At 32.4% G+C, this 111,160-nt stretch overlaps 15 protein-coding genes, 1 long non-coding RNA gene, 5 other non-coding genes and 1 pseudogene across 26 annotated transcripts; 9 read left to right on the top strand and 13 right to left on the bottom strand.

The window, feature by feature from the left end:
• Window positions 1–8,344: 8,344 nt before the first annotated feature.
• On the bottom strand, window positions 8,345–14,072 carry LOC118048389 (acetyl-coenzyme A carboxylase carboxyl transferase subunit alpha, chloroplastic). Of its 3 annotated transcripts, none has more exons than XM_035058042.2 (12): window positions 13,801–14,072; window positions 13,239–13,660; window positions 13,069–13,143; window positions 12,318–12,425; window positions 12,032–12,192; window positions 11,768–11,882; window positions 11,531–11,685; window positions 10,801–10,852; window positions 10,639–10,707; window positions 10,210–10,287; window positions 8,978–10,131; window positions 8,345–8,614 (listed from the first exon to the last, which is right to left on the bottom strand). In XM_035058042.2, exons 2-11 carry the CDS (start codon window positions 13,566–13,568, stop codon window positions 9,013–9,015), a joined length of 2,262 nt encoding a protein of 753 aa, XP_034913933.1. In that variant the 5' UTR covers window positions 13,569–13,660; window positions 13,801–14,072; the 3' UTR covers window positions 8,345–8,614; window positions 8,978–9,012. The 3 variants fall into 3 exon arrangements, with proteins under 3 accessions (XP_034913933.1, XP_034913932.1, XP_034913934.1); XM_035058041.2 differs by having other exon boundaries at window positions 13,832–14,072; XM_035058043.2 differs by having other exon boundaries at window positions 8,345–8,606; window positions 13,832–14,072.
• A 3,207-nt stretch (window positions 14,073–17,279) lies between these two features.
• On the top strand, window positions 17,280–20,785 carry LOC118048409 (ataxin-3 homolog). Its single transcript, XM_035058073.2, has 2 exons — window positions 17,280–17,739; window positions 19,973–20,785. The coding sequence occupies exons 1-2, from the start codon at window positions 17,482–17,484 to the stop codon at window positions 20,471–20,473; spliced, it is 759 nt and encodes a 252-aa protein (XP_034913964.1). The 5' UTR covers window positions 17,280–17,481; the 3' UTR covers window positions 20,474–20,785.
• A 1,594-nt stretch (window positions 20,786–22,379) lies between these two features.
• On the bottom strand, window positions 22,380–25,743 carry LOC118048397 (E3 ubiquitin-protein ligase HAKAI homolog). The gene is made up of 3 exons (XM_035058058.2): window positions 25,370–25,743; window positions 24,562–24,620; window positions 22,380–23,640 (listed from the first exon to the last, which is right to left on the bottom strand). The coding sequence occupies exons 1-3, from the start codon at window positions 25,646–25,648 to the stop codon at window positions 22,482–22,484; spliced, it is 1,497 nt and encodes a 498-aa protein (XP_034913949.1). The 5' UTR covers window positions 25,649–25,743; the 3' UTR covers window positions 22,380–22,481.
• Window positions 25,744–29,896: 4,153 nt separating this feature from the next.
• On the bottom strand, window positions 29,897–33,340 carry LOC118048401 (mitochondrial uncoupling protein 1). Of its 4 annotated transcripts, XM_035058065.2 has the most exons (10): window positions 33,183–33,334; window positions 32,979–33,082; window positions 32,237–32,455; window positions 32,057–32,135; window positions 31,780–31,913; window positions 31,598–31,696; window positions 31,407–31,511; window positions 31,072–31,146; window positions 30,469–30,555; window positions 29,897–30,207 (listed from the first exon to the last, which is right to left on the bottom strand). In XM_035058065.2, exons 2-10 carry the CDS (start codon window positions 33,060–33,062, stop codon window positions 30,172–30,174), a joined length of 918 nt encoding a protein of 305 aa, XP_034913956.1. In that variant the 5' UTR covers window positions 33,063–33,082; window positions 33,183–33,334; the 3' UTR covers window positions 29,897–30,171. The 4 variants fall into 4 exon arrangements, with proteins under 4 accessions (XP_034913956.1, XP_034913953.1, XP_034913957.1 ...); XM_035058062.2 differs by lacking the exon at window positions 29,897–30,207 and having other exon boundaries at window positions 30,214–30,555; window positions 33,183–33,340; XM_035058066.2 differs by lacking the exons at window positions 29,897–30,207; window positions 33,183–33,334 and having other exon boundaries at window positions 30,214–30,555; window positions 33,044–33,082.
• Window positions 33,341–42,013: 8,673 nt separating this feature from the next.
• Window positions 42,014–43,117, bottom strand: LOC118048289 (UPF0481 protein At3g47200-like). Its single transcript, XM_035057894.1, has one exon. The coding sequence runs from the start codon at window positions 43,115–43,117 to the stop codon at window positions 42,014–42,016; it is 1,104 nt and encodes a 367-aa protein (XP_034913785.1).
• A 3,965-nt stretch (window positions 43,118–47,082) lies between these two features.
• Window positions 47,083–50,592, top strand: LOC118048400 (uncharacterized). The gene is made up of 7 exons (XM_035058061.2): window positions 47,083–47,241; window positions 47,337–47,522; window positions 47,751–47,823; window positions 48,261–48,592; window positions 48,849–48,990; window positions 49,263–49,388; window positions 49,981–50,592. The coding sequence occupies exons 1-7, from the start codon at window positions 47,220–47,222 to the stop codon at window positions 50,363–50,365; spliced, it is 1,266 nt and encodes a 421-aa protein (XP_034913952.1). The 5' UTR covers window positions 47,083–47,219; the 3' UTR covers window positions 50,366–50,592.
• A 4,263-nt stretch (window positions 50,593–54,855) lies between these two features.
• Window positions 54,856–58,957, top strand: LOC118048391 (O-fucosyltransferase 28). The gene is made up of 8 exons (XM_035058047.2): window positions 54,856–55,609; window positions 56,592–56,664; window positions 56,760–56,827; window positions 56,926–57,014; window positions 57,103–57,235; window positions 57,325–57,557; window positions 57,667–58,143; window positions 58,247–58,957. Exons 1-8 carry the CDS (start codon window positions 55,037–55,039, stop codon window positions 58,506–58,508), a joined length of 1,908 nt encoding a protein of 635 aa, XP_034913938.1. The 5' UTR covers window positions 54,856–55,036; the 3' UTR covers window positions 58,509–58,957.
• Window positions 58,958–61,987: 3,030 nt separating this feature from the next.
• On the top strand, window positions 61,988–62,919 carry LOC118048413 (uncharacterized). Its single transcript, XM_035058076.2, has 2 exons — window positions 61,988–62,126; window positions 62,457–62,919. Exons 1-2 carry the CDS (start codon window positions 62,083–62,085, stop codon window positions 62,917–62,919), a joined length of 507 nt encoding a protein of 168 aa, XP_034913967.1. The 5' UTR covers window positions 61,988–62,082.
• On the bottom strand, window positions 62,328–63,672 carry LOC118048418 (uncharacterized). Its single transcript, XR_004687465.2, has 2 exons — window positions 63,573–63,672; window positions 62,328–62,971 (listed from the first exon to the last, which is right to left on the bottom strand). It is a non-coding gene; the product is annotated as an uncharacterized lncRNA (long non-coding RNA).
• Window positions 63,113–63,207, bottom strand: LOC118048581 (small nucleolar RNA snoR27). The gene has a single exon (XR_004687492.1). It is a non-coding gene; the product is annotated as a small nucleolar RNA snoR27 (small nucleolar RNA).
• On the bottom strand, window positions 63,270–63,360 carry LOC118048585 (small nucleolar RNA snoR27). The gene has a single exon (XR_004687496.1). It is a non-coding gene; the product is annotated as a small nucleolar RNA snoR27 (small nucleolar RNA).
• Window positions 63,406–63,497, bottom strand: LOC118048583 (small nucleolar RNA snoR26). Its single transcript, XR_004687494.1, has one exon. It is a non-coding gene; the product is annotated as a small nucleolar RNA snoR26 (small nucleolar RNA).
• A 5,000-nt stretch (window positions 63,673–68,672) lies between the features above and the next one.
• LOC118048414 (uncharacterized) lies at window positions 68,673–70,035 on the top strand. Its single transcript, XM_035058077.2, has 2 exons — window positions 68,673–69,005; window positions 69,337–70,035. Exons 1-2 carry the CDS (start codon window positions 68,962–68,964, stop codon window positions 69,788–69,790), a joined length of 498 nt encoding a protein of 165 aa, XP_034913968.1. The 5' UTR covers window positions 68,673–68,961; the 3' UTR covers window positions 69,791–70,035.
• An 878-nt stretch (window positions 70,036–70,913) lies between these two features.
• Window positions 70,914–71,004, bottom strand: LOC118048584 (small nucleolar RNA snoR27). The gene has a single exon (XR_004687495.1). It is a non-coding gene; the product is annotated as a small nucleolar RNA snoR27 (small nucleolar RNA).
• A 45-nt stretch (window positions 71,005–71,049) lies between these two features.
• Window positions 71,050–71,141, bottom strand: LOC118048582 (small nucleolar RNA snoR26). Its single transcript, XR_004687493.1, has one exon. It is a non-coding gene; the product is annotated as a small nucleolar RNA snoR26 (small nucleolar RNA).
• Window positions 71,142–72,900: 1,759 nt separating this feature from the next.
• LOC118048399 (tubulin beta-1 chain) lies at window positions 72,901–74,835 on the top strand. Its single transcript, XM_035058060.2, has 3 exons — window positions 72,901–73,396; window positions 73,487–73,756; window positions 73,837–74,835. The coding sequence occupies exons 1-3, from the start codon at window positions 73,003–73,005 to the stop codon at window positions 74,505–74,507; spliced, it is 1,335 nt and encodes a 444-aa protein (XP_034913951.1). The 5' UTR covers window positions 72,901–73,002; the 3' UTR covers window positions 74,508–74,835.
• Window positions 74,836–76,419: 1,584 nt separating this feature from the next.
• On the bottom strand, window positions 76,420–77,980 carry LOC118048403 (bark agglutinin I polypeptide B). Its single transcript, XM_035058067.2, has one exon. It carries the CDS (start codon window positions 77,708–77,710, stop codon window positions 76,640–76,642), a length of 1,071 nt encoding a protein of 356 aa, XP_034913958.1. The 5' UTR covers window positions 77,711–77,980; the 3' UTR covers window positions 76,420–76,639.
• Window positions 77,981–86,260: 8,280 nt separating this feature from the next.
• On the bottom strand, window positions 86,261–88,495 carry LOC118048405 (uncharacterized). Its single transcript, XM_035058068.2, has 4 exons — window positions 88,000–88,495; window positions 87,321–87,499; window positions 86,577–86,919; window positions 86,261–86,399 (listed from the first exon to the last, which is right to left on the bottom strand). The coding sequence occupies exons 1-4, from the start codon at window positions 88,423–88,425 to the stop codon at window positions 86,319–86,321; spliced, it is 1,029 nt and encodes a 342-aa protein (XP_034913959.1). The 5' UTR covers window positions 88,426–88,495; the 3' UTR covers window positions 86,261–86,318.
• Window positions 88,496–92,067: 3,572 nt separating this feature from the next.
• Window positions 92,068–94,242, top strand: LOC118048393 (cytochrome P450 76A1-like). Its single transcript, XM_035058051.2, has 2 exons — window positions 92,068–93,222; window positions 93,507–94,242. Exons 1-2 carry the CDS (start codon window positions 92,254–92,256, stop codon window positions 94,119–94,121), a joined length of 1,584 nt encoding a protein of 527 aa, XP_034913942.1. The 5' UTR covers window positions 92,068–92,253; the 3' UTR covers window positions 94,122–94,242.
• Window positions 94,243–96,164: 1,922 nt separating this feature from the next.
• LOC118048394 (uncharacterized) lies at window positions 96,165–99,621 on the top strand. Its single transcript, XM_035058052.2, has 7 exons — window positions 96,165–96,416; window positions 96,493–96,775; window positions 97,646–97,843; window positions 97,923–98,604; window positions 98,723–98,829; window positions 98,910–98,966; window positions 99,080–99,621. The coding sequence occupies exons 1-7, from the start codon at window positions 96,234–96,236 to the stop codon at window positions 99,130–99,132; spliced, it is 1,563 nt and encodes a 520-aa protein (XP_034913943.1). The 5' UTR covers window positions 96,165–96,233; the 3' UTR covers window positions 99,133–99,621.
• Window positions 99,622–99,777: 156 nt separating this feature from the next.
• On the bottom strand, window positions 99,778–101,959 carry LOC118048404 (fructose-1,6-bisphosphatase, chloroplastic-like; annotated as a pseudogene).
• Window positions 101,960–104,407: 2,448 nt separating this feature from the next.
• On the top strand, window positions 104,408–106,167 carry LOC118048411 (uncharacterized). Its single transcript, XM_035058075.2, has 3 exons — window positions 104,408–104,561; window positions 104,702–105,028; window positions 105,750–106,167. The coding sequence occupies exons 1-3, from the start codon at window positions 104,498–104,500 to the stop codon at window positions 105,893–105,895; spliced, it is 537 nt and encodes a 178-aa protein (XP_034913966.1). The 5' UTR covers window positions 104,408–104,497; the 3' UTR covers window positions 105,896–106,167.
• Window positions 106,168–111,160: the final 4,993 nt, after the last annotated feature.

Raw genomic sequence — 111,160 nt, 5'->3', positions numbered from 1 at the left:
TGTTATTCTTTATTAATTAACTAACCACTCGTTGAGTAATATTGTTGTAAGAATATGCTTTTATCCACTTGGTAAAGTAGTCAATGATCATTAAAATGAAACAGTGATCATTGTTAGCCTTTGGATTGATAGGACTAATCATGTTTAGCCTCTATATTAAGAAAGGTTATAGTGACACCATATTACACATTGGCATAGGTAAAGCATTGATTTTATCATAATACACTTGACATTTGTGGCATTTATAAGCATGTTTGATACAATCATTTTATATAGTTATCCAAAAGTAACCATTTTTATATTTATCATGCCATCATATGCCTATTAGTATCCGTGGTATAAACACCTTCATGAATTTCTTTTATTACTTTATTTTCCCTTGCTTTATCTAAATATCTAAGAAAAGTATTATTAAACCTTTTTTTGTACAAAATCCCTCCATCTAAGTAGAAATTTATGGCTAACCAGCTCATAGTTTTCATATATATCCTAGTAGCTTTATCAGGATATTCTTGATTCTTAAGGAAATTTTTTATATCATGATACTAAGGTTCCTCCTTTGTTTCCTTATCAATGTGGAAGCAATCAATAACTAGAAAATTCTTTAATTCAATGCAAAAAAATTATACTTGAACCTCCATCATCAAGTTGAGCCATCAAAGCTACAGTTATGAAGCATTTTACAAACTAATTATTTGCCTTCCTCAAGTGTATGAACTCAATTTCTTCAAATTACTCTTCTAATTTGGTGAGGTATTTATGGTAAAAAAACTAGCCCTTCTTCTTTAGTTTTTCATTCACCTTTAACTTAATATATAATTAGAATGGAATCATCATACATGTTTAACTTCTTCACTTTCAACTTCTAAGTCATTTATAACCCCTAATACATTCTTCATATATAGTTATGTTGTTAATGTAAATGATTATAGCTTGATTGCAACTAGATACTGTTTTTTTATCAAGAGAGATGATGATTGCTCTAATACTATTTTTAGATACACTAACAGTTTCATTGAAATACATTGTTTAAAAATCACTTTTAACCCTTGTTAGGTTTTAACACTAAAATATCTTTAACATTAATTCAAAATTCAATGGCTTGTAATCATCAACCGTATTATATACTAAGTGATCAATAATAACATTTCATTTCTTTCCAAATTATATAAGCAATAGTGTATTCAGTTAAAGACACCTGCCAACATACAAATCTATTGGATAAATAAGATTTTTCAATAAGGTATTTCATGGTGTAATAAAATATATGTTGCCTGAGACACTTTGTACACCACATCAAAGCACAATAAGTCTTCTTTACAACATTATATCAGGATTCACGTTTAGTAAACTTTTTGCTCAAATAGTAAATGACTTGCTTTTTTCTTTTAGAATCATTGTTCTGACTTAACATGCAACCCACATCATTATTTATAACTATTAAGTATAAAATTAGGTCTTTTTGGTATGATTGGTACCAATACCAGTGGCTTCTATAAGTACTATTTTATCTTCTCAAAAGCTTTTTAACATTTCTTATCCCAAGTCCCAAGGTTTTTCTTGTAAAGTAATCAGAAAATTGGCTCATATATAGCAATAAGTTATGAAATAAACCTAGCAATATAATTAAACATTTCAAGGAAACTTCAAACCGCCTTCTCTATAGTAGGAGCGAACAAAACTTAGATATCTTTAATCTTTTCTAGATATATTTTATTTCTTTTTTCTCTTACTATAAATTCTAATAACTTCCAAGATTTGACTACAAATGAACACTTGGCTAGATTGAGCCTTAACTTGTACCTCCTTAGTCTTTTAAACAATTTACTTAACACTTGCGAGTGATCTTAATCCTTTATTGATTTGGCAATCATTTATTGCCTTTTAGTATATAGCCCTGACATTCTTTAATACAAATGACATAACTTTGTTGCAAAATGTTCCCCAATAAGTAATTAAGGTCATTTTTTTTATTTATCCTCTACCATTTTTATTTGGTTATAGCGATAAAACCAATTCATAAAGGATTATGTTGCACTTTTATCCATATTGTCTACCAAGATATTTATGTATCGTAGCAAGAAATCATCTTATAGGTTTGCATCATTCAAATTATGATAATTCATACATATCTTGATCTTTTCATCATTTTTCCTTATTAACACAATGTTGCACTCAATTGTGTACGAATCTCATTCTTAAATTTTAATAGTAGTTTTAGTCTTAATCTTCTTAGTTTATGCTTTACAAGTTTGGAATTTACAAGCAAAGAAAGCTTGTGCATTATAATATCAATGTCTAATCCTAGCATATTAATATAGGACCATGCAAAAACATTGGAATATCAACTCAATAAATCAATCAACCTTTTCTTTTTTATGTTGAAACTAAAATGCTTATTTTAAGTTATTGCTTATTCTTTTTTGTGCCAATGTCTACTGTTAATTCCTCCTAGTATGGTAAAACAACATGTTCTAATTGTTCTATCAACTTAATGAATTTCTCAATTACAATTGTCTTATCCTCCAAATCATTTTCATTTATAATGATTAATTATTCAAGATGCCAAACATTTTTAATGTGAATATTTGATGGTGATTATTTTTAGGATCTCTAAAATAGAAAAATGGAAATGAAATCATTTTTTATTAAAACTTAAACAATATATCCAACAATAAAAATAACCTAGTTAAAGCTAGGTTTAATACAAAATATTTATTTTCAGCATTTTAACCCTAATACTGAAAATTAAGGAAATGTTATAATGAATCACTTCATCTTGATGACTGCTGGAACCTTTTTTTCTTCACATTTGCCAAACTTTTCTCTAAGAGTGAACTTCTTGACAAATGAATCGGCCTTAACTCTTTCCTCTACTATATTGATGGTCAATAATGGCATCATAACAACTGTAGATCTTTCTCTAGTATCTTTAATTATTTCGTATGTAAAGTATAGCCCATGATTTTTTTACCTGGTTGGATGACATGACTCAAACAAGGAAATATATCTTGGATATATGGAATCACCATCTTTGGATTATTGGGTTCACGTCCCTCCATTTTAGCCATTATTTTATCCTTTCTTTTATCCATTATCCTCTGAAAATATTTTTAGCAAGGTCAGAATCCTGGGCCAAATCAATAATTATTATATATTTCTAGCTTGAATTTGAATAAATCATCTTTATCGGGAGATTCAAGTTCCATCTTGCTTTGGACCATGCATTTAGTTGTCATCCTCGTAGCTTGAGATAATTTTGACCTTTTTATGAATATAATTTTATGGATCAAATTGGTGTTATCAATTTAAAAAAAAAAAATACAAATTACCATTGTGAATTCCTTTATATTATATATAAAGGGCATAGGTATTCCTTAACAATGTTAAAGATTCTTCAACTTTTACAATCAACAATTACTTTTTAGCTATGTATTTAACCATTTAATGTAAGAAAGTGGCCACTACCCTAACAAAGTGCAACAAAGGCTTTCCCAATAACATGTTGTATATTGATTGAATATCAACCAAAGCCTTTCTAGTAAAATGTTGTATGTTGATTGAATATCAATTACTTAAAAAGTGATTAAAAATTAATGAGACTTAATATCCGTTTTAATTTTAATTTTTTCAAGTACTTGCTAAAGGGTGCTATCGTAATCATGGGTCATTATATGGTTGTGCTTTATATGGGATGAGTCAATTGGCAAGTGACCCATGATGTGGTAAGGCAATACATTAAGTGTAAAATCATTGTTAATGAAGACCTTAACAACGACAATATCTTTATATTTTATAAACATACATAAAGCTAAATATCTAAAAGCAAAAATATCCAAAGAGTATTCATCTGCGAAGACGAGCCTAGATACGTATGATGAACTTACAGACCCTCAGGAGCATCTCTAGAATGTGAGGGGGAGCCTTGAACTAGTCATCCATGACAATGACGTGATGTGCAAGATATTGCCCATTACCTTTAAAGGGAATGTGAGAACATGGTACAACAGCCTGAAATCAGGGTCAATTTTTCCTTATGTCTAGCATTTTTAGTTGGAAGTAAAAGCACTAAAGCGACATTATCAAGTTCATCATGTCTGTCCAAACGAGCTACATACCCATATATGTGGTCTGGGACCCACATTTCTTCTTGATAGTATAGGACCGGTCTCAATAGAATTTAAGAGTGCTAAGGCGGCCTTATCAGGCTCACCCCATCTATCCAACTCGGGTTACACATTCTATATGTGGTATGGGACCCATATTTCTCCTGGATAACACGGGTACCAGACTTTACAACATCAAGTTTCTACCCCTCCTACGTTGCATGATGCAGTTAAAATCATGGGACTTTGTACAAGTATTTATTCCATAAGAGTTTTATATCCCCTAAGAGAGAGATTTGCCCAAGAAGAAGCATATATGGTCTTAAAGTGGAGGTCATTGAATTCTCCATAAATGATGTATGGGAATTTCTAAGAATAATTCATCCCAGAATATTCTCTGTAATTTTTATAACCTCATCAAGTTGTATTAGTTGTACATAAGGTAGTAAAGCCAAGTAATTAGCATGAGGTAACCTGTATATTTATGGTGTGAATGATATCTTATAAGTGATCATGTCTATATTGGGTTAAATCTGATGTGATGCTTGTTATACAAGCATATGATATTTAACATGAGGTTGAGGACTTTCAAACATTTCTATTGAAGTATTGGTTATGGTAGTGTATCCTTACACTTGCCCTTATATATTTGGACAAAAAAAAAAAGAAGCTTGGTTGACTATATATAAGTTTGTTTTAAATTTGATTGAGTTATTCAACTATAATTTGCATGGTCATAAAACTATTACAATATTATTGTGATAAATTGTATTGGTTGTATTTTTCATATCTAGACAGATAACCTTTAAAATCAATATTAAAGAGATTTAAATTCTAATTAAAAGACATGCATTTAGAAGGAGTCATTATTAGTTAATTGGAGTTTGGTTAAATTAGTTGTGACCATTTGATCATGCAACAAAACCCCCAAAAGGGATAACCATGAGGTTAAACTAAAGGTATAAAAATATATTAATATACCTCCTAAAATTTGGTAAAGGCAATAATATTAGGAAAGTTAGAAGCGTTATTAATTTTGAGATGTTTTTTGCCCTTCATACTCCCTGAAAAAATAGTTTGGCGCTCAAGAAGTTTTTAGGATCTAGGTTTATATTTCATTTTTGGACTGATTAAATGATAACTTAATACTATAAACAGGTTTAATGAGGTCTCTAGAATATTTATTTGATGTTTTTGGTTAAAAAATGATGAGAGAAATGGATTCTTTTAGGCTTGTTGAGGTTTGGCCTGACTTCCAAGGCATTGTATGTGGTCGAAAAGTGAACCAATAAATGACATGTTACAAAAAAAAAAAAAACTAATATGGCTAAGTGATTAGCATGGGAGGAGAAACATTGTGGATTCAAACAATGTATTAACCATTTTGTCCTTCATTGCACTGAACAAATGTCTTGCTAATTGAAGTAAAGTCGTCTTTTCTAGGGAATCAAAATGTCATTTGTCAATTGACCGGGAACAATTTAGTCATTTAATGTTTTTTATATACATTAAAATCACTTTGTCGCCCTTAAAAGCTAAAAAATAGTATTTTTGTCTAGGGACTTTTGTGTATATTCAATTTTATTTGCATAGTTAAAGGACGATGATACCATTAAAACCTCAAAAGTATTGACCTTGTAAAGATGGGTGTTTTGTCTTTACACATTTTTTGTACAATTAAATGAGATGTCTAACCTTTGACTTAAAAAAATCTAACCCTGGCTTGGGAGGGCATTTTTATCTTTGTTGCATGTTTGTTTTTTGTAATATTAAGATGTATTTAAGGGATTTTTAGTAAGTTGAAATATTTAAATATTAATAAATCAATATAAAAGGCTAACGCGTGCTATGCACATGTCAGTATGTCATCATCCCCTGCTCCAAACTGGAGGTGCATGAGGTGTTTTTGATGGTCAAAATCTATTGATTGACATTTCATCCAAAGCATCAGGTGGTGGCGCAATTGTTGGAGTGACGTATTTGGTCTGGTTCGCGGCAATTTGATGACAATGAAAGTTTTTCCTCCTCTCATTTCTCTCTCTCATATGCTTTGGTGTTTGTGCAAAGCCTTTAAAAAATCAGTTGTGTCTTCCAATTTGTATTTGTTTTAAAATTGGTTCTCGTTCTTTTGATTTATATTTGTTTTTATTTTTGTGATTCTTGAAGTTTTTTTTTTTTAATTTCATCCCTCAACATTTTATTTCATTTAATTTTTTTTTATTCAGTTTGGTTCTCATTCTTTTTATTGTTATTTTTTTTATCCTTTACATTATTATTTTTTTATTTTGTCATTTAGAATTTAATTTTATTTTATTTGGTCCTTTTTTTTTTACATTTTCTTCGTTTATTTTGTTTTTCAATTTAATCTCTAATTATTTTCTTTCAATTATTTTGTGAGCAGGATTTAGTTCTCATTATTTTTTTTTTAATTTTTGTATGATTGAGAATTTAACTTCGTTATTTTTCCATGTTTGTCTTTTACAATCATGACTCAATCAACAAGTTTCAATGATTAACCATGTTTAAGTTCAATCTTTTAAAAAAAAAAATTAAAGTTTTTTTTTTATTGTCATCATTTGACAATAACTTATTGGGCCTTGAGTTTTGTGATTTGTTTTACTTTTTTTTTTTGAGGTTATCTCTATCTCATATCCTATATCGCAGGTTATTAAAGTTAAGTTGGGTTGACTCAGGGGTTTTTTTTTTATTATCCAATGTATTTTTTATTTTTTATGGGATTTTTTTTTCAAATTTTTTAGAATAACACGGGTTGCCTTGAGTTTTTTTTTTTTTTTTGTATTTGTTAGATCTATTAGAAGGAATTATTTTTTAATTTGATTCAATTAATTTATTTTATTTTTCAATATTAATTTGGTCTGATATTGTCTTGATTTTTAAGTGTTCTTTGTTAAATCTTGCTATTTTAAAAATATTTTTTTATAATTAAATTAATTTATCTCACCCTTTAGCATTGAATTTTTTTTTTATATTGACATTCTTAGTTGAGTTTATATTTGGAATTTAATAGTTTGCGACTTTAAGAGATTAACTTTGGTTTAGAAAGTTTATCCACATTTGTTTGGTTACCCCTTTTTTGTTAGTTTATTTTTTTTGGTTTTATTCTTAGATGTTTTCTTATTTTTTTCTATTTCCTACGGGATTTTCCAATTGTTTTGAAAAAAAACACTTTACATGGAGCTCCTTTTTTTTTTAGCTTTGTTCAATTTAGTTTTTTTATGAGGGTTTTTATTTTTGAATTAAATATAAGTATCAAATATCTTTCGTCGTTTTGTTCCAATTACTTTTGACACGCGGGCTAAGCCAACTTAAATCCCAAGTCTCTTAGGTCACGAGTCAACCTGTCAAGTTTAGCATTTTGAGCATCAAATGGTGTGTTTTAATTTTAATTTTTTTAAAAAAAATAATTTAGTCCTCACTCATTTGATTTTTACTTTTGTTTTGGATTTTTTTGTAAATTTGTTGGCTTAAGAATTTTCAATTTTGCCCTTCATTTCAATATTTAATGATATTTGGGATTTTCACCCATAATATTTTAATCTTTAATTTTTATTCTTAGCCATTTTATCAAATTTTAGTTTATTTTTTATTTTTTATTCTTAGCCATTTTATCAAATTTTAGTTTATTTTTAATTTTATTATTGGATCCACAATCTTGATTTTTTTTTTCAATTTCATCACATGAATTTGCTTATATCTTATTTCTACTTTTTTTAATTAATTTTTTTTATTTAATTAATTTAATTCTTGAGATTTAACTATCGTTATTTTTTTCAGTTCTCTAGTAGTTAATTTTTTTTTCTTTTTTAAAATATACTTACAGCATTTAAATATCGTTTTTTAACATTTCAAGAAAATCAACCCAGATTGCAGTTTTTATGCTTGAAAAAAATCAGCTCGACTTGCAGCACAACACAGGTAAGCTATCTATTCGTCCACCATAACATTTTTTAAAAATATTCGATGCACGCATTAATAAAATCAAGCCCATGTGCAACCGCTGAGTTAGGCATGCAATTGACCTGATAGGCCAACACTTGTGAGTTTTTTTTTTAAATAGCTTTGATTTAATTAAATAAAATAAATACAATTGTTTGTTGGACATTAAAACATTTTTTGTAAAAAAAAAAATTGGATTTATTTTTAAATAATTTTTTTTTGTTGAATTAGCAGGCATTGTATATACAGCGCTTCAAGATTCTTTTATTATTTAACTAGTCTTTGATTAACGTCAGGGTTTTTTTAATATTTTGTAGTGCATATATAATTCTCTTACATCAAAATAGAAAAGGCATCAATAACGCCTACACACTTCTTTTTCTTGTAAAAAAAAAATGGTCTAACCTTTTCCACGGAACAAAACCCTGTGGCGTACAAAAATAATGCATGAGGTTGAATATCTTCTGATAAGAAGAGCACGGTGCAGTTCTGACTGCTTCGATGAAAGGCTGCAATCTCCTCTTTCTAAGCCATCTTCACCAGCTGCATACCTAGAAGGAAAGAGTCGTGAAATGAATGCAATAACTCAACTTGTTCATGCAAATTAAATATATTCCCTTCAGTGCCAGAAATACATAGCAGTCTATTTATTTACTAAATGAACTCTTTGAAATAAATTGAACTCTACAATGCCTTAGCAAAGGAAATGCATACTGAATTATGCAAATTGAACTGAGTCCACTTCGAGAAAGACCACTTGTGTTCTTCATCAAAGAGAGGAGAGATACATGCTGGATTAAGAAAATAACACCCTCGGCCTAGAGGATGTACTCTTGAACAAAACTTAAAAGAGAAAGCTATATGTATACTTTATCCATCAGAGAACAAGGAGACGTAAGAATCAAAGAACTCACTCTTAAGTGAAGCTGCGATTTGCACCCAGATTAATTTATACCCTGGATTCATCATACTTGGAACTTGCTTCCTTTAGATCATCATTTTTCAAACTCCCATTTAATCCTCCATCACATTCTAGCGCTTTGATCTCTGCCTGCAGCTCTTCGTGCTTCTCCTTTATTTCTGAGGAGCTAATGGCAGCTGAAAGCTTCCGCTTTATTTGTTGTTCTAAAGCCTCGATTTTATTTTTTGATGCAGCATCGGGTGTTTTCCCTGCCTTGGCCACTTCCAACTTCAGTAACTTGATAGTGTTTTTAAGATCCGATGACTTCACTAGATTTTCAATTTTCTTGTTAGTTTCCTCCTCTAAACTTTCTACCTTAGCCTTCAAGTCTTGGTCAATGAGTTCCTTAGCCCTTACAATTTCAACATTCAAATCCATGGACTTTAGGACACTCGCCAATTCCAACTCTATCTCTTTCTTCATCTTTGATATCCTCTCCTTTGTGCCATCATCTAAATCTGCAGCACTGGAAGCCCCTGACTTCTGAACTTCTGCCTTTAGAGCTTGCATCTTCTCCTTCATTTCAGGCTGATCCATAACCTCTTTGAGTTTCTTATTGATATCCAGTTTCAGTTCCTCACCCTTGCCCTTCTTCTCCAAGTTGCTTTTGGCTATAGAAAACTCCTTCAACATGTCAAGCTTATACTTCAGGCTGGTATAATTAGGAGCAGTTGGCAGGCCCTTGTTAAATTCATCACTGAGTTTTTCAATCCTGTCCATTAGAACTGGATGCATGAGGTGGTCCTGTGAATTTGCTTTTAAACATTCTTCCCGCAAATTCAAACACCTGCCCTTTAAGCCCATCGCTTCAACAGCTGCAGAATATTCAAGATCAATCTCCTTCTTTAGTTTCTCTATCATCTCATTTAAAGCCAACTCCATGGGCTTGCTAGATGACTCCTTGGCCTTTGAAATTTGTTGTTTCAGTTTTTCAACCTCGTACTCCAATTCTATAACTGGAGTCTTTCCTGCAACGGGTTCGTCTTTCTTCTTCATGTTGACTTTTCTTATAGGATCAACCGGGACCCCTTCTTGAAACCCACCTATTTTTCGGAACTTAAGCATGCGATGTTTTAGTAGTGCTTCTGTGTCCATTTTGTTGAGCTCCTGTTAAAATCCAAGATTAATTTTAGGATACGATATTTAAAATTTGATTCTTAAAGAAGCAATCCAAGTGGCACTCACATCCATAGCTTCATTAATTGCATTCTTTATCTGTTGTGAGGTCCATGATGGATCTGCATGTGCTCCTCCCAATGGTTCCTGTTAAATTTTTATTTAAAAAAAAAAAAAGAATTCTTCAAGATGTCACAGAAACTAACATAAAGATCCAAAAGCTGAAAATAACAAAAGTGAAGCAGCTGTTATTTATAAAGGTAACAATATCTAGAGAGGCAGTCCAATATTGTTTTACAAGTAGCACCCCAGTATCATGAATTTGAACTAAAGTTCAATAAGAATGTCTGTATAAGTACATGCATAGCTTCCTGGATTCAGCCACCCACCCCCTCCCATCCCGCAGCATACTTTATCATTTGTAAAACATGCATTTCATCATGGATTAATATCTTATAACAGCTTTATAAAAGAAAATCTTAAAAAGAATATAATTACAGGTATGATTCCATCTGCAACTTGCAGCTTGCACAATTCGGGACCAGTGATTTTAAGCTTCTCAGCTGCCTGCAGGAGAAGAAAAGAAGGGGGGGGGGGTTATTATAATCAATTAGAAGTCCAAAAACAGACAAAGTCCAACAGTCAGAAAACTGTATAAACCTTTGGAGCAGCTTTGGCAGTCTTCCATAAAATTGCTGCACATGCTTCAGGACTGTAACACAAAAAAAGTTCAAAAAATATTAAGAAATATAATATTGATCGGCACATTGGGGTGAAAAATAAAAAATTAATTTGGAGCATGAATCAACATATCCTTATAAAAGAGAGAATGTGGAGAACAGTTGATGCCTTGCAAAGTTGGAGCCTCAAAATAAAATAAAGTTGTTAATCATCACACTTCTTTGCCTAGGCCAGAAATATAATCTTGCTTAACCAGACAACTTCTAATCTAAGTCAACAGGAGAATCATGACAAGAAGTAAGAGCTGCGCTAAAATAGACAGTCATCTCGCCAGTGACTGTATGTGCACAGTGCCACAAATAACAAATTATTATATCCTCCAAATTGACTATTCACTATAAGCAACAGAGTAAAGTAAGTCGTTCAGAAAAAACCCACCAAACCTCAGCACCATCAGAAAATGAAAGAACTTAAGGGTAATTTTGCCACCATATTCTCAACCAACAGCGAAAGCCAAAGGGAGTTTGCCGAACATATTTTCCTAAATCCTTTTCTTCTGTACAAGTTATAGGGTACCGGGTGATAATTTCTACAGCTGATTACACGAGCCCCCTCTTTTCAACAAGACAAGACAAGCAAATGTCCAACAGTAAATTTGCACAAACATTAGGAGTTTGGAATAAATGGAGCGAAACAAAACTAGAATTACCTTGCCACATAGAAAACTGCATTTTCAAGCATTAACAATTTGTTGGCACATCCAATCGCCAGAGCACCACCAGAGCCACCTTCCCCAATAACAATAGAAACAATTGGAACCTTTAGGCCGAACATGGTCCTCAAATTATGAGCAATGGCTTCACCCTGAGCATATAAATAGCAGACAGATTAGCTAAATCTATTTAAAGAAAGCCTTGAAAAATTTGCTGTTGGATTATCCACATACTTGGCCTAGTTCCTCAGATTTAAGGTCTGCAAATGCTCCAGGTGTATCAATTAAAGTAACTATAGGGAAGCCATGGTGATCCGCATAATACATCATGCGTAAAGCCTTCCGATAGCTGTTAAAAAACAGACATTTTTCAGTCCATGACAGATACTAAATATTTAACTCTCCAAGTGGATTGCATAAAGTGTGGGATAGAAATCATAAACTCACTTCGAAGTATATTAAAGATACATGCATGCATGCATGCCTAATTGAACTTACCCATGAGGAGTAGGCATCCCAAAGTTACGCATAATGTTCTCCTTTGTGTTTCTTCCCTTTTGGTGACCCATGAACATGTATCTTTTACCATCTATTGTTCCTATTCCAGTAACAATAGCAGGATCATCATAGCCTGCTCGATCTCCATGAAGCTCTACAAACTGGACATTTAAGCATACACAGATATTCACAAAGATAGTTCTATAGTATCAACACAAAATATCAGAATTAAGAACAAGTGCAATTAGGAAAATCTAAAAGTTAAATGAGCTCGTGAGTAGCAAACCTTTTCAGTTATGCTAAATATGTGATCAAGGAATGTTGGCCTGTTCGGATGGCGTGCAATATTCACACGTTGTATAGGAGTCAAATGTGTGTATAAATCCTTAAGTGCCTGAAATCAATAGTTGAAAATCATGAAAATACTCAAAGCAACAGAATCCATTACCAGTTATCCCAGGCCTAAAACCTTAAGATTCTGACAGCATTAAGCAGAATGAATTGTGTTTTTTTTTCCTGCTTTCAAAAGAGGTTCTGCAAATGGCAGAAATGTATTAGATATGTGCATCCCTATCATTAATTTCCGTCCCTTCTCCTAATCATACATTCTTATCATTCTGGGGGAAAGCATCACAAACTGTCAGGTCTCACCATAATGCACAGAGAACAATAGACTAGCTCATCTAAATGAATTTTGATAGCTTATCACTTTCAGTTTCAGTTCAGATTTCCCAAATCCACAACTCTCGCAACCTTATCCACTTAGAAAGTAGCAGAAGCACGGAAACAGAAATTTAGACAAACAAAAAAGGGCGTGTCGGGACCACAATGATGAAATCCAAAACTGTTAGAAACCATCAACACTCATTCTGGCTGTGATCACATCATGTTTAAAATGATACTATGATCAGATTAATGATATTACACTTACTCTCAATCCAACAATTTTCATAATCACTGTACCGCAACATAACAAATACGGCATAAGAAGATTTCATATTATCAGTATCGAAATCAACTAATCAGCCTTCCCAAACCTGTTGATATTTATTCTCTAACGAGAGAATCTGATCGCTGAAGTCCAAACCAGTTTCATTCGCCATCTTCCGCACCTACAACAAACAAAAATGCACCAACATTTAAACCAACCAGTAACAAACTAGCAACTTGAAAATTCAAACTAGGACAAAAGCTTAAAGTGAATTACATCAATGATCTTCTTTTCCAGAGCAACAAGTGGTTTCTCGAAATCCAATGTAACTGGTTTAGGCTTCTCTTTAAGAGGCTTAAAATGCGAAAGATGAGTTAAAACCCCGCCTTTCACATTCGGATCCGGATCCTCGGGCCATGGATATTCATGCTTCTTAACTTTTCTAACCTTCGCAACCACCGATAAATCCCTGGTTTTCACACTGAATCGCGCTTTTCCTAGGGTTCTCAGTGGAATACCATTAGCACCACCACTCTTCGAGCTTCGAAGAAGATCAGAAGCTGTCGTTCCAGTAAATGCAACTGCTGAATTCGATATAGAAGCCATGACAAAAATCTCCAGAGCTGTCAGCCCCTCAAAAAAATCTCAATCTAGATCTTCAGATTTCCAAATTTAGACTCGTGTAAACTCAATTTAATCTGTGAAAACAGAAAAGAAAATAACATATTAGTCCATCTTTTGTTTTTCCAGAGGACGTGGAAGTGGTAGTTTTGGAATAAAAACAAGCTGCTAAAAGTTTCCACAACTTTATACACAAAATGGACTAAAAAGACATTACTCAGAGGAGAGAAAAGGACAGGTCTGGTTACCAATGAGATCTCTCTGGAGAAGAGAGGGAGGGAGGGGGGCTCTAAAGAGAAGGAGAGGGTTGTTTGGCAAACAACTAAAGAAACGAGAGGGGAGATTAATATTTATTTAAAGCAGAGGAAAACGAGGGAAACATCGTAGAGATCGTCAATGAGTTAGGGAAGAGAGGAGAAGGCCCTTGTCTGTGTGGTTTGGTTTGTTTTCTGTTCGATACTTCTTATGTTAAGAGAGAGACGTGTGCTCGAGTTAATTATGAACTCAGTCCCCGTGTTTTTAAAAAACTCATTGATTAATAATTACATTATCTCAAGAGCTATTGAATAGTCCTTAAAGAGCTAATCATCCTTGATTTAGTAGTTTATCATGTTCCTAACTCTCAGAAAAATAAATCTTAACAGTAAAAATTCATACAGGTGATTTGAATTTCATCAATATGACAAATTATGTTGCTAATTGATGGATCAATGTATCTTTGAATTTTTTGCCTAAGTCCATTTTAAGAGGGCAAGAGACAATATTATAATCTAATATTCTCAAATGGTTGAGCATTTAGATAAAATAGCAATATTGAATAAATATTACGTTTTTAAAACACGAAATTGTTAAATTATGTTTTTCATTAATTGTTTTTAAACGGGGTTGTTCTGCTAAATTTTTATGTTTAATGGGCTAATTTTACAAAAAAAAAAAAACCAATTGTGTTCTTGGTGTTGTGGTATTTCTTATTTAAAAATATATTAAAGTAATTTTTTAAAAAATTCTTTTTATTTTTAATCTCACCATATTAAAATTATTAGAAATACAAAAAAAAATTAATTTAATTTTTTTTCAAATTAAATATATTTTTAAAATACACGCAAACACAATTTAAAACATAAAACAAATGGTGCCTAAAATGATTTTATTTTATTTTATTATATTCTTTATTTTTATAAATTTTAAAGTTTTACATGGAAAAATAAGGATGGTTTGGTATAATTTTCATTTTCAAAACATTGGCAGAATGATTTTGAATCTTTTTGGCAATAATTGTTTTTCTTTTTAACAAAAACGCCATGGGAAAATAACTGTCCCGCCCTACATGTTAATTAATCTGTAGAGAGAATAAAAAATTTAACGTATTTAAGATTATGTTAGCAATGATGTTTGACATATTTTTTTATTTATAAATATATTAAAATAAAAAAATATTTTTTAAAAAATATTTTCAATATCAACACAACACATGATCTGAAAAATATAAAAATATAATTTTAAATAAAAAAATTAAAATTTTTAAAAATATAATTCACATCATATTCCCAACATATTCTTATTCCATAAATGGATATTTTATAGAACATAAAGTTCAACACCTCTACTACGTCCACAACTCCATTATTTTCGACTCACTATGCAGGCTGTTAAAAACAAAACTAGTGAGTATACCAACGCTAATTTTTAATGTGAAATAAAAAGGTAATGAAACTGATAAGTAAAAGAAAATATACGTGTAAATTTTATATTGTAATAAAAAAAAAAGCTTGTTACAAATCAAAACCTTTAAAAATAAAAATGAAAACATTCATTTCTCGCTTGTCAAAAAATATTATAGCTCTTTAAAAAAAAAAAAAAACTAAAAAAACTTTATTAATACTTGATAAAAAAATATAATAGAAAAAATATTTTTTGCAATATAAAAAATAAAATAATTGGGTTTTGATATTAATAGACACATTTATGAGTGATAAATAATAAGATTTGTTATAAATTAAAACCATCAAAAAAAAATACCATAACTACAACGACACATCCAAAATATTTAATTTTAATCCATCAAAATCTCACTTGACAAGAGACTATATATATAAAAAAACCCTATAAAACCTTATTAATACTAAATAGAAAATAAAAATAGAATAATTTTTTTTTTAAATATAAAAACTAGAAAAACCTAATGATATTGAAAAGGAAAATTTAAACTCAAAAATAAAAAATCTAAACCGATAAAAGAAAAAATCAAAATGTTTTATCGTGAATTTTTATTTTTATTTTATACATTTTCTTTTATAAACATTATATTTGTTACTATAAATAAATCATGCAAATACATCTAATTTATGGAGAAAAAAATTAATGATAAATTAAAATTATATATTTAAAGTATTATAAAATTAAAAAAATAATTCAAAAGATAAATTAATATAAAAAGTTATTATTTATTAAAATTAAAAAAATAATATTTTTTTAATCAAGTATTGGCGGGCTACCAAATTAGTTATACATGCGTAATGCACAACTAATTTTTAGCGTCATCCGAATTGCTCTCGGCGGCCCCTCAATTCCAGGGTGGCTGATGTGGAAAAAGGTTTGATGTTGATAATTTTTTTTTTAATTTTTATTTCTCTTCCTCTTGATTTTCATGTAGACCCTATATTTTTTTAAAGTAATCATTCAATTAATTTTTTCCTTCAACTTTGATACATGTTTTTTTAATTATTATTTATTTTATTTAAAATAATTTATGAAATTATAATTTTTTTCAATTTAATCCTTGAAATGTTTTCATCTATCATATTTGGTCCCTATTATTTTAATTACTGATTTTTTTAATATTTTTTTACCTATCTTGATTTATTTTATTTTTAAATTTTATCTCTTATTATTTTATTTCATTTATTTTTTATACTAGATCTGATTCTCATCATTTTTATTACTTATTTTATAAATTTTTTCTTGATTTATTTTTATATTTCAATTTCATCATTTATTGTTTATTTCATTTAATTTTTTTTATTAGATTTGGTTCCTTATTCTTTTAATTACTACTTATTTTATATTTATATATATATTGGATGATTGAGAATTTTACTTCGTGATTTTTTTTTGGATTTGTCTTATAGAGTAACCTAGTATCATTATCTGAAACACAAGTTTCAAATATTAACCCGATATGATTTCGATATTTTTTTAGTTTTTTTTTTTTTTTTTTCTAGTTTCATCATTTCAATAAAATTATTTAATTCTCATATCCCAAGTTATAGTTATTCAAGTTGGCCCAGATTAACTTGAGTATTTTTTATCAATTTTTTTATTTATTTTACCTTTCATTTTTTTATTTGTTTAAAAGTGGAACTCTAATATTTTATTTAATTTTTTTTTACAGGGTTATTCCGACTTTACAATCAAATTGTGAGTCTAACATGGTAACTCGAGTCAAGTCTTTTTATCATTTATAATATTTTTTTAATTTAATTTTTAATGTTTGATTTGCTAGTAATTAAATTCTTGATTTTTTTTAAGATTATTTTGTTTTCATCTAATATTTATCATATTATTATTATTATATTAGCCAAATTTAAAACATGAAAATAGAAAAAATTTCATGAGGCGCGGGGGCTACTATGAAATCTCGACTGTATCTTCTCGTCTCTTCTGTTTGGAGGAGATGATAACCAAACCTGTTCAAGTGACAATTTTTTTTACACGTGTTAGTCAGTTCTTTTGCACGTGCTATTAACACTTTCATTCATAAATTCAACTTCCAGGCGAAGTGGGAAAATTGGAGAAAAGAGCTTAATATAACTGCAACTGGCAATCCAAAAACCTCATATAAAAAAACGTAAGAGGAGAGTTCTAGGGTTTCCAATCTCGCGAAATTCGATCAAGCAAAATGGAAATGGAAGGAGTGAGCAATGGAGGGATGTTGTACCACGAGGTACAAGAGGCCGAGCTATGCGCCGTACATTGCGTTAACACAGTGTTACAAGGACCCTTCTTTTCAGAATTCGATTTGGCGGCGCTTGCTTCCGATCTCGATTCAAAAGAACGCCAGATGATGCAAGAGGGCAACTTCATCACCTCATCCGTTGGTGATTACCTCTCCGCCGAGTCCCATAATGTGTCCTTGGGCGGTGATTTTAGTATCCAGGTTCGCTTCCTTTCCTTCGTTTTTTTCTTGTCAATTATTAAAGCTGTACGTTTTTTCTTCTCTAAAAATTAAAGCAAAAGATGAGGGTATTGGATCAACTAGTTCGAGTCATTAATTGTTTAAGAACGAGAAAATCAGAAATTTTCATTAGTGACGCCTTTGGTTAACGTATTGTTTGCTTACTATAGTCGAAGCCAATCATGATTGTGCATTTTTTTCTTATTCATGCTGAGAAACCTGGAATTAAGAAAAGAAGTTTGATGTTAGACGGTGCTTTTTTATTATTATTATTATGCTGCCTTGTTTCGAGGTTAACTCAAATTGAGTGAAAGCTGAGGCAGGTTCTGTCATCATTGCATCAGAGTAAACGAAAACCACATGTCCTGGGTGGACAATTATGGACCTTTTAAAATTTTTAGCAATAACTCTGTGTTTAGTGGGGAGGACGAAAAATGGTTTAGAGAGAAGGGAAGTATTAGCACGTTTATAGTCCTTCCTCAGAGGTTCAAAATTTGAGGCATTTTGAGAGATGTAGCTCGGTATAATGAATCATTTAGTTAATTAGTGTGCAAATTATTTTACTTTGGAGCATAAAAGTAGGGATTCAGATTGATGCTTTGACCATTCAGCTAGTATTGGTGAAATATATCATATGGCTAGGGGAACCTTTGTTGTTGATTTATGGATAATCAGGTGGCTGGTATACTTTTATAAAGCATGCGTGGCTTGAGGTGGGAAATGGAAAGATGGTAAATTTTTGGAAAAGTTATGTGATTTAGCACTCGTCATATTTTAAATCTCGTAAACAAATATGATTTTTGTCAGTGTTTGTGGATAAATTCTTCGATAGACTTTTATGAAGTGCATGTCATGGTGTGAGGATAAGATATGAGATCAGCTCATATATACCTGAAATGTGGAAACCCCCGAGTTTGGTGATCTGGATCACACCTTTTGGATTGCAGTACATTTATGTACGGGATTGAGGTGGTTTGCGATATGGATTGTGAAAATTGGTGATCCATTTTTAGTAACAAAAATCTGTATTAATGGAAAGAAATTGAAAAAAAAAATCTGAATTCGCATGATTTTCCTCAAAGAGCTGAGAGAGAAGCCATCAAGAAAGAACAAAAAATTGAAGGAAAAAAAAAAATTCATCTGGTGGCGAGAAACAAAGAAACATGCTTGACTTTTGAGAAAGACAGTTTTAAGACAGCTGAGATGTTGATGATTAAACCTAACAACAAGAGAAGTCTTGGCCTTAGTAAAAAGGACAAGTTTGGACCTTCAGTTTTACTTTGGCCCAATATTCTTTCATACTCAGGTCTGGTTTTTAATTGTATTCTGGCAAACCTACTTTATTTTGTATTGTTAATCCAATTTATTTGAAATAACTAAAGTTCTTTCTATTCTCTTATTTATTAGAAATGAAAACAACATTTTTGTTTGAAGTTTTCTTCCTTTATACTATTACCTCATAACGTTTGTGCCATTAACAAACGGAAAAAATGTTCCAAGTGTACGACTTTCAAACTAATGTACCATTCTACCCCCTATGCACTGTAAATTAATCAAAGTGCATATCCCATCTCTGAAACTTGTACCAGAACCAAAATGTTAAATGTTTCTGGTAATTATGGACCAGTAAATAGAGGAAAGACTCACCTGAAAACTGTTTCAGTGATGGAAGTTTGTGGTAGGTTTAGATGAGGGTGGAAACACCCACTATACAGTGCAGATTAACTGGGAACATGAGCATGTAAAGTTTCATTGTAGGTTTTGCCATTCATTCAGGCACTAATTCTCATTTTCAACTATGCAACCTTTAGAATTCATGTTATGTGTTCGAGTATCCATTCAGTATGCATGATGAGCATTCACTTTTTATTCTTCACATGAAATTCCTTAAGAAATCACTGAACTGGCATGTCCTGGTCATAAATTACATTCATGTTCTCTAGTTTTGTTTTACCGGTGAATTATTAATTACTAACCATGCATGGTCCATGTTGTCATTCACTAGTCGAAAACTTCTTATGAAATCATATAAATGGGCTTATTGAACAGTGCTACCTACATAGATGCATCCCTTATGAGCCTCAAACTGGTATCATACTTACATAGATTAACTTAAATGCATATAAAGTATGCTCCTTGTTTTGCTGGTGATTATTTCCTGGTATGTCTATGGAGTTGTACAAACTTAACTTGCTGTGAGAATTCTTGTTTGCAGGTTTTACAAAAGGCTTTAGAGGTGTGGGATTTGCAGGTCATTGCCTTTGACAGTCCAGTTGCTGAGCATGCGCAGATTGACCCTGATCTAGGAAATGCATTTATTTGTCATTTGCATGATCATTGGTTCTGCATTAGGAAAGTGAATGGGGAGTGGTATAACTTTGACAGCCTCTATGCAGCTCCGCAACACTTATCCAAGTTTTACCTTGCAGCCTGCATGGATTCTCTTAAAGATTCTGGCTGGAGCATTTTCCTGGTGATAGGAAACTTCCCAAAAGAGTTTCCCATTGCATCCTCTGAAGCTCCCAACGGTTATGGACAGTGGCTGTCTCCTGAAGATGCTGAGAAGATTACTAAATCCTGCAACACAACAGAGTCTCCACAGACAATCGATCCCACTCAACGGGCATATCAAGAAACTCTGTTAAAAAAAGAAGACCAGAACTTGAAAGCTGCATCAGCTGCCAGCAAGATGGAATCTTCCCAAAACCGTGCCTAGGGTGGAAACCAGTAGTCCTCAAAATGACGAGGAAGATACCGAAGATGGCAATGAAGATAGCAAAGACAAAAACACACAATAAGAAATATTCATTTGCATTTAATTTGCAATGAAAACTCATTTTCAAACAAAAAGGTTTTGAGTTACAATAAGGCTAGAATTTATTTTACATTTGGTTAGAAAATAATCCTCCCATTTAATAGTTTTACTGACAACTTTCTGTTGGTATGTTCACTTACAGTGTGTTGATACTTATTTTATCAATAGGAACAAAAACAATCCGTTAAAAAAACTATTGTTGTTAATTTATGATATGTCTGTAATAAATTTATCACTTTATAGATAGACAAATCACGAAAAAATAAAATTATTTGTTTCATTTTATAATATCATTAGATTGAAATTTAGCATATCACTGACAAGAAAATTATATTTAATTTCATTGGTGTTTTTATTTGTTTATTGGTATATCCTGAATAATTTTGACATAACTCTCAGGTTTGGTTTTTACTATGGATAACCTAAATGTTAATCAAAGGTATTAATTTTTTTAGTAAGTTTTAAACATTTATGTCACTTGATTCTACCTTCAAGTAAATCAATTTATAATGGTTATTGATAGAAAAATTTCATTCATCAAAAATTATAAATGAACCTTGATATTATAGGATAAATAAACTTGAACAAGTCATTAATTGTGAGTTCTGTTTAGCAACAACTTTTCCTAAAATGAGGATCGGGTTCAATTAGTTAGTGCTGTATTGACTTACAAATATCCATTCATTTATTTATCATCATGACTTAATAGATTATTAATAGTCACAGGTCTTGATCTGAAATAAATGATTGTAAATATGTCAATTCACCAAGCAATTGTAGGTGACAAAAATAACCTAGATTTTAGAATGAATAGACTCAAACTCATATATCCATTTAAGATTTAATTCATTATAGTAGATTTATTCTCTTCCAAGTAGATAAACCACCAGTTTTAAATATAACAAACCATTAAAAAAAAAAGACAAGTGATAAGATCTTAGGTATGAGCTTTAAAGTAATAATATCTTACATCTATAATCAGTTTTTTATGTCAAAACTTTAAAGACCACTTTAAGTTTTTTTTTTTTTTTTGATAACGTGGGTGTCCGGGCCAGTTTACGCGCACCACGACTAATCCCACAGCCCACTGAACATCCTGCAAGCCCTAGTGAGCAGGTAAAGCACCGTGGAGGTGACATGCATACCGCACAGGAAGGACTCAGTAGAGACGGGAAAGGAACAAACTTTCTAGCCCCACTCTACTGGGACTAGAACCTAGGTTTGAAGGAAGGAAAGTTGCTCTCTCCCACCGCTGAGCCACGCACCTGTTGGTACCCCTTTAAATTCTTTGTAACTATAGGTGGTGACATATATTTATAAGTTACACATTATTTCCCCCTCACAGCACAAAAAGCTTTTCCCTAGGTCACTGTAATATTAAGTGGAACAATGGCATGTAAAGTTTTTTTTTTTTGTAGTAAAACCTGATTGTAACAAGGCCCACCAAATCGTGGTTGAACCCTCCAAATTAACTTGATCCTATTAATTTAATTCTCACATAATTTAAACTATAATATTTAAATTGGTTGAAAAACATTGTGATAATATTAATATTTATTAGTGCATAGACGCTTTAATTAATTTTATTAAATGTAAACTAAGCTTTAAATTCCAATCAAATTTTTTCTTCCCGTTAGAAAACACATTGACAACTATTGCACATATATATATATATATATATAAAAAATTGATCCTACCTACTGTGAGAAGCAGGCCAGGTAACTAGTTTTAACTAAGAGTTCCCGTGGGAGAAAAATAAACACAAATAATGCCCATAATAGAGAAAAACAAATACAGGCAGGGGAAGGAAGCAAAAACTGGTAGGCTATATATAGAGGCATATAGCTGGTCCAAGCAAGAGTTCCCTAAAATTCAATACAAGGTACAGCAGCAAAACAAAGCAATTTCTCTACTCCTGCCCACTTCCAAAACCATCACGGTTCTCATGCTGCCATCCAAAATCAGGTCCCTCATGGCCCATATCCCCAGAATAATATTTACCCCGTTTGGACTGTGATGCATGAGGCAAGGGAGGCGGAGGTGGTGGTGGATGTTTAAAGGGCTGTGGTGCCAATATACCTTTGCCATCTCGATGATCCATATTACCAGCATGTATAGCTTCCATCCCCTTGTTGGCAGTGGGTGGGGGAGGAGGGACCATTGGTAGAATTCCTGGATTTCGTCCATAGTCTCCTTGATAAAATGCAATATTTCCCTGAGAATCTGACGAGTTTGCAAAAGCATCAGGAATTCCCTGGCTCCCTGGTGCTGGTCCAGAATTCCAGGGTTGAGAGTAATTTGCCATGAAATTCATACCACCTGCTGGGCCTGGTGGGAAGCCCAACAAAGACCCTTGTTCTGCCCCACCATCTGGTGCTGAATCTGGCCTGGCCATCTGGCCCATCTCATAGGGTGCAACATAGAATGGCTGAGCTCCCTCAGTTTGGAAAGGAGGTAGACCAAATTGAGGAGTTAATAGAGGATTCGAATTCATTGGCACAACAAAGTTTGGTGGTTGAATGGAATGCATAGGTGGGTATTCAGGCATGGGGGTCTCAGATACCATTCCCTGTTGCTTGTCTGCAAACTGGCTGGATTCTTGTTGTGGATGACCCTGTGTGATCTGTTGAAAATGACTCTGTTGGACAGGTCGGTCAAACCCTGGAGGAAGGTTATTATTTAGCTGAGGCTCCGATAGGTAATTTTGGGCTTGCCCAAAATATGGCGGTTTTGACATCATTGGCCTTTGTAGTGGTTCTCTAGGCTGCTGCCGACGAGCTTTGTCTTCAAAATCAAGAAGCTGAGAACTTGAACCAGGTGAAATAACTGGCCTTGGAGGAGCTCGAACAGTGGAATCTGATGCTGTTGGTTGTTTAGTACTCTGAACTTCATACTCGTTGCCCTCATCTTTCACTGCATTTGGTTGTAGAAGGTCAGCATGGCTATCATGAATATGAGCTTCAAACTCAGAACTCTTCAGGAAAGATTTAAGACAATGAGGAGCTGCACAGATGAAGATCCCCTCCATCATTTTGATTGTCTGAATCTTCTGAATACGTTCATCACAACTGTGTTCCATGAAAGATCAGAAACAGATAGTGAATTCATTATCAATTCATAGATAAGGTAAGGATTTGAATATAGATTGAATTAATGAACCCTAGTAAAATTGCTCTCTTTTGTTAAATGTACCCCACATAACTACAGTTATAGTAGCATAGTTCTAAATTCTCATCAAGACAATAGCAGGCAAACCAAACGAAGGTCATTATAGATATGCCAATAGGAAAGAGATACTGGCAGCTAGTCTAGCATCAACAGACTTTATCATCCTCCAATGTTTTATATACAAGCGAGAGTCACATCATGTAGATGAAATGAAATGAAGACACAACTATACAACACCAAGCATATCTTCAGGTTTGCTGCAAGAGGAACTTGAGCGGACCTGCCCTTTGATGGCAGCATGTATGGATAAAGATATTAGCAGTTGCTAGAGTTGCATATTCACAATTAAAGCATAAGAAATAAAATGTTCTCACTCTCTCTGTTTGTGTGTGTTGTTTTTTTTTGGAGAAAAGGGTTCTCTTAATTTTTGGCTCAGTAAAACAGTTAGGGATTTTTTTCAAGGCTGAAACTCAACATAAATCTGATTTACAAGACACTATAAATTCCAATAAATTCTGATTGTGGTTGAAAAAGGTAGACGCATGAAAAAACTGACATCTTGTAATGATTCACTCCTAGTTACTAAAGAATTCAAGGAGTCTCAACATAAATTCTTAGAAGCCTCCAGGAATTATTTCTCAGCTTCTCACATGAAATTAATTGATCATCACTCTGAGAAAAGAAGCTCAAAATCACATTTCAAAATTCTGGAAACCTACAAAAACAACTTCGCGCTACAAGTATTGAAAATTGTATATTTCAGTGGCACTATACAACTCGTAATTTGTTGCAGGTATACAAAAGATCAGAAATCTCCTTACAGATAGCATATTGAATCGCTTCTAGCACAATCAAGACAGAAAGCATGCTCGCAAGGACTCTGCATAAACATAATTTTGTTAGCTCCCACATCAAGCTCTTAGAATAACTACACAACACACAGAAGTATCTTATCAAGCTATTATAACACTTCTAGCATTAAACAGAGGATCTTGGATTAAACAGACCATCTGTTCCAAGGCACAGATTGCACTGGAAGAAGCATTGACAACCCGTGCTTCATACTGGAACACAGTATAAATTTTCAGCACCTCACACATATGAAGCATTACCTTCTCAAATTCATGGTTCAATATAGTAGCCAAACCATTTTGAGTGGCTCTTCATTCAACTTTTTAACAATGACTGCCACCTCCACCTACCTACAATGCTTTTAGTTTTCAAACATCCATTTAACATTCCCATCTCCACTGCACTTGTATTATAGTCCCTTTAAATCTTTCATTAATAAGAATAAAAAAAAAAGCTTCAGGACACACAAAAGAAGAGCAAAGCAGCCGTCAGCTAACACTTCTGCTCCGACTGGTACCAATATCAATACTACAAACCCGAAATGTTTATTCAGATGGGCGAATATCAACATCATTTAGCAGCCAAGAATCTCGAAAATGTTCTAAGACTATATTACCCCCAACCATGTTTCTTAAATTTTCCCCTTTCCATAAAATTCAACCATTTCTTTATCTAAATTCTCCATTCAGTTTCGATTAAATTGTTAACTTTTAATTACTGATGTCACCAAAAACATAAATAAATAAGACAAAACAGGAACACTCAAAATTAATTTACCAGGCGACCGTAGATGGCAATTGGGAAATCACAGCGGACGCAAAAATGGACTCTCTCGCCAAGCTGACGCCGCGATCTGCGGCCCACAGTCTTGGCAATGGTAGCAGCGGTTGCACTCCCAATGCCTTTTGCTACGGGAAGATCAGCAAGTACAAGGTGGTCTGGGCAAGCAACCGTCACTGTTTCTGACGTTAAGGGTTTCACCACCGCCCCTCCTCCACCACCAGCAGCACCGCCGCCACCAGTTTCTGATGATGGCTTGCTAAGTCGAATCAGCATCTTTCCACCAAACCCTAAACAATCTGAAACGATAACTGGGATTTTTCTTCAATAGGGAAGGCTCTTTGTATTCTTTTTTGAGTAATTGTAAACGACGGCTCGTGTCGATTTAGAGGTTGCAGCCACTTGTCGTCTGCCAAGCTAACAAAAAAAATCCTAATTATACAACTAATAACAAGTCATGGAAATCATGAATATTTATTCTGAATTGAAATCAATCAGACACCAAATTATTTTATCTTATTTTATTTATTTATTTTACATTTATGATTGAAGTATTTTTAAGTTCCTTTTCTTCTTTAATATTTTTTTGTCATTCAAAATTTTGCATTTTATGAACTTGATTTTAGGGTTTGGACCAACTATGAATGAACCAATATACAGATCAAATTTATTAATTAATGGAAAAAGAAACACTAGGGCTTTTAGTATTTTACCATGTTTGTTTGTTTCATTAAGAAAGATTTTTTATAAATTATTTATGTTTATTTATTATTAAAAAAATTGATCAATAAAAAATATTATTCGGACAAATAAAAAAATGGTTTGATTTTAAAAAAAATTATTTTGAGCGAAATATAATTTTTAACAATTGTAAAAAAATAAAAAATATTATATTTTTGTTGATTATATTAAATTTGATTCACAATCTTTTGATTGTTATATATTTTATTTTGAATCCTATAATTAATTTTATTTTATTTTGCCTATTACAATTTAATTTAACTTATTTTTTATAACAGCTTTGATCCTCATTGTTTTAATTATTATTTTTTTATCCTTTTTAATTAGTTTTTTTTTTATTTATGGTCTCTATTATTTTATTTATTATTTATTTTAAATAATTTATGAATTTTTTTTTTAATTTAATCATCTTTTGACTTTTTTATCTTTCAAATATGGTCCTTCATTCATTTTTTTTATTGCTATTTTTTATTTAAAATAATTTTATAAAATCTAAATTATTTTTTAATTTTATCTTTTTTTAACTTTTTTCATTTTTCAATCTTGGTTATTATTCTTTTATTAAACTTAAAAAAAATATTAATAAATTATTTTTCAGTTTATTTTTTAACGTATAACCAATTATTAAAAAAATATTTTTTAATTTATTTTTCATGATATTGTCAAACAAAAAATAAATAATTTATTTTTCAGGAATTAACTTTTTCATGCAAAAAACTATTTTTCAAAAAAAAAAAAAACATTTTACAACAAACAAACAGAGCATTGTGATAATATTTCCAATCAAGTGCCTAATAATATATCAAATAAACCAATCTTAAACATAAAGAGAGAACCAAGGACCAATTTAAAGACGATTAAGAAAATCAAGTAATACCGAACGATTTACACTGGTTAATTAAAAAAAATAAACTACTTGGGACAAATTACAACTTGTATTTATCCAATTTCCACATGAGAAAATTTTTCTGACTATCCTACAATTTAGTCATTTATTTTTCTTAATTTCCTCAGAAATTATAATTTAAATCTCACTGTTTATAAGCTATATCACATTTAGCCAAAAATAAAATAAAATAAAAATCTAATTATTTACTTATTTGTAATTATATTCTAATGAATAACTAAATAATCCTTATATTAAATATTATAGTTTTACCATCAAATTAAAAAGAAAACAAAACCTAGCCTTGCCAGAATCCCGCTATCCAAAGTCCAAACCCAAAAAAGGGTCATTTGTCTGAGAAACTCAATTCTATCTAGCAATTTTCTATCGAGAATACCGTCAACATATATGATTTGATGGCCTAAGATGGGCCAGAAAGAGTCCTGGCTTCTCACCAGATGGGCCTCCCTTTTCAGCTCCAAGCCAGTAAAAAGCCCAGTAGACATTAGTTTATATTCAGAATATAACTGAGCATCAAAACCTATATTGTGGGTGTTTATACCGGAAAGTGAGTTTTTGTTTGTTTTTCAGGCATTTATTAATTTTAAGAGAGGAAGAGTGAAAGGGGGTTTGTGTTAAAATTGAATTTCTCAGTTCCCATGAACCTAAGTGAATAAGTCTCCCACGATGTTATACACAATAACCCTCAAAGATGGAGCCACCGAGTGAAGGCATTTATATATAATGAAAGAAACACATCTTACCACATAGTCAATTAGCGTAAAAAAAACAAGAGAATTTGAAGAAAAAATCAATATTATGGATCCAATAATTTTTTTTAAGCATAAAAAAAATGACAGACTTGTAAATATATTTTAAATAAGAAAAGGAATTAATAGCTCCACACCATATAAAGAGAATATATATATAAAAAAAAATACCGAACATCAATCCATATGAATCTAAACAATGAAAGATAGAATCAAGGAAAAAAATCAATGAATAAAAAAAAAGTAAAAACTAAATACCAGCAAACTCGGGTGATGAATTTGAAAAAAAAATCTAGATTTATGGATCCAATGATGAAATAAAAAAAAATTAAAATATGATAAAGGTACTAAAAATAAAAATTTAAAACCAAAACATGAAGAGTCAAAAAGTAAAATATCATTAATATTGAACTGAAAAGCCAAATTGAAAATTCCTAAGTCCACAAGTTTACAAAAGAATTCAAAATAAAAATAAAAATAAAAATAAAGTGAGAGAAGACCAAATCTGAAAAAGAAAAAAAATTAAAAAGAAAAACAAAATCAAAATACATCATTTGATACTCAAAATGCTTGACCTGACATGTTGACTCGTGACTTGAGGAACCTGAGATTTAGACCGGCCTAGGTCTCAAAAGCAATTGGAACAAAGCACAAAAAACATCTTATGCTTATATTTAATTCGAAAGCATAAATTCTCATAAAAAAAACCTAAATTGAACAAAGCCAAAAAAAACCTCTAGGTAACACATGTTTTTTTTTTTTTCAAGACAAATAAAAAATCTTATAGGAATTGAAAAAAAAAAGCAGAAAATATCCGAAGATGAAATCGAAAAAACATAAATTAAAAAAAAAAACAACTAAGCATAATTGGGTAAACCTTCTAAGCCCAAGTTAATCTTCTAAAATCACAAATTATTAAATTCTAGACCTAAACTCAACAAAAAAATTCAATATAGAACAAATTCAATGTTGAAGGGTGAGATAAATTAATTTAATTAAAAAAAATTATTGTTAAAAGAGTAAGATCTAATAAAGAACACAAAAAAATTAAGGTAATTCTATACCAATTTAATATTGAATAATTAAATTAAATTAAAAAAATTTGTTCGAGGTTAATCCAGCAAAGATAAAAATAAAAAATGTTAAAATAAACAAAAAGCTCCAAGACAATAAACATTGCCTAAAGTATCAGTTGTCGGATATACACAAAAAGATAAAATTACATATTTTTTAATATTTTAAAAAATCTCATTTATAATTTTGTCAAAGAACATAATTCACCTTAAGCTCACTTTGGAGCTAATAATGTCCTCTGGTTTCACGAATCAAAAAGATCACAAAGGATAGGGATTATTAAATCTGTGATTTAGTTTTGTGAGATTCTGAGTGTTGTTGAGGTGTGAGATTTGGTATTCATGGCAGAGGAGAAAAGAAATCGCAAAGTGAAATCGATCTATTTTAGGGTAATTAATCTGATCAGTGTGTTTATGTTATATTATTGTTGCACACGATTAATCAAGAAGAAACAAAGTCTGTGTCAGGAAGAATGGGCCAAAACTTAATTACAGATTAGACTTGATAACAATCCAGACTTATGTAAATAACGGGCTGTTTCAGATATGAATGGATCATTTAACAGATATACCCACAAATTCGTAATATACATCCATCAAGACACTTGATTGTGCTATTATTAACAGAGGAACAACTCAATTTATAAAAATTATAGTTGATGCGATTGCATGATCGCTGAAGTTAATATTTATAAAAGTCTCCGAACTGGTAATCTCTATTAAATAAATCTAAAATCTAACCAGTTAAACTACACCCCTCAAGAGTTTTAGATATCATTATCTTAATTAGTAAAGAGCTTGACTATAAAGATATGTTTATGATTTATATCCAAGATGTGAGGAAAATAAGCAATCTCCTTGGATAGAGAGATTTCTTTGGAGGAATGGTTCATACGGAGTTGGTGTTGTAGAGGCCTGAGAGGGAAAGTTGCATTTACATGAAAATGAGAACCAGGGGAGAACAGCAAAGCCTCGAACCCAAACTAGCTGGAGAACAGTAAATTTTGGAGGAAAAAAAATGAACATAAAAAAAAGAATTCTAGCGATATGTAGATTAAAAAAAAAAAAAGGCAACAAGTTCATTCCATGATAATTCCAAGTTCAATCCTTTTACGAAAAGGAAACAATTAGGACCCAAGAGGGTAAATCAAGAAGTAAGAAAAATCGAGTACCAAAAAATTATTTCAAAGCTTTTTTGAGTTTCTATAATTTCCCTTGCAGGACTCCTCATCTAAATAAGAGAAATGACAAAGGCAGACGAGGAACTTATTTTTATAGGGACTACTTCCATCATCCCCATGCATTGTAGCTTCGCCATCATGTTGAAGCTCAAGATGATTCTAAGTTTCTGACAAATTTCTTTACCTGACATAGGAAAGAAAAATAAAAATAAAATAAAGTGTTAAGCCACTAAATGTAATTAGTAAACAAACAACCAAACGTGTGCCTGCTGAAAATAATCACATAAAAAAATGACCGAATATGTTTCAGACACGCTACCTGAAGGAAGTTGAAAACCAGTGCGCAGGCCAGATTATTAGAAACACCGCAGAAATTAAAAGAAACCAAGCTATTAAAGAAGGAGAAACAAATACCAATTGGAGAACGAATTTCTACAACTTGTACCTGCTCTAAAGTTAGAAACATTATCACATTCCAAGATCCCAGCCTCCCAAAATTTGGAATAAAGCCCTTATAGAAAGCGAGCGGGCCCTGCAAAAAACATCATATTCTATAGTAATTTGCTCTAATTACTTGCACATGTAGATATGTTGAAAACATAAAATGGCCTAGAATATTCATGCAAAACAAACGCTTCCCCTTAAAGTTAAAAGCATAAGCATATGCTAGAGATGCTAGCTAGTTTGCTAAATTTCTTTTATTATCTAGTAAAGTGACATCTGAGAGATGATAAATTAATAATCAATTTTGATCATGGTATGTATGGAAAAAATATGATAGGGCCATGTCATCATGATTTTATCAACTTTCCTATGTGCTGACAATTAGTAAATGATAATTTGCAAACTTTTAGCATCCCTAGCATTACTCGAAACATAAATGTTATTTTGGATAAAATAGAATATAAGATGCAATAATATCTAACATAAAGTACTTGTACTTAGCTTATGATATAATTAATGGTAAACTTATTAACATGTCAATGACTGGAGAACTAGTTTTCCTTTCCAGAAGAGAGATATATAAATTGAAAGGTAATCAACATACATCATTCTTCAAAGTCTTGATGAAACAATCAAGTGTGTTTTTGTATGCAGAATCTCCCATCATTCTCGACTTGACCTGCAGCAATAAATTTATAAAAACAAAATGCATTAAAACGAGCATGCAACTGAAATATACTTGGCAGGAATATAACAAACAGGTCACTGACCCAGGAGGCCAAGACCAGTGGGAATGCAAATGAACAGACTAGTTCATAAACAAAAGTTGCTAACTGCATTGTAGACACTGGTTAATTTTGAACTAGTTATAATTTGAGCACATATTGCATATAATATCCTTATGAAATATTAGTGTTTATACAGATATAGACAGTTTACCACATCAACTGGGGAACCGATACAAACAGCGAAAAAACCAGCTCCCAGAGCAGCAAAAAGATGAGTGACAGTATTATCTGTGAATCCAGGAATTTTCAAAATTGTCTGCATTGAATAGTAAAATTAGAAATAGTACATAATATTCTATGCAATTGTGGAAAAGGCATCATATTGTTGCATATTGAGTTCACCTGCTTCAGTTGATCATAGCTGGCCAGTTCGGCAGCATTTATAATAGCATTTCTGGCTACATTGGGTCCAATCCCAGTCCAGAGCGCCCCAACTCCTTCCTGAAAATTAGAAAACTGAATTAAAACAGACTGACTAATATAAAGGCTATATTTTTCAATTGTCTTTATCTTCATTTAGATACCTGTCTCACAATCGTCGAGTATGCATTCAAAGCTCCAGTATAGCGCCTTGGTACACCAGGTGGTAATTTCCCTTCAGCCTGAAGTCTAACTTTCACAAGATCAGTTGGATTTGCCACAGTGATTCCAATGGCACCTGATTGATGAGAGAAGTGCATCACCAACACGGGAAAAAGAAAAAAGCAGGCGTCCAGCAATTGTATCAGAATCAAGAATATACATATTAGTAGACAAATTTTTCTTTCAAGTTATTTCTAAACATCGGCAAATTAAGCTGACCGGTAGTAAGTGCAGCAAGAATCTTCTTGGTCAAAGGAACATCTCCAACGAAGTCACTGCCCACATAAAAGTTCTTAACCTGACAACGATCGAGGTTTAAATGTCACAATAATCAGCAATCAAACAGCACATAATGAATTAACTCACTACTTCACAATAAAAGACCATTTAGAAACCCACCGGCTCGTATAACCCAAGTCTTAACCCTCCAAAAACACATTGCCGATGCAATCCAGGTACAATTCCTTTCCAAAGCGCTGACAACCCTTCTTCCCTACCAATGGTAGCAACCGTGCCCAACATACCCCTGTATTTTGGCAAGGCCAATCCATCCCCTGCAACAGCTGACTTTTGTAACTGCAGCCTAACCTTTGCAGTGTCCAACGGAATTGTGCATATCTGCATTCATAGACAGTCAGCCTTAATCAGCTCTCTTGACCCAATTATAAAACTTAGTCATTGCTCATCCAGGGTAATAAATAAAGAAAGCGCAATTCCAACAATTTAACTCAACAGATATAGCCTAAAAACAGCATAATTCAAGATACAATCTGTATGAAAAAATGATTGCCCAGTTACCATTGATTTTCAATTAACATAATTAAACTAATTATTATGGATGATAAGATAAAGGAACTAGATTCAATTTAAATGGAATGAGTGATTTGTTTTTTTCTAAAAAACAATTACAGTAAGTGTTTAACTGATGATAAGAGTGATACAAAAGACAAAACCGTGTTAAAGGACAAAGATGTAGCTTTCACTAAAATATAAAATCTCATTGAAAATCTTAATTTCGGATTATTACATTAGATTAGCTCAGATGTCAAAATCTTTTAAACAGAAAGACATGATTAAATCAACAAGACAAAAGCATGGTCATCAGGTGCAAAGAAATGGGGACTAATTCATGTATCGTTACCTCAGCAAAACAAGCGGCAAAAGCACTACTGGCATAATTTCCGGCGAAGGAGATATCGGATTTACCTTTGGAATCGGCCACCATCTTTGCTTCAATTATTTTAGCTGGAGAGAAAATGAGAAAGAAAGAGGGAAAATAAATAAAGGAAGGGGAAAAGGAAACAATGGGAATCGTGCAAATCGAATCTTGGGAAAAGAGACCAACCAACTCGAGCCAAGCCGCAGGTGGCGCAATTGGTTCTTTTTTGATCTGTCTTGTTCACTTCTGCTCTTCATCGTCATCCCTCATTTATACTTTTGCACCCCACTACTCAAGATTATTAAGATTAAGAATTAATTAAGAAAAAAAAAACAAAATTGATCCGCATGTCGCTGTGTGAGAGGAGTCTGCGTATTGGATATATATATGTTTTATTTTTGCTATTCAATTTTTTTTTCTTTCAAATTCCTTCTTATACATTATATTGATCGGGATTTTGGGTTATCACGGCCTAAAAAAATATATTCAGGACTTAATTTGATGGTTAGATCAAGACTAGGTATCTTAACTAGTTATATGGCCCGCGCTACGCTGCGGGTCAATTTTTTTATATAAAAAAATATTAAAAAGATTTAAAATTTAAAAGTATTATGTTTTTCTACAAAGTTATACCTAAGAGCATTATGTTTGTCTATCACTCCTTACCCAAAAGTTATATTTATAATATTAATAATAATATTAAACTTGCATGATCTAAGTTTAAGTGAGTTTGATTGCAACATCAAACTCGAAGCTTTTAATATGAGTCTGGTTGCAAGGTTTTGTGATAAAAGTATGATAATTAAAAAGGAAAAACATTTAATATTACTGAATAAAACTTAAAAAAAAAATAATTGAAAATAAAAAACAATAAAGCAAACCATTATTCCCATGAATGGTGCTTTGCAAGGAAGGGTATAGTAAAATCCCCTCATGAGATCACAATAATTTAATGACCAGTAAACAAAAAAAATCATAAAGTTGAATTCTTAATCAAATTGATATTAACAGATGAAATTGAAAGAAAAAAAATTACTTAAGAAAAAGAAAAAAAATCTTAATCAACTGGTTTAACTCGTCAAACTTGGGATTCATGTCATAAAATTGAAAGAAAAAAAAATTGATGTCTTTAGTTATAGTTAATTATAATATTTAAAGATGAAATTGGAAGAAAAAGCTAATAAAGAAAAAGAAAAAAAAATATGAATCGACTGGGATAACTCACCAAATCAGGTTAACCCGTCAAACCTGAGATTCGTGTCACGAGAGTGAGATAACTAAATAGAAAAAAATTAACATTAATAAACTAAAATGAACAAAAAAAAGATTAATTAAAAAGAACAAAAATAAAGGAAAAAAAACCTACATGAAGAAAAAAAAACTAACGAAAAAAAAATTGAATTGACTGGGTTAACCCGTCAAACCAGGTTAATCCGTCAAACCTGGTATTCGTGTCATGAAAGTTTGATAGCTAAACATAAAAAAAACTTAATAGTAACAAACTAAATTTAAAAATAATAATTATAAAGGAAAAAAAAAAGCAAAAAGAACAAAAATACTAAACAAAAAAAATATTAATTAAAAAAAAAAAACCTACATGAAGAAAAAAACCAATGAAAAAAAAGAAAAAACAATCTGAATTAACTGGGTTAATCCTTCAAACCAGGTTAACCCATTAAATTTGGGATTCGTGTCATGAAAGTTTGATAACTGAATAGAAAAAAAAAAATTACGGGTTAACCCAAAATTAGTTGGGTTAATCCATCAAACCTGGAATCCGTGTTATGAAAATTTTATAATTAAATAGAAAAAATTTGACATTAACAAACTAAATTAAATGAAAAATTAATTAAAAAGAAAAATCAGAAAAAATTCGAGTTAACGCGTCAAACCCGTAACCCATGTAATAAAAGTTTGATAACTAAACAGAAAAAGATTTAACATTAACAAAAAAAAATTAAACAAAAAAAATATTAATTAAAAAAAACAAAGAAAACAAAACAGGTTAAAAAAAAAAAAAAGCTCAAAAAAACAAAGCAAAAACAAAGGCAGCTAAGAGTTTCAATATGGATTGCACCCGAAAAAACTAATTAAAAAGAAAAACCAGAAAAAAAAAAAATCCGGGTTAACCCATCAAACCCAAAACTTGTATCATAAAAATTTGATAATTAAATAGAAAAAAATTTAACATTAACAAAAAAAAACATTCATTAAAAAAAACAGCTTATAAAAAGAAAAAAAAAAAACAGCCTTAAAAAAAAAAAACAAAAAAACAGAAAAAGAAGACAGCTCATTGTTTCACTGTGGACTTGCACAGCGAAACACTGAGCTGTTTTAGCTATTGTTATAATAATACGTGGCCCGCGCTACGCTGCGGGTCAATTTTTTTATATAAAAAATATTTAAAAAAATTAAAATTTAAGAGTGTTAGGTTTTTCTATAAAGTTATACCTAAAAGCATTGGGTCTATCTGTTACTCATGATCCAAAAATTTTATTTATAATATTAATAATAATATTAAACTTGCATGACCCAAGTTTAAGTGGGTTTTGTTGCAACATCAAACCCGGAGCCTTTGATATGAGTCTGGTTGCAAGGTTTTGTTATAAAAGTGTGATAATTAAAAAGAAAAAAAATTTAATGTTACAGAATTAAATTAAAAAGAAAAAAGATTAATTGGAATGAAAAAAACAATAAAACAAAACATTATTCCGATGAATAATGCTTTGCAAGGAGGGGTACAGTAAAATCTCCTCATGAGATCACAATAATTTAATGACCAGTATACAAAACAAATCTTAAAGTTTAATTCTTAATCAAATCGATATTAAAAAGATCAAATCAAAAGAAAAAAGCTACTTAAGAAAAAGAAAAAAAATCTTAATCAACTGGTTTAACCCGTCAAACTTGGAATTCGTGTCATAAAATTGAAAGAAAAAAGATTTATGTCTTTTAGTTATAGTTAATTACAATATTTAAAGATGAAATTGGAAAAAAAAAAACTAATAAATAAAAAAAAATATGAATCAACTGGGTTAGCCCACCAAATCAGGGTAACCCATCAAACCTGAGATTCGTGTCATGAGAGTGTGATAACTAAATAGAAAACAATTAACCTTAATAAACTAAAATGAAAAAAAAAAGATTAATTAAAAAGAACAAAAACAAAGGAAAAAAAACCTAAGGAAGAAAAAAAACTAATGAAGAAAAAGAAAAAAAATCTGAATTAACTCGGTTAACCCGTCAAATCAGGTTAATTCATCAAACCTGGGATTCGTGTTATGAAAGTTTGATAACTAAATAGAAAAAAACTAAGTATTAACAAACTAAATTTTAAAAAAATAATTAAAAAGCAAAAAAAAAAAAAACTAAACAAAAAACATATTAATTAAAAAAAAAGCCTTCACATAAAAAAAAACTAATGAAAAAAAAGAAAAAAAAAACTGAATTAACTGGGTTAACCCTTCAAACCTGGTCAACCCGTCAAATCTGTGATTCGTGTCATGAAAGTTTGATAACTGAATAGGAAAAAAAAAATTTACGGGTTAACCCAGAAATAGCTGGGTTAACCCGTCAAACCCGGAATCCGTTTCATGAAAGTTTGATAACTAAATAGAAAAAAATTTAACAAAAAAATTAATTAAAAAGAAAAACCAGAAAAAAAAAAATCCGGGTTAACGCGTCAAACCCGGAACTCATGTAATGAAAGTTTGATAAATAAATAGAAAAAAATTAAACATTAAAAAAAAATAAAACAAAAAAATATTAATTAAAAAAAATAAAGAAAACAAAACAGCTTAAAAAAAAAAAAAAAAAAGATAACTAAGCGTTTCACTGTGGATTGCATTCGAAAAAATTAATTAAAAAGAGAAAAAAAAATCCGCATTAACCCATCAAACCCAAAATCTGTATCATGAAAATTGAATAACTAAATAGAAAAAAATTTAATATTAATTTTTTTTTTTAAAAAAACATTAATTAAAAAAAAACAAAAAAAATAGCTTAAAAAAGACAAAGAAGAAAAAAAAAAAGCTTGGAAAAAAAAGTCAAATGTAAAAAAAAAAAAAAAAAAAACAGCTCAGCGTTTCACTGTGGACTTGCACAGTGAAACACTGAGCAGTTTTAGTTTATTGTTAATATTATCTTTCCAACAAGAATAAAGTTTTCAAGCAGTAAAACTTTCAACTCCTGATTATTTTAAATAAAATAATTAGATTACATATGTGTGTATTATAATTTTAGATAAAATTATATTGTGTATTTGAGTCATTTAATTACTCTTTAAAGAATATATTTCCTATATTATAATCAATTACTAATAAATCCACTGTATCTTCTAATGGATGAAATGGTATGAAAGATTCGCTTATTTAAGAGTGATTATAGTTGTTTTTTAAATAATTTTTTATGTTAAAATATAAGTTAATAATATATTTTTTATTTTTTAAAAATTATTTTTGATATCAGCACATTAAAATAATTTGAAAACACTAAAAATATATTAATTTAAAGTTAATAAAAAAAATTATTTTTTTTTTAAAATACTTTTAAAATATAAAAAACAAACAATAATTACTATTTTTTTTTATCATTGTTATTGTTCGGGTCATCAAGAAATCAAGCTTATCCACCTTTGTTGAGGTAATGTAAATTACAGCCATGATGTACTTGTAGAAGTTCAAAAGAAAAATGTTGTCAGTAATTTTATATAACAATTCGCTTTTGAGTGTAACTTTTATATATCAAAATTAAATTCCTTTTATTCAGATCTCTTTTGGATTTTGAATAGACCATGTAGAAATGGATTGGTGTACTTTTCAAATATGTACATATTTTTATGACTTTTTTAAAATTCAAATATCATAATTAAATGAAAATTAAATTTATTTACTTGTTGTTGCTGTTGTTGTTGGGCTTGAGTTAAAGTCTGACTTGTTAATTAACAAGTTGCAAGTTGACTTAAATAATAATAAGTTGATCAATCAAGTTACATCGAGATACTTAGTGACATTAATAAATAAATATATTTTAAAATATATACATCGCAAACTATGAATGATGTATGTAGAGGAGAAAGGGAAGGCCATACCAGCTAGTTGTATTTTTTCAATATTTTCTCTTAATTTAAACTGAATATATAGCATTAAATTTTTTTGTGTTTGTGTGTCAAAATCAAACCTGAATTGATTTGTTCGGATAATCGAGTTTGATAATCTAATCAATTCCTTAATCTGTTTAACTTCAAATCTAATATAGATTAATTTTTAGATTATTAAATTTTCGGGTCAATCCATCAGCCTGTTTGACAACACTGTATTTAGCATTTACCAACCAAGCTAAAGTGCTAAACCCCTTTAAGTATAATTTTGTGATTCGAGAGTAACTTTTTGTAGTGAGTTGTAATTTACCCGTTTGGTGCTTATTTACGAGCCGTTGCGTACAAAGTTTTCAACAGTAGTGAGGAAACCTTGGCTGCAATTGGTTAGGAATGGGCAAGCAAACAATACAAGTAGTTTACGAGGACAGAGCAAGAAATTATCCAGAATCTCGTCGATATTATAATCATGAAGAGAGACGTGGTTATATACTTGAAAAGACATTCAGGAAAAAACAATCGGCACTTACCTTGAATGAGTTTCTTGCGTGTGATAATGACTTTTAAAGCGTGTTTGAGAAATTGAATGATTTTTTTTTAAAATATTTTTTTAGAAATATATTAAAATAATATATATATTTTTTAAAAAATTATTTTTACAATTAATACATCAAAATAATTCAAAAAATACTAAAATATTAATTTGAAGCAATTAGTTATATATATTATATATATATATATATATATATATATATATATATATATAAGTGATTACTTTTATTATAGATCATGAATGCTAAATATGTTTTTTTTTATTAATTCGATTCATTTTTTAATATAAGAGGCTTAGTTAGCATCATCTATTATTCATAAAAGGTGTTGATGAGATGACATTTTTTCTAATTAACAATTTGTTTAATTTGTATTGTGGTGGACTTAAAGAGATTAGGGAAACTGAACGTCTCGAGGTAAGAAGATGAGATCACTTATCTTGATTCGGGATATATAATTAGGGATGCAAGTCCTTCCAGCTAGGGTGATTTTGATGTTGATCTCTACACGGGCACTACAAGCGTGTCCTCGAGTTGGATGATTTGAAGTGGAGCAAGCTCGTTCATAAGCACTCTAAGCTCGTCCATGATTTAGGGTAATTTTTAGATATAGTTATATTACATGTTTTAATGTTTTGAAAATTATGAATTTAGTTTAAATTTAATAAAATATTATGTTAATTTTTATTGTGTTTGATAATGAGTTGTGAATGGTTATATTTAATGAATTGTGACGTATGTTGATTGAGACTTGTATTTTTGAATTGTGATACAAAAATTCTTGCTGAGCACGGGGAAGAAACAAAAAAAAAAAAAAAAAAAAAAAAAAAAAAAAACAATGCACCCCAATGGAACCGTGTTGAATCTCCTCATTAAATTACACTACTTTCTATATAGAAAGTAATCAATGAAATTCATTTTGAAGCGGGCTTCGGCCGAAATTATTTACTTACTGGGAAGAGGAAACATAAAATTTAACAAAAACTTTAAAATGCGTGGGAGTTTCACCGTAGTACTTAGACATTATTTACTATAAATTATTACAACAAAATTATCATTTTATCCTTAAGTGGGGAAAAAATTAAGTCTTATTGCTGAGGTTTTTTTTTTTTGTATCTTTTCCACTCATTGGTTATTAAAAATTTATTTAGAGGTGCATGTATTTTTTTATACAATAAAAATATTTTTTTAATCGAGAGTCAATAATATTTAAAATTATTGATTTAGGACTTTCATCACAAGCTTCTTTGTAGTAAAAGTATTTCTTTGCCACGAGATAAAAAAATATTGAGTCGAGGGACAAGGATTTTCAGGTTTTTTTTCTATTATCCATGTACAATGATATCATGTTTTTAACCTTAGAAAAGACGAATAATAATAATAAAAAAAAAGCTTTGAATTTGGGTATTTTTGAACTTTCACATGGGCACTTGTGTAATTAAAAAGATCATGGGGCATTTCAGTATTTTCATGTTTTTTGGAATTTTTTAATCAGAAAATCTTCTAACGCGTGCACAGGCGCAAGCAAGGGGGTGGCATCCATAGTTTTAAAACTCGACCCGACTCGGCGGGTTGACCCGGGGTTGGAACCGGGTCGGGTTTTAAAAAAAATAGGAAAAGAAAAAACCTGGGGTGACTCGGCGACCTAGTTGACCTAACAAGACCCAGTAAAAAACCAGGTTGCAACCTGTTGACTTTTATTTTTTTACTAAAATAACGTCGTTTTGATTTTTTTAATAAAATAAATTGACCAGGACGATCCGATAACCTGTTTAAAACCCGGAACCCGGGCCTTGAACTAGATCGGGTTTAAGAAATATGGTGGCATCCATGCCGTTCAGATGGCGCATGTTATGTCACCTTGCGATCAAATCTGACCATCCACTCGCTCCCTCGATGCACAACCGTGTTCTCTTTTACAAGGCGTGGTGCGTGTAGGTGTATGATGGTAGATAAAGTACAACATTGTCCTTCTTTCTTTCTTTTTAATTTTAGTTTTCATTCTTTTAATTTCTTATTTCGTTTTTATTCCTTTTATAAAAGTTTTATTTTTTTTCAATTTAGTCCTTCAATTACAATGTCTTATATGTTTTGTTTTTAATTTTAGTCCCTATTTTTTTTTAATTTCTTATTTCATTCTTATTTCTTTTATAGTTTTAGTTCTTATTCCTTTTATTTATTATTTTGTTCCTATTCCCTTTATAGATATTTTTTTAATTTATTCTTTTAATTATAATTTCTCATATATTTTTGTTTTTAATTTCAGTTCTCATTCTTTTAATTTCTTATTTTATGATTATTCCTTTTCTAGAATTGTTTTTCTTTTCAAATTTAGTTCTTCAATTATAATTTCTCATATGTTTTATTTTTCATTTTGGTCTTTATTTTTTTTCTTTGCCTTTTTGTTGAATTTTTTGTTTTCAATTTCATCATTTAATCAAATTTTTGTTGTTTTATTTTTCCAGTTAAACCCTCATTATTTTGAATTTTTTTTTCCTTTGGTTAAAGCTATTTTCCAATTCAATTTAACCCTCCAATTAAAAAAATTTATTTTCCCTCTAATAATGTTATTTTTTCTCCCTCATTTTTTTAGATCCTTTTATGTATTTGATTTTTTTTCTAATTTTATCTTTTGACATTTAATTTTGTTTGATCTTATTGTTCTACATTAGTTTTTTTTTAAAAAATATTGGTTTTGTGATCATTTATAGTTTTTTTTATGAGTTTATTCCGATCTCATGACCTAGATCATTGGTTCTGCATGCTATTTTTTAATATTTTTTTTTTTTAGAATTGTTTTGTCAGTGTTTGATTTTTCAAGATATTATTCAATTCATCTATAATTTGTTTTTGGTCTTATACAAGTGAACTTTATTTTTCAAAATAAAAAATATTTATTTTTAAATAATATTATTGATGTGTTGGGCCTTGCATGATATTTTTTTAGAGCATGAGTTTATTCAATTAGTTTCATTTATATTTATTTTTTAGATCATGATTTTTTTAGAATATAATTTTATCTTTTATTAATTGAAATAAAAAGTAAATACATATCTCAGTTACTTATACCTTACCTCTCCATCATATTATTGTGTTGCTTGCTGTGACTTTATTTTCCACCCCTAATTGTCAGCTGTGAACCCAACTTTATGGTAATGTAAACCCCTTTATCAATAATCTAAGATGAAAGAAGGTAGCCGCTAAGACCTTAAACCCCATGTTAAGCATGCGCGTGGAAGGCATAGAACAAACAAAAAACAATTTCAGTTTCAAAGAGACAATCAGAACAAATTATACAGTCTTCATTGCTTGGAATTTCTACTGAAACAACCTTGTCATTTAGAAGAAAAGTACAAGGAAGAAAACAGAAGCTAAACTACTTCAAGTATAGAGCAGACGGATTGTATGACAGTCAGAATGAGAAGAATAACAGCTCCTGAGACAGAGATTGCTGCCCATGGGGTATTGAAGTAATTTTGCTTAAAATTTGCCTTCCACTTGTTCCATGGCCTTTCGCAGAATTCATTCAGATCTTTAATGAGACCTTTAAAGAGAAAGACATCTCGCGACACTCTGTTTTGTTTGTTGAGATTGTAAAATAGTTGTACCACTTCCTTGTTAGACGGTAGCCAGTTTTCTATAATATGATTTTCAAATAGTATTTCCACATCTTTACTGGCACTGTCAAAGAGACCCATCAAGAAGATATAGTCACCAACATAACCATAATTCACGACATGGCACTGCTCAAAGACTTGCATGTTCCTGATTATGACTTCTGTTCTGTCTTCTAACCGTAATCGTGGGATTTCTAGCCTCCCTTTATTTCTATCAAATTTTATGTCCAGAAGATTCTTGCTTGAACTCAGCACAAACTTGACCCCCGCTTGGTGGAGCTCCTTTACACTGGGTGCGGTCAGAACGTCAAGTTCCTCGATCGGTTGCTGTACTTCTGTTGGCCGATAATAAATTGTAAGAAAGTCAACCAAATGTTTCACTTCGGAGAAATCTGCTCTCCCCAAATATTCCCCTACTGCCCCTGGAGAACCCCATTCATTTGAAAAGAACCAATGAGTAAGCTCAATCAGTGTAGATTTTGGAGAATTGAAACATTTGGTTGGTTTTGGAGAATCTATGTTGGATATTCTGTACAAATCCTCGAGGATGAAGAACGGGAGCTGATTTTCAAGCAAACAGATATCAAGCCTTACGTGTACACTCTTGTATGGAGGATAGAAAATGTTGTCTCTTCTTCCTCTGAAGTCCTTGTAATTCCACTTCAGCAAAAACTTAATGACGAAGGCAGCATCCATTAATATCATTTTTATGAGGTTTTCACTACTAAACCCAATGGTTTCCGCATAGGAATCACGGAATCTTGTTTCGTTCTCCTTTATAAATTCAATAAAAGCCTCTACATTTACCTCGGTCTGGTCAAGGAATTCCTGCAGGTACATTCTTTTGTGGTCTTCCATAGCTTTGAGCATATCTTTACCATGGTGAATTGGACCTACGGAGACCAATCGAGGCGTCTAGGCCCTTTCGTTCAACTCGCGTAATTGCTCAGGAACTTTATATATACAACGTGTCGGAGAAAGCATATGAGATTTCCAGCTCTTTCTTCACGGATTGGATTAATCTATCAATATCAAGCGAAACTTGATGACTCAGCTCACGATTAGTACTTGATGGTCCGCCAGATTCCATCCTGTGACATAACTGAGATGATAGCTAGTTTTAGAACAAAACAAGCAGATCAAAAAAATTGTTATCACAGGGAAAATAAATTCAATTACGTAACCCAGAAAAGAGATGAAACTTTCAGCCTTAAGTTTGCCTTCACTAGCAACAATTTAACCAGTAATATATGTGTGTGTGTGTGTGGCCACATAGGTGATACAAAATTAAGTGATGTATTAAATTTCTTTAATTAAAATTATTAATAATGTGCCTTGTTCCACATAATTTGTATCAAATGCTAGAAATTAATTATTAAATTAATTAATTAATTAATTTATATTGTTTCATATGAAATTGTATATTTGTGAAAAAAACTCTTAAAGAGTTTTTGTTTAGAAAAAATGATATTTTACATTAGAAAAAGAAATATGATAAAGAAATGTGCACGTAATTTTGATAATTTCCCTTGAGAAATTTATTTTTCATGTACTATTGTTTTGAATAAAAAAAAACATGATGTCTCATAAAAAGCCAAAAGCTCTCAACAACCGCAGTTTCAGAAGTTTTGCTCGTGTCCAAAAAGATGTTTTGCTGGCTGCCTTCGTGGCTAGTTGTTCCTTGGGGCTTTCCCTCCGGTGGATTTTCTTGCTGTTTGCTTTGTGCCATTGAAATAACAAGAGGAGAGGTGAAGGAGGAAGGAAGGAGACAGTGAAATGGGATTTGAGCCGTAGATCGGTAAGCTAATGGACGGTAGAGATGGAAATCCGTGTGCACGTGAAGCAGCAAATAGGATTGTTTTTTTTATTAGAAGATTTTGGGGTATTTAGGGAGTATTGTTATTTAAATATTTTTTTATTAAGAAATGTATTAAAATAATAATTTTTTTATTTTTAAAGAAATATTTTTATATTAATATATTAAAATACAAAAGATAATTAATTTAAAATAAAAAAAAATTAGATTCTCTTTAAAAAAAATTTAAAATGCAAAAACCAATGCTATATTTAGTGAATGTTTACAAAAGCGTGATTATGATCGCCATTTGCAAGCTTTATAGAGTGACCAATTTAAATGCTTGATTTGATTCCTTTTTAGATTTTTAGGGAGATTAAATACGGACCGTGCTGATGTCAAAAATGATTTTTAAAAAATAAAAAAACATCATTAACATGTATTTCGGCACGAAAAGCTATTTGAAAAACAATCGCTACCACACTGCCAAACACACACGAGTGTTACATAGGACTCAACTCATAATGACAATAATGTTTGGCAGTGTGGTAGCGGTTGCTTTTCAAATAGCTTTTCGTGCCGAAATACATGTCAATAATGTTTTTTCATTTTTTAAAAATCATTTTTGATATCAGCACATCAAAACGATCCAAAAAGTACAAACCACACTTAATTTTAACAAAAATAAAATAAAAATAAAATTTGATGAAACACAAAGCCAAACGTTGTATAGTCGTCATTATGAGTTGAGTCCTATGTAACAATGTTACGATATTAACTACTTTTTAGCAATTGGTTCTTTTTTGATTTGTCTTGTTCACTTCTGCTCTTCATCGTCATCCCTCATTTATTCTTTTGCACCCCACTACTCAAGATTATTAAGATTAAGAATTAATTAAGAAAAAAAACAAAATTGATCAGTATCTCGCTGTGTGAGAGGAGTCTGCGTATTGGATATATATATGTTTTATTTTTGCTATTTAATTTTTTAAAATATATCAGAAGCAAACTATTAATGATGTATGCAGAGGAGAAAGGGGAGGCCATACAAACTAGTTGTATTTTTTCAATATTTTCTCTTAATTTAAACTGAATATATAACATTAAAATTTTGTATGCCTGTGTGTTGAAATCAAACTTGATTTGATTTGTTCGGATAATCGAGTTTGATGATCTAACCAATTTTTTAACCCGCTTAACTTCAAATCCAATATAGATTAATTTTTAGATTATTAAGTTTTCGGATCAATCCACCAGCCGGTTTGACAACACTGTACTTAGTATTTACCAACCAAGCTAAAGTGCTAAACCCCTCTAAGGATAATTTTGTGATTCGAGAGTAACTTTTTATGGTAAGCTGTAATTTACCCGTTTGGTGCTTATTTACGAGCCGTTGCGGACAAAGTTTTCAACAGTGGTGAGGAAGCCTTGGCTGTAATTGGTTAGGAATGGGCAAGAAATTATCCAGAATCTCGTCGATATTATAATCCTGAAGAGAGACATGGTTATGTATTTGAAAAGACATTTGGGAAAAAAACAATTAGCACTTGTCTTGAATGAGTTTATTGCTTGTGATATTGACTTTTAAAGGGTGTATGAGGGCTAGAATGATATATTTTTTTTTTAAAGTGTTGTTTTTTTATATAAATATATTAAAATAATATTATTTTTTAAAAAATTATTTTTATAATTAACACATTAAAATGATTCAAAAATCACTAAAAAAAATAATTTGAAGCAATTAGTTTATATATATATATATATAAAAGTAGTTACTTTTATTATAGATCATGAGTGTTAATTATGTTTTTTTTATTATTATTAATTAGTTTCATTTCTTATTATAAGAGGCTTTGATAGCATCATCTACTATTCATAAAGACATTGATGAGATTATATTTTCTCTAGCTAACAATCTGTTCAATTTGTGTTATGCTAGACTTAAGGAGGTTGGGGAGGCTAAACGTCTCGAAGTAGGAAGATTAGATCACTTATCTTGATTTGGGACATGCAATTAGAGAGGCAGGTTCTTCCAGCTAGGGCAATTTTGGTGTTGATCCCCACAAGCACTCCAAGCTCGTCCATGAGCTAAGGTGATTTTTAGATGTAATTAGATTACATGTTTTAATGTTTTGAGAATTATGAATTTAATTTAAATTTAATAAAATATTATGTTAATTTTTATTGTGTTTAATAATGAGCTGTGAATTGTTATATTTAGTGAGTTGTGATGTTTGTTGATTTTTTTATTGTATTGGGAAAATGAATTGAGACTGGTGTTTCTGAATTGTGATACATGTGTTGTGCTTTTAAGGTAGAAAGTTGAGAGTCTAGAAAAAATTATCATAACCATCTTTTTGAAAGAATCACATGCCTCTCATGTGACTCGCGATTTGTGATTTGCATATAAGACTAGCAACAAGTGAATCATAGATAAAACTTATGACTCGCTAGACATCATTTTATTTTACACTCTCGTTATTGCACGTGGGTATATCGATATAATGAGTTGGACTAACTCCTGTTCATATCATCTTTTAAATAATTTCAACTTCAACACCAAACATATTTCATTTAAGTTAATCACATAATATTTTAGATAGCTCACTATCATACATGTAATGTAATAGTTATAAACTCATTATATCATTACATAAGCTTATTTTTATCCAATTACATATTTTCTAGGTTTATTTTAAAGGTTATAATGATTCTTTTTGTTCAATATTGTTGTTATTTTTTTTTATTTAATTAAAATAAAATTAATTTATTAACCCGGTAGAGCTATAACTCAAATTATTTATTTAAAACATGTTTGCAGTGATCAAACACCATAGATAAAAAAAAATAATAATAATAATACAAAACCACAGTGCAACGCAGGCCCATATCTAGTTGTTACTTGTTACTGTATGTTGTCTGCTTACTCTTTTTTATTTGAGGGAGGAAATGAAACGGTACAAAAATTAAAACCCGCTCAATCTGTGGGTCCGACCCGGCATGTGGAGCTTTTGTCCATGTCAATTGAATAGGAAGGATTGACTTCGATGCGATTTGGTTCCTTACCAGCTAAGAAAAAAATAAAATAAATAGAGGTAGTAAGTATTGGTTCATATATAATCAATCAATCGCCAATAATTTCCACTCTCTCAAAAACAATCAATCATGGAGGAACCTCTGTTTTCAGGTACAAATTAATTCCATCGTTCTGTTTTTTGTATGAACTTCTATCATTTCAATATTATAATTTACATAAGATTTCTGTTGTTGTGTGTGTTGAAGAAAACAGGAGTGAGTTGAGAGAAAGCGAGAAATGGAGCTCCTATCAGTACGTGGGAAGAACCGGTTCGGTATTACCCACCGCTTCAGTCAGCGTCGATGAAATCCGGTCAGCTGCTGCCTCTTCCGATTATTACCCGCCCTCCATTCATGCCGCCTTGCTCACCTCGCCTGAACCCAATCCCAACGGTATATATATATACGTATATTTTCAGTGTATGGAAATTACATCACTAGTTTCAATTTCCCTTTTCTATCTTAGCCTAAGGTTTTATGCAGTGAATTCAATCGTGCAGTCAATTGTTGTGACTATTTATTTATTTATGAATTGCATCACATGATATCTGTCTTTTGGAAGTTAAATGCACCCATCATTATTTCGATCATGAACGGGAATATTCCTTCTTTCCTGGGCAGAGCAAGAAGCCATTGTTTATCAGGGAGGATATGTGGGAGGTGACTATGGTGGATCTACCAATGAATTTCAGAGGTATAACAAAACCTTTTTACCCGATTGATATGATGAATTTTATTGGGACTCATTATATATATGGCTCGCTCGCTTGATTCATTACTGGTTTGGGTTTTGCATTATTAAGCTTGTAATCCTCTCTCTATCCCCGTTATTTTCCCTTTTCACTTCAAGGATTTTACGCTTTCTTCTTATAGCCTCGTTTTGTATTATGAAATTACTAGCAAGATACGACGCAGAGAGTAAGTTTTCACGATACTGAAGAGGTCAAGAAGTTCTTATTTGTCTTGTTATATGTCATGCAGTATTAATTAAATTTGTGCCAATCCATTCATCCATTATAACCTTAGATTATGCGAAGATCTAAAGGGAAGTAAGAGTCAAAATAAGACTGTTAGACATCATGTTTGACTTGGTTATTTAATTCCACTGTTGATTTAATCTTATTTTTACAGGCAAATATTGGATGAGGTTGAGATTCGAGAGTTGCTCATTGATCATGTTGGCCATCGTTGCTGTTGGGGAAGTCGTCCTGCTCGGACCTGGAAGATTCATGCTGTGGAAGACTGCAATGTCTATATAGGATCTCTCGAAACTTTCATAGAGGAGAGGGAAATTATTAGAGAAACAGAGCCATATCACGGTGGAAATGTTGTTGGAAAGGATACTGCACCTGAACTTGGCGTCTGGGAATTGGATCTAAGATCTCATTTCCCTGTGCTCTTCATACCTCATAAAGAAACAAGGACCAAAGTTCCTCATTCTGAAATTGTTGAGAAATGCACAGGTAATGCACGTTAGTATGTTGGAATAAAGGACTCTTTTGAGTTTATACTATAAAATTCTTGATTCAGTCTGCTCGAAATTATATTTACCTAGGTTATTTACTTTCCCTGCTTTCCTGTACCTCTTTTAGTCTTATTTTTGTGTTTTCCAATTGGATAATCTTCTATCCATGCTGTGCAAGAGGCATCTGGTGCCTGTATTTTAAAATTTCAGTTATTGCTGCTCACTTCTTACACAGCTTTACTAAACATTTGCAGATTGTGCTGGGAAGGGAGATATTGTATGTGCTACATGCAATGCCATCCAAGAGCCTGGAATTAATAAGGAGAATCAGATGTTTGATTGCCCAACCTGCCATGGAAGGGGTTTGATTGCTCATAGAGATGGGTCTGACACAATGTAAGCTGTTTTTTCCTCTTCCCTATCAGGTTATGTTGCATCGATAAACCAATCTATGGGTCATCACTTGTGATCAAACTTTTAATGTTCTTGTTGCACATTACATTGTACAATTAACTAGCGTAGAAATTGTCAGTTTGTTGTCCAAGTAATATCCAGTCTGATGAACTCAACTGTTGGTGCTGGAACTAATAGCTACTAGCTATATATTTTGTAATGATGTCATGTTTAACAAGGTTGTTGGCTTTGCTCTTACTAATTTTCCTCTATAGATGCACAAAGTGTTCTGGAAAAGGGAAAATCCCCTGTGCAACATGTGGATCTCGTGGGCTGATAAAATGCAAGAAATGCACTGGAAGTGGCGCTCTTTTGTCAAGCAATGTTGCCATTGTTAGATGGTACGGATATGAGTTTCTGCTGATATTCTCACTGCCTGTAAAACTTTGATGTTGATGGAATTTCTTTACTGTCTGAACTTTCTCGTCTATGTTTAAAGAGGAGGCCAGCTTCTTCATTTTTAGTCACTGTTTTATGTTTCATCTACCAGCAGTTTGTGTTAAAAAAAAAAAAATCTTCAACCATACCAATGGAACAACAATCACTTTTCTATTTGAAGGATAAATAATTGTTGAAGTTATGAATTGAAAATACAACTATTATCATCATATCTGATGCCATAAATTCATCTCTGCTGACGTGGCTCCTCAAAACTAAAAATATCTTAAAGCTAAATCGTTTGAAATGGTTTGTATCTTCAGGATTCTGTGACTAGTAACCCTTTTAGATACTGCAGTGACATACTTTACGTGCTGTAACCTTACAATTGCTTATGCTACAGAATGTATGAAGTTTCCTTGGGTGGCTTGAGATATTTTCAAGGTTTTGTTACCATGGCATGTATATAACTAGCTTCCAAGTATGCATCTATATCTTTTTTCATCAGCTTACAATGATTTGTGCTTATAATGGTGCAAACCTTGCTATTAACAGGAAGACCCTTTCAACTCGCAAAGTTAGCGCAACAAGTGGGGCAGCATCAGTTCCAGAAGAAGTTTTTCATAGAGCCAAAGGTGTCCAATTATGCAACACTCAAGCACATCAATGCAGCCCGGCATTTTTCGCTGACTCCTTCTTCCTCAATAAGTTTTCATCCGAAGTTATTGCTGAGAGAGCTTCTGTACCTCCCACTGCGAGGGTCATATGTGAGAGGCATGCCATATCTGTTGTGCCAGTGACACGCGTCACCATGGCTCATCGTGACCGTTCATTCAGTTTTTACATTATTGGTTTTAGCAGGGAGGTATACTTGAAGGACTACTATCCTTCTAGGTTTTGTTGGGGGTTATGCCCTTGCTTGGAGTGGTTAAAGTTGTAATTAGGCATATCTCTTAAATTAGAGAATTTGGGATCTCTGATTTAGTATGCTTCCTGTGTTTGTGAGCTTGTTTTCTTTTATGGGTGAGAATAACTAGCGGCCATCCTATCTTGAAGATATTTTTTTATCTCAGTATTTTGTTGTATATTTTATGTCCCCCGATACTGTGTAACATATAAACTCCTTTCTATTTTTAAATTATCCACGTTTATTCTTTCTTGTTTTAAGCAGCATATAAACTTCGTTTTTACCTTATAATTATTCACATTGATTGTTGCTCACCTTGTATCCTTATTCACACTATCTTTACACCATCTTTGATTTATATAAATTTTCAAATTTAGAATTCTCTCTATTTAAAACTCCTTTAAGTTTTTTTTTATCACCATATCTCTCTTAATTTCTAATTGCTTCAAACTCTTCTTCTCAGACCTCTCAGTGCCTAGAAAAACCACCAAAACTTCAATAAACCCTAGGAATAATATTATGGATGAAGTTTCAGCATTTCTCTTCCCTCGAATGGTCAAAATCCCAATCTTCTTCTTACAAGAAATTTTTCTATCTTAACTTCACCCCACTTTGGAAGAAGTTATATTGTTTTAGCCCTCTTTTCATCTAGATACCAACCTCTAACCATATTTTTGGTCCTGTAGTTCATCAAAATCCTGATTTTCCAGAAATCCCACATGTAAGCAAGGATGCGGCCATCAAAATTCGTAATCGTGTTATCCCTTTTTTGTTGATTTTTATGAATAAATTCTCAACCCCTTACAATAATATGCTAGACACATGTTTCTTTGCCGCTCTCCTTGCAAAAAATAACACAAGAGGAGACCAAAAAACCGAAAGAAAAATTAGGGAGAAACTAACGAAAATTTGAAGGTTGATGAACAATACGTTAATTGGTAGTATAGGTTAAGCACTGATCTGTAGTTACACTTATCATCAGGAAGCCTTTTTTCATGTGGGCTTGCCGCTGTTAAGATTAAAGGAGTATCTAATATTCAAATAAATCACGAGCGAGTAAACCTTGTCTATTATAAACCAAAAAAAAAAAAAAACTATATATATTAAAATAAATCAAGCACATTAATCTTATACCACAAAATTCTTTTACAGAACCGATTCTTATTGTAATTTAATTCAATTATATAAGTTTAATTTAAATTTAATTGATAATTAAATCAAATTCAAATGTTTGTAAAAGATAAAACTTAATTATTTTTGTTTTTTATATTATTTCATTACAAAAAAAAAAAAAAAGAAGAAGAAGAAAAAGGAGGAGGTGAATGAATAGGTTTTTCATTATCTTTGCAAAATGACAATAGTTGGTACGTGTTGTGTTTTGATATTGCTCAATTGCTTCTAATTAGTTATGATTGTCTAATATGAATAAATTTTTTATGTTTTTATTTTTTATATTGGTATTTAAGCCAACTTGTATGTATTTTAATTAATTTTATAGGTTTTAAAATTAATAATTATATAAATCTCTAATAATTTTAAAATTTATAAAACTAAAACTAATAATTTTTAAAAATTTAATTAGTAAAACTATACCTTTTTCCGTTAACAAATTTTGTATGTTTAATATATTGAAAAGAGACCGCATCCAGCGAAAACTCAAACTATCTCTCTCTCTTTTGTTTTTTTTTTTTCAAGTCAAGAATTGGATTGGAATCCTCAACAAATCCCAATTTGTACTTTCTAGTGACAAATAACCAACAGTTTAAAGACACGCCATAGGGCAGCGCCAGAAGACAGAACGTGCCAGCTTGTAAAATTCTGCGGTTGATTTTCATTGTGGCGGTCAGTCAGTTGGCAGTTGGCACCGGTCAACACGCGAGTTTTTTTTTTTTAACTGATATAACACACATGTTAAAGAAAGTACGGGACATATCACCGTTTTACCATAATCGAATATCGGTTATCACAGCCAAATATTGATTGTTTTAAATTTTGTATCTCGTTTAAATTAATAAAATTTTACAAAATGTAATCTAAAATTTTATAGGGATTAATGGTCATGAGATAAAATTTAAGATTTAATAATTAAAATAAAATAAAATAATGTGCTAAAAAAGAGAATGAATAAAAAAATAAAAAAATAAAAAATAAGTAATTAAGATTACACTGGAGTTTTATTTTTAAAACATTTGGTATTACTAAAAAGATGCAAATCAAACTACTTAATTATATTTTGAAAAATAATTAAATAAAATTATAATTAATTAAAAGATTAATTTTTGATTAATTATGATCTTGTTTAATGTTATTTCAGGTGTAATTAAAATTATTTCGTTAAGATTTTTATAACTATAACGAAGGTTTCGAATGAAGCCTTAGTGTGTTTCCCTATCTATTATTTATTTATTTATTTCTTTTTTGTCAAATCATTTTATTTTTAATTTTTTTCATCATTATATCTTGAATTTTATTTATTACCTATTGAATTTTTATAAAATTTTAGATTAATTTTTATATAAATCAATTAATTTATATAAAAATATATTATATTTTAGTTTTAATTAAATAACTGCTATAGGATATATCCATAACTGTGTACAAAACGAATCTACATAGATACTGTCGTGTTTAAACTGCGTCATCTTTCTGATACTTTCCTAACCTACGTTAATATTTACCAAAAAACAATCTGTTTTACGTGGGTTCATGATTAAAACCCGTGGTGGACCCACGACGGTGACCCATCAACAAAGTCCCATCGTTTTAACAAATAAGGATGAAATCCATCTAACGGATATAAAGTGCAGGAGTAACATAATATATTTATTAATTGAGTGCTTACCCAAAGAGAGAGGAGGTAGGGAGTTGCCGGCTAAAAGGTACAAGACTGAAATAATGGCGCCACGTGTCAGTTTAACATTCCGTGAAATGTCAAAGGAAAATACGATGCTCCGCGTATACAAGGAAAAAACTGAGTCAGAGAGAAAGGGAGGACAAATCTCGAGGCACGTTCAAATGTATCACCGTTTTGCCCGTAAAAGAATTCTCGTTCCAGAGAGGAGAAAAGGTCCCTTTTGAAATGTCCTAACGGCCCCTTTTCCCTTTTACTTTTCGAGTACAATTACCGTTTTCAGTTACTATTCCTTGAGATTTTTAATTTCCTTTTACTTCATTCATATGGGTTTCGAATGGTTTCATTAAAGCTAGGTAATATACGTGCGACTTTACTTTTCAATAGCAGAATCAATAATTTTATAGAATTTTTTTTTTAAAGAAGTATATTCTGTAAATATATATTTTAAAAATATTAAAAATAAAAAAATTATAAACTTTAACTTGAAGAATTCATGATGTGTTTATAACTCATGAATATTGTCTTTTTACATAGAGAAGAGGCTGAACTATAACTTTATTCTTGTGATATTTTGAGTTGTATTTTACTCAAAATAATACATATTGAATTGGTATAAAATACTAAGGGATCTTTATGAGGTTCCAAAAAAACCCTTGACAAGTGTTGGGTTTAGATTCATTAGAGATGAAAAATATTTCAAACGTACTATCTAGATCCAAGCATGTTTGGCCCAGGATGTATGCCCAAGTTCGAGAGAGTGCTGGGGTGTTCAACCCTTTGCTGAGCATTGGGTGTATGCCTAGCAGGATGGGCATACACCTAGATAGGAGTGCGTTCATCCCAGTACATGCCTGAGTCTATGCACCCGTGTCTAATATGGGCTCGAGCTATCATATATGAGCTCATATTTCTTGAGCCCCAACTACATATTGGTCTTTAGCTTAATTACTTGAGTCCAATAAATGTTTTAAAAGTCTACTTTGATGGAATTTTTTGAATTTATTGAAGGGTTTTTTAGGTTGATTTTATTTGTATCCATTAATATATAAAGAAACTTTTGTTTCCAAACACTTTTTAAAAAAGTGATTGTTAGGTTTTTGTTTAATTTGATTTGTTTACCTGATGGTTAATAAAATTTTCTTCTTCTTAACTTTTTAGTTTTAAACATTAAAAGAAATTATTAAAAATTTTAATGAATGCAACATTTTATTCAACTTGTATGAAGTGGGGGTGTGCTTTTAAAATTATTAAAGATAAATTATATAAAAAAAACAGAAAGTATTTTTTTCAATCAACACAATACTTTGTGTTGTTCCCCTCCTCAATTAGTTGTTGTTAATAGTATAAGATAATTTATTGTGCGTGTAATCCATTTCCTATTTGGTTACTAATAGTAAATTGATCAGTGCAGTTACTTGAAGACAATGACTCCATTGTCTAAATCTTCATATAAATTGCAATAACTATCCAGCTTGAAGTAAATTTCTTCTCTTTTAATTGGTGTTTTATGCTGGTCAAGCTGGCTATGTATGGAGTTTACCAAAGACGAAGAAAATCCAAGAGGTCAATTTGGTAACTTGGTATGAGTGAGAAAAAAAAGAGGAAAAGAAACCAATATATATTTGTGAAGGAGTCAGACAGTGGAGGAGAGGGAGAGGGAGAGGGAGAGTGCTAATAAAACACCCAAAAACCAGAAAAACGAAGCGCACGCACCTCTGCTGTCCCTTACATTACGGACTTCCTTCCCTAACTTCCTTCCCTCCCTCCCATCCCAACTACAAATCTCACGCACCAACCAAACGCAACTCTCCCTTCTCTGTAACATATTTTATTCCTGAATTAAGACCACAATGTCGTCTGGAGGTCCCACCGCTACGTCCTCCACCAATGCCAGCCCAAGGAGCCACCCTGGTCCCACCACCACCAGACGACGGGTTGATGCCATCGCCGCAGACAGAACCTCTAACTTCTCCGATTTTAATCACGATTTCTCTGACGAAGAAGACAGTCTTAGCGGCTCTTCCACTACTGGCGGGCCCCACCATTTTCATCATAATTACCATTGTCATAACCATATCCATCGCCACCACCCCTTGATAAAGTATCTTCTGCTTCGCAGGAAGTTTTTCTTTTTTGTTCCGGAGTCGTGGCTGCTTGGGGTGGAGGATTTAACGGCTACCATTTCACGTGGTTTGAGATCCGGCAAGAACATGGGTCGTAGGATTTTTTGTGTTTTAATGTTAATGGCGGTTTTGTCGGTTTTTCTGAAGGTCTCGTTTTGGAGTCAAACGGAGAGAAATATTCATGAAAATAGTAATTTAGTTATTTTCAGACATTTTAAAGATGACTGGGCTGGGGCTCAACGTTCTATCATCGAACACCACCCTTCCATTTCCACTCCCCTTCTCCACAAGCTTCCTCCTGTAAGTGACGTGATATTTTTCTTTCCCTTTTCATCTCTTTCCGTTTATTTGGTTCACGAGAAAAAAAAAAAAAAAAAACTATAGCTTGTGCTTTTCTTTTTTATTTTTAATTTATTTTCTTACGGATATAATTTGAATGTATTTCATGAATAATTAGTTGTGCCAAGTATTTTTTTTAATTTTTCTTTTAGGGGTTGAATACCCGCAAAAGAAAAAAAAAGGTGTTATGACTTGCAAGAAAATGGGTGGCAACCAATGTTTGGTTTAGACTTGTACTGTAGTGTTGGAATTGAAGACGTGGTAGTAACTGTTTTTTTTAATTATTTTTTTATTTATAAATATATTAAAATAATATTTTTTAAATTTATTTTTAACCAAGTACATCAAAAAATATAAAAATTTTAATTTTAAACAAAAATATTCAAAAAAAAAAACACTCTGCATGTTTGTTTTTCATTAAAAACAACACTTTAATTTTTTTTTATGATTTTAGATTATTTTACATATTAAAAATAAATTTTAAAAATTAAAAAAATATTATTCTAATATATTTTTAAATAAAAAAACACTTTTAACAAAAACTTTCAAAATCTATTTACAGAATGCATGTATGGGCTGCTTTGAAATGATTAGTCAGATTATAAGTTTTCTTCTTTGCTTTTAATTTTGTCGTTTCTCTTGGCCACCCTGACATATGCATGATTATGAATTTTGGTTTGTAAGTTTTAGAGGGTGTTTGGGAGTGTGGTAGCTGTTGCTTTTCAAATAGCTTTTCGTTGCCGAAAAGTTATGTCAATACATTTTTGATATCAGCACATTAAAACGATCTAGAAAGTACAAAGAACTTTTTAGCAAAAAAAAAAAAAAAAAAAATGAAATTGTGCAAAAAGCCGTTTTACCAAACGGCCCCTTAGTCCGTGAACAAACATTCTCCATTTTTTTTTTTCCAATTAGCTTGAATTTGTGTGATTGTTGTTTGCAGATTCCAAAAATCTGGATGAAACCCAATAGCGACGACTTTTATCAGTGCATACCTCCGCCAAGAAATCAAATAAGTGCGTGTGTAGCTCCTGTCTTAAAAACTTGTTGGGCAGTACTTTGCAGTCGATGAATTCTAGCCTAATTTTTTTGAGATTTTAAATTGATTTAGGAGCCAGGAAAACAAATGGTTACCTTCTTGTTCATGCGAATGGTGGATTGAATCAAATGAGAACAGGAGTAGGTTTCAGTATTGACACCCTCTAATCGAGTTTGCTATTTAGAGAAGGCTATCCCGATTGGCGCTGATTTTTTTTAATTTTTTTTGGGATGTGCAGATTTGTGATATGGTTGCAGCTGCTATGTTAATGAATGCAACTCTTGTTCTTCCTGCTCTTGATCGTGAATCATTTTGGACGGATCCAAGGTATCTTTCTAAGTAATCCTAGCAGGTGTATGATAAATGTTCTGCTGGTTGTAAAGTTGAAATTAAGCAATTTTGTAACTCCTTTCAGCACTTTTAAAGACATTTTTGACTGGAGGCACTTTATGGAAGCGTTAAAAGATGATATTGATGTAGTTGAGTATTTGCCATCCCAGTATGCAGCCAAGAAACCCCATGAAAAGGCACCTGTCTCGTGGTCTAAGGTTTGAAAACTTTTCTGTTTTATTTATTTATTTGGGAGAAAAAAGCTTCCTCTGTTACTGGAATTATTGCTTTGATGGTTCATTTTCAGGCCAATTACTACAGAGTGGAGATGGCTACATTGTTAAAGAAGTACAAAGTTTTAAGGTTTACCCACAGTGATTCACGGCTGGCTAACAATGGCCTTGCAGCTCACGTCCAGAGGCTAAGGTGCCGTGCCAATTACATGGCTCTCCGGTATGCAAAAGAGATTGAGGATCTTGGAAAGAAATTGGTTGATAGGCTAAGAAATAAAAGCGAGCCATATGTTGCTCTGCATTTAAGGTACTTATCTTCTGGTTTCGATTACCATTCTCTTAGCTGGAAAGATGTGTCTTCTGATTTCGTGAGAAGAAAAATTAGCAAATTTACCAGAGCCAATGTTGACTAGCAGATATGAGAAAGACATGCTTGCCTTCACTGGCTGCAGCCACAACCTTACCGCAGAAGAGGCTGAAGAGCTCAGGGTCATGAGGTACAAGACTCCGCATTGGAAGGAGAAGGAGATAGATAGCAAGACACGACGGTTCCAAGGGGGTTGTCCGATGACTCCTAGAGAAGCAGCTATATTTCTAAAGGCTATGGGCTACCCATCCTCTACAGCTATCTATATAGTTGCAGGGCCAACATACGGAAGCGGTAGCATGGCACCCTTCCTTGCAGAGTTCCCAAATGTTTTTTCTCATTTTAATCTAGCAACATCGGAAGAATTAGAACCTATCAAGCCATATCAAAATCGTCTCGCTGCCTTGGATTATATTGTGGCACTTGAAAGTGATGTCTTTATTTATACATATCATGGAAATATGGCCAAAGCTGTGCAGGGGCATAGGAGGTTCGAAGGATTTCGAAAGACTATAAATCCAGACAAGTAAGATAACAAATCTCACCCTTACTCCCATGTTGAGTTTTCTTCTTTGTTGGAAACTGGACTTTCAAAATCAATCTAATGATAGAATGCCATGTGATTTCAGACGAAATTTTGTCGTGCTGATTGATCAGTTGGATGACGGGGCATTATCCTGGGAAGAATTCTCTTTGCAGGTTCAGAGTTTACATTCAGACAGGATTGGAGCTCCATACCAGAGGCAGGCAGGCTCATCACCGAAGGAGGAAGAGAACTTTTATGCAAATCCTCTTCCTGGATGTGTATGCAACATTTCCCAGGAGAAATTTGTGAGCCCGAAACTTGTCCAAACTGTAAAACCAAGTAAGAGGGCTGCATTGAATAGATAGGGGGCTAAGTTTGAATTTGAGCTTGAGCAGTAGACTATTTGATGCCCGTTGCTTGAAAGGTGGCGAGTCTGCGTTGAGCAGCTTTTGCCCGGACAGGGGAGGGTAAGAGCTGCCAGCAGGGTCAAGAAGTCTTAAGGTTTGCAGGAAAGATACAAGTTTCATCTCTTCTTGAGACAGGAGGATCTAACCAGAAATTTAGGGACGCAGGGGAAAGTCAAGCATAATTCCTAGGTGAATCATCTCAGTTACAGATTAGATTATTTGATTTATTGGTTATTATTCTTTATATCAAAATTATTTGATATATATATATATATACTTCGCTTGGCCATCAAATTTAGTTGTCAGATGAGCAGTCCCCATTGTAGATTGAAAGTAATAGATACATTTCATGAAATTAAAAGTAATAGATCACAACAGTGCAGGTATATTTCTTCATTTTGTCAGTGCAGACACATTTACAACCCTCACTGAATGAACATAACTCCACATTCTTCACTCTGCAATTTATGATAAACGTCCTGCTGTGTCGAGCTAACATTACCTAAATTTTTTTTACATAAAAAATAAAAAAAAAAAAAGCTAAGGCAATGCTACCATTCAATAAAAAAAAACAAATTTTTTTTTTCCAAAACTCTAGAAGTTGTTTTGAATGGGTTTAATAGGTTCGGCCAATTGTAACAAATCGTTTTTTACATTAATGATACATTCTCTTTCTTCATAAAAAATTTCCAAGACCTGTTATATAAATATAAATATACCTAGTCGCACGGTAAAATCTAGATCCGATCCATGAACAAAGCTTCATTTTAGAACCAGAAGGAAAACAAGTTAATTTGCACATTCCATCATGAGAAATTTGAGATCGGATAATCTATGGATTATCTTTATAAATTGTCTCTATCTTTTTAATTTCTCAATAAAATAGTAGTGTTTATCTATAAAAATTTTCATGACAAGATCGTCATGTCTCCATTAAAATTTAAAGATTAGATCAAAAAGAGTTTTTGATCTTTTATTATGTTTTTTTTTTTGTTAATATCATGTAAAGTTAGGGGCACTTGGATCTTTTGATAAATTAAATAAAAAAATTATTAATGCATGAAGCGCGCTGCATGTAGGAGGCACATCCAATGAGGCAATATGTGTAAGGTGTTTCGTGATAGTTAGAGTGTGATTTGACCCCCCCCCCTTCATTTTCTTCTTATGTCAATTGTGCCCCTCATTCTTTTGATTATTCTTTATTTGTCTTGGATCTTTTTTTTTATTATTTTTTTTCAATTTTCCCTTAGCATTTTGTTTTATTTGGTATTTATATTATTTTTTATCCTTTTTTCTTTTGATTGTTATTTTTTAAAAATCTATTTTTTAATTCCATCCCTTATCATTTGTTTTGTTTTCTATGACGATAACCTGACTTTGTAATCTAGATCACACATTTGTTGCTAGCTCAAATTGGCATGGGGCTTCTATTGTTTTATTTTGATAACACATTTTTTTTTCTCATTCTTTGAATTGTTTTGTTAACCTTTTTTATTTTTTTTTTTTATTTTCAACATTCAGCATTGGATTGTTAAGGTTTGAGTTTTATTTTTTTATGTGATTATCCCTGTCCCATGACTAGATCAAGGATATAAGATGTTAGCCTAGGTGACATCAGTCTTCTTCTTTAAACTTTTTTTACACTTGTTTTCTTTCTTGATTTCAGTCTTGATGTTGAGATTATTAAATATTGAGTTTTTTTTTTCTATTTGCTTTTGATGATGATGTCTCAATCTCATGACCTGAATTATAAGTTTTCTAAGCTAACTCGGATTGGATCGGGGCTTTTATTTTTTATTTTATAATTTCTTTTTGTCTTTGTCTTCTAGCATTAAGGTTTATAACTCGAGACACATAATTTTGTTTTACTTTAAAATGCTTTGGCATCGCTTTAACATCATTTTTTAGATCACAAAAGAAATCTATTCGACTCGTGGAAAAACATAAAGCACCTATCTAATGTATTATAACGTTGTATTTTCTCCTTTCTTGTTTTTTTTTTTAAAAAAAATTGAGTGTTTTCAAACTATCGAATCTGGACAAAGGGTTCTTGATTTCCTCTGTTTATTTATTTATGAGAATTTTCTGGTTTGTATTGCTGTGATAAAAGGACTAATTTGATTAATTATCTAAGTTTGGTGGTGATTGCAACGTTAATATACTTCAGGGACTGGATTGACATCTGGACGAGACGTTGAGTTCTCCCTGGCCTAAGATGTTTTCTTCTGTTTTTTTCCTTTAAAAAAAAAAAATACGGAAAAGAGTCAAAAGAATAAGGCCGTCTTTGAAAAATGACAGACGTCTTCAAACGCCCTCAAAGTTAATAATACCTTGGATCAACAGCGTGGTGTACACGTGGCCTTCATAAATGACAGTACTCTTTTTGGTTTTTATTTTTTATTTGTTTTTAAGAAGACGCTCCGGACTCTTATTTCCTTTTCCAAGGAAAGACGTCTCTATAAAAGCTCATATATACTTATATACACGTGTTTGCATTTATAATTTAAAGTTATAAACTTCAATTGGATTTCATGAGAAGGGAAAGAAAACTATTGCTGAGATTGATCACAAAAATCAAAGCAAAGAAGAATGATTCCTATAAGAGTTTAGAAATCTTTTGGTGTCATTAATTATTTTTTCTTTTAAATTATTGAAATTCATTTCATAATTTTCTTTGTTATGAAACCTTTTATTGAAAAAAAGGAAAATCAACAACCATTAACATGGTTTTTTTAAATCCAATTTTTTGGTTTTATAAAGTTTTTATGATTGATTGTTCGTGTTTTGCTTTTTTATTCCAGTGAAAACAAACAAATTTTATGTTATCAAAACCGTACAATAAATTCTCAATTTTTATTTATTTATTTCTTTAAATTTCGGGAAAAATTTATTTGTAATACATACTGATAGAAGATTTAATTGACTTATTATCTAACCTTAGTGAAGATAGTGCATTGTTATGAGATGTCGGCATTGCCATCCAACTGTATTTGTAAATATTTTTTTTATTTTAAATTTTATATTGTGTTTTGTGTTTTTCTGATGATTTAATATAAGAATATTAAAAATATATTATTTTAATATAATACTAACCGAAAATACTAACACTTCTGAACAGGCAGTTGGTGTGCTTACAAGGAAATATCTGAACGAGGGGCTGTTTTCTCCAAGGCGCAAGACGTTCGGTTTAAAGAGCACAAAAGAGAAGGAAAAGGGCGTGGACGTCTTTGAAGACGTCCTCATACGTCCCCTGGAGTTTTTCATCCATCAATGCTTCTGGGAAAGGTCCTAACACTTTTGGGTGGGGGGGGGGGGGTTGATAGACGTCTTTGAAAATGATAGACGTCCTCAGACGTCGCCGGGTGTTTTTCATTTTTTACTCCAAGCTTCTGGGTCCTACAACTTGAGAGGCTGACTATATATATATATATATAGAGAGAGAGAGAGATAGATGGATGGATAGAAGGCAACTCAATTTCTTATAGACCTAGCCTTGAAGAACGTCTCATAGAAGAAGAGAACAGTAAAGGAAATGGCTGATCAACCTATGCCACATCTGGGATTTGAAATTGAGAGGTATGTTTCAAGCTCTTTGCTTTGGTTTCTTCTCTTTCTGTCAACATTTTAATTTTCTCTCACTTTAATAGTATTATTAATCTTCTTGCTTATCCATATTGTGCTCCACTTTCATGAGAAAATAACCAAGTTCTGGCTCATGGCACTGCTTTCCATTTCCCCTGTTCAATTTCTGGGCAATAGGAAATCATTCTGTCCAAATTAAGGAGCAAATATTTAATACTATTTATTATCTACATGCATCGCTGTTCTAATACAATAAATACATAAAGATTACAAAAACAAAAACACTATTTTGGAATCCTAATTTTATTTTTGTTGTGATGGCAGCATCATCACGCAGCATGGCATTTTTGCTTTCCTGGTCAACACACTAAATGGCCAGATCCAGGTGATGTACAAATCCATGACAGCATCTCCATTTGACACACACGAGGGGGTCATGCTCGCATTCTTTGTTGCTCTCTTTATTTACGCCACCGCATCAGTGGCCGAGATCATGCTCCGAGCTCGCGAATCAATCTACCATCCTTTTGTTAGCTACATCCGCTTGTTTGCTAGCGGCTTCGCCACGATTTTGCTTCTGGTGATTCTTGACCCCGTTTTGGGGTATATCATCTCTGTCCTATGGGGTTGCTTATTTGCGAGAGTAACGTATGAATCATGCAAGGAGTTGCAGGAGTTACGAAGCCACACAGCTCAGTTGGGACACAGCTTGTGGACCAAGCTAGTTGGAGTCTTGGGATACCACAAAGAGGTAGAACCAGATCAAGCTAATCGCTCGGCCGTGTAAAGTCCCAGTTAGCACTTTGTTGTTTTTGCATTTCAAAATACCTTAGCTTATACTGTACATTGTAAACATGTCTTGATTAGATGCGGAATGAAGAACAAAGAAAAGACACTGTTACTGTAAAACCCAGAGTGGAAGTAGTCTTCGTATCTGTAGCAGCAAAATGAAAAGAAAAACGAAAGCAATATGATGGAAAAAAGGATCCCAGAGTGTTATATACAGTTGGGATCTCCAATATTTCCCATTCAGAAAGATAGCGAAGTTTTTTCAAAGTAAAATCATTGATCCCCTCACAGATAGCAACAAGCTATCAAGGAACGCTCCAATCAGCAAAACAAGAAATCATGATGGTAAATGGATCTCAGCGTGTAAAACTTTTATCTCCATTTTATTGTTAGATGCAGGAAGATAACGCAGTAAAATCAATAACATCATTCATCCACAATTAAAAATAAAATTAAAATCAAATAAAAACAAAACAGAGGGAAAGAGCATCTCGGAGAAATCTGTCCCCGTGATTTTCTTCACTGCAAAATCAAAGTGCAAGGATAACGATTTGGCTAACTCATCACTGATGCTCGTATAAGCAAATTTGAACAATTGAAAGCACTCAACGAAAATCTTGCTGATTAGTCGCATACGAATAGATAAGATACCTTCTTCCAGTTCCACTGTTGTGGCCACGGTGGAGAGAGAGAGAGGTGATGGGTCTCATGGTGGATGAGATGGTGTTTGCTTTCCAATTTTTAATATTTAGTTAATTCCAACCATTTTTAATTAAAAAAAGATCCATGTATGTTGACACCTTTTACAATTTGATCCTTAGCTTTTTTATTTTCTTTTTATTAGCGAATTTCAACCATTATTTAAATTTGTTTTCTCAATTTTACCCTTAACTGCAATTGTTTTTATCTTTTTATTCTCTTTATTTTTTTTGGATTTTTTGAATAAAATGTATATTTATTTGATTGAAATATTGTTTTTTACACACATACACATGCACGAGAGAGAGATTAAAATTAGGATTTTGTAGTAAATTAATAAGATATATGTTAATAACATTGTGATCAATTAACATTTCTACTAGTAATCTACACACAAACAATCATAGCATGTCACAATAACCAATGACCATCATAGCTACCAAATGATAATATTCTTTCCATTAATGATACATTTTTTTTCTTTATAAAAAAAATTCCAAGACCCGATATATAAATACACTCACTCATGTGGTAAAATCCATATTCCATCCTTAGCCAAAGCTCCATTTTAGAACAAGAAAGAAAACAAGTTTGTACATTACACCATGGGCTCCTTGAGATTAGATAATCTATGGATTATCTTCAAGAATTGTATTTCTATCTTATCAATTTTTCAATAAAATAGTAGTGTTTATCCATGATAATTTCCATGACAAGATTTTCAATTTTCCATTTCTTCATTAAATTCTCCACGACTCCATGAAAATCTCCACAATAAAAGATCTTCATTGAATTTCTCATATCTCCAAACGTATCTCCAGTTCTCCATTAGAATCTTCATTCAAATCTTTACATTTCCATACAACATTTCCTTACACCATGCATTTTATGATCACAAAGGATTTTCTATTTTATAGACAAATATTTTTGACTAGAACTTCATAAGATATATGCTCTCTTGAAAAAAAATCAACAAAAAATTATGAGAAGAGTTTTCATGCAGCCATATAAACACGGAACACGAACGGGTAACATCACCTGTATAAAACAAAACATATTGTTTAAAATAATCAAGGGGCAAATGATTTAATTGTTTGGAAAAATCTCTCCAACTTCCATCCTGATTGAAATTTTTAGCCCAACATCTTATACAAACTTTTCGTTCACATAATGCTTTCTATGCATACACAAGTTTTTCTATGCATGCATTATTTTTATGTCAATAACATTGTTCATCACCAATATTTTTATCAATAGCACATATGACATAATAACTATGACATGACAGAATAATTGATGACACCATGATAGTTAATGGTAACAAACTTATTTCTCCACTAAAGATATGTTCTACTTCTCCATGAAAAAATTCCAACACCTGGTATATAAATACACCTCCAGATCTCATCTTTGGTTAGATGTCTACTTAGCAATTAAAAGTTAGGCCTTGCAACATGCACTTACATTCAAGATCATAGAAACCAGCCAATATGATAATTTTTTTGACAAATTTTATGTATTTTTGATTAAAAAAAAATTGTTCAAAATCCATTTATTATATTCATACTCATCCCATTGTGAGTACCTGGTCCAATAAGATCTATAATGTTGATAACCCGAGCACATTGGCCATCTTATAATGTCGTGCACGTGTGCCCTTCACAGTAATTAAAAAGAGTATGCCATTTGTGTTTTCTTTTTCTTTGATAAGAACATTAGCTAAGAAACCACGTTATGTTATATAATAATAAGAGCTAAAGCATCGAGTTAATTTTTATTGTAAGAAGCAAAATATAGATAAACGTGTAGATATTTTATCTCATGTAGTGAGAAGCTCTTTAAGTATTTTTATTAAATTATATGCCAATAAAAATGGATCCTTATTAAAAAAACTAATGATTTAAATTCTATATATAAAAAAATATAATATTTTAATCTAAATTATCATTTTATTATTAATATATTTTTTTAAGAAAATATTTTTCTTAGTTATGTGTGGTTTATTGCATACAACTAAAGTTATTTAAAATAAATATATGAAATAAGTTTGATGATTTTAAATGAAAAGAAAAAATGTGTCTCTATAATCAAAACCCTATTTCCCTTTCTTTAAGTGTTTCTTTTCTTCTTCTATTTTGATAAAAATATGTATTTTTATCAAAAGTATTGTATTTTCAATAAAAATATATAATAATCATAAAGGAAAGTTTTAATAAAAGAATCTTGAATTGATAATTGTGGTGCAAATGTATTTAAAAATATAAGAAAAATAAATCTGAGAAAAAATATAAAAATTTTACAATAAGAAATCAACAAAATAAATATTTTATTTGCATTGAATGTTTATGAGTAAATGTTTTAGAAAATTAAGCATGTGAGGTTTATATATAATTATTCAAAAAGCAATTGTTAATATTATATATATAAAAAAGCTATTATTATTTGAAAATAATGACATAATTAAATAGTTATTTGAATATGAATTTAATAACTTTACTTGAGGAGAGTCTTATTACAAAATGCATAAAAATAACAAAGAAGTTAAAATTAAAAAAAAAAATGGGCATTATATATATAAGGCCAATCATATTTAGGCTGAAAAAAATAAGACTGTGGCATAATAAAAACAATACAAATCTCAACCATTTTCTCACCTAAGAAGATGAAAACAACATCTTATAACCTCTAAGAACACATTTATAACAAAAAAAAAAATTTAATTGAGATTGCAATAGCTAATTTATTTGGTTTTTTTTTTTTTTAAGATTGCAACATTATAAGAAGAAGTGAAAAAGGTTGAATGAGTAAGATTTAAAGAATAGAGTGAATAAAAAGGAGCAGAAAGGCAATTGCTAATTTAAATTAAAAAAAAAAACTAAAAGAACTTAGTATTTTATTATGCACATATTCGCAACTTATTATGAATTTACATAATAAAATTATTATTTTTCCATTCATCGTGAAAAAACATGTAACTTACTTTCAAGGATAAAATTATCTTTTCCATAAGACTTTTTTTGTCATTACTAGATCTAACAGGGGCAGAAAGGTTTTTGAATTTTTTATTTGCACAATATAATATTTAAAATACATTTAAAAGTTAAATTTACTTTACTGTTTGGGTAAGGGCATTTTTTGGTTTTTTATATTTGTTATCATAGTATAATTATTAAGGTACCTTTAGAGGAAAAAAATCTATAGAGTAGATCATAAGAGCTTTTTGATCGGGGGCACTTAAGTCTTTTGAAAAAATAGGTTAAAAAAATTATTAAATTGTACAGCATGATTCGTGCGGGAGGCTTATCTAATAAGATGATGTGTGTAAGGCGTTTCACAATAGTTAGACAGTGATTTGATTTTTTTTCTACCCCTCCTTTTCTCTCTCTCATCCGTGAAAAACATGTCAACCCAATCAAAATTAAACGTTGTCCTCCATTTTTTCTTATTTCAATTGCATCCCTTATTTTTTTTTATTGTTTTTTATTTGTTTTGAATTTTTTTATTATATTTTTTTCAATTTCATCCCTTAGTATTTTATTCTATTTGGTATTTATATTAAATTTGGTCATCATTCTTTTTATTGTTATTTTTTAAAAACATCTATTTTTTAGTTTCATCCCATATCATTGGATTTAATTTAATTTTTATGTCAAATTTGGCCTTATTCTTTTAATTTTTTTTTTTTTTTGCCTTGGTTTATTTTAGGAAATTGATTTTGTATTTTTCAATTTCATATTTCAATATCTGATTTGTTTAGGATTGGCTTCTTTAATCTTTTTAGTGTGGTGATCACGATTTTATAAACCTATATCGTGAGTATGAAATTTTAACCCTAATTGATATTGGTTTTTTTTTTTTTCATTGATTTTATTTTTTGATATAGTTTACTTAAAATTAAGCTTTTTTTTTTTTTTTTGCTTTTTATGACGATAACCTAGCCTCACAATCTAGGTCACACATAAATTTTTTTACTTTAAAACATTCTAGCATTGCTTTTAACATTATTTTTTTAGGTTATGAAAGAAATCTATTCGACTCGTGGCAAAGCATGGGGTATCTATCTAATGGATTACAATGTTGTATTTTTCTCCCTTCTTTTTATCATTGTTTTAATTGAGTGTTTTCGAATAGGTACAACAGGTTTTTGCATTCCTCTATTTATTTATGAGAATCTTCTGGTTTGTATGTATTGTTGTGATAGATGGACTCATTGATTAATTATCTAAGTTTGGTGATGATTGCAACGTTAAAATACTTCAGGGACCGAGTTGACATCTGGACGAGACGTTGAGTTCTCCATGGCGTAAGATGTTTTTTTTTTTTTTGTTCTTAAAAAAAAAACGGAAAAGAGTAAAACAAATAAGCCTGTCTTTGAAAAAGGATAGACGTCTTCAAACGCCCTCAAAGTTAATAATACTTTAACAGCGTGGTGTACACGCGGCCTTTATAAATGACAGTACACTATTTTTTATATTTTATTTGTTTCAAGAAGACGCTCCGGACTATTATTTCCTTTTAAGGAAAGACGTCTCTATAAAAGCTCATATATACTTATATACACGTGTGTTTATTTTATTATTTAAAGTAAGAAACCGGAATTATAAAAAACGACCTCTATTATTTGGATTTTATTATTTTTGTTACTTGAGATAGATTGAGAGTGAAAGTGAAGCAGAATGAGAAATTTCTAAAATAACAGTCTTTTTCCCTTTTAAAACTTTGTTTTATATATTATCAAAACTGCACAATAATTTGTAATTTTAATTTATTTTTTTCTCTGAATTTCGAGAGAATTTTATTTTGTAATGCTTTACTTAAATACTAAAATAATATGTAACTGACTTGTTATTTAATCTTAGTGATCATATAGTATTATCAGGAGATGTTTGGCATTACGGTTGATTAATATTTTTTAAAATATATATTTTTTTATCTTTACATTTTTTATTGTGTTTTTAAAATTTTCTGATAGTTAATATAAAAAAATAAAAAAAATATTATTAACTGAAAAAACTAACACTTCTAACATGCAGTTGGTGTACTTATACAAGGAAATATCTGAACGAGGGGTTGTGTTCTCCTAGACGCAAGACGTTCAGAGCACAAAAGAGAAGGAAAAGGGCGTAGACGTCTTTGAAGACGTCCCCGGGCGTTTTTAATTTTTTACTCGATGCTTCTGGGAAAGGTCCTTACAATTGAGAGAGAGATGTATATTTATATATAGACAGATAGATAGAAGGCAACTCAATTCCAAAAACAGCAGCACCACCACCACCACCACAAATTTCTTTGAGTCCAAGCCTTGAAGAACGTCTCATAGAAGAAGAGAACAGTAAAGGAAATGGCTGATCACCCTATGCCACATCTGGGATTTGAAATTGAGAGGTATGTTTCAAGCTCTTTTCTTTGGTTTCTTCTCTTTCTGTCAACATTTTAATTTTCTCTCACTTTAATAGTATTATTTATCTTCTAGCATATCCATATTGGTGCTCCAGTTTCATGAGAAAATAACCAAGTTCTGGCTCGTGGCACTGCTTTCCATTTCCCCTGTTCAATTTCTGGGCAATATGAAATCATTCTGTCCAAATTAAGGAGCAAATATTTAATACTATTTATCATCCACATAAATCGCTGTTCTAATATAAAAAATACTTAAAGACTACTTAAACAAAAACACTATTTTGGTATCCTAATTTTAATTTTGTTGTGATGGCAGCATCTTCACGCAGCTTGGCATTTTTGCTTTCCTAGTCAACACCCTAAATGGGCAGATCCAGGTGATGTACAAATCAATGAAAGCATCTCCATTGGACACACACGAGGGGGTCATGCTCGCATTCTTAATTGCTCTCTTTATTTACGCCACCGCATCAGTGGCCGAGATCATGCTCCGAGCTCGTGAATCAATCTACCATCCTATTGTTAGCTACATCCGCTTGTTAGCTAGCGGCTTCGCCACGATTTTGCTTCTGGTGATTCTTGACCCCGTTTTGGGGTATATCATCTCTGTCCTATGGGGTTGCTTATTTGCGAGAGTAACGTATGAATCATGTAAGGAGTTACGAAGCCACACAGCTCAGTTGGGACACAGCTTGTGGACCAAGCTAGTTGGAATCTTGGGATACCGCAAAGAGGTAGAACCAGATCAAGCTATTCGCCCGGCCGTGTAAAGTCCCAGTTAGCACTTTGTTGTTTTTGCATTTCAAAATACCTTAGCTTATAATGTACATTGTAAACATGTCTTGATTAGCTGCGGAATGAAGAACAGGGCAGAGAAATATCCTCCTCTTTTTTTATTATTAGACTTGCGAAGATTAAGGGGACTGACTTTAATTCAGAGAGTTTTGCTTGTCAAATCAAAAGGTTCCTCAACCTTTACTTTAATACAAGTTTTCAAAAAAACAGTCTATCTGCATGTTTGGTTACTGAGAAAATGAAGCAGAGGGCAAATTCGGTTTAGCCAGTTTTGAAAGGAAAAAAATTAGAGCCAGACGAATTGGTTTGAAACAGTTTTCGTCCTGTTGACATTCTAAAGAAATCACAACTCCTGGTTCGGTTAGATTTTTTGGCCCAAACCGGACCGGACCACGAACAACTTTATAGATTACTATTGTCCTACAAGGAGTTCCTTTCTTGTCATTCTGGCTCTTTCGGTGGTTTTACATCATATATGAATTATTAATTTGGTCAGATTTTGAATGGCGTAGACCTAAAAATCCCAAGCAAATTCCTCAAGAAAAATTGCAAAGGCCCAGCTAGCTAATAAATCTAGACAACTGTTGACTCAAATTTTTACCAAAATGAGAAAACAAAAGGCTGCATAGCATATAAATTTCGGACAAGATAACACAGTTTCACAGTAACAACATTGATTCTGTGACAGCAAGCAATATCAATTTATAAACCGAAATCAAGGGGAGAAATATAGAGAAAACATTCCGAGTCACATGAACAGATCGTTTCTACAAAAGAATTATCGCCTGGTTGAGCGGATGGCAACTTTGCTCCTCCAAGATCAAATACCCACCCGATTTCACAGAGTAAAACAGACACCGTTACTGTAAAACCCAGAGTGAAAGTAGGCTTCGTTTCTGTAGCAGCAAATGAAAAGAAAAAAGAAAGCAATATGATGGAAAAAGGATCCCAGAGTGTTATATACAGTTCGGATCTCCAAGATTTCCCATTCAGAAAGATAGGCGGAGTTTTTTCAAAGTAAAATCATTGATCCCCTCACAGATAGCAACAGGCTATCAAGGAACGCTCCAATCAGCAAAACAAGAAATCATGATGGTAAATGGATCTCAGCGTGTACAAAAATTATCTCCATTTCATTGTTAGATGCAGGAAGATAACGCAGTAAAATCAATAACATCATTGATCCACAATTAAAATTAAAATTAAAATCAAATAAGAAGAAAACAGAGAGAAAGAGCATCTCAGAGAAATCTGTCCCCATGATTTTCTTCACTGTAAAATCAAAGTGCAAGGATAACAATTTGGTTAACTCATCACTGATGCTCGTCTAAACAAATTTGAACAATTTAAAGCACTCAAACAAAAATCTTGTTGATTAGTCGCATACAAATATATAAGATACCTCCTTCCAGTTCCACTGTTGTTAGAACAAAACCCTATAATTTGTTAGCGAGGCATGCCCGCTGCTGTGCTTTTAAAGGCGGCTAGGTTTAGGTTTTAAGCTTGGAGTGTGTTTGGTATGAGAGTTAGTCTATCCCGTGCTCCAGCTGAGATCACCCCGCGCAAGCATGAATACATGCCTTCCCGGGCGTTACCCCCTTCTTATATTATACGACCTCGGAGTTATTATTTATCAATGAGATGAAATGTCGGGCGGGACCCGCTAAGAACTTGAACACATCACAAGTGTTTTTTTTTTACACACACACACACATAACAACTCCTGCATGTTGTTATTATGAATTTAAATAACTTTATTAAATGAAGTGCAAATTTGAATTTAAATAATCTTTTTATTTCTTTGAAAAAACTGTTTTTAGTTATTTGAATGGGTCAAGATCTGAGTATATTCTTAGTAATTAATGATTTTGTAAATCAGTTTTTCTTGTTTTAAAAATATAAGCTGGCCAATAAAATGCTACGTGCAATCTTTAATGTGCATTTTGTACGTGAGTTGATATTTTATTTTTTTTCTTTGGATTTATTACGAATAAATATTATACTTGCAATTATATATATATATATATAGAAAAAGAGAGTTATGTTTGCTAAGAATAGACGGCCACTAAAACACACATAGCCAGCTAAAGAATAAGTGTCATTGTCTTATAAATAAATTTTATATTATTTTAGGAGTAGTTGCTTGATAGGAAAGATAGATAGGATTAGAAGATAAAATTAAAAAAAGTTCACCCTAAAAATAAAAAAAATATACATATAAAAAAAAATTATCCTAAAATAGTAAAAAATAATTGTTTGAATGAATGGAAACCAATAATTCATTTGCTGACATCTTTAAGATATTTAGGAGTAAGTTTTAACTTTTTTTTTTTGTTAAAATTTAAATTTTTTTTCTTGTTTATTTTATTGTTTTTTATATCATTTTGATATACTATCTCAAATATAAATTTTTAAAAATAATAAAAAAATATTTTTAAATATTTTTTTAAATAAAAAAACATTTAAAAAATAAGTGCTGCCACTTTTTAAAACACTCTCTTTACATTGGGAGAGGGACGAGGCCAACTCCCTCTGGCACAAAAACCATAGTCATTTATTAAGAATAAATTAATATATTGAAATAATATATATTTTTTTATGTTTTAAAATTTATATTTTAATATCAGTACATCAAAATAATATAAATAAATAAAAATAAAATTAATTTAAGTATAAGTAAATTTTTTTTTTTTTTTTATGAAATGTAGTTTAGGCTGTGTTTTCAAATAGCATCTATGTACTAATTAAAAGTCTATTTGGTAGTATAATATTGCTTGTTTTGATATTAAAATGCTAAAATAATATAAAAATATAAAAAATTAATTTAAATTTTTTTAATTATTTATTAAAACGAAAATAGAAACATACTGTAAAGGTATTAGAAAAAACAAAAACTAGTCATTCATGGTAACATCCAGCTGTGTCCTCTCGAATTTTGAATTTCAAAAATCTCCATTCTTAGCGTTACAACTCACATGCACTCCCTCTCGCCAATTCAAAACCAACCCCTTTCACTCTTCACCGTTCATACCCAAACCCACTTCCAACCGTTAGATATATCTTCCTATAAAAGCCCCCCCTGTCCCTACACCCTCCTGGCCTCCTCTCTCTCTCTCTCATCCTCTCCATTTCCTCTGCCGAAATAAAATAAAATATAAACTCCTTCCGAATTCTCATTTCGTTCAAGATGCGTGAGATTCTTCACATCCAAGGAGGCCAATGCGGCAATCAAATTGGTGCAAAATTCTGGGAGGTGGTTTGTGCAGAACACGGAATTGATGCAACTGGGAAATGGAATGGAGATTCTGAGCTGCAGATTGAAAGGATCAATGTTTATTACAACGAGGCAGGTAATGGCCGGTATGTTCCAAGGGCTGTCCTTATGGACCTTGAACCTGGTACTATGGATAGTCTCAGGTCTGGTCCTTATGGCCAGATCTTCAGACCTGATAATTTTGTTTTCGGACAATCTGGTGCCGGAAACAACTGGGCTAAAGGCCATTACACCGAGGGTGCCGAGTTGATTGATTCTGTCCTCGATGTTGTCCGAAAAGAAGCAGAGAATTGTGATTGCTTGCAGGGTTGGTATTTCTTTTTTTTCTTTCTTTTTGAAATGGAAATTTGGTTTTGGTCTTGTTGCTAAGGTGGGGTGGGGTTTGTTGGATTTGCAGGATTTCAGGTGTGCCATTCTTTAGGAGGAGGGACCGGATCCGGTATGGGAACTCTTTTGATATCGAAGATCAGAGAGGAATATCCAGACCGGATGATGCTTACCTTCTCCGTCTTTCCCTCTCCCAAGGTTTCTGATACGGTTGTTGAGCCTTACAATGCAACACTTTCTGTGCATCAGCTTGTTGAAAATGCAGATGAATGTATGGTCCTTGATAATGAAGCTCTCTATGACATCTGCTTCCGTACCCTCAAACTCACCACTCCAAGCTGTAAGAATTTTGATGTTCATATGTTTTTAGTAGGGATTTTAATGTTTTTGTTATTGATTGCACTGTTCTTTTCGGCGCAGTTGGTGATTTGAATCATTTGATTTCTGCTACAATGTCTGGGGTCACATGTTGCCTGAGATTTCCAGGACAGCTTAACTCTGACCTGAGAAAGCTTGCTGTGAATCTAATCCCCTTCCCTCGGCTCCATTTCTTCATGGTGGGTTTTGCTCCTCTGACCTCACGTGGTTCGCAGCAGTACAGTGCCTTGACTGTCCCAGAGCTCACCCAGCAAATGTGGGATGCAAAGAACATGATGTGTGCAGCGGACCCGCGCCACGGTCGGTATCTGACAGCCTCAGCAATGTTCAGAGGCAAAATGAGTACCAAGGAAGTTGATGAGCAGATGATCAATGTTCAAAACAAGAACTCTTCATACTTTGTTGAATGGATCCCAAACAATGTCAAATCAACTGTTTGTGATATTCCTCCTACAGGACTGAAAATGGCATCGACATTCATTGGAAACTCCACATCAATTCAGGAAATGTTTCGTCGTGTGAGCGAGCAATTTACTGCCATGTTTAGGAGGAAGGCTTTCTTGCATTGGTACACCGGGGAAGGAATGGATGAGATGGAGTTCACAGAGGCAGAGAGCAACATGAATGATTTGGTTTCTGAGTATCAGCAGTACCAAGATGCCACAGCCGATGAGGACTATGAGGATGAAGAGGAGGAACTCCATGACATGTGATCTTGATCCATGTTACCATGTTGAATGAAAATGCTTGGAGTTGGGTTGTGATTGAGGTAGTGGACGTTGAAAGAAATGCAAGCCAACATTCTGCTGTCAGTCTCTGGCAACAGAATGGATGATTCCAGGCGGAAGGAGGCCATTTTATTGTCATACATATAAATATTTGTAGTTTTGGTACTTTCTTTCTTCCTTCCTTTCTTGGGTTCAGAAGGGAGGGAACAAGGATTGTCAAACAAGTACTCTTATATGCGGATACAATTAGAGATGTTAATCTAGCATTAACATCTCTTCTTCAATCAACTGTTGCATTCTAATTATGTTATTATTTCTCTCTAAAGTAACTACACCATGTCTATTCCTCGAGTGATTGATAACTTAAACTTCATTTGCCATTTATACATCAAATGATACAGCATTGGACAATGTTGCTTATGGCCACAAAACATTATGCAATCATGTTAATAAAACTTTCCTCAGTACAAGGAAGGCTGGATAGCTAAGGTCAACTCTGTACACAAAAAGAAAGAAACGAGACGGTTTATCCGAGCTTAGAGAGTATCTGGGGATCATTCTATTTTCAGCTCTCTCATGAAATTGACCACCATGGAGCACGCAAAACACGGATTCCTGTGAAACTGCACTCCATCAGATAACACTAGAAATTAAACCTCAGAAGAAAGAAAAAAAAAAAAGTTGAACCGTAGCAGCTATCAAAGATGAAACGGAGTACAATAGCATGGGCCTTAAAGAGAAGCCGAATAAGAAACTTGAAGTTGTGCAGAGATTCACAGATTACTTTTAGCAAGTTCCCGGCTGTATAACGTTCTGATCACCTTTAAAACAAAACCTAAAGGTTACAATTTTATCAATAACCACTTAAAACTCACAGAAAAGGGCTTTCAAGAAAGGAATTTAATCAAAGCAGAAACCCACCGCAACATAGAGTTTTGAGAATAAGGTCTGAAACTGTTTCAGTTCTGAAGTTAAACACCAATGATCCCATTCACTAGACAGCGTAACAAAGAAAACCACATTTGGTCAATCGTTCATGGTACAACAAATGCTAGAAAATCTGTGAAGAGCAGCATGGAAAGGACGGGAATTTACACAAACAATCCAAAACAACCCAGAACCTCGCCTCTTACATCCGCGGTTGCCCCCTCACAGCTGCTCTTGCCCTCAGAATCATGCACGTGGGAAAAACAGTCCTCTCGCACCAACGGATGCCCCTAATGTCAAAGATCGTCGATTGATGTAACACAAACAATTCTCCCGGTAGTCCACTAGCAGGTACTAAAGAGCACTGCAACATTCTCATAAGACAACTATTCTGAAATACCACAGGTTTCACCGTTTTAGCAAAAGTTAACAGAATAGCTACGAGACACAGACTAGCAATCCCGAAATCTGCTTCCCAGTAACATTTCCCAAACAAAGTAAAACGACTGCCTTCAGCCAACCTTAAATCTGGCAACAGTTCATACCGTATCTAGAGATAAAATGCTACGTTGAGAAAAATCTCAACTCAGTAAAACACCACTGCTATCGACCATCAGGTTATCATTCATAATTTCCACTTTTCACTCATTAAAAATGATAATTAATTGCAAGCTTTTGGTGTGACTTTCACCATGTACATGAACTGCCGGTATTTAAATCACTGTAAGGATCATAATTATAGAAAACTATTAAACAAGAATGACTGCATGTGCCTTTGCGGTTTGATAGCTCGCTCTGTTATGCTAAAAGGCAATGACAATCCAGTGGTCTTGCGCATCTTTGTTCGCTGTTAGAAAATTTGGAACATAGCGCAAAGCAAGTAAAAACATATGAAAGTTGATTATAGAATGAACTAGATAAGTGGGATAAACCAAGCACAGACAAGGTTATAAACATAATAAAGGCTAAATTGCGCAAGTGAAAATGGCTTCACAAAATGAATTAATGCAAACCATTACATCAATTCAAAGTTAATTTCAGTGCTCCCGTAATTAGACAATATGCCACAAACTACATTTAGATAATTAACTATCAGTTACAACAACACAATAAAACCTGCTAAAAAAATTACCATAAAAAAAAGAACAGGGATTTACAACACAGCCTCCAACAGATCTAAGCTCAAGCACCTAATGCTTGCCATCTTCGATGGCTTTATCTACAATAACTTTGACTTTCTTGTATTCGAAATCCGCTGGGGGGACAGAACACTCTTCTGGCATGACAGGGCGCCGATTGCCAAAAATGGTCCAAAGATACAACACCATGAGCGCCCCCAGTGCTCCACAAGCAGCACCAAAGATCATTGCAGTAAGCATTTTTAAAATACAATCACTCTTCTTCTGAACCACCATTGGTTTCTCATGTTTAGCAAAATCCTGAGGGTCCAGTGGCTGAGAATGCATCCAATGCGGAACTCGCCTTAGCTTAAAGTTCCATGAATGGAGGAAACATGTCTGGGAAGAATTACCATTTGATGAGGTCAAGCCTATCAACACTTTCTCATCATTCCACATTTTTGACAGGTCAATTGGGTGAGAGAGCAATGGGTCAATTGGCTTTATATCACCAGAATGACTCAATCTAACCTCTAATCTTTTCGAACCAGCTTCATAATCAATCCAAGAATGCAATCTTTTTCCACTATTCAACACAATATTATTAGATGAAACGTTTCTCACTTTAACTGATACAAAACCACCCACATCAATTCCCACATGGTTATCATTCAAATCACCATATTTAGCATCCCTCATAGTATCAAATTCAACAGCAACAAATTTAGGACTACTTTTCTCGGGTCCTAAATAAAGCCCAAATGGGTTGTTATCAAACACACTTGCATTAAAACCACTAGGAACCACAACAAAAGCTAAACCGTCTCCATTATCAGGTGACATCAAGAATGAGAAATAAGTGGAAAAGGAAACCAAATTCCCAGGATTACCTTCAACAAGCTTGATGGGTTGCTTGTACATGACTCGTCCTGCACTTGAGCTCACTGGGCGAGTGAGTTGAAGAGAAGAACCATTACCAACAACCTTTGCATCACCATAAAGAGCAATGTTGGACTCAAAGTTTGGATCTTTATCAAAACTTCCAAATGAAAAGGAGTAACTTGAGACAGCATGTAGCATTTTCAAGTGGAAAATCATGAAAGTTAGCACTGTTAAGCAGGTAGAAATGGAGAGCTTGGCCATGGCTAAAGTGGGTTTCCTAAGCTGAAACTGGGTTTGCTTGCAGTAAGATTTCTAGGGTTTGTGAGGTGAACCCATTTACAAGTAGGTGACTATTTTTTATTGTTGTTGGTTGTTGTTGTTGTTGTCGTCTGTAGAATGTAGAAACCAAAGAAGGGAAGTAAAGAATATGCGGAAGGTGGGCTTGGAGGTTGTGAAAATTAAATACGTTTACTCCCTTCTGAAACCCTCTGACTCACTTTCTCTGAGCGGATGCTGAGTGAGGAAACATTAAATTATTAATATTATAGAGTGTAGCTTATTTTGCAGCCATGCCCCTAGATTTAACTGAGTTTGCAAATGTATACGACATCGTTTTGGTTATTCGCATTCCCATCATTCAATGCAAGTTCTGATGGGCAATCAAATACCAATGGATGGATTAAAATCCGTACCATAATCACGTCTTTTTCGTTGGGAGCATAATTCCTTCCTTTTAAGTATTGGTAAGAAGCAATAATGTCATAGGTTGCATAAGATTCTACTACTGCTATATCATTTAGTGTAGATCCTCCTCCTATGTCTAATAAATGGATGGATTAAAAACAAGTTTTAGAAAAATCAATTAAAATTTTTGTTTTCTTACTACTCAATTCTAGTAATAATTATTACAACTTTCCAATCACAAAATTATAGACCTTTTAAAAGAAAAAAATAATAATAAACTAACTCTTTTTTGTAGCTTTTAAAGATACTTTTAGATGCAAATCAAAACTAATTCTCTAAACTTATTAAAAATAACTTAATCCATGCTATGATAATGAAAAGGGATAATTGCAAAAATTCTCTATAACTTGATTTGAATTTCACTTTTTCTTTGTATTTTTAAAAATTACATTTTTCATCATGTAGTTTATATATTCAATAAAATTACATTTTTCATCATGTAGTTTATATGTTCAATAACAGTTTGCATACTCAATAATGTGTTTTATTTGGATTTTTAGTTGATCCATGATATAAAGTATAATTTATAAAAATATAGAGGAAAAATGAGGTTTATATCAAATTATAGAAGGGTTTTTGTAATTATCTCCAATGAAATTCAAAAAACAATACTACATTCCACATTACAAGATAAACATTAAATCCTACATCTTAATAGCCAACAAATATAAAGCCAAATCAAATAGAGTCGGTTTAATATCACAATAGTAATTATTTTTTAAAGTGTTTTGTACTTATAAATATTTTAAAATAATATTTTTTTTATTTTTAACATCAACACACTAGAATATAATTTTAAAACCCGAGCCAGCTAATTGGATTGACCCGGGACTGAAATTAGGTCAAGATTTAAAAAATAAAAAAGGTAAAAAACCTAGGTGATTATTGTTATTTTTTTAACCAAAATAATATTGTTTTGATTTATTAAAAAAATTAGGGTTGACCTGGGTGATCCAGGTAAAACTTATGACTCGGGTTTTGAAATGAATTAATCACCATTTAAAATTTCTACACCGGAATGATCTAAAAATAACAAATAAAAAAAAAATAATTTGAAATAAAATCAAATATATTTAAAAGTACTTCAACGCAGTGACCATAATACACGCATTGTTTGCCCGCAGGCAGAACTCTAATGTGATAAGAGATGAAATTAATGAGAAACGGAGGGGGGGCATTCGTAAATAAAATAACTAAAGTAAGGAATCCAGTTGTCAAACACCTTAATTAATTCAAAGATAGACTTCAACTGTACTCTCAAGTGCTTCCACGCACTTTTGTCTTTCCTTGAACTGACTTCCAATAGAACAACTTGGACCGACCGGCTAGCGAGTTGCGTACACCTTACCCTGTTTCTCTTTTAAAGCAAAACCCACTTCTTTATTTCTACGAGTCCTTTCCTTTTCCTTTTTGAATATCTCTCCTCTTTTTTTATTTTTGTTTCTTGTTGATAAAAGGCCAAGAATAAGAAAATAAAAAAGGCCACGGATTCCCCATCTCATAGGACCACTAACCTGCGCAGTGGGTGGTGATACATCAACCTCGTTGGCTTTAATCCGACATGTAAAAACAAACCTAGAATGAGAGAAAAGATAATGGGTAGTGGCTGCTTTAGCAAACTCTTTTCCAGGCAAAAACTAATATGCGCGTGCTCCATTGTCTTCTTGGTAAAAAATAAAGTAGGAAAGAGCCACTCAGTAGAGGAATATACAGTCCAAATACCATTAAAAACTAAGTGGTTCTGCTTGGAGAACCTTCGGCTATGGCTGTTGCCTATCTTTGAAGAGAGTTTTTTTTTGTGTGTGCTGTTCTTACTGTACATCCTCACTAGCTTGGACAAAGCACTCAATTCACCGTAAAAGGCTTGGCCTTATATTATGGCTTGCTTGGCCGGCGAGGGCCATGTCCTCTCCTCTGTTGGAATAAAGTTGATGATTCTCCAGTGCTTGTGGGTCACCTTTTGGTGGGTGAAATTCTCTATGTGTACGTTTAAGATTGGCTAGCTACATGGGAATATATATATATATATATATATATATGAGCAGTTACCTAGCTCATGCAGTTTCCGTTACCACAAAAAGACTTGCTAGCAGGTATTTTGAGCACTGGGTCTACGCTAAACTATTGGTATCTCCTCAATGAACATGAAGGAATTTTCCAGACATATAATAACGTATCTATTCATGAATGATGTAGAGCTGTTTTTTTGAAATTTTATATAATATTTTAAGGTTTTTAACTTAGTAGATTTTTGCTTTTTCATTTAACCAGAGTCATTGTGCTATAATGGACCTTGTAGAATTGTTTCCAAGGACTTGTAAATAAATAATTGTAAAATAGGTCGGCTGAATAGTAGAATTTCCGGTTGAACCACAGAAAATCCGATTGAATCTAACGTGGATCCACCATTATAGTTTCATTACACATTTCATGGCCATTTTACGTCAATGATCTTTATTGGTGCTGAGTTTGGAATCGTGTTGAAATTATCTTTTTTAAAATTTTAATTATTTTTATTTAAAATTAATTATTTTTAGATTATTTTGATATGTTGATATTAAAAATAAAAAAAATATATAATTTTAATTATTTTTTAAACAAAAAAATATTTTAAACCCCAATCACTTTTACATTTTCAAACATATTCTAACTATGCAATTTCTCCGCAGCGTAGTTTACATCACTTTCGTAACTTTCTTTTAAAGTAGAGTGCAGCAGATATTTGAATAGAGGCGGGGGGCTGTGTGACTGTGAGCAGGGATGGACTGAGGCAAAAGGGAATTACAAAGCAGAGCCTGTTCTGCTTACTTGTCTATTTGGATGTCAGCGGAGGTTAATTTTTAAAATATTTTTTTATTTTTAATATTAATATATTAAAATAATATTAATTTTAAAATAAATTTTAAAAAATTCAATTCATCTGCATTTTTCAAATGACTAAATGAATGCAAAATGAAGACAAGCTCGAATTCTCGTTGTGCAACATTGCTTTCCGTGTGTTTAGTCTTGAGGTCAAAACGTTAAAATTTAATTTTTTAATTTAAAAATAATTTTTAGTTTTTTTATTATTATAATATTAATATCAAGAATAAACTTTAAAAAAATATAAAATATATTATTTTTTATAAAAAAAATATTTTAAAAATCAATTTATAATCTCGTCCCATCATGCACTTCACTTCATCGTAAAGCAGACAAAATTTAAAACCATAGCACGTGACCTTTGCTTGAACACTAAAGTAGAGACATGGGACCACTTGACCTCGTGACTCTTATGAATAATGACCCAGGGACTAATATTGAAAGCTACAAGCTTCGGTTGGTAGCCATGGACCCTTAGCCCTTGGGTTCAACTCAATCTTTGATTATAGATCCATGGTTAGATGATTACTTTTCAACACGCAAGTGAAGTTTTAGTCGTTGATTTTAGATCGAAAACAAATATACTAGTGTTGCTTGAGACAACGACATATCATTTAGAGATTTAGATCAGCTTGAATTCACCGGTAAAATATACTTTCTAGATCATGGTTCCAACTTAATTTGATTACTTCGTTTTTTTTAAGCTATCTTTCATATAGATTTAGATCAGTTTCACCCATCAAAATTTATGCTTGCCAAGTGGATTTGACGGGATAAATCAGTATGCCTAGGACAATATAATTTTATAATATTCCAAGTCGGCGGATAAGAAAGTAGTAGCTGGCCTTATTAAAAGTAATAGTTGCTAACTTATCATGCGCGTTTTAAGACGTCAGGCTCAGATGTGAGCTCACGTCACCAAAAACAAAACTGTGATGACGGTAAGGCTCAAAGCGGATAATATATTATAAGTTGGGTTGGGCTATTATCATTCTAAATTATCTAAATAGATAAATGGATGGACAATATCTACTCTTTAAAAAAAAAAAAATAGATGATATATCGCTTGCAGAGTCAGGCGACATGTTATCTATAGAGGTAAAAGACATATAGGCTACAAACCTAGTTTCTAACCACCAGCAATGGTTGAAAAATTGGAGTTGGGTTTTTGTCCAAAAAAACTCAATTTTCAATTCATTTTCACTTAGAAAACAAAAAAAAAAAAAAACTTATAATTCTAAGAAACTAAATCCACCAAGTAAAAAAAAAAACACAAAATCAAATATAAAAAACTCTCTCAACCATGATTTTTTTTTTCTTAGGTGATATTAAACTCTCAAACACCTTAATGACACTCATCTTGTTATGAAATGAATGCTTGGACACCAAGTTTGGCAATTTTTTTTAAACAAAATCGAATCAACTAACCTCTTCCTCTCTTTTATTATTTATCAATAACTCTCTTTCTTCTCTCTCAAGTATAGTGATTAAATCGCAAAGAAAATAAATTTATGTATAAAAATGTAAAAACCTTTGAAAGTAGGGATTAAAAATGAAAAAAAAATCAAGGGCAAAAAATATACCTTAACTATAGTCAAACAAAAAAACAAACCTAGAAATTTTTTCTAGTGTTTATTTTGGTCCTTAGAGTTTTAATTGTGTATAATTAAGAAAATTATTTTTGATTTTTTTCAAATCGAGTATTGATTCAGATATCACAAATCATCAGTCATGACCTTGAATTAACTAAATACAGAAAAATCATAATTTTTCACCCAAAAAATAAATAAAAGAAAAAATAAAATTGTCGTGGCTAACTTATTAAAAGTAATAGTAATAGTTGCTAACTTATCATGCGCGTTTTAAGACGTCAGGCTCAGATGTGAGCTCACGTCACCAAAAACAAAACTGTGATGACGGTAAGGCTCAAAGCGGATAATATATTATAAGTTGGGTTGGGCTATTATCATTCTAAATTATCTAAATAGATAAATGGATGGACAATATCTACTCTTTAAAAAAAAAAAATAGATGATATATCGCTTGCAGAGTCAGGCGACATGTTATCTATAGAGGTAAAAGACATATAGGCTACAAACCTAGTTTCTAACCACCAGCAATGGTTGAAAAATTGGAGTTGGGTTTTTGTCCAAAAAAACTCAATTTTCAATTCATTTTCACTTAGAAAACAAAAAAAAAAAAAACTTATAATTCTAAGAAACTAAATCCACCAAGTAAAAAAAAAACACAAAATCAAATATAAAAAACTCTCTCAACCATGATTTATTTTTTTTCTTAGGTGATATTAAACTCTCAAACACCTTAATGACACTCATCTTGTTATGAAATGAATGCTTGGACACCAAGTTTGGCAATTTTTTTTAAACAAAATCGAATCAACTAACCTCTTCCTCTCTTTTATTATTTATCAATAACTCTCTTTCTTCTCTCTCAAGTATAGTGATTAAATCGCAAAGAAAATAAATTTATGTATAAAAATGTAAAAACCTTTGAAAAGTAGGGATTAAAAAATGAAAAAAAAATCAAGGGCAAAAAAATATACCTTAACTATAGTCAAACAAAAAAACAAACCTAGAAATTTTTTCTAGTGTTTATTTTGGTCCTTAGAGTTTTAATTGTGTATAATTAAGAAAATTATTTTTGATTTTTTTCAAATCGAGTATTGATTCAGATATCACAAATCATCAGTCATGACCTTGAATTAACTAAATACAGAAAAATCATAATTTTTCACCCAAAAAAATAAATAAAAGAAAAAATAAAATTGTCGTGGCCTATAATATAATGTGAGTATGTCTAAAGTGAAAATGACATACCCTATAGTTTATTTTATACATAATTCTAATTCTAATTTGATGACCATATTTTTCGTTTAAAATTTGAATTCAAACCATCTCCTTCCTTTTTATAAATTTTGGAAAAGTCATCCATTAACATTTTTTTTTTAATTTGAATTCCCTAACTCTTTTATTGTTTTGTTAGAATGCATGGTTTTCTCATAAATTTCAGTTGGGCACAAATCAAACAAAATTGAATTGTATAAGTTTTCCACGTAACAATACTATGTACTACCTAGTTTCATTTCGAAGGCACTCATGAGTTCCTCGATTATTTTCAAGCAGTTTATAGCTACTAGCCTAATATAAAGTATTGTTGTTATTCAATTATTCATTAACAATACAAAATTAGTATTTTTTTGAATCCATAAGTGCAACGAATCCAACCATATCTAATAACAAAAATTATTGAGCTTGGCACATGAGGGTGTGGTCCAGCGATTGAAAAGACTTGTTCCTTTTCATTGCATATAGATTCGAATTTTATTGTGCACGTCTGTTATCTTCGAAGTGTTTTATATATTTACTGGGCTTACAGGATGTTTAATGGACCCTGAGGATTAATTATGGTATGCATAAGTTGGCCCAGACTGAGTTATAAAAAAAATAAAAAATATTATTGAGCTTGATATTTTCAAAAAACACCCGTCATGCCCATTTCATTGGCCTGGCAGCACCCCAGACCAAGCTACGAAAGCATCCATATTTGTCACGTTAGTTTTTGAAGATCTAGAGGAGCCAACATATATGCGGTGAGGTCCGTCACTTTTCCATATCCTTGAATTTTTAGGTTGTTAGTCATGGAATAAACTAAGAAAGGAAGAAATTGAACTGATTTTTGTTCAATTCCCCCACAAACAACACCATTGACAAAGTTGGAGAAACATTTAAAGGATTATGGGTCTTTCCTTGGCTGGTTAATGAGCTTTATAGATTGAATTGTTAAAAGTGGCTGCTGAACTAAGGGTTTTAAGAGCACCTTCAAAACAAGTCTCGTAATAGGCTAGGAGGAACTTTCGAGGCTTCTGTTAGAACTAGTGTAGCTGAAGGAAGACATGCGAGGTTGTGTTTGCAAGAAAAATACAAGAGATGGTGTGAGATTGAATGAGAACGTACAAGTCCCTCTCTTTCTATGTTTATGGAAGAGTAAATGAGCATGGAGCTTGTTCTTACTTGTTTAGTCATGGGTTTTTATATATCCATGAATCATGTGAATTTATTTGTTATTTAATCATACACTATGACTACCTTTATTATGGATGGTCGCACTGTCATGTAAAACGACGCGTTTAGGTCGGCATCCCTGGCATTTTAACACAATATTTACGTGTTTCGTGGCGATGGGTAGTCATGTTAGCATTAAAAAAGAATTGCATGAAACATGCGAAAATAAGAGGATTGATGGGCTCGTGTTTGAGCCCATTTCCTTTGCATCATTTGGGCTTGTTTTAGAGCCTTTTGTCTATTCGTGGGCTTGGTTTACCCTTTATTCTTTCTCATGGTCTCGGTTTGCAGCCCAAAAAAAACAGATATCTACAGCTACACTATATACTACATGCCATTTTCCACCGTGCGATCCATTAAAAAAAAAAAAAAAAAAAAAGAACAAATCAGCATAACAAAGCAAGGCTAAAGCACACGGATTTAGTCCATCTGTGTACATTTTTCATATGAATTTTTAAATGCTACAGGTACTGTATGCTATATCGATCTACAAGAAAGTGGTTGAACTCTTGTGTACCAGCATTTGACCTTGCCGATGTCAGATAAATTTATGGATTTGGACAAATGCAATGGTCCAGTGCCAGCAAACCCCCGTGACATTTCTGTCATTCCGTGGTTTTCCTGAAAAATATGAATATTTACATTCTGCCTTTACATATGAAATTGTAATATCATACACTCTGCATTTATCATATGCTTTGAACGGACAAAGCAAACTCACATGCTTCCACATCCATCCCAGTCATCTAGCTGTGTAGGCTGGTAATTCCGATGGATGCAAGTGTCAATTAAAATCTTAGAAGAGAACTGTTTTCGAATCACCATCTGGAGCAGGGCAGCTATTCTACCTTCAGGAAAATTGTTGATCTATGAATAATATAAGCACGCCAGAGAGAGATCTTTGAGCTAAGTATCAACCAAAGACAAATTTTATATAAGCTTTTGACTTGAAAAGCAAGAACCGACGTGACTTGGAGTCAGCACGTTTCCAGTGTTTCATATTTAAAACTATGCATGTTACTTGACCAGATGCGGATGTAATATAGTGAGTTCACAGATATGTAATTAAACTGCACTTTGTAGAGGAGTGGTAGAAACAATCATTGACAAGAGAGGGAAAATCTAATAAAATTAGCAAAACTCGCCATTCAATGATTATCTAGAGAAACCACATATTTACATCATTTCATCTCTGCTACAATTTCACTGAGATCTAATTCTACTAAGCTCTCCTTGCCGAAGAGAGTAACCACCACAGTTGCCTGCAATAACACAATTTGGTGAGCAATAATATTCAGTGTCTTGAATAAATATGTATATTAAATACATGATTGCAGATGGAGTTTTTTCATGTGTATGCCATTTTACTAAGTAACGCATTACCTAATGAGGTCGTTTAAAATAGCAAGTGAAATTAGCTCACGCAGCAAAGAATATACCTTCCCAGTTTTGCGATTTAGTTTCTTAAGGCTGCCAACAAAGTCTGCAAAAGTTCCAGATACAACCCTAACAGTTGAACCTGTTTTTGGGAGGTCACCCTTTTTTCTGGATGAGCTACTCACAAGAGGGCCAGAGATTTTTCTCAATCCCCCTTCGGAATTGGAATCTATAAAAGATTGTGTGATGTTATTGGAACCTAACTTCACAGAGTTAAGGGCTCCCTGTGCTTGCTGCTCTTCCTCAAAACCTATATCAGCCTTTTCTTGTTCCTCTTTTGCCTGTTGGAAGACTGCTTCCATGTCATCATCAGACACTGGTCTAGGCTTGTTGATCTGTCGTTTTCTGCTCAAGTGAACAATGGTTACTCAAAATGAATAAGAATCACGCCAAAAGAAATAACACAGTTTATGTAAATCCAAGATACGAGAGTGCAGAAGACACAAGGTTAGATATTTAGAAACTCAGAAAAAGTCAGCATGTAGGAACAAATATCAAACTTTAACATTCATGTCTTGTTAGAATATAAACTCTTCCCATTTTATACATCAGCAACAATGTGATACAAAACATAATTTATCCTATATCCCCTGCCATATCCCTATTCATATTTTCATGTGCAAGCTCTCATCTGAGACTTTTTAGCACTGGATGATAAAAATATTATTATACCTAAAACATGCCTGAACATTGCAAACAACTGATATTAGCATATAACAAGTAAACAGAACAAAGTAAGCACTCACGTATTTCCAACCTTGGCACCAACAAAACCACCAACTCCGTCACACTCTCTTACAAAATCATGTATCTCTTTGTTTAGAACACACCATAGAAAAACACACCCTGGAAAGATGGGTTTTGGTTTAACAGAGTAGGTACCGTTTTTCAGTTTTCTCCTCTCCTTGACAGAAGGAGCATAGACCTGGAAACAAAAAATATTGCTTTGAGAAAACTACAAGAATCCCTGTGCAAAATTATTAATCATCAATAGTGTATTAAGTAATAAAACCCCCGAGATATAACCCCTACCCAATGAATGCTATTATAATTTTTCAAAAAAACGAATAAAAGAAACAAAGCAGTATCCTAAAGTTAAAAAATACTAAAACCATGGTGCTGGTGATTAATATCTACTAAATATCCAGACCAAGAATGAGACAATGTGATACAGAATACAGTTCAATGTAACCAATTACAATTAAAAGGACTTCATCATTAAAGTAAATCAACAAAAAATATGGTATTAAGTTCAGGCTATTTTCTATAGCAGAGAGTTCATATACAGAAAAAAAAAAATAAAAATAAACGTCAATTCCATTCAGATTTAGGCTCTTGGTCATAGCAAAAACAACACCATTTGCAACAAAAGGAGAAAAAACTATTGTATAAATAGCAGAATAAATATAATACACAATAAGTGACCTTGAAGTCGATTTGAGGGAAGTTCCTAGCGAGTAACCGAGCAAGAACATCAGCAGTTTCATCTCCTCTAATTCTAGAAACCCGAACAATCCACCATTGAGGACCTAAAAGAGCAAGCTTATCAAGATTGAGCTCTTCAGCCATCGAAGTAGTAGGTTTCTTCTTGGGTTTCTTAATAAACCTATCTTCAAGTTCTTCTCGCCAATTATATCCAGCCTTACTTTCTCTCTTCTCATTTCTGAGTTGCCTTCTCTCTCTTGCCGTTAGCAGTTGCTGTTCTTGATGGGTGGTTGTGGAATCAAGAGTTGCTGCTATTGGTAAAAGGGTGTGTTTGGTTCTTGGGATTGATAGGGAAAGGAAGGGAAATGAGGGTGGAGAGAGGAGAGAATGAGAGCATGGACTCCATAGGAGAAGCCCTTGCTTCATTGTTTTGTTTCGATGGGTCTGGTTAGTTGTTGGGAAAGAAGATAGAGTGGACGGTGGCGGTGGTATTTTTATGATTTTGTAATGTTTTTTAACAGACTCATTTAACAAGCCCATTGGGATTTTAAATCTATTTTGAAGCTAAGAAAGATGTCCAGATCCATTTATCGATAGGCATAAATGGGCCTGGACAGATGCATAAGACTATAAGAGTACAGATGCAGAAAAGGCAAAAAAGAAAGAACAGATAAAATGAAAACTCTTGGCATGTATCGTTAGGCATGTGAGATCTTTATGCAGCTGACATTGAATTCATGGTTAATGTTAATTTCGTGTTCACAAGTATTATTAAAAAATATGTGATGTTTATGGACAAGTAAAAAAACATGATTTAACCTGTCTTCTTCTTCTTCTTCTTTTGACAAATACATGGTGAGATCCTGTTTTTATGCCCAGAACAGGATTCCAATTGTCTCCACGACTCGCGTCTGTTTGGCTGTTGGCCTACGTTTGGCCAAAAAGTTGAAGGTAAACATACTTCCTTTACACACACACACACACACTAACTATTTAACCTGCATTCTAACGGTGGCTGTAATTTTTTTAAAAAAAAAATATTAGGTGCATAGACTATCTTGATGTCTTTTTTTACATAAAACAATAAAAATATAAATTACAAAATATCTGCAACAATCCATTTAAATAAATTGATAATTATCTATGTAAATAAACAAATATATTGTTAATAATAACCAAAAGAGACATTAAAAAAATTGAGAAATGAATATAAATCAAGATATTTAACAACATAAATTGAGACATTTACCCGATTGATTTTATTGAACTTATTTAAAACAATAAAAGATAATAGAAATATAAATAAAATTTATGAAATAAACTCAAACCCTAAAAAAATACTACGCAATGTCGAACATATAAGAAGTATTAATTTAAAATGTCTATTTTTATTTTGAAAAATAAAGTTCATATGTATAAAAAAAGAATTATAAATGATTTAGAATAATATCTTCAAAAATCAAACATAAACAAAACAATTTTAAAAAAAAAAAAAAAACTTCTATCTAAAAAAAGACATGCAAAACTCGTGACCTAAGTCATGAGACTAGGATAAACTCAACGACAGGAAATCAAAGTTAATTACAAAACCAATATTAAAATTAATATATAATGTAGAACTATAAGATCATAAAAGAAAATGAGAAGGAAAAAAAAAATATCAAACGACATTAACTTTTCAAACTCATGACCTAAGTCATTAGATAAAAAGCACTACAAATAGAAAAAAATGCAAAGCCGAATCACCAACAAATCAAATTTTAAAAGATGAAATCAGGAAAAAAAATCAATTAAACAAAATGATCTAAGAAATTTTTTTAATTAAAATAACAAGGGTGAAAAAAAAAAGATTAATTAAAAGGCAAACAAAAAAATTAACTTGGTGGGGTTAAATTGAATTGAAAAATAACTGTAACAAAAAGAAAAACAAATCAAAAGAATAAGGGTCAAATTAAAAAAATAATAAAACAACATAAATTTTGATTGAAGGATGAAATTAAAAGCCAATAAGACTTTAACAAAAGAGCAAGGAAATAAATGAAAAGTCAAAAGCGTAAGGGCTAAAAAGACAAAAAAAAACATATGAGAAATTGTAATTGAAGGATTAAATTCAAACAAACAAAACTCTTATAAAATGAATGAGAATGAAATAAGAAAAAAAAATAAGGACTGCAATTGAAAAAGCAAAAAGAAAGAACTTTAATTGAAGAATGAAGTTGAAAGCAAAAAAAAACTTTAACAAAAGGGCCAAAAAATAAATTAAAAACCAAAAGAATAAGGACCAGAATGAAAACAATTATAATTGATGGCTAGATTGAAAAAAAATAAACCTTTTATAAAAAGAATAAGAACAAAATAAGAAATCAAAAGAATGGAAATTGAAATTGAAAAGAAAAAAAACAAAAAGAACAAGCATGCACTTTATCTAGGAGGAGAAAGAGAAAAAACAACCACCAGGAACAATCCAACCACAATATACCGTCACATGCTACACTATGAGGAAGAGAGCACAACAAAGCTTTCAAAAACATCGTGGAAGGTCATGTTTAGACATCGGGTGACGCTGCATACAACGTCCAAATGGCATAGATGTTACTCACTCGCTGGTGTGTAATGAGTACACACTAGTAGCTTTTTAAAATAATAAAAAATAAAAAGTATACATGAAAATACCAAAACACTCCCATAACTTTGGTAATTAAAAAAAAACTCATATGAAAATATAAAAATACCTCAAATGCAAATCTTATCTTTTATCCTTTCTAAGGACAACAACATATTTTCATTATATACGAAGAATGAAAAAAAAAAAAACCCAACATGTTTTTGATTCTAAAAGTGAAGAAATATTTTGATTGTTTAAAAGCACGTGAAAAGGTTAAAAAAAAAACACAGTCAACAGCTTTAAATTTTATTGACCATGAGAGTAAAAGCATATTTTTGTTGTACAGGAAATTGAAAAAGGCTAACATATCCCCAATAATTTTATAATGACCAATGAGCAAATAAAAAAGACTAAAGCACCCCTACCTCTAAGGCTTTTTTTTCCATTGTAGGGAAAAATGTAATTTCATTGTAGTAATGTACAATAAATTGTCTAGTGCTATAATGAAACACCAACACCTTATATATTTTGTTAAATATTACATGATTTATCTCCAACTAATGAATAAATAAATAAAAATAAAGGTTTTTATATACGATTGATTCAAAATCAATCATATCAAGTATTAAATGAAAAAAAAAATGGCATAAAGCTTAGCTTTTGACTGGAGATCCACCTACTCAAGGAGGTTGCACCAAGCACAAATATGAATGGAAATAATATTAAAAAACAAAATGTCTCATGTCATTATTAGAATATGTTATCAGAGGGTCTACCTCAAGCAGCATCAAACCATCATTGAGAATGAAAAAATGGAATGTTGATTTGCTTTTGAAGCCAACAATGTTATGCAACAGATAAGGATGACGATTGATATTCATGGATTATATTTTCTTTTTATCCATACCCTATTCAGATAAGAAAATATATTCATATTATATCTATTAAGTTTTAGATATCTATGTGAATATCTATTGTAAGACTATTATTTATTATTCAACAAAAAATAAAATAGTAATATATATATATATATAATTTTTTTAATCCAATATAATACAAACATATCTCAATATTAAGATAACACGCGCCCCCCCTACACACACATATGAATTTTCCGTTCATAAAAATAGAAACCATTAAAGCCCAACTCAAGTTATATATAGGATAAAAAAACAGACCCGAAAGCAAACAGTCGACTCGTTGATCAATGAATGATTTCCACGTCTTACGATTATTAAAATCTCAAAAACAAAAAAATGGAGAGATGGACAGTGCCACCAAATTCAAATGCAGAGAACGTGGCTCGTTTCGAAGCACAGACCATCATATATTTTTTTAACAATCAAGATATCTTTTAGACATCTTTTATGTATCGAGATTGATAATCAAGGTTTTACAGAGACAATTTACTCTTCCATTAATTAATTAATTAATTAATTAATTGAAGATGCCAAATGCTCTTTCAAGTTGATTCTCTCAATTCACTTCGAGGAATCCTTTTGTCTTATTATATGAAATATGTCACTAATCAATCCAATTATATTAGACATGTGTATCTGGGATTGAATATATTTTGTTTCGGTATCCATTGGCGGCAGATCTTATTCCATTTGTCTGTGTAGAAGTGACCCTCAACAAACAGCACCTTAATGGTAGCTAGTTACGCCTATTTAACAGAAGCAGAGCTCATTTCATCATACCAAGCCATGGAGTGGTTGTGGCCTTCAAACCTTTCCATTTCCCTCAGCCTTTTCTCATTAGCACTCCTATCCCTGCTCCTCCTCCGTGCAAAGTCCGGCCGAAAAAGGCACCCTCCGGGGCCATCAGGATGGCCAATACTTGGGAACCTGTTTGATCTTGGTTCAATGCCACACCGGACTCTAGCAGACATGAGACAGAAGCATGGTGATGTTATTTGGCTAAGACTCGGTGCTATGAACACCATGGTGATTCTATCAGCTAAGGCTGCAACTGAGTTCTTCAAGAACCATGACCTATCATTTTCTGATCGCACCATAACGGAAACATTGCGTGCCCACGGCTACGATCAAGGCTCCCTGGCCCTCGCACCGTATGGTTCGTATTGGCGCGTCCTCAGGCGGCTGGTCACTGTAGACATGATAGTAACCAAACGCATCAATGAAACAGCTTCTATACGTAGAAAATGTGTTGATGATATGCTGCAATGGATTGAAGAGGAGTCGTGTAAAGTCGGGAAGGCTTCCGGAATTCATGTTGCACGGTTTGTGTTCTTGATGACATTTAATATGTTAGGAAATCTTATGCTTTCACGTGACTTATTAGATCCAGAATCAAAGGTGGGATCTGAATTTTTTGATGCAATGATGGGGCTAATGGAGTGGTCAGGGCATGCTAATCTGGCGGATTTTTTTCCATGGTTGAGGCGGCTAGACCTACAAGGATTGAGGAAGAACATGGAGAGGGATCTTGGGAAGGCCATGGAGATTGCTTCAAAGTTTGTGAAGGAAAGGGTGGAGGATAAGAAAGTGACAAGTGATTCGAGGAGGGATTTCTTAGATGTTCTGCTTGAGTTCAGAGGCAATGGAAAAGATGAGCCTGATAAACTTTCAGAACGGGACCTCAACATTTTTATACTGGTAATTCTCTAGTTTTACCATAACTTCCATTTATTTTCCTTGTAGATGAAGTTGGATATTCGCTTAGGAGTATTACAAGTTTATGATGCCTTTGTTTTTTCCCGAGTAGAATAAAATAAAGACGCATCATTTTCTTCCGAGCGATGAAGTTGGAGAGAAGTCTTGTCTTTTCTTCTTTGATTACCAGGAATTTAATTAGGTCATGTCACAATATTATTTATTTCATGATGGACATGGTCTTGCAACTGTTCATTAATCACATATTAATTGCAAATCCAATTCAGGAAATATTTATGGCCGGTTCAGAAACCACCAGCAGTACTGTTGAATGGGCACTGACCGAGCTCCTATGCAACCCAGAGTCGATGATCAAGGTTAAAGCAGAGCTTGCTCAAGTAGTTCGAGCAAGCAAGAAAGTTGAAGAGAGTGACATGGAAAATCTTCCATTCTTGCAAGCTGTGGTGAAGGAAACTCTGCGACTACACCCTCCAGTTCCCTTTCTAGTTCCAAGAAGAGCAGTGCAAGACACCACTTTCATGGGATATGATATACCCAGGAACACACAAGTTCTGGTTAATGCTTGGGCTATTGGGAGAGACCCAGATTCATGGGATGATCCTTCGTCATTCATGCCTGAAAGGTTCATCGGAGCAAGAGTTGACTATAGAGGTCAAGATTTGGAGTTCATTCCTTTTGGAGCCGGGAGACGAATGTGTGCAGGTGTGCCGCTAGCTCATCGAGTTCTTCACCTTGCTTTGGGGTCCTTGCTTCACCATTTTGACTGGGAATTTGAAGCTAATGTCAACCCAGCCGGTGTAGATATGAAGGATAGAATGGGAATAACAGTGCGTAAATCTGAACCATTAATGGCGGTGCCTAAGAGGTTTAATAAGGCGTGAGGCTTGAAATGTATCATCTGCTACGCTACTGCTTAATTTGATGCTATGAACTTCATGATCTCTACTTGTATTGTCAGAATTAAAAGATTTTCTTGTTGAGTTGAGTGGGCTTTTATTATTATTAACTGGATTGGACCTAAAATATATTTCGTTAAGGGGGGTGCCTTGAATTCCAAGGCCCCAGGACTTGTTTTACTTTTTCTGGATTCAAGGATGAGGTTGCCACCCAAAAAAAAAATAAAAAAAACAAGAAGAAATATTTACAATGTTGATTAGCCTAACAATACCACGGTTTTGCTAGGATAGGTTTTAATTTCAATCTGAAATGTTAAAGTTCAAATTCTATTATTAACTTGGATTATTCCACTATTGGAATTATTCATAAGCTTCTATTTATATACCCATTACAGCTAGAAATTGCTTTATTTTGTATTATTGCATTGCGTATTTCTTTCCATGCATGTTTTTTCATACGTATAATATGGTAGTCCTTCCCGTACAAGATAAAACATCCGAAATTAGTTTCCACTAGATACCTGGCATTATAGTTTTAAAAACCGAACTAATTTGGGTCTAAGTAAAAACTTGACGGGGAGTTGGCTCAACGAAATCCAGTCGACCTAGAACTCAGATGACCTGGATAAACCTAGCTGAGACCTGGCCTCTCAACATCACCAATAGAATTACCTAAGCTACCATTTTCATTAAAGTTATCATCTCCTTTGAATTTATAGATAAAAGAGCCAAGGAGTAATCAACGAGGGAGACCCATTAACCTAATAATCTAATAGGAGAAGAATACACGACAAAACCAAGAAAATTTAGGGTTTAAAAGCAACCCTAATATTTGATATCTGGAAAACCCTAAAAAAAAAAGGAAATGCAGGCAAATAGAGGATAAACAGAGGAAGGTTTTAGTAGATCTGTCAAAAAAGAATAAAGTGAAGGAAATGAAGAGAGACATTTCATAATAAAAAAACTTACTTGGTAGAGCGAAGAAGATGGGTAATAAGTTTCTCGAGAGAAAGAAATCACATCTCATGGTGATTGGTTTAGTTGAAAAACACGTGATTGCAGTGGTTGAACTCTTGAAGAACCCCGCGAGAACATAAAAGATGAGAGCTTTGTGTTCTTTTGAATCCTAGTGTTTTTTTTTTGGTTGACCTAGATCAACCCATCTGACCCGTGATCCGATCATTAGACCAGGTTGATCATTGGGTCAGGTTTCAAAGTTATGCTTGGCATACGTTGCACCATTGATCGGATAATTTTTTTAAAACTGTAAAAAGATGTGTATATGCCACTAACATGTTTTTAAATATATACAAAAATCAACAATGAATTAAAAATACGATGCAAAAAATATCTTTTTAATATTGAAATAACAATAAATTAGATGATTCGGATCAACCTTGGTTAACTTACAAAACTTTCAACTCGAGTCACAAGAGTATGACAATCCTATTGAAAGCAAGCGAAATAAACTAGAAAACTCAATTTTCTATAAAAAAATATCAAATAAAAAAAAAAATTAATTAAAAAAAAATAGCCTAACTGGGATAAACTTGCTAAATTTGTAAACTCGGTTGTGAGAATGAGATTATCATATAGAAAATAATTTGAAAAAAAATATAAGGCCAAAATCAATGTATTTTACTTCTGCTTTTAATTGTTTTTTAAAAGGGTTTTTCCTTTTAAAAAATTTAAATTTATGTATTTTTTTATTTTTACATGTTAGTACTAAAAATAAATAAATAATTTTTTTTAACAACATTAAAAAAAAAAAAAACATTACCAGAACGTAAAACACACTTAAAATCGACAGCAATTAGCGCTTAAAATCCAGTATGAGTTTCCCGCGGCGGGAACCAAAATGCAAAGGGCAAAGCCCAAACAACCGCTAAAAAGTAAAAACCTTTCACCTCCCACCCAATTATTTTAAAACCTCCCGCCCCCTCTCGACCTCTCCTCTGATAAACTCTCCCTCCCACCATCTCATTTCCCTCCCTCTCCCGCTCTCTATCTCTCTCTCTCCCTCCCTCTCCCGCTCTCTCTCTCTCTCTCTCACACACACCCGCCCGCCTGCCAGCCCACCTTCTGAAAAATCAAAAGATGGGGAAGCAAAACAAATCCAAGTCGAAAAAAAGCGATTCTCTTGTTGGAAAGGGGAAAGTAACTCCGCTCCAAATCGCATTCATCGTCGATCGATATCTCTCCGACAACAATTTATCCCAAACTCGCTCCATTTTCAGGACGGAGGCCTCTTCTCTCATCTCAAAATCTCCTGTTCGTGAGGTACGAACCCCTTTATTTTTTTTTAAAGGTAATCGATATCTAGCAACAAATAATCTAAATGTTTTTTTTTTCTCAGGCACCGAAGACTTTGTTGAGTTTGGGGGCGATTTTGAATGATTATATATCTTTGAAGGAGCAAAAGGTGATTTTAGATCAAGAAAGGGTGCGTTTGGAGCAAGAGAAATTCAGGGTACAGAATCTTTTGCACGGTATGCAACAAGTGATGAATGCTTATAATGCTAGTGGAAACGCAGCACCAGCACCACCAGCAGCTACACCAATGATTCAGGCTTCTGTTACAAGATCTGCGGTCATGGTTCCTCGAGCAGATCCATTTCGTGGATCCCCTTCAGCTGCAGGTGAGCTCGACAACAAACCCTTTGCATGATTATGTTGATATGATTATTTGAATGTTTTATGTTAACGTGCTACAGTTTTTTTATTTTGGCCAACCTGAATTTGGTGGTTCGAATCTGGGATCCCAACTTTTAAGCCTATATAAATGGCGGTTATAGTTTATTTGCTTGATTTCATTTGGTCTTTGAATTGTATGTTTAACTGCACTTTTAACTGTGGATTGATAAAATAGTTTGTTTGTTTGCCAGGATCTTGTAAATGTTTTTTTTTTAGGAGAAATCAGTGCTCAAATTGGGAATTTTAAGAAGAAAAAGGATCACGTTTTAGTGGCTAATTCCCTAGATGGATTCCATTGTTGTATGCTACTTAAAATGAAGCTTGCTAAATGATGACAAACCTTTGATAATAAATAATTATGGAATAATCATATCAATCACTCCAACACCAATACTTTCAACATATGTTAATCTCGCCATTGTCACACATTGAGCCTTTTCCAGTCTCCACGGACTCTGGTAGTGAGTTTTTATGAGTTTGTGCTGAATTTGGATAATTGATCATTCTCTTTATGAGAGATTACAAGTTCCCTGCATTTATGAAAGACATGTTTTTGAAGGATTTCTTTGTAGGCTATTGGTTTTCTGTAGTGTTACTATCAATATTCAAAAGAAGTTTCCTTCTCCAAAACAACGAAAGAAAAGGGATTCTCTTACTCTAATAGGTTCGGGGTTTCTCCTCTTAGGAATTTCCTTGCATCTTCTGCCCTCTATTCTTGGAGAAGGCAGAACAAAGATACGAAGACAATCTCTAGGAAAACATTCAGAAATTAGGAATTTATTTACTCATGTGCTTTATTGATTATCTCTTGCTAGGTTGTCCAGTGTACAAATCACCAAATTGCTTTCCAGTCTCCACACCCTCGAACACTACCACGGAACATATCAATCTGTCTTCAATTACCAATCAGCCATCAACAAGAAAGCGAATGGGTTCAAGTGCTGTTTCAGACTCGGCTCCAGATGCTAAAAAGTCTCGCAGCAAGTTAGCCTCAAGGAAAATACCTAGTAAATGTAAGAAATTCATGTTCTTGCACATTTCTTATCCTCAAAATTTGATTTTTTTTTTTTATATAACTTGTTATGTCTTCAGGTACACTCAAACAATCTGATAATGATGCCGCTACTCAAGAAAATGTTCAGCCCTCTCCAATGATTGGATCATCAACACAAAATTGCACACCCACTGGTCCAATAGTTCAAGCATCCAGTGTGGCTAAGAGTTTGTTCCGTCAGCCTTTACCGTCCCCTCCAACTAGTTCATCTAATCCCAATACACCACCACAATCATTTTCTCCTCACAATGACAACTCTGCATCTCCAAAGGATATTTCTGCCAATGCTCACTGCAGTAGCAACAATACTCCTCAACAGGTCACTCCTACCAACTGTACGGTGATCACATCAGAGAGAGTTACAGTGAGCCCATTCAAAAACATGACGTACTACACCATGGAGAGAAATCAGTGCATCTCTTCTTCCTCACCAGTCAAGACAACCTTGAAGAGGATGTGCAAGAGGGATTGTGTGAAAGGAAGGCTAGACTTCGATGGTTCTGACGAAACAGTGAATTTGGATAAACCAGTTGACAATGAGTTCTCTACATCCGAGTCTGATAAGGATGGAGACTTTTTTGACTTAGACTTGCCTAACTTAGATGTATTCGGGGCTAATTTCTCCTTCTCTGAACTGTTGGTGGATCTAGACCTTGATTGTGAAGGAATTGCTTGTCCATGCCAGCCAGCCTTGGGAGCTTCTACAGACACCATTTCAGGGTATTGGTTTTCTTTGGCTATATTCTAGTAACCTAATACTTCTCTATTGTCTTTTTGACTCCAATGAATCCTTTCTTGGTTTCCTTTCTCTGATATTTTGGCTCCGTATGATATACAGGTCATCACACGAATCTAGGGATGGTAATCTGGGGACTGATCAAGTCATGTCGGAGTTTTCCTCTACCATGACTGAGGTGTTTTCAGGAAACGATATACATATGCAAGGTAATCTGAATGATCTCCTCAACATAATTGACCAGAATGCATCCATCATTGTGCATATATTGAATGATTTTTTTTTTCAGGTCCTGATATAACAGCTGTGAAGTCTATAACAAAATGCATAAGAATTTTAAGCCCTGGTAAATTTGTCACTTCACCTTCATGCTTTGTGTATTTTCTAAATTTCTTTTTTTATGCTACCTTCCCTATTTCTTGGAACCCTTGAATTATTTGGCCTTTTCTCAATTTGCAGCTAAAAGTCAGAGGAGTTCTTTGAATCAGGAGAATTGTTTGGCTAGTAACTGATTGACTTGAAGATTCAAATGACACTTTAGACTGACCTGTTACCAGTACAGCACTTACTGCAGAAGATTCATAATCATCTTCACTAGTAATCTAGGTTTATAATCTCGGGATCCTTTATGGCTTTTGTCTATCAGTTGACCAAACCCCAATTTTTAGCTCATATGTAAGTTTCTGTTTGATGTACTATTCTTAATATACCCACAAAAGTATTGATTGCTCTGCCAAGACTCATTGCTATAAGCACTCTATGCTACACAATTTAGCTCTGTATCACATGTAAAAGAAGTGCTGAATTCTTCTGACATTTAGTTTACGTTTTTGATGGAGATCACTCTCATCAATTTTATGTAAGGTTGAAATTCTGTAAGAGTTCTTCATTCAAATGTCACAAGTATTTAAGCATGCTTCAAGAAGGGGAATAAATGGCAGAATCAAGATATCTAAGCTCAAGCAAGATACTGAAGAAGTTTGTCCTCTCATCTGAATTTCCAACGATATAAAGCTCAACTTTTATGAAAAAACTTGGGTTTTTTTTATCCCTAATACGTGCAACTGGGGTTTATTAAAAAGAATTAATGCCTTGACAATCTCATCTCGAGTTTCCAAGGAGATTTCTCAGGCCTCAATGTTAAATGGAACTTATGATAGATTCTTAAAATTGAGTTTCAATCTTCCATTACTTTTAAGCGATAAAAAATTGATTTTACATTTGTGACACGACTGACTTTCTGTGTTCTTAACCCAGTAGCGCATTTCCTGAGAAACTGCCATGGCCAACGATAGCATTTAGCTTCACAGAACAAAGTTACTATTTCCTTTTTGTTTTTGTTTTTCTCATTTTAATCAAGCTAAATACTTCTCCAATTTCTCCACTTCCTCCACGCTACCAATGTAAAGCAGAAGACGCTGGTGTATCTGGTGAAGAAAACAATGCCTCAGCTATTAACTCAAGAAAGAAGAAATGAAAAATGCTTGAATTGAATGAAGCGTATTAAACTGACCTCAGTAGGTGTGATATCCAACACTCTCTGACGCCCATCTGAACCTTTCCCGCCAGCTTGTTCCACTATAAAGCTCATTGGTGCACCCTCAGACAAAAGCCTCAGCTTCCCATTCTAGCTCCCTTTGTCTCTGGCGTACCCATAAATGCGACCATACAGCAGCGTCCGATGGAAGTCGCCAACCAAGCTTCCAATGTATCTTGCAGAGTAGGGCTTGCCACTCGGACCAGGGTCCTTAAGGTCATCGATGTACTTCTTCAAATTGTCATCCCATAACTGGTAGTTTCCTTCATTAAATGCATAAATCTTTCCAGCTTTTGGAATCTGGATATTTTCTTGAGTTAAAACAAATTCTCCATACATTGGATCCAAGGTGAAAGCGAACACGCCTTTTCCAATAGTGAGCACAAAAATCACCGAACTTGAATACATGCAGTAGCCAGCAGCAAGAAGGCTATCTCCTGGCTGGCAAACATTCACAACACACCTCTGTTCCGACTGGTGAAGCTGCAATTGCCAAATCTTCAAACAATCAGATATTAGCCATACACTATCTTCCTTCGTGTTTGATAAATTTGAAATGGAACATGAAAGTGCCCGTCAAATTTCTGTTCGTAGTATATACATGGACTTACAGCAGGATCATCTCCAATATCAGCAAGACACTCATCATTTGGGCTGTATATTCCGAAGATAGAACCAGTAGACACTGCAGCATCAATGTTGGAGGATCCATCAAGCGGGTCAAAAACCACTATATAGTTTCCAGAGTAACTCTCCTCCACGGCCACTGGCACATCCTCTTCCTCTGATGCTATGATACCTGTTCGCCCACTTGATTATCTCAAACAGCTAGAGAACACCTGTACGTAGTTGCAAACCAAATAATTTCAACAACTGCGCCAAATGTTTCCAACTAAAATGCATCTAATTCATGAACCAAAGAATTATTTAAGGGAAAAGAGAAGTTGCCTCATGGCCTCATATATATATATATATATATATATATATATATATATATTGTGCTAGCACTTAAACTTTATGTTTAAGCAAAAGACACTCATAATCTAGTTAGTTTTTAGACTGTCTCACAATCAAATTTGCATAAATATGATGAAGCATGTATGTTTAATTCTGGTAGTTTTGATGTAAGATAATTAATTATTCATCAGCTCAGACCTCATTAGAGACCACGTCAAGCTTCTTTTGGTCTTCTCCTTGAACACTAACAGCACTTTGAACTCCAGTTAAGTTAGAAATGCTGGCTCTTTGAACCAAAGAAGCAATCTGCTTACATGCCATTGAAATGCTAGAAATCACAATAGTGAGTTCAGCATCGATAACACCCGCTTGTTCTTGATTCAACAGCCAACCAGTGAGCGTTTGAATCTCAAACCTACTCTTCTTTGTCTCAGCCTCAGAGGCTGTGTTGACAGCCATGCACTTAAGCCCACCACCACCACCATGTTTTTTCTTGATAGTACTAGTGATGCCGGGGTATGACACGAGTGTTTTTGAGTCAAAGACACGCAGGCGGGAAAGAGAACGTGAGCTTGTGATGATGAAGTTGTCATTGCTGCTGCTTGAGCAACCATGGCTTCTGCTTGTCTTCTTTGTTTTTTGATATATTTTTTTCTTGGTTTTCTTTTTCTACATGGATTGTGTTGGGCATAGAAGGTAGATTGTATCATTGTGAGGTGGAGAAAGCTTTCGGTTAAATTTAGGGTCCCACACTTATCATCCCTATCTGAATCCGTTTTGTAATCATTGTTCGTTGAAGGATCCAAAGATTTCTTTTTCTTGATTTCGGAAAAGGATGTGGATGGCCAATTTCAAATTGTTTTTTTTTTTTTTTAATTGGGCTGATGTCCGATCAGGTCTAGTCTCGTTTTTGCAAGAGCTCATTGTTTCAGTGTGGCTTTAGCGCGCAACTCGATCATTCTGCGGTCGAATCAATTTTATTTTTAACTAAAACAATTATTCAAACATTTATAATATGCTTTCTAAAAAAATATTTAATCATAAATTTAAAATATAATACATTGAATTGATAATATGCTTTTTTAACTAACAAAAATATTTATTCAAACATTGATAATATGCTTTCTAAATATTAATATGGTGATATATCAAATACTATTTTCTTTTAAATTTTGAGGTTATAACATTGAATTGACTTAGATTAAATTATTAAATTTATGATTTAGATCATGAGATCACAATAACTTTATAAAAAAATAAATTAAAATAAATTATAAAAACCAATTCATGATCAATCTAATATTAAAAGAAAAAAAATTTTAAAAAGAACAAAAAAAAAAACTAATCAAGTCAACCTAAGATAACAAGCCGAACATGTCATGAGATTAGAATAACCATATATAAAACAAATAAAAAAAAATATAAAGTTCGAATCAATCTAATATTGAACGATGAAATAAAAACAACAATTAAAAAAGAACAAAAAAAAACCTAAGTAAGTTTAGACTAACCTATTAAACTAGTGATTTAGATAATAAAATTAAGATAACTCTATAAAAAAAAAAAAACAAAAAAAAACTACAAAGCTCTATTTCAATTTAATATCGAAAGTTGAAATCAAGAGAAAAAAATCAATGAGATCAATATTGAGTTGTTGAAAAAAGATTAAATTAAAAAAAACCTAAAAAAAAAAGATTGAGTTGTTGGAGGGTGAAATAAAAAAAATATTTAATTAAAAATAATTAAAATAAATAAATAAAATCAACTTGCATCAATCTTTCAAATCTATGTCCTGATTTTTAAGATCAGTATAATTTCATAGAAAATAAATAAAAAAAATCATAAAACTTAATTAAAAAATATGCAATAAAAAAATAGAGTCAATTTACCAAATTTGACATAAAAAAATAAATCAAAAAAATCTATAAAGTCTAATTTTGATAACTAACCAACGTTGAACGTGACAATAAAAAAATCATGGTAAGTTCTAGAACATTAATAATATTATTATTATTTTTAATTTATTTTGAATCATGGTAAGTTCTAGAACATTAATAATATTATTATTTTTTTTAATTTATTTTGAATCATAGTAAGTTCTAGAACATTAATAATTAACACAATGATTTGATGATCTCAAAGCCATTCTCTTTCGAACTTTGGAGTAAAAGACTCGTGTTTTTTTGGTCATACATTGCGTAAGAAGAACTCCATGGCTGCGGCTACAAGGACGGATTAGCTTTCAATTCAACCATAGCCGCCTTCGAAGAAGACTGCTGCTTTTCTTTGAAGCAGGCTATCACCATTGGATGATTGACATGTTTCATCTTGGAGGTGACCGACGGACCAAAATAGCATCACCAAGGCGGATATGCACGCGTCATTTTCTCTTAAATTGTTGGCAAGTCAATTTTTCATCTCTTTTATTTATTTAATTTTATAGAGGGCAGTTAATTCCCATGTCCGCTAATTATCCTCTGTTCAGGCTTGAGCCGTATTGTGATCCAGGTCAAGCAAAATTTATAACTACTGCTGGCCTCAAATCTGGAAATTGTTCACTTAATATAATTTGCTGTTAATTTCCTCGTCCCCCCCCGGTCCAACCCGCCATAATTAGTTAGTTCACTGTAAATAACCATTGGTGACCAGTGGTAAAAGTTTGGGACCAAAAAGTTTGATTTCTTTGTGGTCTCAGGTTCGAGCCCTAGGTTGCTTATATGATGGCCACTGGAGGCTTACATAGTCGTTAACTTCAGGGTCCGTGGGATTAGTCGAGGTGCGCGCAAGCTGGCCCGAACACCCATGTTAAACTAACAAAAATAATAACAATAATAACCCCAATTCGTTCATGATTAATAGAGAATGGTATCGGTTTAAAAGTCACCAGTTCCGGTGTTTCTTGGAGGCGAAGGAGTTGAAGAGCCGCAGAGTCAATACAAATGGGGTAATTTGACATGGTAAACTGTAAGAAGCTTCTGCATGGATAGGAAGTCAACCGAACAGACATCCAAACACGTTGTTCTTAGTTTTCCACATCTGAATGTGGACGCACAAGAAACAAGAACAGAGTACTTTATGCCTAAATGGAGTAATAAATTAAGGAAAAACCTGCTGTGCAAATAAAAACAGCAAATGAGAGCTCTGCCTCATGGGCTGCACGGAGAATATCAATTTAACGCGTTCCAAAAATAGGTTTACGCGTCCTTTTCAGAGACAAGTACGATTATTACAAGCAAAGAACCACCTCAACGCCTGTTTATATTCTCTATATAAGCCATTCATATCGTTTGCCTTTTTTTATATAAATTCGTTCCCCTGTATTCACTCCCCCCCCCTCAAAAAACCCTCTTCATTGTCCTGCAATAACATCTTGTATCGTATCAATGGCTTCCTTCAAACTCCCATTGGTTCTCTTTCTCTCTTCTCTGTTCCTCCAAGCAGCTTTAGGTAATTATATATACTACATTATGCACACTTTATATATATTACATTATGCACACACTAGGTAACATTCTTGCTTGTTATTTCGTTGATTTTTTTTTTCTTTTAATGAGTTTTCTTGATGATGGTCGGTTTTTAATTGGCAGCTGAAATTGTATGCGAGGAATTGCCAAATGATATTTGTGCCTTTACCGTCTCATCATCCGGCAAGAGGTGCTTGTTGGAGACATATGCAAAACAAAATGGTGCAGTTGAGTACCAGTGCAGGACATCCGAGGTGGTTGTTGAGAAAATGGCAGATTACATTGAGACCGATGCTTGTGTCAAGGCTTGTGGGGTTGATAGGAACTCGGTTGGAATTTCCTCCGATGCACTCCTTGAGCCTCAGTTCACCGGCAAGCTTTGCTCTCCTGCTTGTTACCAGAATTGCCCCAACATTGTAGACCTTTATTTCAATTTGGCTGCTGGAGAAGGTATGATCTTACAATACGTGAGAATTTTGTTTCTTCAATTCCTTTTTCAAAGGAATATTATTTGCTCATGGTTAAAAACAAAAGGAATAACGTTAAAATACTGGCCTGGGGTTTTGAAATGTAAAATTGGTGAATGCCATGTTCAATTCTTGGTTGCGGCTATCCATTTTGTTTTTGAATTTCTTTCCTTTTTCCTTTTTTTTTTTGTCTCTTTTCGCATCTGAGGTCAGATTTGATAGCAATAAGCATGCATATTTTTAGAAAAATCAAAATCCGCCTTGGTTTCTTCGAAAATCCGGCTTGTTTGATGATTTCTCACCGTACAATTAAATATCGTTCTGTGGGATGCATAAAATAAGACCAGGTCAAAAGGACAAACCCTTGATGGTTTTGACTTTTCATCTCTCACAATAGCTGTGGAGCAGAATATTATCTTGGGCTTAATTAAATTTACAGTAACGTCTTCTGATGTCTCATATTCGAAATTCCTTTCCCTTTTGTGCATAAGGGATAGAAATTAGAAGTACTTGTTCATGTTCTTGTTTGATCTTTCCTTTTCAACTAACAAAAGCATTTTGGTGGTTTGCTTACTTCACCTTTAATCAAAGAATTATCCTTCCTTGTGTAAAGGCAAGGAACCATGGCTTAAAATTCTGCAGGAACTCTTAATTTTATTACAGCCCAATGGCTATTTTTTCTTAATGTATTTTGACATGTGCAGGTGCATTTTTGCCTGACCTCTGTGATGCTGCCCGCTATAACCCTCACCGTTCCATGATTCAGCTTATGAGCTCCGGCGCAGCCCCCGGACCTGTTGCTTCCGAGACCGCATCTTTGATCGCTGCCCCTGCCTCTGCTCCCATGTAATCAAACATTATCTGGAGTCTTCAAGATAATTTTCTGTTGAAGACTAGTTTATATTGAAAGAGTAATTAATTATATTATATATCTAGTGAATTAGAAAGACTACGAGGAATTCAACGCTACATATACTGGTCTTCAGGGCTGCAATTTGATTGTATTCTGTTTTTTGAGGATTATTTTGTGCGATTATGCCATTGAGTTTTGCGGACAGATAATTTGTGTTCCTTTCTTTATCTGATGAATAAATAAAATTGATCCAATCTTTATATAATAAACCCAGTTTAAATCAATTGGAGCATATCTTCATCTTTCATCAAACATAGCATAAACCAGGAACAAAGTGTAGAGACAGATACCATTAACACTTAGGCATGTATCAAAAGTCTAAAGAAGTGATTTAATTGGACTTGAACTATTATGCAGAGAAGAAGCATAAGAAATTTCGAACACAAAGCACAAATTAATACAACGTAAATCACAGCTGCACTAGACGATTCCCTAAACATGCACCTAATTAAGAGCCAATTAGTGAAATCCCAAAGAAGCTCAACCGTGAGGTCTCGTATTGCTCAAAGGCCGGAATCGCCAAGAAATCATCAGGTTCCACCACAACATAGGGATGAACGGACTTGTGTTGCTGTGGCTAAAACTCTAGAACGAGCAGAACTTGAAGAGGCTAGAACAATGGTATATGGGATCAAGGAAGAAGATGTTGAATGGCTTAAGCAAAGTTTGGTTGGTGTTATTTCTTTTAATATGGATTATGTTGCCATTAAACCAAAGCTACTGCGAAGTGGAATGGAATTGATTGACTTTAAATTATTGGGAGCATCTCAAACAGTTTTAATAACTTACTAGAAACATGGCCCGCGCTACGCTGCGGGTCAATTTTTTTTTATATAAAAAATATTTTAAAAAATTAAAATTTAAGAGTGTTAGGTTTTTCTATAAAGTTATACTTAAAAGCATTGGGTCTATCTGTTACTCTTAATTCAAAAGTTATATTAATAATAATATTAAACTTGCATATCCCAAATTTAAGTGAGCTTGGTGGCAACATCAAACACGGAGCCTTTGATATGAGTCTGGTTGCAAGGTTTTGTTATAGAAGTGTGATAATTAAAAAGAAAAAAAAAATTAATATTACATAATGAAATTAAAAAAAAATTAATTGAAAAGAAATAAACAATAAAACAAAGTATTATTCTGATGAATAGTGCTTTGCAAGGAGGGGCACGGTAAAATCCCCTCATGAGATCACAATAATTTTAATGACCAGTAAACAAAATAAATCATAAAGTTTAATTCTTAATCAAATCGATATTAAAAAATAAAATTGAAAGAAAAAAACTACTTAAGAAAAAGAAAAAAAATTAATTAACTGGTTTAACTCATCAAACCTGGGATTCGTGTTATAAAAATTGGAAGAAAAAAGATTGATGTCTTTTAGTTATTGTTAATTACAATATTTAAAGAAAAAATTGGAAGAAAAAACTAAAAAATAAAAAGAAAAAAAATATGAATTAACTGGGTTAGCCCACCAAATCAAGTTAACTAATCAAACCTGAGATTCGTGTCATGAGAGTATGATAACTAAATATAAAAAAATTAACATTAATAAACTAAAATGAACAAAAACAAAGGAAAAAAAACCTACAGGAAGAAAAAAAACTAATGAAGAAAAGAAAAAAAAAATCTGAATTAACTGGGTTAACCCGTCAAACCAGGTTAATCCATCAAACCTGGGATTTGTAATCATGAAAGTTTGATAACTAAATACAAAAAAACTTAATATTAACAAACTAAATTTAAAAAAAATAATTAAAAAAACAAAAATACGAAACAAAAAAAATATTAATTTTTTTTTTTAAAAAATCCTACATGAAGAAAAAAACTAATGAAGAAAAAAAAAATCTGAATTATCTGGGTTAATCCTTCAAACCAGGTTAACCCGTCAAATCTGGAATTCGTGTCATTAAAAGTTTGATAACTGAATAGAAAAAAAAATAATTTACGGGTTAACCCAGAAATAGTTGGGTTAACCCGTCAAACCTGGAATCCATGTCATGAAAGTTTGATAACTAAATAGAAAAAATTTAACATTAATAAACTAAATTAAACGAAAAAATTAATTAAAAAGAAAAACAAAAAAAAATTCGGGTTAACGCGTCAAACCCAGAACCCATGTAATGAAAGTTTGATAACTAAATAGAAAAAAATTTAACATAAACAAAAAAAAAATTAAACTAAAAAAATATTCATTAAAAAAAAAACAAAGAAAACAAAACAACTTAAAAAAAAAGAAAAAAGAAAAAAAAAAAAACTTAAAAAAAAGAAAAAAAAAAAGACAGCTAAGCGTTTCACTGTGATTGCACTAAAAAAAATTAATTAAAAAGAAAAACCAGAAAAAAAAAATCCGGGTTAAAGCGTCAAACTCGGAACCAATGTAATGAAAGTTTGACAACTAAATAGAAAAAAAAATTAACATTAACAAAAAAAAATAAACAAAAAAAATATTTCATTAAAAAAAACAAAGAAAACAAAAACAGCTTAAAAAAAGAAAAAAAAAACAACTTAAAAAAACAAAGCAAAAAAAAAAAAAGATTGCTAAGCGTTTCACTGTGGACTGCACCTGAAAAATTTAATTAAAAAGAAAAACCAGAAAAAAATCCGGGTTAATCCATCAAACTCAAAACATGTATCATAAAAATTTGATAACTAAATAAAAAAATTTAATATTAATATTTTTTTTTTTAAAAATCATTAAAAAAAATAAAAAAAAATGAAAACAGCTAAAAAAAAAAAAAGACAGCTCAGCGTTTCACTGTGGACTTGCACAGTAAAACACTGAGCAGTTTTAATTTATTCTTAATTAATTAATTCTCTGATGCATTTTTACCCTCTCCTCTTATCAACTGCGCCACAAAAGCCAGCAGTTATTTTCTTCTTTAAAAGAGTGAAATTATTTATCAAGTTCTGAAAAGTCAGTCAATATCTTGTCAAATCTACTTTACGTAATATTTTATATTTGTGTCAGAAAAAAGAAAGAGATGGGAAAGCTATAACCTGTTAAAAAAATACATAAAAATATATGGTAGGAATACTGTCATGTGAACAAAACAAATGAAAAACAGTGACAGAAAATTAGTCAAAATTGCAAGAATGAATTTTAAATGTAAACAGTGCAATTCACAGAAATTTTAGACACAATGTACAGTGATTCACTGATCTCTTTTAGTTTATTTTAATAATAATATGATCCTATGATGACGGGCCTGACGGCTACTATTTTCCGATGAACTCAGGCCATGGAAATGCTCAGATAGGGCTTGTGATAAATTTGCATGGGCTACTATCTCTGGCTTACCCTTGACAGCATATAGTAAGGATTGTATATCCTCTATTTTAGCAGCGCAAGGAAAGGTTATTGGTTAAGATTTGGGCAGTGTTAGCCACAGTTCCATATCTCTGGAGTTCGTGTTCTGCTTGCTACATCTTCTAATGTTCCTTTGAATGACAGAGTTCAATTACTTATAGATGGCATGGAGGTAGAGGTTATGGTTTCCGAGATTAGGCCATCGTTCTACCCAAAATTCTCTTATCCATTAAGCACTTCACGGATACCTCGCCTGAATTAGGGTCCGAGGAAGAAGAAGATGATATATGTCAGTCCTTGGTGGTGACAAGATCTCCAGTGATGATTTAGTTTTTCAGAAAAAGTCTGAAGTGGATGACAATGGGATCATTATTAACATGTGTATAGACAGGCTGACATTAATTGGTGACTTGGAATCCAACTCTGCTACGAACATGCACATCCATCGAACCTTCATTTTTCTTGAGATTATGGATCTTGAAAATAAAAAAGATTCTACTCAAGGATCGAGTTTAGAACTGGCTAATGTTGTTTTATATGAGATTGCTATTGTGAATCGAGCTAGTTCATCGTTGGGTCATTACAAAAGTCCAGACCAAGATGCTACAGTTCTTATGGATGTTGATGAGACAACCTAGGAATCAGTAAATTCAACAGTCATGCTAAAAGATACGATAAATTTAAGCCTTCAGCATGGCTGTAAACACCACATGGTTCGAAGGGGTAGGAAGAAAAAGGCTAAAATCATATCGAAAAAGGGCACTATTATGGCAACAGATTCTGAATAGAGTTGTGATTTCGTCGACTCGTGCATTCTAGCAGTGAATTTAAGGATTCAAACATCGCTGCCCTGTCAATACATTTTTCAGAATAATAAAGAAGATGAAGGATTCTAGGATTCATGTTGCAGCTGAGATTGCAGATGAGAAAGGGGTTTGAAAAGGGAACAGGTAGCGGGTGTGGTTTAGGGTTCTCAAGTCAGGATTTATAATTGTTTATTGATTTTTAAATTTTTAGTCTGATTTTACACATTAAATATACATTAACTTGTAAAATTATATAATTTTAAAAATCAACTCATAATTTGAACAACAATATTCTTAACCCCTTTAAATTTAAAAATCCATCCTCTCCTTCATCTTCGTACCCTTAACCACCCCGCGGCAAATCACGGGCAAATCTTTATTTTACCTCCATAGTTTTTGAAACTTTTCCATCATCATATGTATTAGAGAGTGATTGTTTTGAATAATTGCATGAGATTACCAATTAAATTAACTATTTTAATATTTTATTGCCAAAGAAATAAAAATTGGTATGAATTGCAAAAAGACGATGAAATCCCCTAATGGATTCAATCAAAATCAAAATGTACAAATATTTTATATGATGTGTAACAATTGTGCTAGTGAATCCTTTATCTTCTCGATATTTATTTTTAACTATTTGAGTACTTAATTTATATAAAATTAGCACTTCTAAATTTATATTTAGCGGAAAAGCCCACTGGGCCAAATGAAAGGACAAACCAATTAAAAAAATAAATAAATTGCTCGATGCAAATCCAGCTAAATCTCCCGAGCTACTACTAAAGTATAAGATAATAGCCCTGCGCATCTGCGTGAAATCATGTGGATATGCCAAAATAGACAGCTCAACATACTCAAACCACGGATTATAGTACCTTTCAATTATTATTATTATTATTTACTATAAATAAGTTGGATGGCTACCATTATATATTCATCCATTTTTTTTAAGAGGGAAGTGTATATAATAACCTATTTAAAGTGCATTCAGTTTTATTTACGCCTGTGTTTTTTTTTTTTTTTGGTTAATGAAATTTTGCTTAAAATTGTTTTTTTGTTTCAAAATGGTTTTTTTTGTTTCAA

The sequence above is a fragment of the Populus alba genome, chromosome 6, assembly GCF_005239225.2.
Source record: "Populus alba chromosome 6, ASM523922v2, whole genome shotgun sequence".
Taxonomy (NCBI): Eukaryota; Viridiplantae; Streptophyta; class Magnoliopsida; order Malpighiales; family Salicaceae; genus Populus; species Populus alba.
This window is presented reverse-complemented; position numbering and strand designations above follow the sequence as displayed.

Excerpts from the sequence above, each read along its gene's own strand:
- LOC118048389 (XM_035058042.2), bottom strand. The coding sequence starts at position 13,568 with ATGGCTTCTATATCGAATTCAGCAGTTGCATTTACTGGAACGACAGCT. Across the intron at positions 13,144-13,238 it reads TGGAAAAGAAGATCATTGAT|GTGCGGAAGATGGCGAATGA; the intron begins GTAATTCACTTT and ends TGTTTGTTGTAG. Across the intron at positions 10,853-11,530 it reads GCAGTTTTCTATGTGGCAAG|TCCTGAAGCATGTGCAGCAA; the intron begins GTAATTCTAGTT and ends TTTGTGTTACAG.
- LOC118048409 (XM_035058073.2), top strand. The coding sequence starts at position 17,482 with ATGGAAATGGAAGGAGTGAGCAATGGAGGGATGTTGTACCACGAGGTA. Across the intron at positions 17,740-19,972 it reads GCGGTGATTTTAGTATCCAG|GTTTTACAAAAGGCTTTAGA; the intron begins GTTCGCTTCCTT and ends TCTTGTTTGCAG.
- LOC118048397 (XM_035058058.2), bottom strand. The coding sequence starts at position 25,648 with ATGCTGATTCGACTTAGCAAGCCATCATCAGAAACTGGTGGCGGCGGT. Across the intron at positions 24,621-25,369 it reads TTGCCATCTACGGTCGCCTG|AGTCCTTGCGAGCATGCTTT; the intron begins GTAAATTAATTT and ends ATGTTTATGCAG. Across the intron at positions 23,641-24,561 it reads AGCGATTCAATATGCTATCT|TTGTGATGAACGTATTCAGA; the intron begins GTAAGGAGATTT and ends CATGGAACACAG.
- LOC118048401 (XM_035058062.2), bottom strand. The coding sequence starts at position 33,062 with ATGGTGGCCGATTCCAAAGGTAAATCCGATATCTCCTTCGCCGGAAAT. Across the intron at positions 32,456-32,978 it reads TTGCCGCTTGTTTTGCTGAG|ATATGCACAATTCCGTTGGA; the intron begins GTAACGATACAT and ends CTATGAATGCAG. Across the intron at positions 31,147-31,406 it reads TCGGTTCCCCAGTTGATGTG|GTCAAGTCGAGAATGATGGG; the intron begins GTAAACTGTCTA and ends TTATTGCTGCAG.
- LOC118048289 (XM_035057894.1), bottom strand. The coding sequence starts at position 43,117 with ATGGAAGACCACAAAAGAATGTACCTGCAGGAATTCCTTGACCAGACC.
- LOC118048400 (XM_035058061.2), top strand. The coding sequence starts at position 47,220 with ATGGAGGAACCTCTGTTTTCAG. Across the intron at positions 47,523-47,750 it reads GCCTGAACCCAATCCCAACG|AGCAAGAAGCCATTGTTTAT; the intron begins GTATATATATAT and ends TTTCCTGGGCAG. Across the intron at positions 49,389-49,980 it reads AATGTTGCCATTGTTAGATG|GAAGACCCTTTCAACTCGCA; the intron begins GTACGGATATGA and ends TGCTATTAACAG.
- LOC118048391 (XM_035058047.2), top strand. The coding sequence starts at position 55,037 with ATGTCGTCTGGAGGTCCCACCGCTACGTCCTCCACCAATGCCAGCCCA. Across the intron at positions 55,610-56,591 it reads TTCTCCACAAGCTTCCTCCT|ATTCCAAAAATCTGGATGAA; the intron begins GTAAGTGACGTG and ends TGTTGTTTGCAG. Across the intron at positions 57,015-57,102 it reads TCATTTTGGACGGATCCAAG|CACTTTTAAAGACATTTTTG; the intron begins GTATCTTTCTAA and ends AACTCCTTTCAG.
- LOC118048413 (XM_035058076.2), top strand. The coding sequence starts at position 62,083 with ATGGCTGATCAACCTATGCCACATCTGGGATTTGAAATTGAGAG. Across the intron at positions 62,127-62,456 it reads CTGGGATTTGAAATTGAGAG|CATCATCACGCAGCATGGCA; the intron begins GTATGTTTCAAG and ends TTGTGATGGCAG.
- LOC118048414 (XM_035058077.2), top strand. The coding sequence starts at position 68,962 with ATGGCTGATCACCCTATGCCACATCTGGGATTTGAAATTGAGAG. Across the intron at positions 69,006-69,336 it reads CTGGGATTTGAAATTGAGAG|CATCTTCACGCAGCTTGGCA; the intron begins GTATGTTTCAAG and ends TTGTGATGGCAG.
- LOC118048399 (XM_035058060.2), top strand. The coding sequence starts at position 73,003 with ATGCGTGAGATTCTTCACATCCAAGGAGGCCAATGCGGCAATCAAATT. Across the intron at positions 73,397-73,486 it reads GAATTGTGATTGCTTGCAGG|GATTTCAGGTGTGCCATTCT; the intron begins GTTGGTATTTCT and ends TTGGATTTGCAG. Across the intron at positions 73,757-73,836 it reads CAAACTCACCACTCCAAGCT|TTGGTGATTTGAATCATTTG; the intron begins GTAAGAATTTTG and ends TTTTCGGCGCAG.
- LOC118048403 (XM_035058067.2), bottom strand. The coding sequence starts at position 77,710 with ATGGCCAAGCTCTCCATTTCTACCTGCTTAACAGTGCTAACTTTCATG.
- LOC118048405 (XM_035058068.2), bottom strand. The coding sequence starts at position 88,425 with ATGAAGCAAGGGCTTCTCCTATGGAGTCCATGCTCTCATTCTCTCCTC. Across the intron at positions 86,920-87,320 it reads GGTGCCAAGGTTGGAAATAC|AAAACGACAGATCAACAAGC; the intron begins GTGAGTGCTTAC and ends TCACTTGAGCAG. Across the intron at positions 86,400-86,576 it reads TAAATCGCAAAACTGGGAAG|GCAACTGTGGTGGTTACTCT; the intron begins GTATATTCTTTG and ends GTGTTATTGCAG.
- LOC118048393 (XM_035058051.2), top strand. The coding sequence starts at position 92,254 with ATGGTAGCTAGTTACGCCTATTTAACAGAAGCAGAGCTCATTTCATCA. Across the intron at positions 93,223-93,506 it reads ACCTCAACATTTTTATACTG|GAAATATTTATGGCCGGTTC; the intron begins GTAATTCTCTAG and ends AATCCAATTCAG.
- LOC118048394 (XM_035058052.2), top strand. The coding sequence starts at position 96,234 with ATGGGGAAGCAAAACAAATCCAAGTCGAAAAAAAGCGATTCTCTTGTT. Across the intron at positions 98,605-98,722 it reads TCTACAGACACCATTTCAGG|GTCATCACACGAATCTAGGG; the intron begins GTATTGGTTTTC and ends TATGATATACAG. Across the intron at positions 98,830-98,909 it reads AAACGATATACATATGCAAG|GTCCTGATATAACAGCTGTG; the intron begins GTAATCTGAATG and ends TTTTTTTTTCAG.
- LOC118048411 (XM_035058075.2), top strand. The coding sequence starts at position 104,498 with ATGGCTTCCTTCAAACTCCCATTGGTTCTCTTTCTCTCTTCTCTGTTC. Across the intron at positions 104,562-104,701 it reads GTTCCTCCAAGCAGCTTTAG|CTGAAATTGTATGCGAGGAA; the intron begins GTAATTATATAT and ends TTTAATTGGCAG. Across the intron at positions 105,029-105,749 it reads CAATTTGGCTGCTGGAGAAG|GTGCATTTTTGCCTGACCTC; the intron begins GTATGATCTTAC and ends TGACATGTGCAG.